Source organism: Silurus aristotelis, assembly GCF_946808225.1.
Source record: "Silurus aristotelis genome assembly, chromosome: 18".
NCBI classification, from domain to species: Eukaryota; Metazoa; Chordata; class Actinopteri; order Siluriformes; family Siluridae; genus Silurus; species Silurus aristotelis.
In genome coordinates this window covers 8,906,391-9,034,583 of record NC_139591.1, presented here as the reverse complement: position 1 = coordinate 9,034,583, position 128,193 = coordinate 8,906,391, and the positions used below count along the sequence as shown (strand labels likewise).

The window sequence follows — 128,193 nt, the reverse complement described above, 5'->3', positions numbered from 1 at the left end:
CTTTCTTTCGGCATCTCCCATTAGGGGTCGCCACAGCAGATCATCCGTATTTATGATCCTCATGTTCGATTTGGCACGTTTTTACGCTTATTGCCCTTCCTAACGCAACCCTCCCCATTTATCTGGGCTTGGAACCGGAACTGGCTTGTGCAACCCTAATGGCTGGGGTGAGAGTGCCGCATCCTAACCACTAGACCACCAGGGAAACTTAATATTATTATAATTATATATATATATATATATATATATATATATATATATATATATATATATATATATATATATATATATATATATATATATATATATATATATATAAAATATTTAATTATTATGTAATGTTCTTCTTCTTCTTATATATATATATATATATATATATATATATATATATATATATATATATATATATATATATATATATATATATATATATATTATTATGTAATGTTTTGTAATGTAAGAATCTTCAAATTTAATAAACCTACAGTAAGGTCCATAAACAGAATTTTTTATATGTTTTAAAATACTTGGGTAACTTTCAAAGTATGCATCCAATCACTTTTTATCTGTCCTGTAATCTTTGCCAGCAGTCACATCATCATTTATTATAGGGGATCATCTATAAATATCCACACCATAAGGTGAATTTGTATACTTCAGATTATGAGTATTTCATTTTCTTTGTCTTAATTTTCTCTCATCTCGCATCATTCTAATAGAAGTTGTTCCAGAAGGATGTTGCTCCAGATCTGTCCAAGCTTTTATTTTAAAGCTGTATGTGGGAATCTCTATTTTGGTGTTCCTGATTCTGAGCCTTACCAAAGGTAATCACTTTGATATAGACACACATACACACAAAACACACCTAGACACACATAAATCTTTGTAGAGTTTTTTTTTTTCTCAATTTCAAGAGATTTCTTCTGTCATTCACCACAATTGGTTTCCATGGTCTTCCATGCCTTTTGATTTTCAAGAGCTCAACAAGGTATTCTTTCTTTGTACAAATGTACAACCCCAATTGCAAAAATGTTAAGACGCTCTGTAAAACATAAATAAAAACAGATTGTGAAGTTTATTTGTACATAAAGAATGCACAGCTTGCACATATGGATAGGCAGTATCAATACAAAATTGTATTTTGCAGATTTAAGAGCAACATATGCTTCCATATATTCCTTCCGTGTCATCTTTTTCAGGGAAGACCTGACATATTTTAGCAAGACAATGCTAAAACAATTGCTGTTAGAACAGTTTTGTACTGTTGTACTAGATATATGTTTATGTATGTAGTAGATGCTACACAATGGTAAACACTGCCCAGTTCCAACTTGTGTACCCATCAAAGTCAAAATGACCTTATTTTTCCTAATAAATGTTTTCCTCACTTCTATTTTTGAATAAACTACAGCATTCTGATTTCTGTTCAAACTTTTGTGGTAATTGGTCTTTACCAAAGAGACTCGGCCATACCTAATGATACCTAATGCTACCTCACTGATGTTTGCTGTATTATTCACAAATGCAGGTTAAAAATGTATTAAAGGTGAACATGATCCAACATGGATTTATCTCCAGTTGCTAATGTGGCTGGTTCTTGTCGATGTCTTCTCTACAACATCCGAAGGATTCAACCACAGGCTGCCCAGGTGCTTGTTCAGTCTCTTGTCATTTTGAGACTTGACTACTGCAACTCTCTGCTGGGAGGTCTTCCTCTGAATGCTATTCGTTCACTGCAAATGATCCAAAATGCAGCTGCATGACTTGTGACCAAAGAGACTCGGCCATACCTAATGATACCTAATGCTACCTCACTGATGTGTTATTTGAATTTTGCAGCTAAGTGACAGCTTGCTTTACTGGCAAATGCACTCATGCACAATTTTAGTTAAAGAAATGTGTATTATGATAGTGGGAGATAGCTCTGTGTTAGATATCAGTCTGAAATAAAATATCTCATAAATTTAATCTAGATTAAAATTTGTTGACTGTGAAGGTAATAGTATGTAATTTGCTTAACCTGCTCATTATATTATTCAATGAACCATTTTGCCCTGTGCATAGGAACATTATCACTCTTAAAGATACCACTCTGATCAGCATGGAAATGCTTAATCATTGGTGAAAGGTATTTGGTCAGACAAACTCTGTATTGATTTGCAGTGCTACCTTCTACTAATGCGACAAGTGGTCACAAACCTTACAGACCTACATACTCAATAATAAAAGTTCTTAGATCTGTCACCTAGGTGCATATTAACAAAATTACAAATATGGTGAAAACATTAGAAACAAAGTTTTACAGAAGATAAAAAATGGACACAATGCCTAATAAATGAAGTATTGCTTTACAAGAACGAAATGAACTGTTCACACCTGTAATATCTCACTTTATCCACATTAATTGTATTTTCTTTACCCATAATTTTCACAAGTGCAGCATTTCCCTTTTAAAAAAAATAGGGAGTGTGTGTCATTCAACTGTTGAAACAGGCTCACATGTGCCTGACAGAAACTCAAGTGCTTGCATTTGAAGAAAATAAATGGCAATTCTGAGCCCTAATTGCACAGGTCTTTGAACAAAGGGACATAATAGGCTTTCAGTCTATTGTGTAGATAGTGTCCAATTAGCACTGTCTGCATTCTGTTTTCCATAAATTCCACAAATACATAATGCCCATAAAATTACACTCTATTTAAAAACATAAATCCCTCAAATTGCTCACTTTCACACTTTCAAATGTTCTTGGTTGTTTAGCACAAATGATTTTTAGTTTTTTTTTTTTTTATTTACATTTACATTTATATTTTGAGTTTAAAAGTATGATTTTATTAGATTGAAAAAGGGGCCATTATTACTTCAAGGCAATCAGTAATGACCAAGTTTGAACATTTATTTTTCTTCTTCTTCTTCTTCTTCTTCTTCTTCTTCTTCTTCTTCTTCTTCTTCTTCTTCTTCTTCTTCTTCTTTCGGCTTTTCCCATTAGGGGTTTTCACAGCGGATCATTCGTCTCCATACCCCTCTGTCTACATCTGCCTCTTTCAACCCAACTACCTGCATGTCTTCCTTCACCACATCCATAAAACGTCTCCTTGGTCTTTCTCTTTTCCTCCTTTCTGGCGGCTCCATCCTCAGCATTCTCCTACCAATATAACCCATGTCCCTCCTCTGCACATGTCCAAACCATCTCAATCTCGCCTCCCTCACCTTGTTTCCAAAACGTCCTACATGTGCTGTCCCTCTAATAAACTCATTTCTAATCCTCTCTGTCCTCGTCACTCCCAACAAAAACCTCAACATCTTCAGCTCTGCTAACTCCAGCTCCACCTCCTATCTTTTACTCAATGCCACTGTCTGTAAACCATACAACATCGCAGGTCTCACCACAGTCCTATAAACTTTCCCTTTCACTTTTGCAGATACTCTTCTATCACAAATCACTCCTGCCACTCTTCTACACCCACTCCACCCTGTATGCACTCTTTTCTTCACTTCTCTAACACACTCTCCATTACTTTGCACTATTGACCCCAGGTACCTAAACTCATCCACCTTCCCACCTCTTCTCCCTGCAGCCGCACCACTCCACTGCCCTCCCTCTCTCTCATTCACACACCTGAACTCTGTCTTACTCCTACTGACTTTTATTCCCCTTCTCTCCAGCACGTACCTCCAGCTCTTCAGGCTCTTTTCAACCTGCTCCCTACTCATTCTAAATCACAATATTATCCACAAACATCATAGTCCATGAAGACTCTTGTCTGACCTCGTCCGTCAACCTGTCCATCACCACTGCAAACAGGAAAGGGCTCAGAGCCGATCCTTGATGCAGTCCAACCTCTACCTTGAACCAGTCTGTCGTTACTACAGCACACTTCACTGCTGTCACACTGTCCTCATACATGTCCTGCACCACCCTCACATACTTCTCTGACACACCTGACTTCCTCATACAATACCACAACTCCTCTCTCGGCACCCTGTTGAATGCTTTCTCTAGATCCACAAACACAAAATGCAACTTCTTCTGACCAACTCTATACTTCTCCATCAACATTCTCGAAGCTAATAATGCGTTTGTGGTGCTCTTCCTTGGCATAAAACCATACTGTTGCTCACAGATGGTCACCTCTTCTCTTAGCCTGACTTCCACTACTCTTTCCCATAACTTCATGTTGTGACTGATCAACCCTATTCCCCTGTTGTTACTGCATATCTGCACATCTCTCCTATTCTTAAAGATCAGTACCAGCACAGTCCTTCTCCATTCCCCAGGCATCTTCTTACCTTTCAATATCTTGTTGAACAACCTGGTTAAAAACTCCACTGCCATCTCTCCTAAACATCTCCATGCCTTCCCGGTATGTCATCTGGTCCCACTTCCTCCTTACTAATCCTATCCATTTCCTGCTTCAGCATCTCCACACCATCCAACCTTCTCTTTCTCTCATTTTCCTCGTTCATCAGCTGCTCAAAATACTCCCTCCATCTTCTCAACACACTCTCCTCACTAGTCAACACGTTTTCTTCTCCATCCTTTATTGCTCTAACTTGCAGAACATCCTTCCCAGCTCAGTCCCTCTGCCTGGCCAATCGGTACAAATCCTTTTCTCCTTCCTTAGTGTCCAACTTTTCATAAAGCTCCTCATAACCCTTTTCCTTGGCTTTCGCCACATCCCTCTTTACCTGCTGCTGCATCTCATTGTACTCCTGCTTACTTTTTTCCATCTCTCTGCTGATCCCAATTCTGTTTTGACAACCTCTTTCTCCTTATGCTTTCCTGCACTTCCTCATTCCACCATCACATCTCTTTGTCTTCATTTATATTTCCAGATGTCACACTAAGTATCTTTCTAGCTGTCTCCCTTATCACTTCTGCAGTAATTGCTCAATCACCTCCTCACCACCACTGAGCCCCTGTCTGACTTTTTGCCTGAATCTTATACGACAGTCTTCCTCCTTCAGTTTCCACCATTTTATTCAATTCAAGTCATTTTTATTTGTATAGCACTTTTAACAATGAACATTGTCTCAAAGCAGCTTTACACAGATAATGTGGTGATAAAAAATTAATATGTTCTTTATAATTAAGTTTGTCCCTGATGAGCAAGCCGGTGGCGACTGTGGCGAGGAAAAACTCCCCGAGATGGCAAAGGAAGAAACCTTGAGTGGAACCATCCTTGTCTGGGTTGCACCGAATGTCCATTTTGTTGCAGATATATGATGTTGCAGGGTACAGTGATGGTGATCAGAAGCAATCTGTAGTCCTGAGTCAATGTAGCAGACTGTTGACATTAACTACAGTTAATGGCATCTACATCTTTCCCTTCTTTCAGTCCTCACTCTCCTCCTCTTCTTCTTTACCTCCAAAACCATTCTACACACCACAATCCAATGCTGTCAAGCTACCATGTCCCCTGCCAACCCCTTACAGTCTCCAATCTCCTTTAGGTTGCATTTTATACATAGAACATAGTTCACCTGTGTGCACATTCCTTCTCTCTTATAAACCCTAAGATCCTCCTTCTTGTTAAAATAAGTGTTCACCACTGCCTTTTCCATTCTTTTAGCAAAATTTACCGCCATCTGCCTTCAACATTCCTCTCATTAAGGCCATACCTACCCATCACCTTCCTCATCACCTCTGTTTCCTTCACCTACATGCCCATTAAAGTCTGCCCCGATCACCAATCTTCCATTCACCTTCTACCATTTTAGCTAACTCACTTCAGAATTTTTCCTTCTCCTCATCTCACAGCCCACGTGTGGAGCATAAGCACTGATGACATTTATCATCATCTCTTCAACTTCTAGCTTCACGTTTATTACCCTATCAGAAACTCTCTTCACCTCCAGTACACTCTTACTGTATTCTTCCTTCAGAATCACATCTACACCATTTCTTCCTTCCATCCACACCATGAAAGAACAGTTTAAACGCCCCTTCAATGTTCCTGGCCTTACTCCCTTTCCACTTGTTCTTCTGAACACACAACATATCTACCTTTCTCCTCTCCATCATATCAGCTAACTATCTCCCTTTACCAGTCATAATATCAACATTTAAAATACCCATCCTAACCTCTACTATCCTACACATCTCTTTTCCCTGCTGTAGACATGTTCCTCCTCTTCTTCTCCTCCTTCGGCCAACAGTAGCCCAATTTCCACTGGTACTCTGTTGGGTAACAATACAGAAAAAGAGTATTTGAGAGGCAGAGTTTCTCAGAAGTACAGTAAAGATAAGCAGAGTTTCATCCACCTGCTGCATCTACAAATTGTGAAGGCTTTGAATATCTCATTATCTGCAGTACATAATATCATCAAAAGGGTCCAATAATCTAGAAAATCTTTTTGCTCAAGGGACAAGAGAGAAAATCAATATTGAATGCTTGATTTTTTGGGTCCTCAGACAGCAGTGCATTAAAAACAGGCATGATTCTCTAGTGGAGATGACTTCATAGAAACACAGTGAGAAATTATTGTCTGTGAACACAGTTTGCTGTATTATTCACAAATGCAGGTTAAAAATGTATTAAAGGTGAACATGATCCAACATGGATTTATCTCCAGTTGCTAATGTGGCTGGTTCTTGTCGATGTCTTCTCTACAACATCCGAAGGATTCAACCACAGGCTGCCCAGGTGCTTGTTCAGTCTCTTGTCATTTTGAGACTTGACTACTGCAACTCTCTGCTGGGAGGTCTTCCTCTGAATGCTATTCGTTCACTGCAAATGATCCAAAATGCAGCTGCATGACTTGTGTTCAACCTGCACAAGTTCTGAATAAACTCTCCATAAATGCTTGAATAGCAGAGTCCCTGGCAATCTTCAAGCGACTGGTGAAGACCTACCTCTTCCTGAAACACTTAAACTAACACTTTACAAGTTTGCTTAGTTAAAAAAAAGAAAAGAAAAGAAAAAATTTTATTAAAAAATCAACTCCCAACAGAGTTATAGACTGCTTAGGCTGCATTGTTCAGGAAGACAATGCTAAATACTGCACCTATTACAACGGTAGAAGAGTGCCTGCCTGCAGTCCAGACCTTTCACCTGTTGAGACATTTGGTGCATCATGAAACAAAGAAAATGGCAAAAAAGACCAGGACATCTGAACAATTAAAATCCTGTATCAAACACAAGTGGAACAACATTTCTCACCCGAAACTCCAGCAACTGGTCTCCTCAGTTCCCAGGCACACAGTATACAAACTGTTTGCAGCCATTAAATTAAAAATAGCCTTTTTCCCATTAAAATTGTACATATTCTATTTAGTATTCTGTTTTTATTTACATTTTGCACAGTGTCACAACTTTTTTGGAATTGGGTTTGGATGTTCCAGCGTTTATGGTTTATAAATTATGTATTATTTAGTGATGTTGACAGTCAGCAGCACTGCTTTTTATTGACAATGACAGTACAGCCTGTAAGGGTCACTGCCACATGACGATGAGGAGAAAGAACCCGTTTCACATAAACAAACATGACATTTGGTCTCCATATGTGCTGTTATTTTTATTTTTTTTACCCTTTTATGTATTATTGTCATATATATATATATATATATATATATATATATATATATATATATATATATATATATATATATATATATATATATATATATATATATATATAAATATATATATATATATGACAATGTTATATTATGCAAATACAAATCACTTGGGTCCATTAGCCTAAATGTACAAAAACATCAATAATAATCCTGCAAAACTTCAGTAAATGCTTAAATTTTTTTTTATATTTTTTTTTGTTTATAGATTGATTTTTTTTTTTTTTTTCCTTAAAATAATAAAATAAATAAATAAAATACAATTTAAATTTACAATATAACAAATAAATAATAAAATACTCTGCATTATTATCTTAACCTGCATACATTTCGTTTAAATAACAGCAGGATTTAAAAAAAAAAACAATTTCTATAAATGAAAAAAAAAACATTAATTCTTTTAAAACCATATTTTAATAAATATTTTAGAAAAAATATGGCAAAGGTGCTATTTCTTTATTGTCTTTTAATAAAAAAAATTGATACATGCAGAAGGGATAAGTAAATAAAATAATGTATAGATTCAAGAATCACTAACATAATTAAGATGTAACAACACATATGTGAAGGGGTCAAGTGTATGGGCCTAACAAAGTTTCAAATTCTGCATGCCAAATTAATTGTGCATGTTCTAAAAAAAAAAAAAAAGTGCTACAAAGCTAGAACCAAAGTAGAATAAGAAACTCCCATAAATCTTCTCAACAATAAATGTGTGCAAACAATAACTTTCAATAACCAGCTAAAAATGTGATTTTGCAACCATGGCTATTTCCAAAAGAATCAATTTAGGCATTTTACAGCAATGAATACTTATGCATTTTGTTATGTTTCTTTATTTATAAACAGTTTTGCAAACTATAGAGCCCAGATAGTATACATTTTACTATTTAATATTAAACATTTCATAATGTCCCCAGATTTCATATCATATAAAGTAAAATGTATATAAATGTAAAAGAATGGTCACGGATGATTTCTTAATTGTTTCAGTACTATTAGACATGACTGAACCAATAGCACCAGACACACTGATGGAAGTTGCTCAGTCTGGTAATAGATAAAACCAGAATCTATAAACTGATGTAGTGAAAAATAACAAATAGCATTAAATTGCACTTAATAAAATTCTTTTACCTCAAAAAGTACAATTATTTGTAACATGTACAAAAGGAGCAGCACATTTTGGATCATTTAGCTAAATATTTCATGGTTAAAATATTCTTTAAAATATACCTATTTATTTATTTATTTATTTATTTATTTATTTATTTATTTATTTATTTATTTATTTAAATCAAAGTTCAATAGAGCAGAAAGATAAAATCTATTAATTGCACAGGCTTATAGAGCGTAACTTATCTTTGAATAGTTTTTGCCATGATGATGTTCCTATGGTTAAGCTCAGAATTCAAGCAAAGGAAATTGTCAGGCGTGAACGAAGGCGGAAGCCAAAGTGAAAGCAAATCGCGTTTTATTAAACCAAAAAAGGCAGAGCCAACATAAAGCACCCGCAGCGCGGGATAAACCGGCAAACGGCAGTCCGTAAATAATATCCACGGTGCAGGAGGAAGGAAGCGCGGCGCGAAGGCAGCAACGGGGAAGCGTCGGTAGTCCGAGGTGCACTGGGGATGATGCACGCTACCGTGGAGAGAGCGCGGAGTCCGGGAAGAGACGGAGCGTAGCGGGAGAAGCAAACGCGGAGAGAAGCATCACCGTGAACCTGCACAGACACACACGAACATGCACGCACGAACATACAATAACGGACAGCAAGCGTATGTGAGTGTGAGGCTTTTATAGGTGGTGTGATGGGTGCATGGAATTGGTCCCAGGTGATCGGGATGAGCCCGATTGCAATGAGCCTCGTGCGGGCGGGGCACGCCCGAGAGCAAGAGCGAGGTGCGTCGGGGAATCCCGGGGTATGACAGCCTCCGAAGGGGGCGTGGCAGGGGGATTCCTGACACCACCCCCCTCCCGAAGGGGTGGCACCGGACGCCCCCAACCCACAGAACGCCTGGAGGGCCGGGGCACTCGGAGGAGGGCCTTCCTGCTCGTCCAGGGCCGGAAGGGACCCGGCTGGAACCGCCCTGGAGCCGGGAAAAGCCGGGAAGGACCCGAAGCTGAGGGACCACCCCCGTGGACAGCCGGAAGTCGACCACGGACACTGCAGGACCCAGAACCGGAACACAGCCCGACGCGGCGGCCAGGAACGGAGCACAGCCCTTGGCGTCGACTGAAGACGGAGAGACGACTCCCACGGGGACCAGGAGCTGCAGGATGCACTCAGGGGAGCCTGGAGGTGGAGCAACGCCCTCAGTGGAGACCGGAGGCGGAGAGACCTCCTCAACAGAGACCGGAGGCGGAGTGATGCCTTCAGCGGAGACCGGATGGGGGAGGACGTCCACCACGGAGGCCTGGGGCGGACCGACGACATCCAGGAAGGCCGGGAACGGAACCCTGTCCACCACGGAGACCTGGACGACGACCTCGGCGAGGACCGGAGCCTTCTCACCCACGGGGACCTGAAAGGGACAGACCGCCAGAGGCGGGGGTGAGCAGTCAGCGAGGCTTACTGGCTGGTGGACCCCCAGGATGGAGGCCGGAGACGGAGTGAAGTTCCCGGTGGTGTTCGGAGGTGGCACGACCTTCACGGCGGGGAACCGGAACTGGATGGTGCTCACGATCCCGACTGGAGGTTGGAGGACGTCCTCGGCGGAGTCAGGAGGCCGAGCGACGCCCTTGGAGGACCCCTGGAGTGCCATATCCTCCTCTGAGGAATCTGAAGGCCTGACGTCGCTGTCAGAGGGACCGGGAGGACCGACGTCGCCGTAGGAAGAGCTCGGGAGCGAGACGTCGCCGGGAGCGGAGCTCGGGGACGTGGCGTCGTCCGGAGAGGGACTCGGAGGAGTCACTTCGCCTTCTGCAGGACTGTGGGGCGAGCCGTCCTGGAGCCGGGGTGAGTGCACAGGGAAACCCCTGGGCGAAGGGGCGTTTCTGGGGACCCTTGGGAGCAAGTCAGAGCCTGCAGGCCAGCCTGGGAGTGGAGAGAAGCCCGCTTGGGGATCCACGAGCGAAAAGGCGCCCGCCTGGAGGTCCATGAGCGGAGAGGCGTTTGCCTGGAGGGCCACGAGCGGAGAGGCGCTAGCCGGGAGTCCTGGGAGTGAAGCTGAGCTTTCTTGGAGGCCTTCGAGCGGAGGGGAGCGCTCACGGAGGTCTTGGGCAGCAGTGGAGCCCTCCTCGGGACCCTGGAGCGGAGAGGAGCTCGCGGGGTCGCTCAGGGACAGAGAGGAGCTCTGACGGGACCTGGGATGGAATTGAGCTCTCTTCGGAGACCTGGAGCGGAACGGAGCTCTCTTCGGAGACCTGGAGCTGGGCGGAGCTCTCTTCGGAGACCTGGAGCTGGGCGGAGCTCTCGGGCGGAACCTGGAGCTGGGCGGAGCTCTCGGGCGGAACCTGGAGCTGGGCGGAGCTCTCGGGCGGAACCTGGAACAGGGCGTGGCTCTCTGGCGGTGCCTGGAACAGGGCGTGGCTCTCTGGCGGTGCCTGGAACAGGGCGTGGCTCTCATCAGGGACTGGGAGCGAAGAGGAGCTCGAGGGGTCGCTCGGAGGCGGAGAGGAGCTCGGCGGGAGGTCCGGGGACGGAACCGAGCTCGCGGGGTCGCTCAGGGATGGAGAGGAGCTCGCGGGGTCGCTCGGAGGCGGAGAGGAGCTCTCGGGAGGAGCCTGGAGCGGAGAGGAGCTCTCGGGAGGAGCCTGGAGCGGAGAGGAGCTCTCGGGAGGAGCCTGGAGCTGGGCCGAGCGCTCTTGAGGGACCTGGAGCTGGGCCGAGCGTTCTTGAGGGACCTGGAGCTGGGCCGAGCTATCCGGCGGGACCTGGAGCTGGGCCGAGCTTTCCGAGAGGGACCTGGGGCGGAGCCGAGCTTTCCGGAGGGACCTGGGGCGGAGCCGAGCTTTCCGAGAGGGACCTAGGGCGGAGCCGAGCTTTCCGGAGGGACCCCCGGGGTAATCCCGGGGTATGACAGCCTCCGAAGGGGGCGTGGCAGGGGGATTCCTGACAGAAATATGCTTTAAGAGTCAACTGACAATTTCTACCCAGAGACAATGCAGTGACTGTGCTCTCTGGTGAGCCTGTGTGTAATGTGCTAATATATTACAGTGCAAAATCTCTCTGCATTTCATTAACTAGCAAACGTTCTCTCTAATCACAGTTAATCATGTATTTCTGTGCATATGCTTCCTGTTTGGACATACTGTATATCCAAAGCATTTATATAGTAATGTTTTTATATTAACATATATAGCATGCATGTCAGTATTTGGAATGACACATCTGAATGCTGTGATAATATATGTGTTAATGAACTCATGTACACTGTTTAATAGTATTGAAATCAGACAGTGCAAGTCTTAATTGTTAATAATCATATTTACCAAGTAAATTTTCATTTCTTTTTTTCTACCCAGTTGTCCCAGGCATCCTGAAAATATTATTGTTATTTTCTTGTTCTACTTCATCACATTTTCCTGATCAGGTTGCAATGACAAGGAGCCAGAAGATTTGTATAGTAGCGCAGTCTCGTATTTACTAATTAGCACCTCATGTTTCATTTAGTGAGTGGGCTGTGATGTACCGAGAAGGTGCAGAGGTTTTTTCATAATATAATTAGAAAGTTTTAAAATATAGTAGATTGCATTGATCAAGAAATTAAATGTGTCAACATTGTAAGTGCAAGCTTGACCAAGCCTCTTTTTTCTTATTAGGTTTCACTTTCATGATTTTTTAGCCCTTTTTTGGAACCAAGATATAGTCATAATATTTCCATGACACCTTGGATCATTTTAGCCAGATATCCAAATTACTGACACTTGCCATCTCTATCATATTTTCAGCCTTTAGCCAGTGCAATGCATTGCTTACCACCTACATGATCTTTTCCTCCTAATTACCAGCCTTGTCATAATTTGTCTCACAAGCTGAAGCCCATTAACTCACATTTTACAGGTTTGTGGAGCAAAGAGCACAGCATGTACCGCTGGTTTAGATTGGGGGCACATGATGTCTATATACTGTACAGTATATACAGGATCTATTTTTTGATATTCTCCTTGTAGTAGTATGTGTCTACTTATATTAATAAATTTGTGACACACACCTTCTTATTGACTTAAGATTTCTAAAAATGCAGGAAACAATGCCTCAATGATTAGACAAGATGTGCAATTACAGCATAGCTGTGCAAATGTCAAAGTAAATACTGCATGTGTCACAGCTACAGCTGACATCTTTCTGTTTGTCCCCAGGGAGCACCATCCTCAGAGTACAGATCCGTTTCTTTACCTGATTATTAACCTGATTTGTCTCAAATCACCTCTCATTAGTGTCACCTTGCTGTCCTGTCTTGTCCACCGTGAAACATGTATCTGATAGCTGATGACTGAGGGCTACATGTTTTTGCACTGCATTTTATTCTGCTTCTGTTTTTCATAGTTTTTGTGGTTTATTTTTCCTACCAAATCAGATATTCCTTATTGTACACCTCTGTGTACCTAAAATACAACATAATATATAATTAAATAAAATCTTGTTTGATTGCTTAACATGCGAATTTGGATTATGCACAAAATGCAAGAAAGGCACTAAACTTGATCTTATAACGTTCCATTAAAACAGTTTGCTCAGAGCGAATCGTGATTAAATGAACACCTAGCATCCAATCAATAGTCATTTCTTTCATTGCACTCTTCCTTGGCAAGCAATGACCCAGTTGTGAAACACAATATTCTCAAGGCCATGAATCTCTCTTGATGTTGAGCCTGTCAGGAATAAGTGTAGAGGTTGTAAAATTTGCGAAAACAAGACATTTTGTACGAATGCTTCATCTGTTACAGGTAACATGCATATTATTATGACCTTATCTACCCGCCTGTAATGATTGTGTATTTTGAAATTTTAACAGTTTTGAAAAAAACAAATAATTTTAGATCTTACCATTTTTTAATTTTTAATTAAATCAGTATTGGGCCATGAAATAGACTTTTTTATATTGTGATGAAGAATGAAGTTAACTATAAATCAATAAATAAGATAAAGGCCAGAAACCCTTAGAGGAATTAGAGGTTTGCAATAACAATGGCAAGATCAATATCCCTGAAGCTCTGTTTGGAATTACCATCCAAATACCCTCTTAGTGGTCCCACATTTCATCATGAAAGAATCCAGCTAATTTGCTTTGGTTTCGTCATTCAGAACCTTTTTAAATATTGATAAATATAGATAAATGATCCATTACTTATACTTCCTAAAAGCTAGCATAGTAAACATTTTTTAGTGACAATAACACTTGCCATTAAACTGCTGCTCAGTCAATTACTACTGTGCATGGAAAAAATTTAGGTAATGTGTAAAATCATGACTGTAATTCCTAGACTGTTAATGCAATACAGTATCTTTTGTTTTAAACCCTGAATTACAGCTGAAAGTCTGCACTTCAATCACATCTTGATACATTAATTTCAAAGATCTTAGCCTAGAAGATCTAAATGTCAAGTTACTAAAACAGCAGGGGGTTAAATGAAGTGCACTAAGAAGAAGAGCACTGGTGTGGTATGCCTTAAGGTGACCTCAAGGCATACCCTATATATTCTTTAATGGATAAGAAAATGTGAAACGAGCCAGAGAACTCTATTTACAATTGCAGATCCAACTGAGAAAATAAAACCCTAATAGAATACAGTACATACACACCCAAGTACATCTGTGATTGTTATCCAGGTCAGTTATCCAGGTCATTTTTAGATTTGTTACAGAGAATAAGAAGACCAAATGGGACTAATAATGAGAATGCAGTTGTGGCAATAGAGCCAGCTTCAAAACTAGAGCAGGGGGGAAACAGTAAGAAAGGTTCAAAACATGACAGCTTAACAGTCATTGTTCTGCTTTTTAGTCAGACATATGGCCCCACTGGGCACCTGAACATTTCAGGTGTCTTGCCAGTTTCATTTTTATATAGCTAATTTATTAGAGAACACCTGCTTGATGTGTATTCAATGTAATGCAGGTGGTATTGACTTTACTGAAAGATCAAGTGAATCATGCAGCAATTTTTGCCTTTGTGAAGGGCGTTTTTAAAAGGTAGATCATGTATTGATTACAGACAAAATCTAACTCACTTTTACTGACAGCCCTTTATAAACAGGCATTGAACTACCTAAACACACGAACAAATGCAATTATTTGTGCGAATAGTTTTAAAAGCTTTCACATATCTCTTATAACAGTCTGTCAAAATAAAACAAGAGAGTCATTAAAATTATTATTTGGAACACATTTTGACTACAACTAAGATTTATTTGAAAAGGAGATGAAGAAAAAAAGAAGAAGAAAAGACAAATCTTGTTTGCAACAATTTATGTTTCTGAGTAATTTTCTCCCTTGATACACACTTCAGCTTAGCCCCTGTGTCTTGATTATATTTGATCTTAGCAGTCAGTCGTCTGCACCTGCTGCTTTGTGTGGCAGTTGGCAAACAACCAATTTTCTGTTGCAACTAATAAACTGTGCTGCTGGTTATACTGAATGTGAGCAGTTTTTATTTACCTGTTGTAGTCCCAGGATATAGTTTTAGATGTTTACTATGATTCTTTGATTCTGTGCATTGAGCAAATTCCAATCATTGGGTTAGTTGTAAGTGTAAAAATATATATTTTGAATTTACATTGATATCATTGTAGCCGTACAAGAAATAATGCAAAAAAAGTAAGAATTTAGCATGTATTGACAATTCACAACAGCCAGGCATTTTATTCTGTTTAAGTAAGTGTTATGGAACAAATAGCTAAAGTGTTGGTCATGCTTGGCTTCTTTAACTAAGCATTTATGGAATGCATGTCAGAAAATTAATTAGACACAGATCAGGGAGTGAGCTCGTAATCCTGAATTTACATTACATTAAATACAGGGTTAAGAGGCACACAATCCTGCATCAAGATTAAATGTAAGTGGTATAAACAGAGAGTGTAATCAGTTGGCACTGGATATCTAATGTGCTTCCATTTTTAAATCACCCTAGCTTCACTTCTTGACTACAGCTCTTCAAACACAATTGCAGATAGATAGATAGATAGATAGATAGATAGATAGATAGATAGATAGATAGATAGATAGATAGATAGATAGATAGATAGATAGATAGATAGATAGATAGATAGATAGATAGATAGATAGATAGATAGATAGATAGATAGATAGAGCTAGAGAAAACAGAACCTGGGAAAGTGACATACGAATTCCACTGTCACAGGTGTTTAGTTGAATTGTTGCAGTAACCTATATGAAGTAGCCTATATGAAGGTGTGTTTGAGCTCATGACTTACAACCTAAACCACTCGAGTAGGTGCAACATTTGAAGTCAATTATTAAATTCGGTTGAATATGTAGAGCGCAGTAACATAAAACTATCAGAGCATCTATGTGCTCATGTGAGGGCAAATAGAGCTTTTCTCTGAGTATCTTACATTTAAAAAGTTGTTGTTGGATGGGTTTTCAGAAAAAAACATTGGTCTTAGCCTTTACCTTTCTGGAAGCTGTTGTGTGGTAAGGGAGAGTTGGCTTTTGGATGGGAATTGGCAGCTGATCATATAGGAGAGAAAATACTAAAAAAATAAAAAATATAAAAAAGTGCACTTGTGATTTATACTATTAGAAGATCTTGAACTAAGAAATAGACTTAGTGAGCATTAAAATACATCATGGAATATACAAAACCTAATACAAAACCTGATCACTAATGCTATACTTATCATTCAAAAATAACTTTATGAAGAAATTTCTCTTTAAATAAATGTTACACTGTAAAAGACAATCACTAAAATGCATCCGTGTTTCTCAATTACAAATGTAGTTTTTCTTATGACAGATTATGTTTCTGATTACCGGTTTTGACCTGTGTGAACATTTAGCACTATTCATATAAATATATTTACAGTATATTATGTACCTTAAGTAATATTGAAATCCTTTGGCTTAATGATCAAATTGACACCCTTATTTATGATCTAGCTTACAGTTACCTGATGCTACTGGCTGCTTGATTATAACAGTAAATGTGTGGCTGCACTTCACAAAAAAAAAATCCATACATATGAAAAAAAACATCCCACATGTATACCACCAACAAAGAGACACTGAAAAAAAAAAAGAAAACAGCCAACAAGAAAACACTAATTGCATTGTCAGTAATTGCTTGGTTTTTTGTTTCCTTGGAGAGGATTGCTTCTCTTCTAAGTGCCTGTGAACAAAGAAGAAAATGAGGAAAAACAAACCGTAGTGACCTAATCTGTGTCTTGGTTTACACCCACTTGCTTGCTTGGTATTGTTTTTGTAATATTCAACCATTTGACCAACATCTTTCCAATAGTTGCTTAAATGTTAGATCCTTGATTTGCTTGAATGCATCTGTGTGGGCATGTATGTATAAATAGCTCAGAGCTCCTTCACAGACGGTGATTAGGTTGATTAAACTTAACAGGCAATTTCATAGTGTAATCACCTTGATCTTAATGCTACCTCTAATGAACTTCAAAAATTTTACCCAGTTCCAGTGCTTTTTTATGCAATGACAAGTTAATCCTGGAGACAAAACAAGAACGTGTTATGTAGCTTCATGTTGTTTCCTGGCCCAGGGGTCTCATCAGCAAGAATGATGAGTCAGCATACAGGAGAGGTGTACCGGTTAACAGCCTTGTGTGGAGCCAACAACCTGTCTCTGAACGTCGACAAAACGAAAGAGATGATTGTTGACTTCAGGAAAACACAGAGCAACCACTCTCCACTGATCATTGATGAATCCTCAGTGGAGATCGTCAAGAGCACCAAATTCCTTAGTGTTCATTTGGTGGATAACCTCACCTGGTCATTCAACACCAGCTCCATCACCAAGAAAGCCCAGCAGCACCTTCTGAGAAGGCTGAGAAAAGCTCATCTCCCTCCCCCCATCTTGACCACGTTCTACAGAGGGACCATTGAGAGCAGCTTGAGCAGCTGCATCACTGCCTGGTTTGGGAACAGCACTGTCTGGGACCGCAAGACCCTACAGAGGATAGTGAGGACAGCTGAGAAGATCATCGGGGTCTCTCTCCCCTCTATCACGGACATTTACACCACACGCTGCATCTGCAAAGCCAACAGCATTGTGAACAACCCCACTCTTCACCCTCCTGCCATCAGGCTCAATACACAGAACTGAACTGAAACTCACACACACACACAACTGTGTGACTGATCTACACAACCTGGACTCAAACACAGAATTGGACTCACTTCACACATCCATGTCTTCAGTACCACTCACATTACATCACTTCATTACTACAAACTGTTTACATGCCGTTTTTGGACATCTTTTTTATTTTGTGTGTTTTGTGTATTTGTCTTACACTGTCTTGTGTTGTCTTACACTGTCCTGTATTGTCTTGCACTGTCTTGTGTTGTCTTTGCACTGTTTGCACCAGGTTGCACACGATGCACTTTTACTAGTCTTTAGCCCTCTGTTGTTGTATGTAGAACCATGGTTCAGGAGGAACGTTGTTTAATTTTACTGTGTACTGCATCAGCTATATATGGTTGAAATGACAATAAAAAGCTTCTTGACTTAACTGGATGTAGTTTACACCTTGTTATGGTCGCTGAACTGCTGGATGTCTGAGTGGTGCTTTAAAAACAATGTGGACTTTATAGATAATTGAAGCAATTTTAAGGGCAAGGCTGGCCTGTTAGGGCGGAACGGTATCCATCTCACTCAGGAAAGTGCTGCTCTCATTTCATGCTCCCCTGATCAGGGTTGTGTCTCCTTACTTGTTTTGTTTAACCTCAGTGCAGCTTTTGATACCACTGACCATAATAACCTTCTTGCAAGACTAAAAAATTATGTTGTAATAAAGGGAACAGCTCTCTCTTGACTTAGGTCTTATTTGACTGACCACTATCAGTTTTTTGATGTAAATGGTGGGTTCTCCAAACTTTCTGAGGTAAGTTTGGTGTTCTGCAAGAATCTGTCTTAGGCCCACTGTGTTTCTCTTTAGATATACTGTTTCTGGGTGAAATTATACATAAACATGGTGTTCGCTTCCATTGCTATGCAGATGATACACAGTTGTATATTTCAGCAAAACCAGATGAGAGAGATCAGATTAACAATGTTGAGGAGTGTGTAAAGGACATGAGGCAGTGGATGTTTGATAACTTTCTTCTGCTTAACTTGGATAAGACAGAGGTTCTTTTACTAGAACCAGATGCAGCAGTAAACTTTCTGATCATGGATGGTCTTTCCGTCTCAGTGTGTACAGCAGTCAAAGACCTTGGGGTAATTATTGACTCTAGTCATTCTTTTGAGGCTCATGTGAATAACATTACCAGGATCTTCTTCTTTCACCTTGGAAAGATTAATAAAATTTAAAATAAGATATAGTTACAGGTTGCAGAAAAACTAGTTCATGCTTTTCTTACATCTAGATTAGACTACTGTAACACTTTACTGTCTGGATGTTTTAGTAAGTGCATGAATAAGCTTCAGTTTGTCCAGAATGAGGCAGCAAGAGTCCTCACTGGATCTAGAAAATATGACCACCTCACTCCTGTTTTAATCAGTCTTCACTGGCTCCCAATCAAATCTCTCATTGATTATAAAATACTACTACTGACGTATAAAGCACTTAATGGTCTCGCGCGCAGTATCTGAGTGAACTTCTGATACTTCTGAAATCCGTTGGTACCTTAAATAATGACGACTTCAACAGGGAGCAGATCTTCTCATAAAGCCCCACAGTTATGGAACAAGCTTCCAATTAGTGTTCGAGTCTCAGACACACTGAAAACATGTTTATTTAGTCAAGCGTTTTATTGGTGGGCTATTCTAAGGTAAAGGACGAGATCTGGAGGGATCATAGAGTGTTCAGTGAACTAGGATATTTGGATACTGTCATTCCCTCATTTTCACACATTCACACAGGTGTGTTGATGTGGTGTGGAGGGCTGTCTTCTATTCCAGAGATCCCTCATGTCTGCAATACCCTCTGGCTCTCCTTTTTAGTTATGCTGCCATAGTGAGTCTTGCCAGAGTCGGCAACTGCTCAGTGTCCTTAGCATTTATACAACAATAAGAATACTTAATAATTTATATCCTTCTCTTCCTGTGACCCCTCTTCTCTCTCTCTCTCTCTCTCTCTCTCTCTCTCTCTCTCTCTCTCTCTCTCTCTCTCGGTCGAGGTAAAAATGCTCCTGAGGTACCAGTGACCAGTGTTTCTGTCCCTCTCCTCGGATTTGCCCGCTTTATCCCAGCCTGCCTTTGGATGGAGTTCTCTTTAACTGGAGGCCCCTTTGTGCATCTCGGGATGTTTCACATCTACGGCCTGGGATCCATGAATTTACAGAGTAACACAGGAACTGTACTTAATGTCAACAGTTTGCTAAACTGACTTATGACTATAGTTTGCATTTAATCATGATTACTGCACAGGTCAACATCGTTTAGCTGTAATAAATAGACATTTGTTGCCAGATGAAAATATGTTCTCTCTTGAGTCTGGTTCCTCTCAAGCTTTCTTTTTTATGCCATCTCAGGGGTTTTTTACCCTGCCACAGTTGCCACATTAGGGACTTGTTCATTAGGACAAACTTACACTTATAAAGAGAAATCTAATTCATTATTTCTTACCACATTATATGTGTAAAGCTGCTTTGAGACAGTGTCCATTGGTAAAAGTGCCATACAAATAAAAATAAATTAAATTGCAATTTAATTTAATTAATTACAGGTTAGCTGTATATCATCTAATTTGCATGTAATGTCTCAAAGTAGATCAGATCATGATCTCGTGTTTTTGTTGTTATTATTAGCTAAATAAGCTCTTCTCAGTTATGCATAGATTAATTAGGGTAATAAAAAGGTTTACATTTTAAACTGTATGAAGGGAAAAGTTGAAAATGTCAATGTACATTCTTTCAATGATGTACCCATCTGCACTAGTGTCACACAGGAGTCAAAAACAGCTAGAGGCTTAATGGTGACCAGCTGAGAACCTGCTTGTCTATTCTACACTGTCTATTTTAGTGTTAAGGTGTCCTGGCATTCCACAGTCTTAATATGAAAAGTGTGAAAAAAATATTGAGGGATAAACCAAGACATCTGCATCATATCTAAAGCATTAACAACTTACTCACAGATTCAAAATTTGGATTCACACTCCAAATACTCTAAAATACGATTTTAGAACTACTTATTTACCAGCTCTATGAAATGTATTGCATCACTGTAATGTGAAGCAGTTTGTACACTGCCATGTTTGTCAAAGAAAAAGCTATAGTCTTGTTGACGATTAAAGTGGTGTTTTCTTTTTCCACAGTCCCCAGCACTATCCACTCCATTAACCCCAAAGATGTCAGAGGGATTGAAGCCAAAGTGACCCTGTCTCACATACATCCTTGCCTGGTTTCTTCAGTTACTAAAGGTTTTAATGGTAGACTTTCAGATGCTAAAGCTGTGCTAAATTGTGATTTGTGTTATCTAAGGCATGTATTTCAAATACGTATTTCAAATATATAAAATAAAATTTTGTTATTTGTTTTTGATAGGGTTGATGAAAATGGCTTCATATTTTGTATCTAAATACTTCAGTGTTTTGTATTTTTGTATTTTTTTAAATACTGTGAAATGTCTTCATTATTACATCATAAAAATGCAGCCTCTAATTTGTGCCTACTTAGTACTTTGCTCAGACTTGTTGAGATCAGAACAGAAAATTTATTCAAGGAGTTCAAGGTAAGAAATGTACAGGCTACCAGCATTCAAATATGTGTCCAATGATTGATAAATAAATATTTGATTGCCAAATATTGTGCACTAATTGAACTAGCTGTTTTGTAGGATCATGATTTTGCATATCATGGCATGAATGACTGCCTGACACATAATATATTGTTATATTTATGATTAACAATCAAATAATTATTGAGATGTTAGAAATTAGTTGCTATGAATACAGGTGCTATCAGTCTTCTTATGAATGATTTGCTTGTCATTGAGTCAGTATTGCTGTTACCAAACACCAAGTAACTAAAGCAGGATATAATTATGAGTCATTCGCAAAATGTTAAACATTAAATTGTTGATTAATTTAAAACTAACCTTCATTGTGGAGATTACAGGGATATGTATTTGAATATTTTTTTCGGTAACTGGATCCATATGACTCGGCCAAAGAAAATCTGTTGCTATCAAACATTGTTTACCTAATCAACTGAGTGAGTCTAATGGTAAAGGAACAGATCAAACAGGCCAATCAATGAAAGATTTGCGAAGAAATGTCATGCTCCCTTGTAAAAGTATTTTTTTGGTAGTTTTAAATTAGAAATTTTATTTTGATACATTGTGTGGCTGCTGGTTTGATACACTTAAAATTAAGGTACAGGTAGTTGGCAACTTACGACCATTCGACTTTACGACCACAATCTCTAGCCGCGGCGTACGTTATTTTTTTACCAGCTTCTGGCATAATTTCACAGTACTGTACATATAGCCTACTCTACTTACGACTGATCTGTCGGTCCCAATCATGGTCGTAAATCAACGATTACCTGTATTTGGTATTTTATTTAAAAATACATTTTGATGTTTCTTTGCCCAACCTTGCCAAAAATGTCTAAAATAGGACACAGTTGGAAACAGTTAGAAAATATCATGTTGGGAAAGTGCCAGTAAAGTGCCACAATTCTACTTTCATAAACCTTTTCACTGAGCCATCCTCAAGTCATTCTAGACCATGCCTTGTAGCTAGTCATGGCCATCTCAATCTATTTATTGATATTTTTCATATCATGTGTGCAAAATTGACAGGACCTGTGTGTTGTGTGGGCTATAGAATAGCACGGGGAACCTTTCAAAGCTAAAGGTCTTGTTGTAATTACAAAAAGCTTGAAAGCAGTGAAAACTTGGTTTTCACTGTTTATTAGTTACTGAAGAACAAATGACCTATTTCTCATTTTATTTCTTAAATCTTGGTGTTATTTATACTCAGTGACAAGTGTTAGAAAGGGAACATAATGGAATAGAATTTTGGAACAGTAAGCTTTTAAATAGCCCATGCCTCAAGATCTAACACTTTATGCACATGTAAAATTTAAAAGAATTATGTGTATGGTCACAACATATATTTAACATACTTAAAGCATAAGGAGAACTGGTGTTGAAATCTGATGAGGATCTTAATTGTGTTTTATAACAGTTGATTGTAAAGGCTGATTGTCAAGCCTTTTATAGATGCTTTAAAGCTTACAAGCCAATCTTTTATCTTTAATGCTCAAGTACTAATAAAAACTGTAATTTACTTTTCCTAGATTAAATTCCCAGGTTTACTCATGTTTGGAAGTTTAGAAGTCTCTTAAAACATTTTATATATTTTCCAGGGGTTTAAGCATTCTAGCACTTAGAACATAAAAAATTGCCTGATTTTCTCGTAATACCTCTAATAAGACATGAATTCCAGCTTTCGGGAGAATGTTATAAAGATAATAATTTATCGTAAACAATTATGATAGGAACATCCCAGCATGGCAGCCCTACCTATCAAGCATCATTATGAGATTAAAGTTACCCTAGAGAAAATAAGTTTGGGGGAGAAATACTTTTGATGAATCATTGGTATCAACAGATATATTCTTCCCTTAGTATTTGTATGTTTGAGTTACTAAATATTATTTAAATCTTTGGAATTTTATTTTACTCAAATGTACTAGAAACCTTATTACTAAATTATTGTCCAGTAAGACCTAACAAATAAATTATTATTCTTGATTTAGTCTCTATCATGGACTTGTCAAGATACAGTAACTCTAATCAAATGAACCCGAGGCTTGACCGCCAAATAAAACACAGTATTCCTCTAGTGCAATATTTACTTTTTGGGGTCTTATTTGACCTTGTCATGTTTAAATTTATGTAGATCTATATATCAATACTCATATTTTTTTTTACATTTACAAACTACAGGCTTCTGAAATTCACGCTTTGGAAATGTGAATCTTTGCAATCCTGTTTCTATGGGGAACCTTCCATAGCAACACAAGCCTTGGTGATTTAACTCACCACAAGAATTGGTTTATCATTGTTTCTTTGCTCTCTCTGGGAGGCACTTGAAGCAAAGCTTATTTGTTGCCTTCTCGAGTCATATGTGGCACAAGACCATAGAAATGATGTTGTACCTGCTGCTCTCCATGACTCATTCTATGTGGATTTAAAATAATGAAATCATGGCTATCAGCTACAGAATGTTTCAAACACCTTACACACTACCTATTTGTAACACTGGAGCTCTCTCCTTTTTATGCACAAACTACTCCATTGTTTCAGGTTTTTTTTTCCATTTGACTGCATCCGGCTGCAACCATTTTAATGGCAAGTGTTAGTCCTGGAGATGCATTATTATATCAGTCTATGATTTAGATCACTCAATTCCAAAACTAAAACTGCGGCTTAATTCCTGTGCTATAATGTTTTAGAGTCATTCCCTTGATTATTGTTCATTATTAAATGGATAACATAGAATCCTACTGCCAGTAGTTGAATATCAATAACATTTCTAGAAACTGTAAGATTGTGATTACGGCCAAATGACATTTTAATTATTATTATAATTTTTTTATTATTTATAATAATAAGAGATTTGACAAATAACAGCCCTCCACAAATACATTAAGCCTTACTGTTGCCCACAGCCATGTCAGCGTAATGTGAATATTGATTCTGTCACACCAACAATGTAAGCAGCTTTGACATTACCTGTGTGTTGTATCTCTATTAGAATCACATGAGACACATTTCAAATCTTAATGTTTTGTTGTAACCAAGATAAACACCTTGAAAGGATTAATACACTAAAACCCAATGCCCACATGTAATTAAAGCTTGCTATAGGGTCAATAGTTGTCCACTCAAACACAAATAATGAATTTTTTTTACTGTATATCTAAAATGTTTTGTAGTTAAAACACAGACGCCTTTTTTTATGTGATTTAAGCTTCATGGAGTCAAAAAGCAGCAACGTAATATACACTAATCAGGCATAACTTTATGACCACTGAAAGGTGAAGTAAATAACACTGATTATCTCTTCATCATGGCACCTATTAGTGGGTGGGTTATATTAGGCAGCAAGTGAACATTTTGTCCTTAATGTTGACGTATAAAAAGCAGCAAAATGGGCAAGCATAAGGATTTGAGCGAGTTTGACAAGGGTTAAATTATGATGGCTTGACAAACAAATTTTGAAGGCTGGCCTGTGTGGTACATAAATAGACTAGCTACTTAAATTGCTGAAAGTAATGCTGGTAATGCTTGACAGGTCAGGACTGTTTTGGCAGCAGAAAGGGGACCAACACAATAGTAGGCAGGTGGTTATAATTTTATGCCTGATTAGTGTACAATAACCCCACTGCTTCTTTCCTTGAATGTAATGAAGTTTTCTCATTTGGGCAGTTCATTTGAATCACATATCAGAAAATGAGAATATGGCTGCAGAATATGCATATACACTGACACCCAATTTTTTCCACAGATCCCTCAGCTGGTGTGCTTCACAATATTAATTCCTACAAAAAGACTCACTATCAGCCTCTGAGGAGCTTAATCCTGTTACAAAAATGACCTAATCCAAAATCATCTTACTATGACTTGTCTGCCATTTCACAGGCAGTGTATGTCTTGCATATCAGTTACCCTCTTAGACCTGCTTATTAATTAAGATGCTCTGACACATCCTATCTGTCACAACTAATTCTGGAGCTTGGACTAACAGTACTGGGAATTGCATAATATCACTTGCAACAGGAGCTGGGATATCACAGCTAGCTTCTTATGGCAGTAGGGAATTCTGGGTCAAAAAAATGCTAGAACATTCCTAATTACACTAATTTCAGATGGTTTCATATAAGCTCAAGATCAGCTGTGACCCTGACTGCAACAAAGTGATGATTGAGAATACCTTAATGATTAATGTGACTTTATGTTTTCTATGTCTGTTATGTACGTAGTTGTAGTCACTGTCTGGCCATGGACATTGCATTGTGGCCCTGCCCTGGCAGTATAATCTATGATTCCCCTGTTTATGTGTTTATAGATGACGCTAAAATAAATCGTATTTGACTATTAAATTATGCTCTACTATGTTTATTAGGGCTGGGTGTGGTGGGCCCCTAATAGATTTTTTTTTTTCACAATGATATGTGAGTCACACTAGAGCTTAGTAAGATCTGAACTGGATGCTTAGATAGATCACAGGTAGATGACATCTGTCACACAAGGTGCAACCCAAAATCACCAGCCCTCCACCACCAACAACACCACCACCACCACCCCGCATGCTTTAAGCCTTTTATTCACACTGTAAATCACACATGTCGCACATCTTTTGTAACCTAGGCAACATATGGCTTAGAGAGGTTATTTTTTCCATCAGCTTTTTTCCCACCTCTCTCTCTCTCTGTGATTTGCTCATATATTCTGCCCCATTGGTCAGGTGAACAAGACCCTCATTGCTAGAATGACAGTCTGTAGTCAGCCCACTCTCATTACCTAAATCAGAGAAAATGTCAAGATGTTCTCCCAGTTTGTGTTTTTTTCTGAAACTCCAAGAACCATCAAGGTTAATAAAATGGTGAAATAAAAAAAGCTGTAAGTGATGATGCCCCATGTCTTGGGCTTCTATTTTGGGTTCTTAAGCAAAATGTTTTTTTGTATGGTGTAAATATATTCATGGATGTTGTTTACTTCATTATTAAGATATTTATTCAAATAATGTCATTTTACATTGGACTAAAGCATTTTTGTGTGCGTTTCAGAGTGGAGTTTTGAAGATTCCTGACAATTCCTTAGTATACTATATTTGTGTACTCTCTGCTAGTGTACACAAAAGCAAGCAAGCATGCGAAATAATTAACAAACAAACAAACAAATTAATAAGAAAGATATTTTATTATAATTAATACAATTATTTGGCCACTTAAATTTTTACCTCATTAGCTTTCTATATTATCTACCAAATACTAATTTACAGTAACAAAAATATATTATATAAATATATTAGCAGACAGCAACTCACATACTCATAACATTATTCATATTCACAAAATATGAATTATAGACACATAAATAAATTAAAATTCACTATGAATAATGCATTTGTAAATTTCTGAATGTTTTTACATTAGTTAACTTTTCTATCTCAATATTGCCAGAAATACCTCAGGCTTAATTTAGTCTTCTACAAACAGAGAAAGATGGTAGCTATTTCAACCATAAGGAGAAGAAATGTGATAGCATCCAGGTCTTGAGAACTGCAGGTGCAAAGACCATCTGGCAACCCAAAAATAGCAAACAAGAGGAAAATAATTCAGGTTATCAAAAAACTACAGATACAGGGTTAAGAATATTTATCCAGACCGTTCCCAAACTAGATTAAAACATTTGAAATAGGCCCACTCTTTTTTAACAGTAACAAAGGCAAACAGGTCTAGAATTAAAAAATATTGAAAAATTTTTTATTAACGTTAATGAGAAGGTGGAATTTGTACTTTCTGATCTCAATCTTTATCCAGTTGCTCTTTCAGCTCTGACTTAGTTCACCCTGGGTCCTGGAAAGTTCACCAACCAAAAAAAGATACTGATGTAACCACTTCAATTGTGGTATTAAAATAATAACTTACAATAAAATAAATGTAATATAAGTAGCCTATGGTAAAATGCACATTTCACATAAAGAAGCGGAAGTGTGTGCAACTGCAAAAATGTATTAACAGTGCACACATACGCAACCACAATGCAACACAAAACAAAGATTAAACACGAACAGAAAGCATAAGCTGAACACACTCTTTGGGAAACACAGGCAGAAATATAGTTCATGACATTGACAACACCCAATAAAAAAATCATATTGCTTGTATTAAAACCATAAAATTTTTAATAATAAAACATTGTCTTTATTTAGGTTTTTGTTTAAAACTTATGGCTGCTGAAGGTGAACATCAGCCTATAAACCTTTTTTTTTTTAAATAATTTAGTTCAATATTATTTGTGTAACACCTTTATTGATCAACATAGTCTCTAAGCAGCTTTACAAAAAACTGAGATTTTGGTTATAGATGTTAAATGTTTCTGTTGAAGTAACTGTTCACTGATGGGGACTTAAGTCTGTCAATTGAAAATACGGTCCAAAGCCAACTTTGTGGTATCTAAGTGCTATTATACAGAATAATCTAATTAATCTTTAGGCTGTCCATGTGAAGCCATCCTCAGTGAGTGATTTCCTAGTGGTAAGATCTCCATACAAAAGTAGGGTGGTATGTTGGTACACAAACGGAAGAGAAAATAAAAAGCTAAAACCGTATAATAATGTAAGTTGTATTTAAAAATCAGAAAAACACATACTATACAATGCATACTTTCAATAAATCTGAGAGCTATGATCAGATTCTAGAAGTTCAGATGCAATATTATGGTTATGATATTGGCAGCCACACTATTTTGACAGTGATCAAAAATAATGAATGGCAGTATATTGTGAAATGAACCTTTATACTGCATGGCAATATATTATTATTGCCTACACATTGATGCTGTAATGAGATTTCCCGTTCTTCATATACTGATAGACCGTGAAATGTGGATTTCCTCATGCCAATGCTACTTGGGAATCCTGACAGGAAACATGGTTTTACCAACTCAAATAAATTGTTATAGGATATGTGACAGTTGTGTGTGATCATATAATAATTATAATCAATGTCTAATCATATAAAGGCTATTCTGATATAATGATATAATGGATATGACCTAAAATTGCCCTCTCTTAATCAGTCTTCTTCTTCTTCTTCTTTCTGCTGCTCCCATTAGGGGTCGCCACAGTGGATCCTTCGTCTCCATACTACTCTGCCCTCTTCATTTGCCTCTTCCAAACCAACCTCTTTTAATCAGTATTATTAACAAATTCTAAATGCTACATAATGTTGGGAAAGTACAGTACAGATGTGAAATGCACTATGGGAAAGTGTTGGGTTTGTACAGTTGTAAATCTCCTTGATTCTACAATTTGCCAAGATTAGCTGGCATTCCGGATTATATATTGATGTTTTGCAATCATTACGAAAGAGCATAGCAGGTTTGTCTGCTACCATTACATGGCAAATGCAGAAATTCAGATGTTTGATTAAAGTAGGATTTTGAAATCTAGGTTAGCGAGTTCCCAGGGCACTGAACTATACTTGTGGCTGCACTAACAAGAAGTCCCTACACTGACACAGTGGCATGTGTTGGATCAGGTGTAAATGCTGGTATGGGTGAGAAACACATTTGGAAAATACAAAAATAGATATCAGTATGATATGTAATCGGAATTGCACATTTTAGTTCAAGTTACAAAATGTCTGATCTACTTTAATTAAATAGAAATTGTTTTTTAGAGGCTGCTGGGCCCCTTCCTGGCTGGCTGTGAAAGAGGACTTACCGTTAACCGCTAGCAATCTATTGCTTCTTCAAACGCTAATGAGAAAACATTACAAATGCTTTCCTGTTTATAAATGGAGACTGGTAGGAAAATCTGAGTGAAATCTATCTCCACTGGTAATCAGTGCAAGAGGCTCAGGCTAATGTACATTTGTTGTCTGTTAGATAAATGCATCCTGTATAACCAAAGAAAGTAAAAATTCAGAAAATGAGCAAATAGGATTTATGTCATATTAAAATCAAAGTCATAAAGACAGTATGTGACATAAAATAACAAATAAATAGAAAAGGGCTTATATTTATTTAAAATATTAATAATAATAATAGTAATAATTTAATAGCGAAACTTTTTTAAAATTATATTTAGTATTCTATCTATATCTGGGATACAAATCAAAAGGCATAGACCTGTTGCTTTGGCACTTCACTTGAAAAAACTAGATATGAAATTACCCCTGAGATCAATGTGTAGGTCAAATTTAAAAGCACCTTTGGAATAATCTGTTAAAAAGCTGTGCATATTATGCAGTTTATTTGAACTTTTTGCCACACTACTAGCTTTCATTCTGCTTGAACGTGGCACAGGGGATTTGTTCATCCAGCCACAAACGCATTAGTAAGGTCATTCAATGATGTTGACTTAGGAATGAGTCAGTGTTTTAGTTTTCTCCCAAGGGTGTTCAGTGGGGTTTAGGTCAGAGCTTTCTGTATGACATCCAAGTGTTTGTCAAAAACAAGCCTATACCTTTTCTTTGTGCAAATTGGGCACTGACATACAGTACTAGCAGGCAATTGTTTGCTTCCATCTTTGTGGCAAATACACACATAATGATATGATGGACCGGTGTCTGTATACTTTTGTCCATTTAGTGTAATATCTTCAGTGTGAAGAATGAAGAATGAAATGAGCACACACATGGTTTCAGATCTTGTGAATTTAAGCCAATCTTTGATATAGTACAAAGTGAGGATCATTTATATGTGTTGGTCCATGGGAAGTAGCTTTTCCATATTTTCTATGACAGAGGTAATGTTTTGTTTGTACTTTAACAAAACCTATTTGTGAAAATTATTTCCATAACCTTATAACGGATTCTATTACTTTCTCTTTTAGGCTGCAATGGTTTTTTTATGGTGTACTTGGTGTGGTCTAGTAGATGTTCTTGCCAATTATGTTTTTTCCATTTTGCTTGAACTCATCAGTGTGAACCACTTTGCCTGTTTCTCTTTAAGCTGATACATATAGTCACAGATCAGTGTAGCTCCATAATCACTGTTTCTCAGGGATAAAACATCTAAACTTTGTTACAATCTACTGTATTTGTAACCCATTCTATCCATGCTAAATATTCTGCTCTTCTTCCATTATACTGTTTCCTATATTATTCTCTTCTACTAGTTTGTCTTTAATTATATTAATTTTAATATTAAAGTGCTTCTAAGTACAGTAAGCAGGAATCGGGCTGTTTCTCCTCCCAAGGATAAGAGCTGATCAATTTTAATTACCCTAACTCTCTGTGTTGCTGATAGTAATGGGGATTTAGTAGACACGGTGGCCTCAGGGAACCTCTTCAATGTGCTCATTTTACTTCACGCATGCACAGATCTTCCCTGCCACCTTCACCCTGTAATTCACTGGGCCCTGCCTAACAGACCAATACTAACACTCTGTACATTTCAGAATAATTTAATGCATGATTGCAGTATATGGACAAATCGCTAGGTTGAGTTCAAGCATATGCAATCAGGCTATTTTTCTGATTGGCTGTGTGTGTGCGTGCGTGTGTGTGTGTGTGTGTGTGTATGTGTGTGTGTGTGTGTGTGTGTGTGTGTGTGTGTGTGTGTGTGTGTGTGTGTGTGTGTATGTGTGTGTGTGTGTGTGTGTGTGTGCTCATGAATGTACGTGTGCATTGATATTCCTGTCCGTTTGTAGCACTAACACATCAGATCATTCCAGCAGAAGACGCCCTGCTACCACATAGGGGTTGTACGAAAGCATCAACATCTGTTGCAGATTGTACCACCCTGCTGGTGATTAGAATACTGACTCTTCAGAGGGTGTGGATAGCTACAGTAACAAATTGATTTTTGATCACAAAAGGAAACAAACTGAAGATGTCAAAACAAAGAAGAAGCACTGCTAATAGCTTATCCTATATATCCCAAGGGGCCTCTCTAGGATTTCTTGCATCGCTTTCTCCATTGGTGTTCCATTACTCTCTAATAAATGGGATTATTGCTTTGTGCTAATAGAAGGCTCTATTTGCTTTGCTCTATCAGCCCCGCTCTTCAAAACACAGTGTCTACACCATGACAGATATCCTAAGCCACAGATTAACTGCTGTCACTGGCAGCAAACGTGAATACTCAAGCTATATCAATAATTAAGTGCCTCAGCTGCTAGTTTGCCTAGGAAGCGTTCATTGCATGTTGCTTTGATTTGTCATTTGCGACCTGGCTGCTGTGACTAAAATTGGGGCGATGGAGAGACTCCAGTCAGTTTGTAAATAAAAGAAAAATCAGGTCACAGATGCACTGCTTTTACCCTGAGTGTGGGAGTAAGCAAGACATGTGTGCAAGCCATGCTTCGGAGTGAAGATGCTCAAGGCCCAATCTTTGCTGCAATGAGTAACTGACAGTATGGGATTCCCTGTGTTAAATCTTTTATCAACTATTTTGATAGACAGGAATAGAGGGTCAGGCTGGTGTAATATCCTCAAAGACTGAGCTAGTATCTGGATAGAGAGAGAGCAAAAGTGAGAGAGAGAAAGAGAGAGAGAGAGAGAGAGAGAGTGTGTGTGTGTGTGTGTGTGTGTGTGTGTGTGTGTGTGTGTGAGTGTGTGTGTGTGTGTGTGTGTGTGTGTATATGTATGTATGTGTGAGCACAGCTCTGCGTCTCACTCCAAGCTGAGTGCAGGCGCACTAAACTGGATTTAAACTGAAGTTTACGCATGCAGACCACCAGGAAGACAGCTTGCATATCATGCTGAGGACCCTACCTGCTTTATTTTTTGCAACATTTTCCAGTTTCGAAATATTGCGTTTATTAACAAAAATCTGCTGAAGTGACGGATATGAGAGAACGGTGGGACTGTCGCACAGTATTTGCAGTAATCACTGGATGAACATGGTGTGACGGCGCACATCGGTGCTTTTTTCCCCCGATGTCAGGACTTGGAAGTGCATCGCTTTCTCCACATCTCGTCGCTCCTTTCTCTGCCCAGCGGTTCCCAGAAGTGCTTCACTTATGAGCACCTGTTGTGCGCCTTTGCTGATGAGTTTATATGCGCCGGGATTATTCTCAGCGACTAAAAACCTCCAGGTAAGATTCTGCGGTAACGTTTTTTTCCTCCTCAAGAACAACAAAGCACATTGACTCCATGGTGCATTGCCTATGTAGATGTAAATCAAAGTAAATGAATGAATAGTCTAAAGTCTTTTCTTTTTTTTCTTTTTTTTTTTCGACACGAACCACGGAAGCGTAAAAAAACACCACCAAGTCTTCAGCGAGCTAAAGCGCAGTGCAGTGCGTACTGACTCGTGTCTCCCCTCCAAAACCCGCATCAGTGAGAAACACAAACGACAACAGGCATGAAATGCTTTCTACAAAACTAACCTAATAAATATCGAAAAAAATATCGTTTTACCAAAAAACCTACACCCCCAAGATCAGTAGATAACTCTGGAAGAGTTTCTAAGGCGCATGATCCAAACCATGCTATATTTATATATGTTATCTGCTGATTATACACCAAAGGTGCAAGGTGCTGTGTTTCTTATTTTAGGATTTTTTGCATGCACAGTCCCCTGGAGAGGCAAATAAAACATCAGCTGTACCATTTAAAGTAGCTGAAACACAAATATCCTGTTACAGACATGTCTGCAAAGTCTCCTACAGAGGGAACTTACACAAAAAAAAGACAAATGCTTTGTTTGTTTGACGATTTTAATGAACTGCAATAATTAATTATAATGTGACCTTTAGAAGCTTCATATAAATGTTACTCCTGCTCTCCTTATTTACTGTTTATTATTGTTTTCATTCTTTCATTCTTTCTTTTTTGCATACTTAAAGCAACAGCTAAAAATTTCACTCATTAATTAATAGCATGCCATACATTCCCAATTGCTATATAAACAACATTGTGCACAAGTGCTGGACATTCTGACAGCAGCACTATTACAGTGCACTGCATTCGTTTATATAGAATATGTTTAAATCCTGTCCTATCAATGACAGCTTGTTTGGCAAGGACAGTATGTGTGACAGCAACATGATGTACCACACTTACAGTGTAATCCTGAGGGACAAACAAAGATATGGTAATTTCATCTAGTTAGTATATAGTCTTTTTCATAATCAGCAACAATGGGATTATTACATTTTTCAGCATTCATTCCTGGAATAATGTTTCACATACTGTCCATTAAATTCACAGAACCTAAAGGATAATCAGATTCTACCTTATCGCATCTTGTTATTTCAAAGTTTGCACCCAGGGATCATACTGACCAATTACACCCATATGTGCATTTGAACATCCCTTTTAGAATTTAACTTCTCCCCCACCCCACACAGAAGCCCCACACCTCTTAGCTGATGTAATAAGCTAATAACCTCCACTCTTCTAGATAGTCTCTTACAAGATTGGAACGTGTCAGTAGGGATTTGATCATTCAGCTTTAAATGCATTAGTGACTAATGTCAGGCAAAATGGCCAAGCACATAGTCCGCATTCAGATTCACCCAGAAGCTATTCAGTGGGGTTTGGGGTCAATTCTGTCTGCAGACCTCACACTTACATGCCAGCCTTGACAAAGCATGTTTTTATTGACTTCACTTTGTTCACAGGGTCATTGTCATGCTGGAATAGTGTGGGGCCCCTTGTTCCAGTGAAGGGAAATCTTGATACAACAGCATAATATACAAAGCCATTCAAAACAATTCTTGTGCTTTGTGACTACGGTTTGGGATAGCTTAATATATGGTCATGATGGTCACATATTTGGATTCAGTAAACATATAAAATAAATGAATGCATCTACAATTCATTGCAAATGAATAAAACATTATTCTGACTAATCATCTTTATCCTATTTTGAAATGTTTCTCTTAGGGGACATCTTTTAGGATGTCCCCTACCACAGGGCACAAGTGTATGAAAATGTTTTAATATTCGATGGCCTTGAACCCTTGTGGGAAATTTAGAAATGACTCTGCACTCCCAATATAAAAAAAAAAAATAAAATACTATTTTCCTTTCAGTACAGTTTCAGAGATTTAGAATTTATGCCAAGACACGTTGAAGCTCTTCTAATGGCTATTGGTATTTTTTGTATGGCAATTGTCTGGTCATTTTAATTTGTATGCATGCATGTATTTATTCTGTATGTATATACAGTACTGCATTTGCCATTTGTCTATGCACATTTCTATGTATTGGTTAATGGGTACAGAAGCTCTCAGACCTGCACTAGAGCAGGATTATTTGTCGAATGCTTCTATATTTTGTTCTAATTGCATATATGAATATATGAATATAAAAACAAAAGTTCAGTATGGCTAATATGCGAACAAAAGTAGAAGCATTTGTGGAAAAATAAGAACCACTTCTGCATTTATTGGCAGTTTAGACAAACCTGCAGTTTTTTAAGTCAGAGTTTAGATTTTTAAATAAGATGAGTGTTATCTTGCAAAATATCTATAATTGATGCAATTATATCAGTTATTTCTCATTGTAGTTGTAATGATTTAAAATTAACTGTCTGTCACGTGTTCATGGTTTTGTTTTGGTAAATTGCTTCTAAGCCATTTAGGGTCAAATATTGTACTTGTGTAATTAAGTATGAAATGAACATTGCTACCACCATGAAAGTCATCCCAGTAAGGAAAAAGGAACATCAGGTGGATAGGACATAGACTAATAAATAAACATACTCATTAATAAATTAGTTCAAATAAGAGGTTAAAAAATAAAAATAGACTGGTAAGTGATTATATATTTATTATAATAAACTTTTGAACTGTAATTTTATAATTAAAATAAAATTCTTTGTCTGATTGACTAGGCAATTATTGGGCATAATAACCTTTGTGTGCATGATTAAAAATAGTATCTAAAGCAGTGTACTTTTGTGAGTCATGCCCCACATTTTGTGGAAGATGTTTCCATGTTAATACAAAACCCTCCCCCAAAAACAACAAAATCACAAACACGAAAAGTGCTTCTTCTATGAATTAGTCTGTTATTGAAGCCTGAGACTGAACCATAATGGGTTCATTGTAGCGCTAATGACAACACTAAAAGCTGCTCGTCTTTAATGTACTATCCCAACCTTCAATGCCCACAATCTATTGAGCTGTCCTGCTGCATTTGCATCTAAAATCAAGTCTGTTTTTATCTTACCCACCGTGTACACTTATACCTTCACATGAATTTGTTAAAACAAAGTACAATCAGTGCAACAAATAAAGTAATGTGTCATGTTCAAAACTGCAACTTCAGCAGAGGGATAAGTGGAGCACAATACAATAAAATCACAGAACACATTGCACACTATACAGACAATAGCAGCAGAATCAGGCTAAACTAGACAGCATAATTAGATAAAACGGAGCAGACTGACTGTGAAAATTGCATGTAATTGTACATCTTGTCGGGTTTAATATGCCCTGTCTCTTCTTTTTTTTAACCTCTCAAAACCTTTCCATATAAACTTGCTCCTTTTTATGCAGCCTTAGTGTAACATGGCCTAGCAGCGATGTCCCAGCTCTATTACCGCCGTACTGATAACTCCTCATATCGAGACCGCATCCCTCTGCGGATTGTGCGGGCCGAGTCGGAGCTGTCCCCTCTAGAGAAGGCCTACCTGACTGCTGTAGAGAAGGGTGACTATGCCAGTGTGAAGCAAGCCCTGGAGGAGGCTGAGATCTACTTCAAAATCAACATAAACTGCATCGATCCACTTGGCCGCACAGCCCTGCTTATCGGAATCGAGAATGAGAACCTGGAGATCATCGAACTCCTGCTCAGTTTTAACGTATATGTGGGTGACGCGTTACTTCATGCCATACGCAAAGAGGTGGTGGGTGCTGTGGAGCTACTGCTCAACCACAAGAAGCCCAGTGGAGGGATGCAGGTACAAGCTACAGATACTGACAAAATGATGTCTGTTTCAAAAGAGGTTGTGTGATGTCTCTTGGTGGAAAGCCTTTAATAACATAATACTTTCTGTTCCTTCTTTCCACTTGAAGGTTCTTTTTTGTTAATGATATGCACAGTATATCATAAACGATTTTTTTCTTCAAAATTCTAATAGGAACATGATGTTAATTTGAGTGAATGTTTTTCATTAATTAATAATAATCCCATTAGCCTTGAAAGGTTGCTTAAATTGATTAACATGGCATCCACCAGTTGACAGCCCTAGATTATATATATATATATATATATATATATATATATATATATATATATATATATATATATATATATATATATATATATATTGCATACATCCAGCAATTAAAACTATCCGTGCAGAAACATAGCAGACACCAAAGTTCTGTTCTGTTGTCCGGATTATTTTTACGTAATTTAAAACACCGTAATTACTTTTAAACATTTAAAAGAAGATTTTGTCTTTTGGTTTGGTTTTACTAATAATACACATACATTTTCATAAAGCATCCATATTTAGTCCATGTCCATGTTGACTAAATTATTAAAAAGTTTAAAAAGTAAGCATTTAAAGTACAAGATAAAAATGTGCGATTAAGTTATGACAATTTATGACAATCATGCGATTTAGATGTAATATTTAGATTGACAGCCCTAACATATATGACCCCTAATGTACCAATTTTATTTTTTATGTAACTGGAGGTGAACATATTGTTTGCTCCATTTCTTTTGTAATGATTGGAATTCTATATTTCATCAGTAACACATTTGGCATGTGTTTCGCAAAAAGAACCTGACACAAAGTAACTTTTCCATCTGGATGTTGCTTCTTCCAGCTCTGTGATACTTTGCTATACTGCTAGATTTTGGTTGTCTTGCTGTTGTCTGATTATAGAAGGCTTGCAAGGTAAATACTGAAATAGCTCTGACACACAGCCTGGCACAACGGCTTCACACATGCAATCCGTTTCTGACACCTCCGGATGTAAAATCTCAGGCAATTAAACACAGCAGGGTTTCTTACCAATGATGTGATGTGCCTTCACATACTTTACCATACCATACTTTGTCTTCACTTACTATACACCAAGGTTGCCACTTAGTGTACAGATGCAATTGCATTTTAGACCATTTTACATTATTTTGAGGCACTTGTTGCAAAGTTGTTTTTTTTTCACTAAAACCAAAAGTGGTTTTGCAAAAAAATATATCTAATATATAATATAATGATGATTCATGTTTAGAAATAATGAACCTCCTGTTCACTCTGTAATGCAGTTTTTTTGTCAGGCTAGATCATTTTTATACAAAAGACAACGTTCGTCTTATTTGCACTAACCAAATAACCTTTTTTTGGGGGTTATCTGGAAGCCAAAGAGTTTAGTGTTTATTTATTTTAAATTAAAATTTGACATTCCAAATATAAATAACACTATACCAATTTTATCTTTCAGGTGCCTCCTATTCTGCTGGACAAACAGTTTTCTGACTTCACCCCTGACATAACACCGATTATTCTGGCTGCTCACACCAACAACTATGAGATCATTAAGCTTCTGGTGCAAAAGGGCGTCTCTGTGCCCCAGCCACACGAGGTGCGCTGCAACTGTGTGGAGTGTGTATCTGGCTCTGATGTGGATAGTCTGCGCCACTCACGCTCTCGTCTTAACATTTACCGTGCACTGTCCAGCCCATCACTGATCGCCTTGTCCAGTGAGGACCCATTCCTCACAGCTTTCCGCCTCAGCTGGGAGCTGCAGGAGCTAAGCAAGGTGGAGAACGAGTTTAAGGCAGAATACGAGGAGTTATCGCACCAGTGCAAACAATTTGCCAAGGACCTGCTGGACCAGACACGCAGCTCCCGGGAACTGGAGCTCATACTCAATTACAGAGACGACATTAATCTGCTGGAGGATGAGGGCAACAACAGTGATCTTGCCAGGCTCAAACTGGCCATCAAGTACCATCAGAAGGAGGTGATAATACTAATATATAATATATATATATATATATATATATATATATATATATATATATATATATATATATATATATATATATATATATATATATATATATATATATATATTAGTATAATATAATATAATATATCAATCTGTATTAAACAAGATAAAGAATATTATTATCTTAAAATAGGTTTGATTGGCTGAGCTCATTAAAAATCTCAGTTATGTACTTATGCTCTCCTCTTTTGCCAACTTCTCATGTCTGAATGTCTGACTGTCTCTCATTCATAGCAATTTCTAGCAATTTATCTACTCAATGACATGCTTTTAAGTGGTCATGCCTAAAAACACCTGTCCTGAGTAAAAAAGGATGGCTTCACTACCCAGTGTTGTCCTAGCTGCTTATAGTGTGCATTTTGGAAACTGAGTTTGAATTATAATCTCATACTTTATATTTCCAAATACATTCTCCTTTCAACTCTCAAATGTTCTGTTTATAAAACCTGTCATTAATGTTACTTTACATGAATCTATATAAAACTATATTGCCCCCTTGTGCACAAGAAACACACTGCAGCCTTGAGATCTCGCATTGTCAAAGACATTTGGCAATAACCTTAAACAGATTTAAAAGAAATGTGAAGCAAAACTACATAATGTAAAAACCACAAACATATTAAAAGATGGCACAAACATAGTAGTTAATCTGCTCATTATAAATACTTCAACAACATTTTTACACTTTTATCATTCATTTCTCTATGGTCATTATTCTCACCTGGTTTAAAAAAATAAATAAATAAATAAATAAATAAATAAATAAATAAATAAATAAATAAATAAATAAATAAAAATAATTTAAAATAAAATAAAATAAAATAAAAATCCCAAAATCCCATTGGAAGCCGGGCTTAATCAAAATTATGTTAATATAATCACTGTTATGCCACACACACACACACACACACACACACACACACACACACACACACACACACACACACACACACACACACACACACACTAAACTCAGTATAAGATGTAGAGCTTCTAAGACTAATGAACATATTTCTATAAATATGATAAAGATGCTCTCACCCATATCAATCTATTCATCTTAACTTAATAAACTTGCTTCATTACCTTCAGCTAAAAGGTAATTGTAGAAATGCTCATTATAATCAGTAATTTCACCAAGGCTTATAAGACCGGTATTAACTCCCTATCAGAGCAGTCAGGCATGCTGAGCTATGCTAATATCAGATGAGGGAGAACAATGAAGCTGTCCCAGGATCAGTGCACAATCTCTGTTACCATGGGAACAATGATTATTGGAGATCCCTATCAAAGCATAAGCATAAGAACTTTTTTGGGTTGAGTTTCTTTTGGCAACCCTGGAAGTCTGTCAGCTCAAGGCCCACCTCAGACAAGCTAAACTAGAGATTATCATTTTTATTGACACAGTTTAAGTGTCAACATTCCGCCTCTGTGTGTGTGTGTGTGTGTGTGTGTGTGTGTGTGTGTGTGTGTGTGTGTGTGTGTGTGTGTGTGTGTGTGTGTGTGTGTGTGTGCGCGCGTGCGCGTGTGTGTGTGTGTGTGTGTGTGTGTGTGTGTGTGTGTGTGTGTGTGTGTGTGTGTGTCTGTGCGTGTGTGTGTGTATGTGTGTGTGTGTGTTGTCCCTAGGCAATTGCATTAAGACTATGCAGGAACCCCAGCTTTTCTCAATTTCATTGGCAGTGGAGCGTTTTCCAAAGTATCTATTATTTATCCATCTTGGCGTTTTATTGAATTAATTGAAAAATATCTCACTGCAATATTGGGCTGTTTGTTCATTCATTAACTCTTTTCCAGCAGACAGCGCAGCATTTATTAAAATCAACTCTGATAGCCCCAACATATAGCTCACAGACAGCCATTGAAGCTTGTGCATCTTTTAGGGTCTGTTAGGCGTTTCGTTTTTTTAGCCGATTTAAAGAGAATGAAAGATTACCGCTCACAAAACGGCTTTTTAAAATTCACCATTATGACATGCAATACACAAGATTTCACTGTATTTGAATGGGCATATGACTGGCATCTCAGAATTAAACATATTGGCCATAGTTGGAATCACTGGGAGGTTGCTGTATTTGTCATTTGTATGCTCCATCTAGCTGTCATTTCCTTACAATGCTAATGTTTTTCCTAATATCTTACATAAAGTGTTAGAAGTCAAACACAAGGCCAGAGCAAAATTTGTAAAAAAGGATCTGTAATTCAGCTGTATTGGTACATTACAATTTAATTGGCTGCATCTTTACTTTTAGTTTTAGATCCTATTTAATCAAATTTGTGATCAGATGCATATGAGACAATAATTTCAGAATTTATTTCCTAGTACTAAGTTTCACCTGTGAAGAATGAATTTGCTGTTAACAAGGATAAACCAACTTGAAGACCAACGAGGTGTCAATCGTAAAAAAAAACAAGCTATTTTGAAGCCTAGAAAAGAGGAAAAATGTATAGCTAATTTGCAGTATCCTGAAAGAAAGAATTGGTGTACTAACAACCAGACATGGAAAAGGTCAGCAATGGAAAATAGCAAGCGATGATGACAGACACATTGTGAGAGCTGTGAAGAAAAACTCGCAAACAATCGTCAATAACATTACACAGATTCTATAAGAGAGGAATGAAGGCATCCAACTGTTTAAATAAGACTTCATGAGCAGAAATATAGAGAACATGCTATTATATGTAAACGACTCATCAGCAATAAGAATAAAAAGACAAGATTTGCAAAGGAATAAAGAGATGAGCCAACAAAAGTGCAAAGAAAGAGAGGGGGTGTGTTTGTGTGTGAACAGTGAACATTCCCTAGCTGACATCCTTAAGGAAAGAATGTTTTTTTGTTTTAAAAAATATGTAATAATATAAAATATGTATATGTAATATGTAATAATATAAAATATGCACAATCATTCATTTCAGAGGATATACCTTGCAAAGATAATATAACAAACATGCTTTCCTGCAATCTGTCAAGGATGTTATTCTTGTCAATAGTAATAGTAAACATTACAGTTTTACAATTGCTTTCCATGCAACCGTGGGAGAAGCTGACTAACATGACACAGATCACAAATTCCATTACATCATTCAGAGCACTGATTTTTCCATTGCATGAAGATCTAACAACAATGATATCTGTAATATTTCAATAAAGACAGTCCAAAGCCTTTCTATTTTTTTATATATATATATATATATATATATATATATATATATATATATATATATATATATATATATATATATATATATATATATAATTTATATTTAAGTTGATTGAGAAGTCCTCTTTACACACAAATTACAGCACAAGCACTTGTTATTGCAAGAGCACTGTCTGAGTGTATGATGTCTTGTCAGGACATTGTTAGTCATATCAGCAGTGCCTAATGTGCTGTGCACATGACTGCACAAACATGTAGAAAGCTGATCCAGCAATTTGATTTTTATGCCATCTGATGAAAAACAGACTGATCAAGCTGGAGTCGCTATGAGTCATTTTGTTTCTTGCATAGCATGGATTTTCTTAGACAGGCTTTAGCTTTTATAAATGGCACAAACTACAAAAGGTCTAATGATTGGAAGATCAATTTTATCAGGATAAAAGTGATAAGCAGGGAATTATTTTTTTCTGTAATCATGGCAAAGAAATTAGATTTGGAAAATATTGATCCCATATGATTATCTTTGTGCGTTGTGCTTTTAATTTTCTTATATTTCAAAAGAATAGGGACTGTTCACAATGCTCATTTAATACCACAATGAAGTCCAGTTCTTTGCTTTATGAGTAGCTATAGTTAATCTAATCTAAAAAGAAAATCTATAAAAAATACAATTTGAAAATACCTTTTAAAAATATACTTGTGGAATTAAATACATAACAAAAAATTGTGAAACAACTGAAAATATGTCATATTGTAGGTTCTTCAAAGTAGCCACCTTTTGCTTAGATTACTGCTTTGCACACTCTTGGCATTCTCTTGATGCCTACTTTGAAGAACCTACAATATAACATATTTTCATTTTCACTTTTTTGTTATGTATATAATTCCACATGTGTTAATTCATAGTTTTAATGCCTTCAGTGTGAATCTACAATTTTCATGAAAATAAAGAAAACTCTTTGAATGAGCATGTGTGTCCAAACTTTTGGTCTGTACTGTGTATATATATATATATATATGTAGTCCAGGCACATTAAACTTGACTTGCACTGTAAATGTATAAAAAAAAAAAAATGTTTTTCTTTCTTCTGTAATTTGCTTAGTTTGTAGCACAGCCAAACTGTCAGCAGCTCCTAGCATCCCGCTGGTATGATGAGTTTCCAGGTTGGAGGAGGCGCCACTGGGCCGGCAAGTTCGTCACATGTATTTTCATCGGCCTCCTGTTCCCTCTCTTCTCCATCTTCTATCTCATAGCTCCCAAGAGTCACTATGGCCTTTTTATCCGTAAACCCTTCATCAAGTTCATCTGCCACACTGCTTCTTACCTGACCTTCCTCTTCCTCCTTCTTCTGGCCTCCCAGCATGTTGTCACCACTGAGTCGGATCGGCAGGGTCCCGCTCCCACCACTGTAGAATGGATGATACTGCCATGGGTGCTCGGTAACTCATACCAAGTTCTTTAGTTAAATATATCTTCAAAATACAAAACAAATTAGAGATTTCTGGCACAGAGTGGCATTATGGACAAAGCTGTTAACATGAGTGGGAAGAAATGCAGATGAAGTGTTAGAAACATTAAATGGGTATGATATCTTGTGAGCTGCAAAAATGATATTCATTTTTAACTTTATTGTTTGTAGGTTTTATCTGGGCTGAGATCAAACAGATGTGGGATGGCGGCTTTCAAGATTATATACACGATTGGTGGAACCTCATGGATTTTGTCATGAATTCTCTATATCTAGCGACAATCTCTCTAAAGATTGTAGCTTACACAAAGGTAAAATAAATAATTGAAAATTGCAGTATAACCAAACTTTATTCCTTGGATTTATAGTAAATTGGTTATTACATTGAAGATGAAATACAAGGTTTAAAAGATCCATCATAGGATTAATGTTTTCCTACTTTTCTTTCCAGTACAGTGATTTCAAGCCCAGGAATGATTGGGAGATGTGGCATCCTACACTGGTAGCAGAGGCACTATTCGCCATTGCCAACATCTTTAGTTCTCTGCGCTTGATCTCACTTTTTACAGCTAACTCCCATCTGGGACCGCTGCAAATCTCTCTGGGCCGCATGCTATTAGACATTCTTAAATTCCTCTTTATCTACTGCCTAGTGCTACTAGCCTTTGCGAATGGCCTCAACCAGCTATACTTTTATTATGAGACTGATGCTTCAAACAAAACAGGGAATTGCAAGGGAATTCGCTGTGTACAACAGAATAATGCATTCTCTACGTGAGTGACAGCATGTCTCAATTCACTGTGTGTTAAAAAATAATCTGCGCTCCATGCTAGAAGTAAACCGTCTCCTTTGATTCAATTTCTTTTGCAAAATTCCAGGTTATTTGAAACCCTCCAGTCTTTGTTCTGGTCCATATTTGGCCTTATCAGTCTATATGTGACCAATGTTGACCCAGGACATCAGTTCACAGAGTTTGTTGGAGCCACCATGTTTGGAACCTATAACATTATTTCTCTGGTAGTGCTTCTCAACATGCTGATTGCCATGATGAACAACTCCTATCAGCATATTGCGGTGAGGCGTATATATTTTTTTATGCCTGGGGTGTCAGACATATGACTATATTCATGCAGACACATGTATACCTGTACTTTCTTGTTATGTATTGTTGCAACACTGCATGTTGCAAATGATTTTGGATATGTGCCACTTTTATTCCTGTGTTCATGGTCAGAAAGGAATGCATCTGCATTGACATGGCTGAAGTTGCACAACAGGGGTTGTAAAAACAATCTGCTGCCAGAGTGGGGTTTTCAAACCCACTTTGGTTGCACTAACATTACCACCCACTGAGATGTTATTTTAGAGCATTCAAAAGCCAGATTGTTGTCCTGAAACAATGATTCGAAAATCTTGTCCAATTTCCTTTGGTCTAATTTTGTGGATGTGCACTATTTATGTCACCCCATGTCATTATGAATAGGGCACTTATTTTATCCAGTTCAAATAAAAACAAAGAACTGACTTGTGCCTATTAAATATGAACCAGAACCTTGATGTGTCATTACATACAGAACATCATCAACTCTTTTTTATTACACAAGTAGAATAAGATCACAGCTGGATTTAAAGCTGCTGCTCCCCTATTATTCGGTGCAAATGTGTTGAGATCAATTTCTTCCTCTGAAACTAGACGCATAAGAGATGATAGCAGAAGTCAGTTTCAATTAAGCTTTAGCAAGTAATTATAATATTAATAACACTACTACTAATAAAATTATTATAAGACAATAAATGTCAATAAAACTGTTTCAGATGACACAAAACAGCAGGTTTTTTTGTTTAGTACCAACCAAAAGTGGTCGAAAGAAGAACCAGCTCACAGCTACTTAAGGCTCACTGATAGTCACAGGGAGCAAAAGCTAGCCTATCTGGTTTGATTACACAGAAGAGCTACTGTAGCATAAATTGTTAAAAAAGTTAATGATGACTTTAAAACAAAGGTGTTAGGACACTGAGTGCATTGAAGTAACTATGGTGACCCCTGTCAAATAACAAATCACCCACAAAGGCAGTAGCCTTCTTTAGCAGAATGCCCTGCCACACTGCAAAAATTATACCAGTTCAAGAATAAACGACCATGGCAAAGAGTTGTAGATAATTGCTTGGCCTAAAGATTTCTCAATGCAAACAAGCATCTGTGATATGTGCTGGAAAATCGTCTCCAGGTTACGTAGGTAACCATGGTTCCCCATGGGAACAAGGGGAATGCTCCCGCATTGTCCATGCTCTAAATCATGTGTAATGTGTAATCAGTCCAATGCAAAGCGCGGCGTCACTGGCGGGGTGATGTCATGACCAAGCTATTAAAAACCTATGGATTGAAACCAGCACTAGCTATTGAAAAGTAAAGGAAGCACTGCAGGGATACAGGCAGTGTGGCATGCAGCTTCTTGTTCCCTCAGGGAACCATGTTTACATACATAACCTGGAGACGTTCCCCTTAAGGAACTCTTTAGCTGCGTTAACAACACTTTGGGAACAAGAGTCTAATAACGCCTGACTGACCAATCCCTGCCTAGTGTGGATGGGCACAGCTAGGCTGAAGGATAGAGGAGCCAGGAGTGGCACTAAGGTTAAGGCTATAAAACCTGACAAAGGTCAGCTGGGTGGACCAGCCCACAGCATTGCAGATGTCTTGGAGGAAAACTTCAGAGGACAAAGCCTTGGAGGCTGGGCGTCTGCTTGTTCGCAGGGAGACCTCTCCTTCTAGTGCAGACGAACAGCTGCTCCGGCTTCCTCCACAGTTTCGTTTTGTAAACGTATATGTCTAGTGCTCGCACTGGACACAGTCGGTTAAGCTTCTTCTGGTCTAGGGCCTGAAAAGGAGGAGGGAAGAATGCCTGGAGCATGGGGGTACTCTAGATCGTACCGAGGCCTCAGCCTCTGGGTACCACGGAGAAAGCAGTTCACCAACGGGTTATTACCCAGCGACTGCCCCACAATGGGGGTCATGACAGGCTGCAATGGCAGGCACGTAAACCTTCAGGGTGGAAGAAGTCAACCCTTTGGCGAACTGTTCTTGAAGGAATTCCAGCACTGGGCCGACCAGGCAGTTAACTGGATCTAAGCGGTGTTGTTTGCACCATGCCGTAAACAGGCGCAACCTCACAGCACACGTCCTCCTCGCGATGGGAGATCTGGATTGAAGGCCTGGGAGACCTTGGTGGAGACACCAGAGGCTAGGAGCTGTGCCCCCTTAGGGGCCACAGCCATAGCCTCCACAGCTCTGGGCGGGGGTGAATTACTGTGCCACCTGCCTCCTGACAGAGAAAATTACTGTGAATTACTGTGCCCCCTAACAGAGAAGATCCCTCCTGAGAGGATTCTCCCAGTAAGGTAAAAAAAACCATGCCTGCCTGTGCACTGTGGGGCGACAGGGGGAAAGGCGTACATCCTGGTGGAGTCGCCATTCCAAGGGCCTTGGCCCTTGTCTCGAGAGGACGTCTGCTCCCTCGTTTAAGTGGCATGGGATATACGCTCTGACGTGCCAGCTTGTACAGAGAGGGGTCTCATGTACATTAGCCCAAGTGGAACCACATTGGCGCTGCTGCCATCAGACCCAGCAGTGTTTGAAACTGTTTACAGTGAGTGGCTGGCCTTCATTTACTTTCTTGATGGTCGCATGGATGGATTCAACACCATTAGGAATCCTGTACTATGCCTAAATAGGTGGTTCTCTGTGATGGAGAAAGCACACTCTTTATGGCGTTCAGCCTTAACCCCAGCTCCCACCTCCAAGAACGACATCTGGATGCCGGACCGCCAGCTGCTCCTATTGAGCCAATATCAACCAATCATCAATATAATTTAAAATGCAGATGCCCCGAAGTCTTAGCGGGATGAATGCCGCATCCACACACTTTGTGAAGGTGCGGGGTGAGAGGGCAAGGCCGAACGTAAGGACCCGGTGTTGGTAAGTTTCAGCCCTGAAAGCAAACCTCAGGAACTTCATGTGAGCTGAAAGGATGGATACATGAAAGTATGTATCCTTTAGATCTATTGTGACAAACCAGTCCTTAGACCTGATCTGGATTTTAGTACTGAAGTACTGAAAGTGTCACCCCCATCTTTCAAAATACATGACTAAAGAATCTGCTGCTTATGTCTTTTTGCCATTTACCACAATAAAGTCCATGCCTTGGTTGATCATGCTCATTTTTGACAGAGAGGGACCTACACAATTAGGTTGGTGGGATGGCTGATGCTGAATTTTGCTCAAGTCATTCCCCTTCTCTTCTTAGTCATAGAAACTGTGCACAGCAACACAGCAAACAATGTGCACAGCAAACAATCCTACTGGCATTCTGTCTTGACACTACTATGCCTTTTATAACTGCAATGCTTATGACACTGTACAATTAAAGTGAGTTTTTTAGTATATTATATGACATTTCAGATCCCTGAATGATGCACTGAACTGGTTTGCCTCAGGTTGACCTTCAAAGTACTTTATGTCCATCAACCATTCACAGCCACCATTTACAGTCTGATCCGATGCAACCTGTCACTACAAAAAGACTACCTACAAGAGAGCTCCTTTTTCATTCTACACAGAAAGGCCTAGAATCTAGTCTTTTCTCTCTCCCCATGGCCAAGTTTGATATTATGAATCTTTATAATCACTGCTTCTGGGAAATCCAAATGACAAGCAAATTGCATTTATAGTTGGTAATTATGCAGTGTAGGACATGTATATTTATATTATAACTCAGACCTTGATATGGAAATCTTGGTGTGACATGCAGGCTCGGGACAACACCAAAGGGGCTCTTTATTTGCGGTCATTATTTTCTTTCTATTTTTTTGCTATTTTTTTTATGACATAGATCACATGTATACACACAGAAGGCTCTTTGCAGTTCAGATCTCTTGCTTACATTGCTTGTCTCACCCCCCTTTGTCCTTTCTTCCACTGAATGAAACACATTACACTTACTAGGAAAGGTGTAGGTCCTTACCACTTACTTTTCCTGGCTACTCCCTCCATTCACAAACAGTTGACCACAACCCCGCCTCCACACACACTCTGCACTTCCCAGCTTAATAGTAAAGCACCTGTGTTGGATAAAAACCTGCTTGTACATGGCCACTTTATCAGGAGACAGTAGATGTTAGATCATTTATACAAACATTATTGCAGTACTGAACTGTGCTAATGTTAATATGCTGAATATTTAAGTTTTTTATGTTACTTCCATAATTTTGCTGTTTTTACTGCTTTATAGGATCATGCTGACATTGAGTGGAAGTTTGCTCGAACTAAATTGTGGATGAGCTACTTTGAAGAGGGAGGCACTTTGCCTACTCCATTTAATATAATCCCTAGCCCAAAGTCTGCATGGTACCTGATAAAGTGGATCAGGCATCAAATTTGCAAGCAGATGGGATCCGAAAGAACTGAGACTTTTGGCACACTTAGTGTAAGACTTAAACTTTTATCTCTTATATTTTGATGAAGTTACAGGTTATCATACTATATAATTGATAATAGAATATAAATACAATACATTATTATTGTTACATGTCAATGTGCATGACTCTTTTGCAATAACATCAATGCTCGGAGCCTCATTGCCTTAACACAAAGCAAACCCACTTCTGTGATACTGTGGTTTCAAGTCAATAGTCAAGTCATTTCCATCCTTCTTACAGAGGAGAGCTGCAAGGAATGTCCACATCAATCACCAGTATCAGGTAATGATTTATTTTCTGAAGCCAATACCCATTATTCCTGTCTGCCTTTGTGCTGTCCTGTATATCAACTCTACAGATGTGAATATATTCACCTTTCAGTTATAAGGCCTTAAATCAAACTTAGGCCATTTCCACTGCGTTTCTAATCTTGGTATTACAGATGCGTTTAATGCTTTGTTATGCCAGGCATATGAATCAGAACTCTGACAGTCTGAGCTTATATTGTTGGCTATCGGCCTTTTCTGTCTTGTTTCAAATTTTTGCAGGAGGTTCTGCGAAACCTGGTAAAGCGATATGTGGCTGCAATGATTAGGGATGCCAAGACAGAAGAAGGTCTTACAGAAGAGAATTTCAAGGTAATTAAATCCTCTTATATCAGCTACAAAGGTGTGGCAATAATGGAATAAACCATGTCTTATGTTTTTCAGGAGCTAAAACAGGACATTTCTAGTTTCCGGTATGAAGTTTTAGGAATGATGAAAGGAAATAAACCAGGACTACAGCCGTCTAAAGGAAGTACAGGGGCCTCAAATATGGCCTATTCTGACCATCCCATGAAGTCTTCAAAAGCTTCAATTCGAGAAAAACCAAAAAACAAGCCTAAACTTTTTAGTGTCACTGCCTCTATTCTTCAACAACATTCAAAAGCAAATTCAAAGAATACAGAACACTGCCTGGCTAACGGGTCTGTCCCTACTGCATCAGAAATTACTTCATGCCACAGGACATGTGATTTCTCCGGATTGTATCACCAAATCCGACATAGGGGGACAAATGATCCAGGTAGGATTTATTCAGTGTGTGAAGAGGTTGGAGAGTCAGATACAGAGGAACCAGGGGAGAATAAGAAGAACGGCAATACCTCTGAGTTACCGAATGTGAACAAGGCCAATGAAACTGAAATTGATGAAAGAAGTGATGAAACAAAACAAGTGGACAAAAAGACAGAGGAAAAAAACAGGTTTTCTGACAAACCATGTATATGTGATGGAGATGTGAATGACGAGAGTGGTGAAAATGATGAAGAAATCAGCAAATTATAGTAGCCTACAGCCATTATGGGAAGGACAATCAGACTCCAGTTAAGCCAAACTGTAGTAGCTTTTTTGTCTGAATTGTTACATATTTCAATTCCATTTGTCTGTCACATTAGGAGTATTCTAGGGATTAGACGCTGGTAGATTGGCCACAAGAGGATAAGTTGGCAGTAATAAGTAATTTGTTCATTAGTAGCCTTTGTTTGGCTTTAAGTTTTCTCTTTGTTAACCATATCTAAGATATTAAAATTTATATATATATATATATATATATATATATATATATATATATATATATATATATATATATATATATATATATATATAAATTAAAAAAAGGATGTAAGATTTTGAAGAATTTTGCCCTTCATATTAGGTTACAGCAGATTGTACTTCACTATTCCTGCATTGCACATATGGTGGAGCATCACCATTATTTTTATTTTTTATTTTTTGTTACATGTACACAATAAAATTATTTTCTTTGAATATAACAGCTTATGAAGTTGGGATCAGAGTGCAGGACCAGCCTGTATATCTCTCTACAAGTATCTCTCTTGTATAAAGAACTATCCAAATAAAGTGTTACTAACACCTAGAGGCAGAAAAGGCCTCTTTATTAACCGTATTGGTAAAAGTCAAGTACTTGCCTAAGCTGACTCTGAATTACAAATGCTTCTGTAAATACTGTTAATCATTTTCAAGGAACTCACTTTTCAAAATTAAGTGGCCAACTCTGGATATGCCCTTGTCATTAGCTGAGAGATTTCATGTCTCCATACAGACTTCAATAGTATATTACTATGCAAATATTTTCATTAACCTTATAGAGCGTCACAAATGGAAGACAGTCATGATATTGTTTCAAACTGTTATGATATTGGTTTTGCATGAACAGACTGCATGTAGAATGGCAAAATAATAGCTTGGAAGATAGATCATGTTCTTGGTTAAGCATTTACATTTTTTGTGGCATATATGCCACATACTTCAGTATAATGTAGCCTTTAATATCAGTTCGGTTGAGCTTGTCATATTTAACATGTCTTTCATGTGTTATTATTTAAAATCTTTTTAACTTATCACAACTGAACAAACACATTACATTTTCATTCTTATTAAATACTGGTGAAGGTTTTGAAGCTGAGCTGTCTGTAGATTTTATTATGTCAGTATAATGAACATAGCATACATGTTTGCTTGAAGAGCCAGTGCTGTATGCTGAATATTTAAAAACTGAAAATAAATTTTCAAAATGTCCATATCTTCTTATTAGGGCACCATACATCAAAGGTACGTAAGCATCCTATTGTTATTTTAACTTCTTATTTTTCTTCCTCTGGCTAGGGTGTCTATGGAAAAGGTTTGACACAGAGGGAGAGGGTTTAACAAACATTCTGATCAAATTTGGGCAAAGTGTTTTCAATGCTCTTGTCAATTTACCCCAATCTTGGAATTTGTTTGCTTAGTTTTTTAGTTTTTTTTTGCCTGTAATGGGTCAACTAAGCCTCCAAACAGGAAGTAAAGCGATATTTAAGTAATGACTTTGCACCACTTGGCACTTTAAAGACCATGATTACAGTTTAAGCAACAGATTTTTATAGCAGTTCCACCAGCTGATCAAAAGTTACAATAGCATGCAAAAAATATCATATCTATCTGCCATTTTTGCCTCTTCTCCAATATTTGTCGAATCTTTAACAAATTGTTGCTCTTGTATGCCTGATACTGGATCATTGTAGGTCATCTTTCCATTATGCACTGTAAAAATAAAAAAAATCACATAAGAATACAGCTTATTGCATTTAAATGCATGGTATACGAATGCCATTTCTATAAAACTCAGTGCCACATTTTTACACATTTTCACTTCAGATAAGATACAAAATAAATTGCTCTTTCTCTCTTGTGGTTCTAATATCATTTTAAAAACCAAAGGCAGCTGAACATACTACATGAAGTCTACTTTGTATTATCATATATATTAAATTTTCATTCCTTACTTTCTAAATGTTTTCTTGGGCTGGAATCCTATTAAGAATCCTGAAGACTTATCACAATGGTCACCATGTACAAACCAAAAAGCATTTATGTTTACTTTGATCCAAAATTGCTCAACAATGGTTTGTAAGTCTATCAGTCGGTCCATCAGATCACTATTTTCTCAGAAATAACATGAAACATTTAAAAGTGATTGCTGTCCATCAGTATTCATTCCACATTTAATAAAATAAAGATTGAAAATTTTAATACAGCATAACATTTTAAATAATAAGATATGAGACTTGTGTCAACAGGTAGTTTGGCCTACTGTTTATGAGCAAAATGCTCCAGCTGTCTCAGGTTTCAGATCAAGGATTATCTTGATCTTTGATTCCAACTTGTACCTGTATCTCTTTGGACATTTTCCTTGGCTCTTTTCCACCATTCACATTACCTTACTATTCTGTCTGGAGTAGATTTTTATTTTGTAGTTGTGTTCAGGAAGGTTGGCTACAGGTACATGGGCCTTAAACATTTTAATAATATTTGCAATTATTGCCACAGGAGCATTAAGCTGCTTGAGGCTAGTCTGACTGTATAGCCCTTATCTTTAACATACTTGTTGATTTTTTTTTCTGGCCTCTTGACAACAACTCGCTTTGCATTCTCTGGTCTATGTACAATGTGATGTACACAATGATTCCAAACAGCAGTCACTTCTTTTCAACATTTAAATATTCAGAATAAATGATTATAAGATTAAAAACATGATGCTAAATAAAGAAAACAATTAGCTTGGAACATCACTGTAATTATTTATTTCTTTTTTAGGGGTAAAAAAATGTACATGCCATTTTAATGTTTTATATTATTTGAAGAAATATTTATTTGAATAAAAAATCAGAAGCAATTTTTTTTTAATTACATTTGGAATGAACAATTAGGAAAGCCAGTTACTTTTGGGATTACATGAGTCACTCCTATAATAAGGCTATCCCCACCTCTTAGAATTCAAAACACAATGAAGTTTCTGATTTGTTCAATAGATTTTTCTCAATCACCAGAAAGCATACAGATGCTCAGATGCAACATGTAATGTGGTTTGTTGTTTATCTGTAAGCTGTTGGTTGACTTACAATTTTCACAAACTCTATTAATGTTCCTGTGCACACACATAATAAATTATACACACATACCCAATGCAACTTAGAATGATGCTGTTAATGGCTTCCTTATTGCCTGTAGATTTATGCTCTAATTTGAAAAATACAAATATTTACTTTACAAAAGTGATGCCATTATGATGCACACTGTGATTTTTAGTTTTATAGCATATAGGCGAAATATAATCTATATGTATATATTAAATATTATATAATCATATAATCCAAATATTATTCTTGTATGATTCACAGTATAATTCCTAACATGACATCAATGATTATTGCTTTTTTGGTTTTATGATTTCTTTTTATGATGATTTCTTATATGATTCCAAGTACTAATCAAGATATGACTATATATACGTTTTTTTATGCTTTTATTATGATTCCTATAATGTTACATATTTTTTTATATACTGGCTAAACATTGTATAGCATTATTTTTCTTTTCTTTGAGTCATATCATTCGTCTTATGTTACTGAAAAATCTAATCATCTCCTAATCAATCCTGATCAGTATACCTTTTTTTTTTTTTTTTTTTTTTTTTTTTACAAAATTTTGCTGGAATTGGTGCATTTTTATTTTATTTCAGCCAGCATTCAGCCCACCCCAAACAACTTCTGGGAAGTCTACCACCTCCTTCTAGCTTCTGTGGCAACCACCAGGGTTTGCTGTCATCGACTGAAAATGCTATACCGATCAACCAAAAGTCTATCAAATGGCTTACATAGTAGATTTAAAAACTGTATAACAAAAAGAATATTATAATTGCCATTGAATGGAACATTTTAAAGGTCATTGTATGACAAAAAGTCTTGGCTGTCTGGTTGTGCAAAATGAAATATACTGCAAATGATTAAACAAAGCATAACTAAATATGTTTGATAACTAATTTCTTTAGAAGTTTATGCGCAAATTAACAGGAACTAATTTTGATTATTTTGCGGAGTCGATACATGTGACTCATTATGTAGAATTTGATACTGATCATGAGAGAGCAAACCTCTCTGAGACATGGCTGCTTGTATTAAAAAGAAAACTTCTTTCTAATTCAATGGAGAAATAATAAAAGTTCATATTTATAAATTAATAATATTAATAATTATTGATAATAATAGAAATAAAGCTGCTCTCCAGGCTTTGTAAACCGCACCTACAACAGTCACCCACACTTGTTCTTGTAAGTAGTGTAAATTAGATTAAAATTGTTACTATTCTTATTCTTATTAATATTGTTATTGTTGTTATATCAATCCTTTTTTGTGTGCATGTGCATGCTTGCTAAGACCTTTCAACAAAGTCACAGAGTGCAATATAAGCAATAAGCACCTTTATATAACTTGCCATCTTCTACTCAAGGGCTAAAGATTTACTGTCCACCAAAGTTTCTGCTCATCACCCCTTCAGTCTGAGGGAGTAACCATAGTCATGAGCTGTTAATGTGTTTCCTCCTCGTTCCATGCTCTGTGAACTGCCCAGACTATCAAACTTAACTATAACTATAGAAAGAGTAACAAGTTTAACGAAAAACCATTAAGTCTCACAGTCATCTGAATCCTTGGTGGAAAATGAGCGTTCAACAGTGGAGAAGAAAGAAGGAGAGCTCCCTGACCACAATGTAGAAAAGTGGAAATTGAATCAAAAGATTTGGACTTGATTCTGCACAATGACACTAAATGCACATGTGTGCGAATCATGTTTTTTTTGGAATCAACTAAGATTTAGAATTAGACTTGACTGTAGACTTTTTTATTAATCTATTTATCAGGGAGCATGACCAATCTATCTACCTGTTCATCCAAACCATTATTCATCCTCTGGTCAAAAGACAACTTTGTGTACATCTGGAACTTCAAGACGACATATAAGATGTTAATGTCTTTTTTTGCATAGTACATTTATTTAGATTTAGGGTCACCGAAGATGTAAAAGATATAATATATATACCAGTGGCAGGCCGTGCATTTGGTACCTAGACCTTCAGTGGGGACTTACCCGACTTAATCCACCTCTTAATACCACCACTATTACATTGCAATTATAGAAACCATTAATACTCTACAAAAACGCAATATAACAACGTGCGGCATTACAGAGAGAGAGCTAGCTAGCTTTGCGGTTGGCCGACCTCTCCTCATAATGTCTAGCTTTTCTGAAAAAAGTCTGCCATGAAAATACATTTTTAAGTATGTCCAAGACCAAATCGATTTCTCTTCCTCCGTCAGACATTAAGGCCATAAAAAATCTAACTTAAGTTTATTAAAGTGTGCAGATCGTTACAGAAGTGTTTTGCTAGTCGAACTTAGCTGTAACCGTTTCCCTCTGACCAACCAATCAAAGGACGGAAAAATGCTGAGGCTATTTCTTAAGGCGAATTCGAAATCTGATTGGTTAAAGAAACAGACCCACTGCGAATATAGTCCCTGGGCAAATTAGACTGACATGACAGCACATAGAGGCTGAAATCTGATTGGACAAAAAATCTAACATCTAACACTGGAAACAGTGCAGCCAAGAGAAACGCTACGAAATAAAGAGGATAAACTTTTGGGAATAAATTAATACAATTTCATGGAAAAAATATTAGAATTTAGGTTGTAAATGAAGGTCAGTGCTTCTGATAGTGTTTAGGCCAGCAGAAAAGGCCTTGCCGGTTGTGACGGCCCACCACTGGTATATACTAAACAGGCATTGTATAACTGGTTATACATGTGCTTATTCCAAATATATATTTGACTCTGAGAAAGGTGGATGAAATTGTCCTCACCTGCAAACTATGTAGCGAACATTGGCTTTCAAGATTCAAACATGTTCCAATAAAGCCACATATTGTGCAGAATCACATGAAGCATGTTAATTTTTAAACATCTCTTCTGTCCTCTAGCAGCTGCTGCAGTTTGTATGTTGAATAGATTCAGTATTAATGATACAAGTATTTTAAATAAGTATTTTAAACATAAAATACAATTTTGTCATTTGAATTTAATAGGGTTGATGAAAATGGCTTCATATTTAAATACTTTAGTGTTTTTACATTTTTTTATTTTAGTTTTGAAAATACTGTAAAAAAATACTTTGTAAGAAGTCTAAATGATGACATAATAAAAATGGGGCCTCTGACTGGTGCTTACTCAGTATTTTCCCCAAACTTGTTGAGATCAGAACAGAAAATGTATCCATATGGAAAAAGGTGGTCAAGGTAAGAAATGTGCAGGCTGCCAGCTTTCAAATATGTCTAGTGATTTGTAAATATGCTGAATATTTTACCATGATAAAAGTAGCTGACATGAACACCACATCATATATTATTATATTTATGATTAACAATCAATTGATTAATTAGTTAGAAACTAGTTGCTATGAAGACAGATGCAATTAGTCTTCTTATGAATGACTTTTTTTGTCATTAAGTCAGTGTTGCTGATGCAAAGTAGCCCTTCATTACCAAACACCAAGTAACTAAATTCAGACAAAATTATGAGTCATTCATGAACTGTTAAACATTAAACCGATGGCTACTTTAAAGCTAGCCTTTATCTGGGAGATCGCAGGGATATGAATGTGATTATTCGATTTGTTAGCTGGTACCCATCATGATTCATTCTCTATATGTGTATGGAGAAAATTACTTTATTTGTCTTTTTGTTTTTTGCATTTAAATCCTAAAGGAGATGATGTGACCCGTCCCACCATCTTAATGACTCATACTGGCTAAGAGGTCTTTGTTGGAAATGCTGTTGGTGCTGTTAGAGTTATGCAGTACTTGTTAGAGAAGGAAAAATCCTGGACAAAGTATCAGGAACATTCTGGTCCCATCACATAAGTACATGTGTGTTTTGTTGGTGTCATGGTGATGTACATTGGATGAGTTAATGACCAAAGAAGCATCATAATATCAGTAAATAATGGCCTGCAAGAAAGAACATAGTGAGTCTGTAATGTTCTTGGCTGTAGGTTCATCTGCCCTACTGAGTAATTTATTTAGCTAAAGATAGCTATATCTGGGTTTTTTTATTTATTTTAATGACCTTTTTTATTTTCCCAAAATATTTTTTTTACTTTATCATGTTCACAGATTATCATCACACTTGGTAATTAGTAGGTAAATATGATCATGCAATGGACTATCTATTCATTAAAACTGATAGGGTGATGTTTGATGCTCAGCCTTAAAAGTTATGTGTGAAAGTTTTATCATTATCCAAATTAGTCGACTAGTCTTACACTCAGGTGGAGTTAATAAAGGATGAGATCGGGTACAAACTAATATTTTGATTTGTATTTGTTGAATCACTGTAGATGCTGAATACTAAAAAGTAGATATTCCTGGTCTTTTAAGAATCGGCTATGAATGAGTAACACACTAAAGTTAAAAGAACAGGATAAATACACTCTATATCTATACACTATGACATTATCTCTTCATGCAGTATTTCACTGCACAAAATGGCTTGTTTGTATTTAATACAGATCTGGGTTTTATCATTGAAATTCAACTCTACTGAAATGGTTGTCCTTTTCCTTTTATGAAGTTTAGACGAAAGCCCTGCTATGGAAGAACAATTCAATAATAAAATATAGCCTTTTAATTTTCTCAAAAAACTGTATGTGATTTAAAAAATGCATGGCTAATTCCTGTTCCCAGAACATGTCATTAAAATAGAACTGTTTAAAGCATTTAAAACACATGATGAATTGCAGCAAAGGATGCAGGCCATGATCAGAAATATGAAGAGAAACTGCATGAGCAAGAGGACAACCATTTTTCTTCCACAACGAACATAAAACTTGCCTATGATGACAGGCTGTAGGATAGAAGTCATTAGTCATAGCTCTGGTCTGCTTTTTGTTGGGATCATGTTTTCCTCCAGACCAGCTCTAGTTAAAAGCTTGTTTCATACTTCATTACTTTGTTTTTTAAATTGCAATGTCTAATTTGTGCTCCTGGAATTCTTAATAGTTTTTATGGTATTTCTGGTGGCTATTTTTTATTAATTTTTATTATTATTATTATTATTATTATTATTATTATTATTATTATTATTATTATTATTATTAATTATTAACAATAGTAGATGATCAGAAGATTTTTTTTTAGGTTAATGTAAAGATGAACATTAAGTACAAGAAGGTCTGCCAAGTCACAGCTGGCCAACAACTCCATTTCCCAAAAAAATGGTAACCATTGACTACAATTCACACACACTGTCACACTCTCAGTCACCAAGTTACTGATACCGTAACTGAACTCATCAGTAATACAAAAGACTCACCTGTATCTCTGACCTGCTTCCATAAACACTAACATTACAATAATGTAAACCCACACTGTGTATTTTTATATCTGTTACATTAATACAATCAACAAGGACCACTATATTGCAACCCTACATCTTGGAAATTGGAAGATCATTGCACTGCCTTACTGCAATTATTATTTGCACTCACTTTAAATACACTGTAAAAACTATAGTTACTGTCTTGCTGTACTGGTGTGCTCAATTTTACACACACACACACGCGCACACACACACACACACACACACACACACACACACACACACACACACACACACACACACACACACACACACACACATGCACGCACGCACGCACATACACACACTTTATAAAGACACTCCAGTTCAGGTACAGACAGTGAAGTCACTGTTTGTAGATTGTCTGACAAAGTTCTGTTTTTTCACCTTAAAGATACTTCATGTTTTTATTTACCAGGCTTCGACAACTGTCTATATCAGGGGTGGGCAATTAATTTTTGCAAGGGGCCACATTAGAAACGCGAAATGTGTCAGAGGCCCACACCAACGATAATATTTTAGGGATGCACCGAAATGAAAATTCTTGGCCAAAACCAAAAACCAAAAATGAGGAAACCAAGGCCAAAACCGAAAGAAAAGATTGTCAATTATTAGAACCATTGCATTTATGGCTATGAGTGTGTACTAACCTCACTAAAATCGATGCATTGCAATTCAAAGAATAAATAAATTACAAAAGTTATTTATTTATTATTATATATTGTTATTTATTTGTTACCATTCATAGTATTGACAGTATTGACACTGATCTAAGGCAATGAATTCCATCATTTTTTGTGTTATGCTTTTTGCCTCGGCACCATCACTGGAAAAGTTTCCTGCCTTTTCAAAAATGTCCTCAACAGACGGAGTGCGCATGCTCGGATTGACTTTACTTCTTCTCATTTTTTGCAAATCGCTATCCGCACACCGCAGACATGTTGCTCTTATCCAGATATCCTGATCCAGTGCTGGCTGTGCTTTTTTATTGCGTCATTACAATTGTGTTTCTGCCGTGTTGTTTCGGTGATTTAGGTATTTCGGCCTAATTTGGCCGAGGGGGCAGGTCGAGTGCATCCCTGTAATTTGCCCAGGTCTGCTATAGGGCATGTACAAGTTTTGTTCAAAACAATGCTAATAATTATTATTAAAGTGGCTTTAAAAATCCCACCACATGCATGTGAGAGAATGGAGGTAGAGATGTAAAATGGACACATCTATTAATTTATTTATTTTGTTATGTGCGATGAAAGTTAATACAAATCTTTTGATTCTTGAAAGTTGTTTTTCTTTTGTCTATAGAGTTTTTGGTGAATGAATTCTTTTGACATTTAATATATTAAAATGTCTTGCAAAAAAAATTTTTTACTTATTTATTAGAATAATATTATTTTAGAGTGACAAAAAATAAGCCCAAAATATGAAGTAGTTTTCAGAGAAATAGTCAGTCATATGTAAAAACGTTTAAAACACCTAAGCCTTCTAAGTATCTTGAACTGTGTCCAAAGGATGAACTGAAGTGAAAAATTAATTTTTTGTTAAAATTTTATTACAATATCATGCACAATGCTTTCACTTTTAAATCCTCAGTAAGGTACAGCATTGTGAACACCAAGTTTAAAAGACTACTTTCTGCTGGCATATCCTCAAGGTATTCACAACTGAAACCTCTAAGATTTCATTTGATGCTATTCCAGCTATAGTTCACTGGAATCCAGAGGCATAAGATAGATATAGGACAAGGCCAAGCTGCACATCAGTTATTTAGGACATTTGAAACTTTGATCCATTATTAGCTCAATGGATGCCAGATGATCGCCATGGGTGGGTGGACACACGCATGCCAAGAGAAAAAGCCACTTCTTTTCTCGCATCAGTCCTTGTAATGGTCAGGCACAGGGGAAATAAGGAAGATTTGGGGTTTTATGGTTGGAGATGTTGTAAGGAGAATTGGACCCTGAGCTATCAGATGAAGTACATGCCATCCAGCAGAAAGCCTGCAAACCATGGGTGGTTTTAGTCTGTTTGCTGAGAGTAAATGAAGGACACACATGGTCCTAAACGACCTACAGACAATGCCTTAGAAAAGGGATGGTGGGGATGTGGTTGAGTGGTTTGGACCCTGATCTATTTTCAGTGCTCTGCTGTTGTTTGTGCTGTAATGGCCCAGATTCCCTGAAGGACAAAGGGAGGAAATCAATATTAAATGCTCAGATGGCAATGCATTAAAAACAAACATGGTTCTTTAATGAAAATTACTTAAAAAACACCACCAGAAATCATAGACTGTCAACACAGTTTGTCATGTCATATGTCAAATGCAAGTAAAGGCTCTATCATGCAAAAGAAGAAGCCATATGTGAACATGATTCAGACATGTAGCTATTTTCTCTGGGCCAAAGCTGATTTAAAATCAACTGAGGCAAAGGGTAAAACTTTTCTTTGGTCAGACAAATCAAAATTAAAAATTATTTTTGGAAGCTATGGATGCTGCATCCTTCGAACAGAAGAGGAGAGAGGATATCCATCTTATTAGCACTCAGTTCAAAAGCCTTCATCTTTGATGGGAGAGGGGTGCCTATTAAATAGTTTGCTTGCACATCTGGAAAAGCAACATCAATGTTGAAATACAGTAAATACAATACTATACATGTGGAACATGTTTTATACAGGTTTTAGAGCAACATCGTGATCTTTATGAATTTAGTCATTAATTACTTGTAAATTGTTAAGTAACCCGCTTATTAACCAGGTTCTATAAAGGACTTTTTTTTGCAAAGGGCTTTAACATTTTGCATGTAGAGAAATTAGTAGAGACTTTATAGGTTTCTTTTGTTCCAAGGCAAAACTAATATATAATGAATTGTGATTTGTTAATTGTGAGTTCAAGGAACTCTGGAAGGTCTATCTGTGACTAAATAACTAAAAGTAGAGCCAGACAGTAACATAAGGACACATAAGAATATAAAGCATGCCTCTACTCCACTAATAATATACATATTAAAAAAACATTATAGTGCTGATAGTTTCAACGAAACAAATACCTAGTTTCATACTAGATTTAAATATTTAGACTGTTGAAAGGCATATCAACAGTCTAGAGATGTGCCAGTGCCATTTGGATCCCACTTCATGTAGAGTTTGGACAATGGACCTCTTTGAGTGTTTAAAGGCTCTGGCATGGAGAATTTGGTGTTGGATCTATGATGATTGCAAATGTTGAGCTATTTTATGAGTTGGTCAGTAGCTCCTGGTTCCATAACCTCAAATGACTGTATAAGACTGTAGAAAAGACTCATAATTTGAATTTATAATTTATAATCACACTCTTGATATCACCCAAATGAGGATGGGTTCCCCTTTAGAGTCTGGTTCCTCTCAAGGTTTCTTCCTCCTAACAACTAAGGGAGTTTTTCCTTGACACAATCAACATTGCTTGCTCATCAGTAGAACATACACATAGTTCACCTTAACTGTTAAATTCTGTTAAGCTGCTTTGAGACAATGCCTGTTGTGAAAAGCGCTATAGAATCCACTTGACTTGACTTGAATTTAGGGCAAAGCCTACTGAACCCTTAAATATTCTAGGTACTAATAAAGAGCCTGTACCTTTTGAATGAAACAGGTGTAGCAGATCATAATAAACTAAAAGGTCAATTGAGTATGTGGGCAATGTGAGCAAGAGCATTCAATGTTTTACAATTAATTAATAGTATTTTATAACTAATTGAAACTTTTACTTTGAGACAGTGCAAGCGGGGGTGACCAAGCCTGTGTTTTCATCTAGTAAGGGCTCTGACAGCTGACCAGCAAGGCATTACAATAATTGCACCTAAAGGTAGCAAAAATATGAAATAGAATCATGTATTGACAATATAGATTCTATTTCCCATAAAAAAAAAGTGCAGAGTTATGAGATAGTACAGCACAGTGCAAATGACATGGTGTGAATATATAGAGGTGCATTGTGAGGTACTGAGGTGAAAATATAGGTAGAATGTATCATCAAGTGGCTATACATGCATTACGTAATAATTATTGAGCAAAATTGGGGAAGTAAGTTAGAAAATGAGAGACAAGGCAAATAACACAGGAGGGCAAATGACACAGTACAAGCAGGATAAAAAATGTACAGAACTTTATTTTTAAACATGAGGCAAGGGGAAATGTATAGTCCAGTGTCCGAAATCAGGATGGAAAGAAACTGGAGCTATTGCAAGATGACAGAGGGGTATACAGGCCATAATGGGGTGAGAGGTGTCTTTGATTATACTTCTAAATCTCTGTATGTAGCATTAGTGAAGGCAGTTTTTGATGAAAGGCAACTGGACTCCAGTGATGTATTGGTTAGTTTTCATTACAATCTTGAGGGTCTTCTAGTCTGAGAGAGTGGAGTTGCCATACAACGCTTTGATGCAGTTTGTGATGATGCTTTTGACAATGCAGGAGTAAAAGTTCAGTAAGACCCAAGGGGGATAGCTGAGATTTCCTTAGTTTCCTGAGGAATCAAAGTTCTTGTTGTGCTTTTTTGATAAGGACAGAGTTGTTGAGTGCACAGGAAAAGTCCCCAAATATATGGGTCTCTATCCACCTAGAGACTTGAAGCTGGTCACATGCTCCACCTCTGCCCTAATGTGGATAGATATTGGTATGTAACCCACACAAATCCTCAGGCAATTCATAATGGGGTCTTTGGTCTTGGGTGCAAGATTGTTATTGGCATACCATGCTGTCAGGGGCTTCCCTGCTGGCTTTCTCATATACAAATTGTTTAAGTCGGGGAATCTAATATTTTAGTTAATGATTTGTAAAATAATTTTTCTTTTTTTAAAAAGAAAATAAGAAACAATAAATAAATAGTGATATTATTTTAGACTGTTGTATTAGTCAAGTAACAGATAACATTCTCAGATTTTTTGACAGTTTGTAATACTAAAGATACAAGAAACAAAGTATTCATTCATTCATTCATTCATTTTCTCCCACTTATTCGTAATTCGGGTCGTGGGGGCAGCAGTCTAAGCAGGCCCCCGCCTTCGACTGCTGCCCAATCCTCACAGCACCGTCCCTTACGGTCCCTCCTGCAGGCGGTAAGACAAAGCCCACGGGAAGACAAAGTATTCAACTTTTTTGAATTAACGAGATGGAAAATAGAATGAAGAAATCTGAAAATTTATAAGTGCTGTGTATCCCACTAGCTGTAAAGGAAACCACCCTGGTAAATCATAAAGAATGTAAGAAAGAAAACAGTGGGTCAGATCATTTGAGGTTGACTGAATATGCTGTTCTTAGAAAGCATGTCCTTGGAATAATTCCTGCAATATGAACTATTTAATAAAGATGAATTTCATTCGAAATAAAAAAGTAAAAAAAATATCTACTCTCTAAAGATGTCTAGTCATAATCTCAAATGAGTTTATTTGTCAAAGCCGTTGTGCTTGGTGAATTTGTTGGCTTGGCAAGGGCCAAATCTAGCTCATAGGAAAAGTCTGCTTTTGCTTCTTTTTTTTTTTTTTTTCCTTATTCTTATTCTTGATCTTGGCTTTCTCCAAATGCAAAGTAAAAATGTTCAGTGCATTGAAATAAAAACATTCTTCATATTGTATAGATGTAGCAGATCTAAATTATTTACCATTGTATCCTCTTGTTTATTTAACAATAACATCACTATCTCAAGAGGTTGCGTCTTTGTGTGTGTGTGTGTGTGTGTGTGTGTGTGTGTGTGTGTGTGTGTGTGTGTGTGTGTGTGTGTGTGTGTGTGTGTGTATGTGTGTGTGTGTATATGTGTGTGTGTGTGTATATGTGTGTGTATATGTGTGTGCAAAGGTTACGTTATAAAAAAATGATCCCTCCAGGAATAAATTTGGGTTTTATATGGATTTCTATGTTATTATGATGTAACTGTTTATTTCCACAACATCTGTTCACAACTGTTGGCTTGATTGTCTAATCCTTCTAATCTGGGGTGTTTTACATTTGGTTTCATGATCTACAATATATCTAAAACAAGCTTAGCCACATAATTAAAAAGTTGTAATGTGGCTGTATCATGCCCTACAAATAACATGCATTTTAATGGAGGTAAACACTTTTAATAAAAATAAAAAATAAAAATTATAGCTGATCCCCACCTTCACCCCTCAGGGTGAGGGGGATCCACTTACTATATCACTATACAAGAATTGAATTATTATTTTTGTATTTATATACAATTTCTGATAGTGATCAAAAAGCGCAATTTATTTTGTTTAAAGAAACAATTCTGTAATGAGATTGTATTGCTATGCTTCCACCACTAGAGGTAGTGATGCTCACAGGTTAGGTTAACATTGATATTTAGTAAAACGATTCAAAAGCAATTCAAGTTTCTTACACTGACTTGTCTTCCATATACTTCATTCTCTTTTTGGGGCTTTGCCAAATACCTTTCAGATGCAAGAAAGCAAAAAAAAAAAAAAGAATCTGTAAAGTGTAACACTTGACTTTTTTTAAATTTTCAAATCCTCTGTGTGGAATATAATTGTCTTATTGATAATTAAATATCCAGAGCTCATAAAAATTTTCGTTAGACTTACAATAGAGTAAGACAGTGATCACTGATCCTGATCACTGTTGTTCAACTGGGTTTTGATAGAGATTAAATTATTTTAATCCTCCAGTTTTTACATTCATAGACTTTGCAAATGTAAAGTACTGTAAATCAACTAACGTCATCAGTCTGGAAACCAGTCACACTTTATAATGACTAAAATGTAAATTATGTGAAATAAATTACCGTTGAAAAGTACAATAAACTCAATGAAGTCATGTATTGTTCACAACAGGTCTTACAACTACTGTGAGAAAGCTGAGTTAGGTGCTCAGGGCTCCTGTGGAGAATATGGTTACAAGAGGGAACAGTTTAATATTCTTGCTCTATATTCATTCCCTCATTGTGTATATCCAATACAGCAACTGTGTGAGGGATTTGAGGGTTAGAGAGGGGAGGGGTGGTATAAAATCTGCCTTGCTATAGACTGCTCCCATTTTTCCTTGCTTGTCAGTGGCTTTAATGTGTGGGGCAAAAGCCAGGATGAAGCTTGTCTTTGTAGCCACCTTTGTTTTGCTGGCTCTTTCATATCTGGACCAGGTGGACTCATCTGCCTATGACAAGATTGTGTCACATAGCCGCATCAGGGCAAAGAGTCATGGGTAAGGGAATATTTTATATAGGAAATTATCTCTGTAAAAAAAAAGAAATTATGTATTTTTTATTATTAAAATCAGCCGCAAACTGTCACTTTTTCACATTTGTTATAGTCGGTTATTTATCTTTATTGTCTTTATTAGTGTTACATATATGTTTTTTATTTTTAAAAGAAAAGCTAAAGTCTGCAAATCCAAAATTCATAATTCATAATTCAAAAAATTCTCAAACAAAGTATTTTACAAAAAAAATTATCACACTAAATCTCCAAACTGGCATAGTTACTCTTGGCTTTTCATCATTCTGCATTGTCTTTAGAGCAATTTGTCAAAAATGGCATACAATTGTCCCTCCTAATTGCATTGACTTTCAAATTAGTTGTTTCTGGATGAAAGCAATTGTCAGCACTGAATCCCAGTTCTATATGCTTTTTTCTTATTTCTTCTCTTTCTTTTTAATTGTGCTTTCTGCATTCTCGACAGGCCCAATGTGTGTGCTCTTCAGCAAGTAATCGGAACCAAAAAGAAGTATTTCAGCACATGCAGGAACTGGTACCAAAAAGCAATCTGTGGGAAAAAAGCGTAAGTGCTTAACAATGGGTGTCCCTCTGATCTATGTTCAAACTGTTGTTCTGTGTACTGGTGGTGTGTGTGTGTGTGTGTTTGTGTGTGTGTGTGTGTGTGTGTGTGTGTGTGTGTGTGTGTGTGTGTGTGTGTGTGTGTGTGTGTGTGTGTGTGTGTGTGTGTGTGTGTGGTGGAGTGTTTAAGATGAAAGTGTGGCGACAGTGGGTAATGCATAAACCTATAATAAACACAGGTGTTAATATAACTAATGTTTGTATGTAATGTTAATATACCTTTATTCATCCCACAGTGGGGAAATGTCTGTTAATTTCTGAAGTTAAATTAGTGAAGTGAGATTTCGGGACACTCCTATACCGTCTGTCAGACTTCCAGTTAAAAAATATGTATCTCTCTGAATGTATCTGTAATTTGTAACATGTACCCTTTCAGGAAAATAGCATTTTTGGTCTCATGAACCATTAAATTTAGAACTGAAATGGCCCTGTAATTAAAAGTACAGTAGAACATAGCAAACCAAACCAAATCAACCCATTTTCTATGATTTATCATTTATCATATTGTATTATTATTTATATTTAGTGAATAGTTGCTGCACTTTTTTAATACTTATTATGAGGGAATACATTGCATCTTATGTAGCAATTATGTTTAACAAAAATTTGAGTGCATAAGTAGGCTATGCAATTGCAGGCATTAAAATAATTCCCCTAGCAAATTTGGAAGTTCACGTGAGTATATTTTACTGAATTCATTTATGCAGTATATGTACCCAAATGTAACACCTATATGTAGGTTTTGTTGATGGAACAAAAACCAAAACATGAGATTTTTGCAGATTTGCCACTAACTGAATATGTATGTAGAGAAATTTGAGAATTTCTAGAATTTTTAAAAGTAATTAAAAGTAACTAAAACTGATTTAAAGGTAGCTGAAAATATATGTAGTCATTTGAACATTGTGTATGTGGTGGAAAAACATGCTGAATCAAAAACAGGTCAATCTCAATGTTTCCAGCACAAACATATACACATCCAGGTGGGAAATTTTATGAAATATACAATCAAAATACAGGCATATTTTTTGAGGTGAAAGGAAATAAGTTAACCCAGAGTAAACCCCTAAAGACATGAGAAGTATGCGGAACTACACCAAACTCAGGTTAAAACATTAAAATCTTGATGCAATGACCCACCACCACTCCATACCAATAAATAAAAGCTAAATCATGAAAAGTGGCTTATAAAAGTATGTAGCAACAGTTTTGGTATACCAAGGAATTTTGTTATGACAGTTAAATTAGGCCTCTTTTTAGATGATTACAGGGTGCCATGTTTATTGTTCTTGGCCAAGCAAGATCCACTGAGATCTTATCATCAGATGATGCCAACATGTTTCATGTGCTAAAACTGTGAACAGTGCTAACAAACAGTATGGCAAGCTTGTGCAAGGCCATTGTCTCTATTGCCTCAAATATTTCAAGTGGTAAATTTTCAGATTTGCTATAAAAAGTTTAGAAGTGTGTTGTTACTTTTCTTTTTATTTTAATCCTTCACTTTTTTCAGCTCTTGACTGAAGATTTATGAAGATGAACTGTAGTTTATTGACAGCCAACTTATTTCATGCTGGACCCTGTTTAATCATTGGGGGCCCCAGCCATGTACAAACTAACCACATCTTTATGCCATGTGTATTTTGGCACAAAGCACCTACATTTTTTTTTCCTTTATGGATTGTTAGTGTTAAACATACACATGTATAACTTTCATCTTCCTAAGTTGTGTTCTTCCCTTAGATGTTACATAAACACTAATTTGCAGTTTTTGATAATAGTGTTTTGGAGACCAAGTAGTATCAGCATGTGGATAATGAACTTCCTCTATAGCCCTTATCAGATGGTTAGACATTTACAATTTCACTTTTTCTCCAAAGGAGCTGGTCACTGGCACTATGCCAGACTGTATGCTTGTATCCTTAAAAAGATAGCTTTTGGGAGTTGAATTCTGAAGAAACTGGCAAGATAAAATTAATTAACATGCCATGCTCTGTCCATCATTATGCTCTCTGGTGCCTGCTGAACCCTGATGGTCTCTATCCTGGAAAAATAATTTAGATTTATCAGTTTACTGATATCCATGTAGGAAAAGGTTGTGCTTCTCACTGCCTCATACACAAGGTGCTTTCTCAAGAAACTTTGGAGGAAATCAGACTGACTGGGATTTCTGAGGTTCCACATTCCAGAAACATAAGTTAAAGAAAGAAAAAGAGACAAAAAAGAAGCAGATAGACATGTGTATTTGGGTGGCTTAGATGTTCACCTTGACACATCATGTGTGTGCCTCATTTATGCCTCTCACATCATCATTTACATGTCAGGCTAATCTGCCCTATGGCAGGACGAGGATATTAGGCATTAGCTGAGCTTGAGTAATAAGTGGACAGCTGTTAAAAATTATGAACAACCTAAAACATTGCCACTAGAGTTTACAAGAAAAGATATCTGATCCGTTCTTGCTTTAGCATTGATTTCTTTACTTTACTTCTTTTCTGTTATCATGTGTCTTTCATATTATGATTTACTGCTTGCTTTGAGTGGAGCACAACTAGGTTACTAGAGTAACCAAATTCTTGGAAAATGATCCAGTCTTAATTTTGCAAAGGCATTTGTTTGGCAAAACTCCCTGTCTGGGTTCATACAAATGACAACATATTTATGTAGTCTCCAGTATAGTCCATAAGCATGGACAAAGATTCTTTCTATTACACAATATGTTGCATTGTCTGTAAATGCCACTGCATGAAATGTGAAATTGCAAGGGTTTTTGGTAATTAAGGAAATGCACTAGAGATCGGAATGTTGGGGATACCAAGCTCAGCCCCCTGAGCAAAGACTCAAAATCCTTAAATGCATGGCTGTTTCACAGTGTATTCTGCCTGAAATCAAAGTGGTTTTATATAAAAAGATCTGTCAAATGAATAAATAAAAGGGACAAAATGCTTAGCTTTATATAACTCTAATATGCCTATGGGGAAAAAAAAAAACATGAAATGATCATTTACATTCACTCAAGTTAAATGCAGTTTACAAGGCTGTCAAAAGAGCCTAGGAAAATGTATGGTTGGATTAGTGTAGGGCCAAGCAGATAGTTCAGAAAGTTCAATATATTTATGTAGTATATTGTTTAGAAATTGTACAGTGGCAAGTTCTACCTTAGTAATTTAGGTCCTGCAGTATTTCCTGGAAAGACTTTTTTATTTCATGTCATTTTATGTCATTTATTTAATTATTTATTTGTGTAACCTATTCAGTTGAACTACTGTATACTTCACTGTCATGCTTTAATCATGAGTCGGAAACCAGAATACGAATAGGATGTTTATTAGCTTTGGGAAACAAACAGAAGCTAGGAAGCAGCATGTACCAGAAAATGGGTATATTCCAAAACACAGGTAGTCCAGGGATGATCGCCAGAATGAACCGTAGATTGGACGGTGAGTAAGTGCAAACAGGGGCCTTATAAAGGGAGGGTGTAGATTGAAGGTGATTAGTATGAAGGTGAGGCGCTGCGAGTGTGCTGAGTGCCGAAGGGGGGGGGGGGGGGTAGGGTAACCCATCATCAATATCTTCTAGTGGTTGCAATTTCTTGTTCATCCAAGTGACTCTAATCTTCTGATTCCCTTCACCAAAATGATTAATTCAGATTCACTATATTTTTATAAGAGTAATAACAAATTAATATATACATTAAATTAATTAAAAAAAAGAATAGTAATAATAACAATAAACCTTTACATACACATATGTATAAATTCAATGATAATAAAAAATATATATCTTTTTTTCACGTTAACTAATAACAAATTATGTTATGAACAAAACTTTGTGTATAGAGGATTATTTTATAAAAAAAATACACCAGCCCCTATGGCTGGACTTATTTTAGTGCTTATTTTTCAAATGCACTTTTTCGCTCTCTTTCTTTTCTTATTCATAAACTAGGATAAATAAATTTAAATGTTTTTTAAGAGACAAACTTTTACATCAGTGACAAAAAGGGTATAGCAGAGGATTGAAGATGAGGCCAAAATGTCTCTGAGGCCCTCTAGTGATTGCAGTACAATTTATACCCTTGTCTATTCTTATTAGTAATTGAAAGACAAGTAAAATATTTAGTAATTATTTTCGGAAATAGTATTCGGCAAGTTCATTAGGCCATGATATCTCACACAATATTTCCTTACAATAAATGCTTATTATAGGAGTTATTTGATAATAATTTTAAGGCTGTGGTTAATGAGTTAATCAATTCAAATCACTAATGAGGCCACTATTTTAAGAACTTTACAGTTACTAATACAAATTATGACTCACAGGGGCCATTACTTTGTCCACTAGTGTTTACTGTTAATGCAAAATCACATGTCTAATTCATAAGGTTTTTACGGCTTCTTTAATTATTGCTATGACAGTGACACTTTTTCTTCTCTTTTTTCTTTTGATTACCTTTCCATTGCCTTTCTAACATTATTTTTTACAGCAAGCACCATCTACATTCTATTCATGACTAAAAATCTTATTGTTGATGATAAACTGAAAATGTCCTATATTTTTACACTAATCATTATATCAATTTATTCTGATTTTACTGTAATTTCTAGACTTCCTCGTCTACCTTCATATGCAATGTCTCTATTTATTGAGTATTCTTATTCATCACTCTGTATTTAACTTAATTTCAATCAAATGCCTATATTTATTAACATACAGTGTATTTACATTGTTAATTTGGCAACAACTTGCTGCACCATTGAAATGGGTTTATAAATGTCTGATAGACTATAAGGCTAAAGCTTAGTGAGTGTCTTTGTGGTTTATTTTGCAGACTTGTTTTATATGAATGCTGTCCTGGTTATATGAAGCTGGATGGGATGAAAGGCTGCCCTGCAGGTTGGTATTACCTGATAAGGAAAAATTCCAGGCATTATTTAATTGCTGCCCCAACATACTTCTGTTTATGGATCACTGCTCCTTTTTATTTAAACTGGGAAGAATGCCATTTTCATAAAGTCTATTAGGATTTTTATTAAAATTATGGGTCATGATATGAAAGGAATCTTGGTCTAGGTTATTAAATGTAGTTATTCATTCATGTTTAGAAAGAAAAATGTAGAGATAAGTTGCCAAAACACTAAAAACAATGTAGCAAACACTATATTATTTGTCTTTTTTTTTTATAAACAGTACAATAACAAAAAAACAAACAAAAAAACCCCACTTTAAACAGATACATGTTTTATGTACATATTCTTAGATATCGTTTCTATGCATAATCTACTTCCAAAGACTTACTGGGGATGTCATTGTCTGTTAACTAGGTACACTTCATTTTCACAAGCTTTTAATAATCAATCTTCACTTTTGAAAGACATTTGCATTTACAAAAACATTTTAACAAAGGTGAAGCATTGGTAGGTCTAACCTCTATTTCTAGCTAACTCTGCATACTTGTACAATTTTTATATCCAAAAGTTTTCCAAGTCTTTCTGTTTCATTCACGTATAGAGACAGATGTGTAAACTAACGTTAATTTAATGTTCATACTATAATTGGAGTATTTACTGTAGCTGTTTACTGATTATATATACTTTAAGATTCCAGTGTGTGATAATAGTGGCTCACAAATATCATTAAGAACACATTAAAAAACAAAGTATGTTGAATTTATGTAGGTTTTTTGTGGTTTTACCAAATTCCACTGTGAGCAGTGATGACTATTTGCAGCAATCGGTGTATTATCATATAAAAACTCTGCCTAATAGAATTATTCATTATCAGTAGAGGGCTGCTCATTTCAAACCTAGGACCTTCAGTGGAGTTCTGCCTGAATCAATCTACATCTTAATAGCATCATTATTGTGTCACGTCTATAAAAACCAATATTTTACAGAATCAATAATTTACACAAACATAGTATAATAAAGTGCTGCATCACAAACAGGTATCTCATGCAGTAAGAATAAATGCTATTACTACAGCAAGAAACCCAATAAACCCAATTCAACTATTCTTCTTTCACACAGTGCCATCAATTTGAAATCTGTTTTTTTTATAGCAACAGCTTCAAGCAGGATGTATTCTAAATGACAGGCACCATACTTCTGATTCTGCAGTCCTCACATCAGATTCCTTCAATGCTTGCAGCATGTGATGTGAGGACTAAAATCTGATTGGATTAAAAACTCCAACATGAACAGACACTCATAGACGCACCTCGCCCAAGAGAAACGCTAAACAGAATCGAAAAGGATATACTATTGGGAATATTTTAATACATATTCATGGACAAAAATATAGTCAGTGATACTGCCAGCAGAGAAGACCCTGCAGCCACTGTTCATTATTGACAGATTTATTAGCTGAATGTTTAGAATGAAAATGCTAAAAATTATTCCAGTCTGGAAACACTGTAAACAGTCAAACAAATCAATTTTTATATTTAAAAAAAAAAATTTTTACTTGTAAAAATCTTTTTTATGGTATCAATACATACTGTTTCCTGTATGTTTTCTTGCATATTACATGAATAATCCAAAACACAAAACATAAAAAAAAAATGTTTTTAGCTGGTTACAGGAGTACTATAGACAGAAATGACATTATAAAACCCCTTAAAAATTGCTGTATGACAAACAAAAAATTGTTCTGTTAAATGAAATATTTTTTGTCCTACTTTTACCTTGTTCTCCAGCTCTCCCTATTGACACCGTTTATGGCACATTGGGTCTGCTGAAACTGGATATGACCCAGCAGTATACTGACCTGTCAAAGATCAAAGAGGAGATTAATGGAGCTGGTGTCTATACCATATTTGCGCCTAGCACTGATGCCTGGGAACAATTAGATGTTGTATGTATTAAAGCAGATGTGAAAATTTTTACTGTAATTGTGCCCCTCCCCTTTTTGTCCTCTTGTATGTATGATGTACAAAAGTAGTATCTAGTTCATTTGTACCCTTTATATTGTATTTTAGTATTAATATGAATAACAATTGATGTTATTTTTTTACCATGCAGACTGCTAGAAACGCACTTGTGAACAACGCACAGTCAGAGTTGTACAATGCTTTGCATTACCACATGGTCAAAAAACGTTTACTTACCAAAGACCTGAAGAATGATCTAATTCTGGAGTCAATGTACAACAAACAAGGACTGCACATCAACCACTATTCCAATGGAGTACGTATGAAAAAAAAAAAAAAAAAACACAAAAGTTTTTGTGTTTTTGAGAGGTTGGAGACTGTTCTTTTTTTTGTAAATGATAATTATGAAAATGAATGTGCCTTTTGAACATGTTATGAATTTGTTATATATTTAAGAGAGAGAGAGAGAGAGAGAGAGAGAGAGAGAGAGAGAGAGAGAGAGAGAGAGAGAGAGAGAGAGAGAGAGAGAGAGAAAGAGAGTCTGTGATATGTACACTAATTATTGAATTATACATTGTAAAAGTTTATACAATGCATCAATCTATATCTTTGTTTTTATATCTTATTTGCCTGATTGTTGTTCTGCATTCTGCAGGTTGTGACAGTCAACTGTGCTAGGATCATTCATGCAAACCAGGTGGCCACAAATGGAGTTGTACATGTAATTGATGGTGTCATCAGTGCAGTGGGAAACAGCATCGGGGATGTCATCCAAAGCAATGAGGAGCTAAGATTGTTCAATGTAAGGCACTGCACATCAATAAACATCTGCATATTTTTTTATCCATCTTTAGCTTTCATTCAATTTTGAAGTTATTGAATAAAAATGCACCTCTATTATAGAATTGCAAAATATATATTTAAAAAAAAATTTTAGTTATAAAAAATGACAAAAAAAAAAAAAAAAAACATAAATCTTTAAATATCTTACTGAATACATTTTAAAACATGCTTGAAAAGACAAATGTGATTTTAAGAAAAGTTTTAAACCTGTGTTTAAAAAAGGTCAAATTTATTATTAATAGTTCTAATTAGTGCATAGTGACAATTCTATGTTGTGTTGTCTGTGCAGGAAGCTGTAAATGCAGAATCCAGCTTATTAGGAAAACTTGGTAAACCTGGACACTATACTCTATTTGCTCCAACTAATAAGGCTTTTGAGCAGTTGGACAGTGCCGTCCTTGAACGGATCCTAGGTGACACGACTGTACTTCAAGGTGAGAGCTCGGCATACTGGCAAATACAGCCATTAACACCTGGGAATTACAGTATCATTAATAACTGCACTTTAAGAGTTCTCGCTAGTACTGAATCAGGGTTTCTTACACAGCAGTGTGGATTTTAGACACTCCATCACTGTTAAAGTATGTACAGCAAATAAAGGCGTTTTAGGGTAAACAGTCTTTTGCTCTTATTCCTTGACAGACTCTGAAGGTTTATGTCTTCTCTTTCAAATGACATGAATGTAGACCACTAAAAGCCATGTTAGATTTTCAGACAGTGGACAAACAGCAAATCTAACCGCAGTCTCTGGGTTATCCAAAGTCAAGACATTCTGATCTCATTCTCTGTTCCTGGCAGGAAATGCTTGAACAGTGCAGTAGCTTGATAAACTCCAACTTTTTCTTGTCAACTGCTTATCCAAAAATTTTTCACATTCTAACATATTGATTTTATCAATAATTGACATTTAAAAAAAAAAAAAAAAAAAAAAACAACTGCGAGAAAATAAGACTCCAGGGGTCTAGGATTGGTTCTGAAAATAAATGATAAATAATTTTGAAAGTTTTATTGAGAAACTGACAAGAATGACAAGATTGATTTATAGATCGATTCATATATTTGTGTAGACATGATTTAGAAATGTCTCTGAAATATTTCTGTTTGGAATTATCCACAAGTTTTTCCATGTCCTCCACTTTTAAGCAGAAGTTATAGTGAAATAGGTTTGATAAAATGTGTTAGTGCATTCAGGTTAACAACTTTATATTGTTTTAAAAAGTTCATATAGAGTCTTCACAGTGTTTACATTTTTAAGAATGTTAAACTATAACAAGAAGTTCAGTTAAAGAAACAGGAATTGGTGTTAAAAGAATTGATATAGAAGAAAGCTTCATTATTTTGGAGCTATAGCCTTCAGGCCCATCGAGCTAGATGTTTAGTCATCAAGAAAGATGAGAGTTGTGCACAATAGCCGCTTGGAAAAGAATGAAATACAGTGCTAAATCTTCTTCAGATGTAACCAGTCTGGGTAAAATGTCAAGTTTTTTTTTTAAAGGAAGGCATGAAATGGGCTCATACAGTAATGCAGGTAGGCGAAAATACAGAAATACAAGCATAAAGGGATATCGGATAGGACTTTCATCCTACACTCACTTTCTCACTCATACACACTTACACATACATATACACACATGCATACACACACACACACACACACACACACACACACACACACACACACACACACACACACACACACACACTAACGCAGAGTGCATAAACAGACAGTGAGAATTAGCAGAACAGGCTGAGTTCCTGGGAATGTGATAATGTCCATACAGTAGTTCCTGGCAATGTCCAGCCATCGGCAGTACAGGAAGGACAGAGTGGGTGTTCACAGGATTATGTTAGTCTTTGTGCACTTTACAGAGCTTCCTGTGAAATTATCTACCATGTCGATGACATATAATCCCATGACATTTTAAATAAAATAATGAGACCATTTCCATGCATTTTTCTCGGTTTACAACATATATTTGCTATATGGATGCCAGCAGGATTTTGACATTTAGAGTGTTTAGAGATAAGGTCATCTGATGGGGATATTATGAAAAAGTGTCTTTATGTGACTAGAATGTTTTTTCTTTTGAGTTTTATTTGGAATTTTACTAACAAGGGTTCATTGGACACTGGCGCATTCATATTCTTTTCCAGTCAATTGTATTCCCTGGTGCCAAAAAAATAAAAAATAAACTGATATATTTTCCCCAAAAGAAAAACTTTTGGGAATAATTAATAGCCAGGGCATTTTTTGTTTATTTGAAGTATAAAACATCTTTCAGTTTCTGAAAATATTCTTTATATTTTTTTCAGCCTTTCTAAATTATCACCTTCTGAGCTCAGTCCAGTGCTCTGAAGCCATTATGACTGGCACTGCATATGAGACACTGGAGGGCAGTGTAGTTGAGATTGGCTGTGATGGTGACAGCCTCACTATAAATGGCATTAAAATGGTACTGAAGAAGGACATCATCACCAGCAATGGAGTAATTCACCTCATTGACCAAGTGCTCATTCCTGACTCTGGTTAGTGTTTAATTTACTTAATCTGCTTTTGTATATCTGTAAATCAAACCAAGGAAGTGATCTGAAAGTTGTTTTTTAAGTTATTTATCAATTCTAGAGGTAAAAATTATAAAAAAAAAAACTCAAATAAAATACATATTTTTTAACTAAACCCAAGTGTCTTCAAAGCCCAATCGGTTGGCTGTTCCAATACTTTTGAAGGAAAGTATAGATACCTTTTTGTCTTGTGACAGCACTTTAAGGCACATCAATTTGTCTCTGTACAATAATATATTTTAATTTGCACAAACATTATTAAAAGAAATACTGACTATTAATCAATGATCTTTATTTCTCTCTATTTCTCTCTATTTCTCTCTCTCTCTATTTATCTGATATTCTGTCCAACTAAAGCTAAGCAGGTGATAGAACTGGTAGGTGATTCCCAGAGAATGTTTGGTGACATGGTGTCTGAGATGGGCCTGTCTGCAGCCATGAGGCCCAAGACTGAGTACACACTCCTCGCCCCTGTCAACAGTGTCTTCACCAGTGCGTTTACAACATGTTTTTGGTTTTTTGGGGGGAATCTGAAAATCAGGCAGGTTTAAAAGTCCACTACAAATAGGAGCTGAAAAGACAATATGTATATATAAATATATGTATTATTTTAAGATTGCATTGAAAACATCTATAGGTAATATTAGGACAGTTGTATTAGTTGATTTGCGAAATGAATGAATATATTTTTAATTCTTTGCACATATAATGTGTGTTTTGTAAGGTTGCTGTGATGTTTATTCTATTTATATTATAAACTTTTTATTCTTTTTATAAACATAACAGCAAGTAAATATCTCATGGAAATTAAACCCTTTGGATTAGGTTTTAATACAAAGAGTGGTGACAAATTAAAGAAAACAGCAGTGATTCTGTTATGTTGTTTACTTGCGATGGCACTTCTGTTTTTTTTTTCAACTTTCTGTTTTAGTTCATTATTACTTTGATAATTTAAATGAGAAATACAATTTGTCAGAATAAATTCTATTAGAACTTTACAATAATAGTAGTGTCCTCAGACCTCTGGACTCGACTTAGTTATAACTTTATAACTAATACTGAGTGCTTATACTAGTGACTACAGTGTTCTGGTGATCTGTATTTGTTTTAGAGGAAATAATGGCTTTGGATCAGAATTTACTGAGAATCATCCTTGAAAATCACATCCTGAAGCTCAGGGTAACCCTGAATGAACTTTACAATGGTCAGCTGCTGGAGACCCTCGGAGGGAGGCTGCTTAGAGTCTTTGTTTACCGCACGGTTAGTGTCATTAAGGGAATAAATGATAACGTGAAATACAAAAGAAGTAGGTAGCATCTGTACAACTTTATTTAGAGCGAAGGAATGCCGGATTGCATGGGCAAATTACCGAATTCTTTTAATTTCATATTTGAAGTGTTTAATTTGACTGTATGTACTCCCCCATAAATTCATCTTCCTTCTTTTTCTTATTTCCCCAACACTGCTGAAATTGATGTATTATGGCTGCCAGCATCTTGTCAGCTGTTAACTTCAGCTGTCACTTCATTAGCTATGCCCAGAGCATCGGTGAATGATGCTTTGCTTTTGTCTGTGATAGGCTGTGTGTATTGAGAATGCCTGCATGATTCGAGGCAGTAAAGAGGGAAGCAACGGTGCTCTTCATCTAATGCGCTCATTAATCCGATTGCCAGAGCAGACCATGCTGGAGCTGCTGCAGGCCGATGGTCGTTTCACGTGAGTTTACACTAATCACCTTTATTTCTAGGTATTTCTAAGTATCAGTAAAATATAATTACTAAAAAAGTGATATGAGGTGTGTGATGAATGAGAAATTGCAAAAAATAAAAAAATACGTTGGCTGTTTCAATGGCAGAGTTAAATCTATGGTTCTGTATTGACAAAAAAATGTCGAATAATGGAAAATCTATTTAATTTATGCAGAATACATTTGATCGAGATATTTCTTTTTTTTTTATATAAAAAAAAAAAAAAACATGTCTAGATCACACTGCAACCAAACCTGAAATTGTTATGCATGCTTTTTGAAGGTATAAAATAAGATCACTTATAAGATACCAGACAGCATAATATTAGGTCTATCTGTACCCTGGCCAGTGTAAAAGTAGTTTTTTCAAAATTACTAAATTAATTTCTGAAGAATAAGGTGTGCTAACACAGGGACAAGGTTTATAGAAAATAAATTTTGCCAACAAAAGGTCCCCTGGTGGTCTAGTGGTTAAGATGCAGCGCTCCCACCGCTGCGACCCGGGTTCGATTCCCGGTCAGGGAACCATCCCCAGCCACTCTTAGTGCCGGTCCCAAGCCCGGATAAATTGGGGAGGGTTGCGTTAGGAAGGGCATCCAGCGTAAAACATGTGCCAAATCAAACGTGCGGAGGATCCGCTGTGGCGACCCCTAACGGGAGAAGCCGAAAAGAAAGTTTAATTTTGCCAACAAATATTTTTACTATATTGATAGCAGGTCATACTCCCAAACACAACTAAGTGTACCAGCCCTTTAATCTTTAGTAAACTTTTCCTAGACAAGGTTTAATATATGATAAAAGTCAAATGTCTTTTAATACTATTCACAATGGCACAAGTTTAAGTCTACACAACTATTATATTACATTCTATGCAGGACACAAAGCAAATAGGAAGCCATATGAAATCTGTCATAACTAAATGGGTGAATGAATGTAAGACGAAGCTACATAGCAATAAGACTGATTTTTACCCATTTTTTTTTTTTCAATTGTTGTTCATTTACAATTCAGACAGTTCAGTTTACAAAACCAGAGTAGCTAGCTTACCAAAGAGATTTTTGTGCACTATTCTTGCCTTTTCTATGTGTCCCAATTTTAGTGTCTAATGGAAAAATGCCATTACAGTTGATCCTATAATTTCTTTGTATTTACATCGTTATTATAGATACTTAATACAGTATAGAACCATACTGGATCCATCTAATAGCTAATTGGTTAAATAGTTTTTGTCTTATGTTGAAACTTTCTCCAAAGGTCTCACAGTAATAAAAAAACAATCTGATGAAAATATTTGCCTGCAATATTATAGAATATTCCTGAAGTTGATGGAGAAAGCAGAACTGACTGAGATGCTAAAGCAAGAGGGATCATACACAATTTTTGCTCCAACTGACGAAGCCTTCAAGGACATGTCAAATGACGACATGGATCTTCTCACTAGTAAATCTGCTACTTCTTCCAAAAGAGATGTTAAAATTGTTGGAGTATCCATCACACGAAAGCTATATTTCCGTTTTGACCTTTTTCTCTCTTTAGGTGATCTGAACATTTTAAGGACAATCCTGCTGTACCATTTTAGCAATGGCATCTACATTAATGGAGGACTGGAAGGTGGAGTGACCAACCTGCTCAAGACCATTCAGGGAAACAACCTTCAAGTGCTATCTGTACGTGGATTCATTTATCGGTTTGCTTCAAAAAACACATCCACATCTAATACACAAGTCACTGAGTTATATTATACAAACCACTGACTGGACATCAGACTGGTCAGCAGACTGCAATATTTTTATTTAGGATTTTTATAAAGATTAAGTTATTTTACATTGAAAAAGTATTTAAAAAATTAATATTAACTTTCAGAAGAATTTATGAATAACATATTGAAAATATTTATTTGATCTTTTTAATGATATATATATATTTTTTTATTAAATTATTATTTAAAAAAATATATTTTTATACTGTCATTTTGCGATCCTTGAACATGGTTAACAGCTAAAAAAGTTAGCTTATCTTACTTTAGACCACATGTTAAACATAAGCTGTTGTTTAAAGCAGAAAGTCAAAAAGTCAAACATCAGTGCCAGTGTTTTATTAAAAACATCCAGGACATACAAATTGAATACGCTAGGCAATAATAAAAATGAACAGGCAAAAGTTCAGGCAACTGACAAACAAAAAAGATTGGGCAAGCAGGTAAACATTAAAAAAACATTAGAGGTCAAGTATGAATTGGGCAGTAATTGAGGGCTTATTAATATGGAATAATGCTGCAGAAAATCGTTGTGATTGTGTGTGAATGTGCAGATGTGTGTGTGTGTGTGTGTGTGTGTGTGTGTGTGTGTGTGTGTGTGTGTGTGTGTGTGTGTGTGTGTGGGTGTGTGTGTCACGCTCAGATCAAGAGTAATAGACCAGAATACAGTCAGTTTGTTTTATTTGCCATTCTACACAGACAGACAGACTTATAAAGGAGAGCATAGATTGGAAACAGGTGAAGGTGATTAGTATGAAGGCGAGGCGGTGTGAGTGTGCTGAGTGCAGGGGGAGGTGTCAAAATAAGTATTGCACAAACGTTTGGCGTTCAAGCTATCTTAAATGCCAGAAAGAAGTAATAGTAATTCCAAAAAGTCTGAAATTCATTAAAGATTGTTTACATTTCAAATGCAAAAAAGAAGATAAAGTTCATTGAGAATTACATTTGGAACACTATTTTAAAAAACTCTGATCCTGATTTACAATTCAAGCAAACTCATAATACTGTTGGACGTTTTTTGAAAGAGGGAATGTTAGTTTAATTCCCACTTATATTTTCCTGTACACTTCAGATAAAGTATTCCGCTGTCTTTTATTTACAATACGGAAATTCCAAAGAGAATAATAAGCCATTGTTACTAGTTTTGGCACCGATCCTAAATCATTAAAACAAAGTAAGTGGCTCTGAGTGATAGTATCATGAACTTCTAATTACTGAGATGTTTAGCCCTAATCATATTAGAACAGGACCATCAGCTATACACACATTATTATCCAATAACTTATTTAATTATAAAAGAGTTTTAATCATTAGCTAACTACAGTACACATAATCTATCCTGTTAATGTTTATCCTTAGAAAAATATAATTTAATCACCATATTAACATATTAACTGCCTATGACCTAGATTCCTATCAGTGTGATGAAGAAGACTGCAAGATCAAAACTTCCTTCTTTAAAATAGTCAGCTAACTTTAAACAATCAGCTAAACTGTTGGAAACATCTTTTTTGATTTGGAGAACACAAAATTTGCTATTGTTTTAACTATGGGGGACCATATTTTCTACCTCAAAGCTTGTTTCTGCATGTGTGTGTGTGTGTGTGTGTGTGTGTGTGTGTGTGTGTGTGTGTGTGTGTGTGTGTGTGTGTGTGTGTGTGTTCATGTTTTTCTACAGTGATAAATATCTGCCTTCCTGGAGATAAGCTATCATCACTAAAACACCCATTATGCGTCATCTTCCATTCTCCCATTCAAAAATCTATTTAAAAGAACAATGGCAGCTATTTTTCATTTCTCCTAAATTCCATAACAGTAGCTAAGCGCCCAGTATCTCACACCTGAGTACTTTATGTATATATATATATATATATATATATATATATATATATATATATATATATATATATATATATATATATATATATATATATATATATATACTCAGTAGCCTGTTACTGTTTAGATACAAGCCGTTGTAACACGTTGAGTCTGGGTGAAGTGAGAGCTCGCTAACTCCAGTTGCAACAGAAATCATATAAGCACAGACAGGTTTCCAAAACTCGTGCTTTTTTATTTTTCTTGGCAACAGCTTTAAGGGTTAGTCAAAGAAACTTAGAAATCAGCATCAGAAAATAATATGGACATATTCCTCGTCTTGAACACACGCAGTAATACTGGAAAAATGCTGTGCCAGGCTATTCCCAAAATACCGCTCTGCCCCTAAAGGAGGTGCAACATATTTCACCCATTACACCGTGTGTAACGTGTCTTTCGTTAAAGCCTGTGTAAAGTACATTAGTGTAGACATCTGCGGCTTATAGACAGGTGCGGCTTATTTATGTTCAAAATAAAAATATTTGTAAAATTCAGTGGGTGCGGCTTATATATGGGTGCGCTTTATAGTCCGGAAATTACGGTATATTAAATGTAATGAATACCTTCCTATTTTTCAGTTCAATAACTCTATTAATGTGAACTCACTAAATGTAAAAGATAACGATCTCATGGCCTCCAATGGAGTAGTTCACGTGGTGAAGAACTTGCTCTATCCTGCAGGTGAGTAAATACTCATTTATAATTACATATACAGCAGTTTGCAGGTGCTCTTGCCTAAAAAAAAAAAGCATGCCCCAAAGCTAGTACAAATAATTCTGGGGATACAAATACTATCACAGTAAACCCTGTTACTTTAGAGTGCAATTGGTTTTTACTAACAAAACACACACACACACACACACACACACACACACACACACACACACACACACACACACACACAGAAGTCTAGGTATTTTTCCTTTACTTTATTCTGTATTTTATACTAAGTCTTTCACTCTCAGTTCAACACCTGGTTGCAAAAGTAGAGTCTTGATAAATGGTGTCCTTGTATGTCAGAGAAAAACATGCATTAAGACGAGACACTTCAAAAGAAGGAATGGAAACAGAAGGTTAATTATTCAGTTGTGGATCTATGATTGAGTAGATTCTAGTAGAGTAATAGAGGAGTATTTCCATTTTTGCTCACTTCCTTGTACCAACTCCAAGTTTGACCCTGCAGCCCAAGCTCAAATGAGCTTCCTATTATGTAACAAATTCAGTTGTCTGGATATTCTTGACAGCCCAAACAGCCCAAACCATAATCATAACAAAAATTAAGCATCCTTTAATAGACGAAGGCATATCTTTAACTGCGTTCAGTATACATGTCTAGTCATTTCTTTTTTATTATTCAGCAAGCTATCCAAAGTACACAAACATCTGAAGAAAGACCCACTAGCTGGCAGCCACTTTACACAGATTTTGAGAGTATTTGTTAGACACAGGCATAAACACATTCTCACCTGCAATCACAGATAAGATTAATTGGCAAATTACTACTTTAATTTTTTTATTTTTTGTTTTGGAATCTCACTAAAACCAAGCCTCCCCTTTATGTACACTATTTCATTTTTATTTATTAACATAATACAACAGACTGGAATGCATATCCTGCAAAGAATCTGTCCAGCAAACTGTTCCATACATGTGTTCTCTGTATTTTGTAGCGTAAAACAATGGTTGGCAGGAATTGGATTTTTGTAAATGTACAAGCTGTCTACTGCCAAGTACAGTATGTTTGCCAATTACTGTCATGTATTTTGCAACCCCACTTCTAACTGCTGCCAAATGTAAGAATGAAATTAACTGAACTGAGAAACAGTGTCTTTAAATTGGCAGATCTACCAGTAGGCCGTGAAGATATACTTGTTTTGCTGAGGAAGCTCATCAAATATATACAGATAAAGGTACAATAATACAGCTACCAAATCTAATACAGTAGAATCCTCTATGCTGATATGATGTGTTACAGTACATAATCTCTTTGCCCTTAATTGCTCCACATTTTAACCATATACTTATTTTTCTTGTCTCTCTGTTAATCTTTTAGTTTGTTCATGGATTCACCTACAGGGAGATTCCAATCTCCTTCATTAGTGAGTTCTTTCTTATGTCAGGATAACGACATGACTGATCTAGTGGAGAATAATTAAGAAACTCTGCATATATCACTTTACATTATACTTTACACTAATATAGTTGAAGTATATTTTCATCACCTAATAGTTCTAGAACAAATCAGGCTCCACTTAAGGCTAATCTAAGATTAATGCTTTTAAATGATTATAATTCACAAGTTTATAATTTGATGTATATTAACTTATTTCTTCTTTTTTGCAGAGAGATTTATCACCCCTCAAATTATTGAAACAGGTAATCTGAAAAATCTGTTTACCACTACATATGTCCAACCATTTTTACATAGTTCCAAATTCACAAACAAATACTAAAACAAATAGGAAGTAAATGCTTCATCTTCAGTTTGGTTTAAATTTCCATATAGAGTTACAAATAAAATATTATGCATTTGTTTATTTATTAACTGTAGTACTGTGATGGTGATAATGATTAATAAAACACAAAGACCCTGTAACTCAACACAGTGTGTGGTGCTGGACTGGAAAAAGCCATTTTCTTTGGCACGTGCTCAGGAAACCACTAAGTAAATCAAACCTCTTTAGGGTATTGTGAAGTAATAAGGACAGGAGAGGACTTGCTCCTCTGAATGCAGCACTAATCTTGCTTCTTGAGGACTAGTCATTAACTCTTGAAAGCAGCATGTCTCAAATCAGCAATTAAAACCATATTAAAGAGATTTTGGCAAAACTGATTTGATCGGAAACCGGTCTCTGGACAAGAAAAGCAACTTTAGTCAAAAAAGTAAACTCTGATGCTAAGCCAGAAAAAAAGGGGATTCAGGAACATAATTGAATTTTCTTATGAAGGTTATTATTTAATTTTTAACATTATATTACAATGAAAAAAACCAGATAAAAATTGTAAAAGGGTTACTCTATTATTATAAATAATGCACTGTATGTAATTTTTAAATATAAGGAAAGACTCCTGCAACTATCCAGACATTATTTAACTCTACATGGGGCAATTCCCCATTGAAATTGCTCCACAATGCTGAGAGAAACACTGGTTCTACTCCAATACAAGCAGTATTAGTAAACTGAAACACACAAGGCCACAGTGTGTTTTAGCTTTGCTCTTGCTCTACTGCCCAGTAGTGGTGAGTATGATTGATTGTAAAGATCACTGAAAAAAATTACAGTCAAACAGTCATGTAACATAATGCAGTGAGGTGCAATGGTTGATTGGAAATGTATTTCATATCAGAAATGCTTTTGATTTTACATAATTTTTAGATAACTAGAAAAATATATCACGTTTTTTTTAAATGTACACCTACATTTATGTAGGTACTTTTTAAGTACAAGCACGTATATTTCAGAAGTATAAGATTGGGAAAGCTAGCATGAGTTAACACCTGCTGTTAAGGATCCTTATTGCCTGAGGTAAGAGGATATCATAGAGCTAATAGTTTTGCACTGCAATGGATTGAGTTGTGCAGAGGGAAGAACAGGTAACAGGCTTGGTGAAAGAAAGAAGTCAGATTATAAAAATAATTAACTAATAATAATAATATATTAACTCACCCTACACCTGAATAAGTAGATCTATTGCAGAACTTGAGAAAGTTCCATATAAAAATGTTGATGCATGTGGTTTGGGCGTTTGGAAGATTATGTGTCTTTAGATAGTCAAAGCATACTGATGCACCCAGTCAGGTAACTCTTTTGTGTGTCATACAAGTTGTGAGACCAGATCTAAAATAATCTTTTTAAATCTTTGGCTTCTTGTTCTAGGCCCTAAATGGGAGGTTATAGAAACTAAGCCCTTTATTAACACAGTCAGTCAAGTAATTGAAACTGGCCCAAAAGTGGAAACGGTGGTTGTGGAGGGAGATCATGTGATCACTGAATTTAAGCTGACCAAGAAGATTGAGTCCAAACCAGTGGTGAAGGAAATGGTAATTGAGACAGAACCACAAATCACCACAGTTACCAGGATTATTGGAAGTAAGTTTTCTAAATATGACTGCTTTATCATAACCAACTTGTTTTTTAGGAACATACAATATAAAAAGGTTACATATTTACCCATGGTTCCATGACTGCCAGAATGTTTTTTCTTGCTGAGTCTTGTCTGGTAGCCTATAAAAAGACCCTCTTAGCAATTAACTATGCTTAGCATGGTTTAGCAATAGAAAGTATTTTAATATAAATCTTTTTATTTTCTTGTCCTTGGCGGTCTGGAATCTAAGTAGTAGAACTTCAGTTTTATATACTGTTGGTTTATGTTTTATTATTATTTGACTTTATTAATATAACTTTTTGTTTCAGCTGGTAGGGATCCTAATGCTGAAAGTGAGATTAAGAAGATTCTTAGTGAAGGTTTGTAACCCTACAATATCAGAAATCTTGATTTGAAATGAGATGTGTCACCCAAACAAAAAAGGCAAATACAATATAAAGGTCTTTTGCAGCTTGTTACTTTCATCAGTTTACAATATTTTTAAATGACTCATGTAAAACAAATTTTAACTTGGTGTATATTACAGATCTGACCGAGATAAAGAAGGTTCTGGAAAGTGAGCTTCATATGCAACAGGAGAAAGTCAAAAAGATGATTGAGAGAGGTTAGAAAATGAAAGTTTGTCCATTTAATAAATCAGATTCACAATCTTTTAATTGTTCATAAATGTATGATTGTACAGTGTTTGGCCAATAATAGAACAAGGTAAAAAATATTAAATGATTAGAACTAAATTTAACCTCAAATATAAAATGCAGCATTGTCACAATGCATTAAATATTGACACACTCATGTTATTTTTGTGGTTCACAGTCAGTAATAAAAAAAAAAATTATGTATGTTGTTCTCTTTCGTTTGTGAGGTGGTGGAGAAATCACCACTGTTACCAAAGTGATTAGGCCAGAGCCTGTTATTATTGAAGGTAAGGACATATGATTTCTAAAATTTACATAAATAAATTAAATCAACATTATTGTAAGTAGTTCTTGGCATTTCTGATGGGTTTAGAGATATTTCAATCCTATTTTATTCCATGCCACAGGACCGGATTTTTCAAGGATTTTATCCTATAAGGATAACCCAGAGCTCATGAAGGAGGAAACGGAGAGAATCGCCAAAATTATAAAAAGTTAGAGGTTTTAGTTTGTAATTTAAGATGGTTAGCATTAAAACTGTAGGCAACTATGTTTTTTAGGAATCTGTAAGTTTAATCTTATTTTCTTTTCAGAGGGTAGCTCTAAAAAAAGAGCAGCTATCCGGAGACCACCAGGTAAGAAAATTATCTCTATCTCTTCCTCTTGTTATGTTGCAATCTTCTACTACATTTGTCCAAAAGTATTTTTTTTTCTTATTATTAATCTACACTCAGTACCCCATAATGACAAAGTGAAAACAGAATTCTAGAAATGTCTGTAATTTTTTTCTTTATTAAAAAATACTGAAACAATTACAGTCTTGAATCTTTTTGGCAAGATGAAACAAGCTTTGCACATCTGTATTGGGTGGTTTTCAAATCCTCTCAAGCAGGGTCAGGTTAAATTGAGACCATCGGTGGACAGCCACTTTCAGATCAGTCCAGAGATGTTCAAAAGTGTTCAAGTCAGGGTTCAGGCTGGGCCAGTTAAGGACATTTAAAGAGTCGTCCATAAGCCACTCCTGTGTTGACTGAGTGCTTAGGGTTGTTGTCCTGTAGGAAGGTGAACCTTCGGCTCAGACTGAGGTCCTGGGCATTGTGGAACAGGTTTTTATTGAGGATATCTCTGCACTTTGCTTTCAGCTTTCTCTCCACCAGTTGCCCATTCCTTGATGCAGAACACCCTCATAGCATGACCATAATGGTTCAATTTCTGGATGGTTTTGTGCAGGTGATGTGTGGTGTCAAAGTTTTTCCATAACTTTTACAACTGAGGCCAAAAAGTTTAATCTTGTTCCACATCTCCAAGCAGGCTTCCATCGGTTTTGCACTGAGGAGAGGCTTCCCTCTAGCCACTCTGGCAATAAGCCCCACCTGGTTCTTGGTCACTCTTTTACTAAGGCCCTTCTGCCATGATTGGTCAGTGTGGCAGCCAGCTCTTAGAAGAGTACTTGTTGTGCCACACTTCTTTTATTTAAAAATTATGTACTTTTGGAAATCTTCAGGGCAGCAGCAGATTTATATATCCAGATTTGATATCCATTGACAGCTGTAAAGCCTTCTAGAGTGGGGTGTGCCTTTCTAAATCAAGTCCAATCAATAAATATTTTCACAGTTGGACTTTAATCAAGATGTCATCTTAGCAATGAACAAGAGAATCAGGAGGCACCTGGAAAACATTTTCAAGTGTTGTTGCAACGGGTCTATATACTTATGTACTGTACATGTGATATTTCAGGTTTTTTAATTTTTCAAAAGATTACATACATTTCTAAAATTCTGTTTCCACTTTATCATTATAGGATACGGAGTGTAAAGTAATGAGAAAAGTATCAATCTGAATGATTTTAGTCAGGCTGCAGCATAACAAAATTGACAAGGAGTTAAAGGGGTCTGAATACTTTCTTTATGCACTGTATAATTAATCAATTACAAACTTATGTTTAAAGGTAATTAACATACATTTGACCTCAGTGAAATAATTCTGAAGTTCCCAAATAAAGATCAGCTTGATTTTTCTAATTTTTCATGGCTTCATCTGAATGCTAATTCCATGGTCAACAAAGTCTGTACAAGATATCACTGCATGTTAAATAATGACATATAGTGTTTACTAATTATATATTTACATTTTGCTGAGCAGCAGGAATGAAGAAAGCAGTAAGACCTCCAAGACGTCCCTCCAAACCCAATCAGTGAGCATGAAAGGACACCAGATGATCTACTTATTCCAACCAGCTACATTTAGGCCACTGATACATTTATATTTCATTTGTTTAGTTAAAGTAACTTTCAACTGAGGCAAGAATAAAAGGCAAGCACAGAGGCATCGGATGAGATGAATTGGCTGGAAAGCACACACACACAAGCACATGCACATGCACACACACACACACACACACACACACACACACACACACACATGCAAATGATGGTGCTTTAACTTTAAGATGTTATAGGAAATTATGCTACTTATTGACTGGAACTTATATATTTAGTGACATTGTTTCTTTAGGTTGAGCCTTAATTGTTTTTTCTCTGTGTATGTATATATATATATATATGTATATATATATATATATATATATATATATATATATATATATATATATATATATATATATATATATATATATAAAATAAAAAAATGATAAACCTTTGATTGAAACAGTTTACACACCCTTTATGAAGGTCATTTAAAGGGGACTGAAATGATTGTCATAATTACCAAAAGACATTTTAAAGTGACATTTCTATATATTCAAAGTGTGTGAAAAGTGGTCAAGCAATTCATAAAGTGTTGCATGTTTGTTATTTTGTGGTACTGCATTTCACTCCGATCCAAGGTGCTGCCTGTTTTCATGCTTCATACATTTTATTAAGTGTTGTGCCTTCACACTAATTGTTCTTTAATGTGACTTTTCATCCATTCAGTCATTTGTAAAATGTTGTCTAAAGCAGATAGTGTGTGTGTGTGTGTGTGTGTGTGTGTGTGTGTGTGTGTGTGTGTGTGTGTGTGTGTGTGTGTGTGTGTGTGTGTGTGTGTGTGTGTGTGTGTGTGTGTGTGTGTGTGTGTCTCATTCGTGCACACTGTTCAAACTCAGTAGCATTCTTCTCTTCTTACCTCCTATCTTACCCTACCGCCTGTTTGATAAATTGCTTAATAAAATTGATTATAAAAGTGACACTCCTCAGTTTAATCTCAGGTAACCACCTGCCATTTTCTCCTTTCTTTGTGAAATAAAAAATGACATGTCATTACATATGGTAAGTCAGCTCAAATGATGCTTTCTGCATGGTAGACATACTCCGGGAGCACCTACAAGCAGAATCTAAAGTATAAAATCATATTTGATCATACTTTTATCAGAAACACAGTTTGAATGTATTTTTTTGCATGTGTGTGTGTGTGTGTGTGTGTGTGTGTGTGTGTGTGTGTGTGTGTGTGTGTGTGTGTGTGTGTGTGTGTGTGTGTATATATGTATATGTATGTATTTGGGTTCATCTTGAAATAGTTATACATGAATTACAAAGACACTGTAATGTTTTAGGCATTACATTTTGGTCAAGCTCTCAAATAGGATGCTTCTTCTGATCTTTTTAGACCCAGAGCATCCCCAACATCCTTTCATTCAATATGAATATGGATGTGATTAAAGATGGGCAAAGGGAACACAGCCCAAGAGGCAAAAGGAACACAGATTTATGTGGGTCAAGGCTCAGAAGTGGGAATTAGTTTTCCCTCTGCTTATTATTATTCGTCACATACTGTCATCTGTTTTAGAAGTAACTTATCAAAAATCCAGCACAATGTTGAATGAATTAAAGTAAGAATCCAAGTTTAGCAACTTGTCAGTATCACTTGGTAGTACTTAATGCATTTGTCCTGCTATCCCGTGTGATAAATTCATCATTATAACATACATTGATTTTGACACAGGCAAATATTTAAATATATTTCACTGCTGAATACTTCAAGCAGGTTCAGAGGAATTTTTGGAAATTATAGATAACAAACTGTTCCAATTATTTCCCAATGCACTAACTTCTTCCAGATTTATCAAATGGTTTGGCTATTGTGTAAAAAAAGATCATGTTTTCTCGGGTTGAATGGAAATCTGAGATGCCTTCTCCTTCTCTGTCCAAACATGAGTTACAGGGTGTTAGAAAATACTGCTGCTTAGCAAAAAAAGTAAAAAAAAAAAAAAAGGTTTTATAAATGTGTTTGATCATCTCTCCAGTTATTGATTTGTCTTTAAAAAAAAAAAAAAAAAAACACACACACAATTCTGACGGTGTGTGACAGCATAGAATAATATACGAGAGATTTCCCTTTCACAGCATACATTCAGTTAGGCTATATTTAAAATGTTGCCTACTGTATATAAAGTTTCACCCCATAGTCATGACTTCTCTTATTGCTCTTATTCTCTCTTAAAAAAAAATCTAAACACTGCTTAACTGATAAACATTTAATAAACTCTGAAATTCAATGGAGAATTTTGTTGAATAGTAATTTTCATATCACGCTACAGATCAGTTAGATTTAAGTCAGCCATTCAGACAAACCTTCATTTCTATTTTGCCCTGAACACTAGGTCATTGTTTTGTTGCAATGTAAAAATCTTCACATATTCTTCGCAGATTCTGAAACAGGTTCTCCTCCAAAATTTTATTGTATTTGGATTCATCCATTTTGCTCTTGATGTCAACAGATCAGTCATGGAACGATGCTACAATCAGTGTCCTTGACATTGGAAATTTTTTCCAAATGCTCTAAGATTTTGTAATATGTCTTCTAGCCAAGAGTAAAAAACTGCCCTTTTTGTTGTGGTCTGTAAAGGTTCTCCAATTTCAGACAATGAGCTGTGCAACTCTGTCACAGTCAGTAGTGTCTAGGTTGTACAATATTTTTTTTTCCATTTTGTTAAAATGGATTTTACAGTTCTGCTAAGAGGGCTCAAGGTTTTGCCCATGTTTTAATTACCTCCAGGTTTTTTCCTCTTTACAGCATCATTTCAAAGATCTACAGGCAGGTTCTCATGACTGTAGTTCTAATCTGAGCTTTTGATGATGTTACACCTCAGTACCTCAAGTACAGTGATTTTTATTAAGCAAGCATACAATTAGACACAAGTATATTTAGAAAACACCAGATTACATTTAACATATTCAGAGTGAGTGCTAAAGAAAGTTAAATACTAGGACTGTCTGTTAAAAGTAAGGAGAGTTGAGTTGCACACTTATTAATTAATTAAGATTAAATGTGGAATAGGATGCTCAAAAAGAACATAAGAATATGATAGTTGTGTGTCCACAAACCTTTAGCCATATTGTATATGTATGTTCCAGAAGATCTTTAGAAAATCTTTCAACATGATTTAGTCATAGTTTCAATGTTTTTTAGTGGATTCACCTTTGCAGTAATCCATTCACCCAATCATGTGCAAGTAGCACAAGAATATCATAATACTAAGCAACAGAATTTGACCCTGACATTAATTTCTGAACGTACTTCATGGTGGCAGGCAGTTTATTGATTCCTAAAACTCATCGTCTCTTTACAAGGAATGGTGCAAAAACTAAAACCATTCTATTACAATATGGACTGCAACAGCAGAAGACCACACTGGGGCTGACTCCAACCAGATATGAGCCAACAGACATTGGAGAATACAGTGGGCACCAGGTCACTGCAACTGGACAGCAACTGAGAAAGTCACTGTGATTTTTATTGGCATTAAACTTCGTTTTACCACTAACCAATGTAAAAATATTTGTTGAAGAAATTGCCCAAGGAAAATAAGATTAAAATAGTGTGTTTGCAATAAAAAGCTTCCAGGCTACATGTATTTGAATAGAAGCTGCTTCTTTCATTTTGATGTAGAGGATGGAATCAGTACATTACAGTTCAGATCACTCTTTCTAAATTTGCTACATAAAATGATTTAGCAACTCTAGAGAAGAGTTACACAAATAAAACAAAAGGAAATGGAAAATAATTAAAAGGTGGTGATTCTATACACAATATATGCTATATGACATAGATAGTGAGAATGAGAGAGCGAGTGAGAGAGAGAGAGAGAGAGAGAGAGAGAGAGAGAGAGAGAGAGAGAGAGAGAGAGAGAGAGAGAGAGAGAGAGAGAGAGAGAGAGAGAGAGAGAGAGAGAGAGAGAGAGAGAGAGAGAGAGAGAGAGAGATTTAAACCAATTTACCTGAGTTACCTTAAAATGCCCAAAAATGTGGACAAGGGCTTCCTCTGGATTCTCTGGTTTCCTCGCACAGTACAATAACATCATGGTAGGTAGATTCTAAAATGCCCCTACATGGAGCCCTACATGGCTATAGCGGTTACTGAGGATTGAATGAATGATCATGTGTCATAAAATGTAGCAATAAAACATCTAAAAAATAATGTTTTTTATGAATAAATGTTATATAGAATTTAATTAATGTCAATAATAATTTTTTTATATTTTTATATAAATTGATCTTGAATCAAATATCAGAATGTTGCTGCTTTGCCATTGGGAAGTTCTTATGGGCACACCTTCTGCACTTTTTTGTTTCATGTGAACTATTTATTTTACATAATGCTGCAGGTATAGTTGTTCTGGCTTCAAAGTGGAAGTTTCTTTGGCACCATGCCTCTGTGCCCTGCAGGTCTTCCTTTCTTTCCCTCTCTTTATGAGGCAATACTTTCTGCAATTTGCCAACATAATTTTTTTTTCACTTTTAATTATTTTGATAATTGTAATATAATGACAATTTTGTTAATGTCAAATAATAAATGAAAACCCTTGAAGCCTGGTAAAACATATTCATGCTGATTTATAATATATAAAAATAAAAAAGCATCTATTGTATTGTAAAATATGTTTAAATAAATGTGAATATGCAAGACATGCAAACAGATAGGATTAGTATGAATTACTAAGCCTTTGTAATTACATGGACATTTTAGTATGACATAAGGGCAATTAAGGCATTTACAGAAACATTTACATTTATACATGGTAAAAGTTTCTCAAAATGATAACTCAGTAATATACCTATTCCCAAAATGCACACTCTTGTCAATAAGTTTATATATTTATTGTTTTATTCATATTGTATTTACTTTAATTTTTTTACTGTGATTTAATTAAATGAAACCTTTTTGTTTTATTACCTTTTTCCTTATCTAATTTTTTTTATGACTAGTTTCAGTGTGACTGCTCTGCCAGTCTCTTTGAATACTGAAAATGCCACAGCAATCAAGAACATTTATCAACAACCAAAAAAAAATAACCCCACAAAAATGTCTAATTTACATACATTTGTTTCTTTTCCCTTTGTATATATTCATACAAAAGTTCTTTGTAAATCACTTGTAATACTCCCACTCTCTGCATGCACTATTTATCCACTTGCACAGTAGTAGCTCAGATCCTAATAAATCAGAGCTTGACAGTTGGAGCTAAACATTAGGGTCATGAGCAAATCTATACTTAGGAAATAAGGAAATAAATCTGCCAGTGAATATTTCGAAATACACACACTGATGACCATCCAATTGTGTGCAGTCTCTAATAGATTGATGAAGGCACAGTACACAATTATGCTAGCAGTCACGATTGTTAATGGCAGCAGATCTATCAAGCAGTAATTGCTAAAGTTACCACATAACAAAGTGTCTATCATTTCCTATTATTATCTATCTATCTATCTATCTATCTATCTATCTATCTATCTATCTATCTATCTATCTATCTATCTATCTATCTATCTATCTATCAATCTATCTATCTATCTATATATATATATATATATATTTTTTTTTTTTTTCCTTCAGCAACATATTAAGTTTACACTGAGAGTTTGTTTAGTCTCTGCCTCACACCTTGAGAGCTTTTTTTTTATTATTATTATTATTATTATTAAACAATGCCAGGAGTAAAAAAATATAAACTCTCTCCTTCTGTCAGCACACTCGTACAGCCTCACCTTCCTACTAATCACCTTCACTTCCAATCTACTCTCCCCTTTATAAGGCCCCTGTTCCCACTCACTCACCGTCCGATCAACAGTTCGCAGTTAGAGATCATCCCTGGACTTCCCATATTACGAATTCTACCCGTTTTCCGACTTCTATCTTGTGTACTAAGGCAAATAAAGCTTATTGACTGTATTCTTGTCTCTGACTCTTGATCTGAGCATGACAGAAGATTGGACCAGTGACCGACATCTTACCTCGGCCACAGACATATGGAGCACCAATATGGAGTGCCAATAGTGCCATAACTACGTCATATGCGGAGGCTTTCTGCACCGCTACTGGGGCCCTCACCATGGCAGATCAGCTCTTTAACCTGGGCCAAGGATCTTCCCTGCTCACAGAGTACAGCAAAGTCGGATCGGCTGACAAGAAGAGAGAGAGCGTCTCCTCGTGGGCGGAGGCTGCCTGTATAGTGGTGAGCACAGGCACTTCATTCTCCAGTGTCTGGCCCAACTCCCACGCCTGGCAGTGAGTACCGTTAACTACACCGCGGAAATCACCCACTTATCTAAACTCCTGGTCACACTAATAACACCCAACTTCTCCGTTCTGGTCTCTGCCCTTGTAGATTCTGGCTCCATGGGCCAACTTTATCTCCCAGGACTGCCTAGAACAGCTTCAGCTGCGCTGGGAGAGAGGAACATGGGAGTTAGCGGTTCAAACCATTCAAGGGAGACCCTTAGGGTGTGGTTGGGTGAAATACTGTGCCCCGGTGGTCATTCTCCAAGTCGGCTTGTTCCATCACGAGGAGATCCGGTTTCTAGTCCTCGAGAAACTACACGGCGAGTATAATACTGGGGCATCCCTGGCTGACACAACACTCACCAAAGTTCTCTTGGAACCCATGTGACATCCTCGAGTCAAGCCACCAGTGCAAGGAGCACTGTATACACCACCTGCCCTGTCCATGTCCGACCTCGATCTCCTAGAGACCATACTAGTGGGAAGCCAATTAACAGGAGGTGGAAGTTCCCCCGGAGTATCGAGCGTTTGCAGATGTATTCAGTAAGCAGGCGGCCTGCCCCCTCACCGCCCGTAGGACTGCACCAATTCAATTAAATTCATTTTTATTTGTATAGCGCTTTTAACAATGAACATTGTCTTAAAGCAGCTTTACACGGATAATGTGGTGATTAAAAGTAAATATGTTCTTTATAAGTAAGTTTGTCCATGATGAGCAAGTCGGTGGCGACTGTGCCAAGAAAAAACTCCCCGAGATGGCATAAGGAAGAAACATTGAGAAGAACCAGACTCAAGAGGGAACCCATCCTCATCTGGGTTTCACTGAATGTCCATTTATAGCAGATATATGATGTTGCGGGGTACAGTGATGATGATCAGAAGCGAAAAGTAGTCCTGAGTCAATGTAGCAGACTGTTGACATTAACTACAGTCCAATCCATCCTCAAAGCTCCTGTTCTTACTCCGAAATTTCATGGAACCACCCAAGGCGTTGATGAGAATCTGTCCCAAGCTGCACAGAGTGGCCTCCAGTCGAAGAGAACACTATCCAGAGGCAGGCCTGGATGAAGTGGGAAGATCCAGAGAGGGGCAGAGGGGCAGGAACAGGAACCTCAGGAGCATGTTTAACTCGACCGAGAGAGAGAGAGAGAGAGAGAGAGAGAGAGAGAGAGAGAGAGAGAGAGAGAGAGAGAGAGAGAGAGAGAGAGAGAGAGAGAGGAGGGGTGACAGGAAGCTAAGGATTTGGATTTTTATGTGTCTTTATTGTTGTATAAAAGTTAATGTCACTGTGCAGACTCGCTATGGCAGCATAGCTAAAAGGGAGAACCAGAAGGTAACACCCACATGAGGGATCTCTGGGATAAGAGACGACCCACCACACCACCGTCAACAAACTTTAGTGAACCTGTGAAAGTGAGGGGACGACAGCATTCAAATATCCCAGTTCACCAAACACTCTATGTCCATGATCCCTCCAGATCTGCGCCTTTACCTAGGAAAAAAATCCACTGATAAAAGGCTTGACTAAATAAATAAGTTTTTAACCTAGACATGAACACTGAGACTGTCTCTGAGTCCCGAACACTGATTGAAAGGCTGTTCCATAACTGTGGGGCTTTATAAGAGAAAGATCTGCCCCCTGCTGCCAGGTGAAAAGCTGCCTACCCGTTGTCGGTTCCATAACGCGCTGCAATGGAGGAGCAAGTCCAACAGGCCCTTTGGCAGGGCTTCATCACTCTATCCTTCTCCTCCACAGCCTCCAGCTTCTTCTTTGTGGAAAAGAAAGGAGGGGGACTCTGGCCCTGCATCGACTCTAGCAACCTGAACACCCAAATCACCCCACTCCCATACCCCCTCTCTCTGGTCCCAGCCGCCCTTGAGGATTTACGGGGGGCACGTATTTTCACCAAAATGGATCTCCGTAGTGCCTACAAACTGGTGCATATCTGCAAGGGGGATGAGTAAAAAGTGGCCTTCATCACCCCCTCTGGACACTATGAGTATCGCATCATGCCATATAGACTTTCCATTTCACATGCGGCGTTCCAAACCTTCATGAATGAAGTGTTCAGACCGTTCCTCCACTGGTTCATGATTGTATACATAGAAGACATCCTCATATTCTCCCGAGACCCCTATGTAACACCGCGGCCATGTCACCCAAGTCCTGCAGCGGCTATGGGGACATAACCACTACCTAAATCTAGAGAAGTGTGAGTTCCACCGGCTGGGGTGCAGTTCCTGGGATATGAGATCAGTTTATCAGGTATATGGATGGACCAGGGGAAGGTCATGGCAGTGCGGGACTGTGTGTATTTTGTGGGAGCTTGCTATGCGTGTTCATGCAAAGCTGCATGATGTATAACAGCATTCTATGTAACGCTCACGTTTGCCAGTGTGGGTAGTGGGTCGATTGCCATTTCAAACAAACAGCAGTTCTTGGTAATTGATTCAAAAATGTTTAATCCAATTGAATCAAGTGACCTTGTTTTGCAGCAAATCTTCACAAAGCATGAACAAAAAATATTTTTTGTCAAAACAAATGGCCATTAAGCTATAACTGCTAAATTGCAAACGTCCTTCAGTGAAGGAATATGTGACGTTGTTCCACTGGCGGTCTCTGTGCTGGAACATGTTTCGAAAGCATAGGAAAGAACAAAATCACACAGCATGCTGATGCCAAGATGCCTTTACAAGTACAATGTTAACAAGGACCATGAGATGACTAAGCTATGCATTACTCACCTCTTTAACATTTTCTATCAGGGGAAAAAAATATATGGCATACACACTTTTACAGCTTCAGGGGAAGGATACATAAGTATAAAACATGCTATAGAAATCTGTATCTGTATCTTTTAGCCATAATATATCAAGATAGACAGCTGTTCCCTGGTGGTATAGTGGTTAGGATGCAGCGCTCTCACCACTGCGGCCCGGGTTCGATCCCCAGTCAGGGAGCCAGCCATTAGGGTTGCACAAGCCAGTGCACTCTTAGTGCCAGTCCCAAGCCCGGATGAATGGGGAGAGTTGCGTTAGGAAAGGCATTCAGCGTTAAACATGTGCCAAATCGAACATGCGGATCATGAATACGGATGATACGGTCGACCCCTAATGGGAAAAGCCGAAAGAAAGATATCAAGATAAACAACTAGACTGGCTGTTTTTTTTAAGGTTTTTTTGTTTCTATAAGTTGCTAAGTTTTTTTTGTTGTTTCAGAAAAAAATAATGCAGCAGAAATATCAGACTTGTTTGACCTGATTCAACTTAATAAGCCAGAATCGACTTAATAAAGTGCAGCTGATTTCATCCTGCTGTAAGCAATGCTGAAAAACTTTTCCACTAGACATAGCCAGTGTGTCTCCTGTTCCGTCCCATGCCTAAATCCAAACCCACTCCAATGCAAAAAACACAGAGTACAGAGGTAACATTACATAGCATCATGTGGGTGATGCAAATAGTTACCTTTTTATCTCAAGAAATTTACTGTAAAAGTTGCAGTCACTATTGATAAAAATAGTATAGGTAGAGTACTCACATCTAAACCCATTTAGACTTCATAGCTACTGTACCATAGCTAGATCTTGAATGTAATTTTTCCTAGGGAATGTATATTTTAGTAGGCTTTTATTGTTTCTTTGTTTTCGAGACATAAAAAAAAAAAATAAATTTATGTGAGATGATACTGATATTGCGGCTGCACAAAAGGCTTCATAATGTTCCTAAATCATATCATTTCTAAGAACAACAGTCTCTTGTGTGTTACACCTCATTTTGAGAAGAACCGCCTGTTAATCAGGTGGACTGTCATAAAGTGTAGTGTAAAAGCTAGTTGAAATTTCTTTTTTTTAACCCAAGGCCACGGTGCTACAAAGACAGTCTGATGGTAAAAAAGAAAAAAGAAAGCCTGAAGTATATCTGTGGAGTGATGGAAAGCAGATGATCCAGAATTCACACTGTAGTGTTGAAAGCATGCGAGTATCTGAAAGCTATATTGTTTGCACAACATGCACATGATTGTGTAAAGATGTAAAAGTAGGATTTTAAGAATGAAGCACAATGATCTCTGTTTATACATGAACCTGTGTTATGACACATTTCTGGCCAATAGTATGAGCTAATTTATCTTTCACAGCTTGTGGTTTTTAAGACTTCTTTAGAAAATTTTTATTTTTTTTTTTAGCATGCACACAGTGCTGTTTCTTGTTTACAAGCAATTGTTTTTGGGTTGGATTGTCCAGCATACTAAGACATTAAATTATTAGCATTCATGCAGCTATTTCTATTGACCATCTTAATGTTCAATAAAAATTTTATTGAATAATTCAGGCTGGAGATTGTACAGATCAGTGGAAAAGTTTGCTGTTAGGAAAGCGCTAGTGTTAAGATGGTTCGTACAAAAAACCTCTCCAAGAATTAAGTTTCGTTTCAGCATGATAAAAATCTAACAGAGAGTAAGTGCAGAGATTGGTGAGAATGCATTATAAGCACTTGATTTCCCATGTAGCACTTGTGGTTGTGATATTTTGTTCTGTATGTTGTAAGGTTGCCTTTAGGGCAATATGGGGAAAAAAGAGAGTTACCAGATGGATATTCTATCTCAGATTTAGGTCTTTACTCAACAATTACAGGAAGAAAGCCAGTGTTCCAGACTTGCAGCTGCTCCATTAAAGACATATCAAAAGACAGATAAATGTACCCAAACACAGCATGAATAAAAGAGTCATTGATTCAGTAAACTGTAGGCACTGCTAAAACAGTAGATTTTCAACACTTTAATGGATGGTGGTGAAGTACAGATAGTGAATTTTCCTAGCTAATTTAATGAAAAAACAAACAATGCCATAGCGACCTGAGACTGAATGATTTTAATGTCAAATATTTGTGTCACCTTTATGAAATCATTCGATGCCTGATTTATTGCTTTTGTTTGTACTTTGTTGGCACAAAGACACTGTTCTACTTGTCTGCTAGAGGTCTGATAAAAACTTTCCAAACTTTTAAAATTCAGTGCCAGGAAGTAAGTAAAAAAATTATAATACCATGGTTATATTGCTGGAAGCTGAGTGTCACTTAGCACATTTATCAGGTGTGTTCTAATCGTCTACATGTGTGTGCATGTATTCTTGTGCACACACATTTCTGTGTTTTTTAGGTGTGTTTTTTTCTTGATGGAAACCGTGACAGGTAAAGACAGCTGAGATATGATCTAGGAGATGTATGTCATCTCCACTACTGCTGACATTTTTAAGATAAACCGATGAAAGACTGGGGTAAGTAGAAAAAAAAAAAGAGGGGTATATGGGATTGAAAAGGTATGTCAAGGAAGGGAGACGAACGCCCACACCTCTTTCAAGTTGCACTATTTAGGATTTTTTTAGATGCAGCTTTCAATGTGAAGTTTAACATTGTCAAGACACATTGTGTGGGACACTATTCAAGCCATTTCCTTATGTGATATTTACTATGGTGTATGTACAGTGCATGGATGGATGGATGGATGGATGGATGGATGGATGGATGGATGGATGGATGGATGGATGGATGGATGGATGGATGGATGGATAGATAGATAGATAGATAGATAGATAGATAGATAGATAGATAGATAGATAGATAGATAGATAGATAGATAGATAGATAGATAGATAGATAGATAGATAGATAGATAGATAGATAGATAGATAGATAGATAGATTCTCATGTAGAATAATTGCTATCCATTTTCATTGATCCCTAATCAATCTTTCTTGTCTGCTTGATGTCAGTGATCACTGTTAACTCTTGGCATGCTCCAACCTGTTGCATGGATCACTCAGTCTATGAGCCTATATCGCTGCCCCGATAGATAGGATATACATAAGTAAACATAAGCAGAGCTGTAGAATAAATAATAAAAGTATCTTTAGCCGAGATAATCCTATTTATTTTCGTTGTATTCTCAGTCACAGTTAGCAAATATTAAATCATTCTTAGAATCATCTTCACTTTAGAAGGTCAGAAATACTTGCTCAATTATTTCATTCGCATGGCTAAAATGAATACTGCAGATTTCTGGAACACAACACAGAGAGTGCCAGTCAAAAGATCCACAGAGAATAAAAAATCTAAATGATTCCATCTTTGTGGTGATTGTTCTCTTTATTTATTGCAACAGTAAAAATTATAGAGGATTCTTCAGGAATAGATTGTCTTTATGGATCCAAAATTATTTTTTCTTATTGCCTTATTTGAAAGAACCATTTCTTGTATCTTTATTCGTAATCGTAAAATAATATATCATTTATATACCAGCGACTGATTATTTTACTTGTTAAAACCAGTTAATGGCGCTAAACATGCAGAAGCAAAATAAATTACAATTCATCATGTTAGTTGAACAAAATCCGAGTGCATAAAATTTTCCTCTGCCATCTAACATGTGGGTTAGGTCATTGAATGAACATCTGTTAAATAAATATAGGTCCTGTCTGGACCAAAGGATTTTTACCTTTTCTGAACCATTATATACTCTTATGAATCATGGGGAAATTATATCTATGCTCATCCCAGGAGATTGTATGGCAAAACATTTAGTGAGCTACAACAATGGCATTGATATACAGACAGATATACTTAAGTCACTTGATGCTACTGTAACATTTGACACAGTCACAGGTAAGGGTACACATGCAGAAAATATATACATTTAAATATTTACATTTAGATTTTTAATATTTTATTAAGATATTTAACCACACGTGATATTTGTCAACAGAAATTGACAGAGAATACAATTCTGCATATCATTCTTTGATGGTGAAAAGTTGAACAGCTTGCAATGATAATAAAATATCAAATGTTTAAACTGAGAAAATTTACCATTTTAAAGAAAAACAAAATATATAGTTGCAGCTGTTCAGCAATCTGTGAAAAAGTATATCAACAAATTGTGGAACAATTTCAGAATAATGTTTCTCAACATAAAATTGGGAAGACTTTGAGTATCTCACCATCTACAGTAGATAAAGTCATCGAACGTTTGAAGAAAACAAGGGTAAAACTTCATCAGATGCTCATGATGTTCAGGGCCTCAGATGGCTCTGAATTAAACAGATATAAGTACAGGTATAATTCTGTAATGTAGATCACTGTATGGGCTCAGAAAGACATCTGGAAATCATTGTCTGTGAACACAGTTTGCTGTGTCATACAACCATTTGAAACTCTATCATGCAAATAATAAGCCATATGTGAAAATGCTACAGAAACACCACAGTCTTCTGTGGGTGGAAACTCATTTAAAATGGACTGAGGCAAATTGGAAACTGTTCTGTTGTCAAACAAACTAAAATTTGAAATTCTTTTAGGAAACAATGGACAACAGGTTGATGGTGCATTCCAGCTCCATAGACACTAATGCACTACTAATGCACTACTAACGCAGCTCCTTATGGGATGCAGGATTTTGAACTGAGCTCAGTTAACAAGATGGATGATCTCATTCCTTTTTAGTTCTGAGGATGCTGTGTTCAAGGTTTCAGTTTTGATTCATCTGACCACAGAACAGTTTGTTTATTAACCTTTTACACTTTTTTTTTTTTGGAATTGGGGTTGTATACATTTCGAAAACAAAAAAGTAAACACTTTGTCATAGGTTTTGTATTTTGTATATTGAACATGTATACATGTTTGTAAATCTGGAAAATGTGCCAGAAGAGAATCCTTGCACTAGTGGATCCTTTTTATGTTTGTTTCAGAAATTAAATGCAATGGGTTTTTTTTGTTTGTTTGTTTGTTTGTTTTTTCAAAGCTCATAGGCTGGTTGATTTTTATTTCTGTTTAACTTTTTAACTTTAATCTTTGGTAAATTAAAGTAGGGTAAGTCATACATTAATATGAATGTTTTTTCATTAATTTTGTTATGCAAAATGATTAGCACATTATAAACTAATCATTTTCACATGCAATACAACGCATAGTTCCCAGCCCATTTAAAAAACAATTTAATAAATGATAAAAACAGGAACTGTGGCCTGTATTTGGAAGATAAGGGCATAAAAATCCCCCTGCAAATATTTCATAAACACATTCTTCTTTTTATAAAACTGCACTATTCTCTCTAGAAATTATCCATGAATGCAGAACCTTTCCATGAAAGTCAAGACCACCACTAATCCCTCACCACAACAGCTGCAGATGCTATGTCAATGGTGCATCTGTAAACTAAGGGTTTGTTACTGCTCATTCAATATAAAATAGTTTTTTATTCATTTCTGAGTAGCCCATGCTCTCATTCACTAGTTCATGTTGAACAAACTAATTAATTTAGATATTATCATGTTACTTTATTTAAAAAGTTTTATTGAACAAGCTAAGATGTTTACTATGAATAAGAACCAGAAGGAGAATAAATCATTGTTAAATAGAGGCTTTAGGGGGCTCCAACCCCAAGTGAATAGTTGTGTGATTGTGTGACTTCCTTAGATTTTTCTGGTGTGTGTCTGTGTAAGGGAATGTTTTAAATCAGAAATTAAAAATCCATTGCTTCAGACATAAAACCTGCAAAACGCAGTGTTCTAAAATGACATGAAGTCAAATAGATGTTTGGCTCCATTTACTGCTAAGGGCAGTAGATCATCACACTCATGAGGCCCTGGGCCTGTGCATTTCCCAAGTAATGAGTGCATGTGGGAACCTTGCCCTGGAATTGTTTTTTCTTTAATCAGGAGTCAGTGTCATTAACTGGCACAAAGGAAAAGATTCGGGTCATACTATTAATCATACTCCTGTGGATAATGTTTGATCCAGTAAATTTCCATTTAAATCTTACAGGATAAGCATTCATTGATCTGTCTATCACGTCACAGCACTAACACCTAATATGTTCATGTTTTAAAGCTCCAAGCGTAAACAGTTCTGATTTTTCAAAATGCAGAGAAATTTAATAGGTTAAATCTACGGTCATGTTTCCTCTTTGTCTAGACAGCTGTATTTTATTATTCTCTTGCCAGTCTAATTTTGCCCATTAGGGAGATGATGCTTTTTGAAAAACATGAAAAATATAACTACAAGAAATCATTAAATTACAATATCTTCTTCCTAAGAAAGTATTACCAAATATTTCTATGGTATCATGAGAATTAATTCTGTGACTCATTTCCTGGTCATGGCAATATTCCAGTATTTTGCTCCACTGGGCTTCTGCAGCTGATCTTTGGTTTACCTCATCTTCATTTCTACACTCGTCCCCAGTGAAGGCACTGTCTGCTAACACCTCTTGTAAAGTCTATTAATATGCACAGTACAAGTTCATTTTATTCGTTTTAATTTTCAGTGTTAAAATGCAAAAGATAGAAGATTCAGAATCACTGACACTACAGTAAAAAACTATTTAATGTGAAATGATTAACAGTACCCCAAAGCAACAACACAACAACAAAGATATTGAGGTTATTTACATCCACCATTAATAATGTGGGGGTTGGAAAAAGAGAATAGATGACATCTATCTAAAAATCCTGGAGCAAAATCTCAAGACATTAGTCAGAAACTTTAAAGAAACCCTGACCTGAATCCTAAAGAAACATTGTAGACAGAGTAGTAGCAGAAAAAGAAGAGGAAGAAGAGGAAGCTGAAGAAGAAGATGATGATGATGATGATGATAATTATAATGATGATGATGATGATGATGAACAAGAAACATGAATGTAAATGAACATAAAATAACTAAAAAACAGAATGAACATGTTATTACACTGGATGCCCTTCCTAACGCAACCCTCCCCAATTTATCCGGGCTTGGGACCGGCACTGAGAGTGGCTGGGGATGGTTCCCTGACCGGGGAACGAACCCGGGTCACAGCGGTGAGAGCGCCGCATCTTAACCACTAGACCACCAGGGGACCATGCAAGGTAACAAAGACTATACATAACAAAAGTTAGACAATGAGGAATGCCCCTTCAGCGATCTCCAGAAAATACTAGCTAATATTTAATAAACGTGCAAGCATGCATAAGGACTAAATGTGGACTGGGATGTTCATACAAATCTAATGGTCAGGTGACCACAAACGTTTGTTCATATGTACTGTATATAAAGGATTCTGCATGTAATATTCTTCTTTTGATTTTTACTGAGAGCAAAAAACTAAAAAACATATAAGTCATGCTAGCATAATTCCTATCCTGTTGGAATGATCAATCTGTCTAATAATTGGCTGATGAAACTAATTTGCTGTTGAACGGAGAAGCAAGTTCTACTCCCACAGGTATTACCTAATTTATTTTGCTTTGTTGAGTAACTTAAAACCTTTAAAACAAAGCTTGCAGAGCCAAAGCTACAAATGCTCAGATAGTTAACGGTTTAACCAAACCATCTTTGATACTTGATTAATAGCCACAGTGGATATTTTTCTGGTTTATATGGCATTTAAGGTTTGGAAGTGAAATATGATCTTTTAAAGACCTTTCTTTCATTAACTACATGTCTGGACTTGGCTTGGTTTAAGCAATGCCTTTGTCAGTGTTTCCAATGAAAATACACAGATCACCCAAGAAAGGCAGATGGTGAGGAAACTTGAACTTCAGATTAAAAAACAATCTAAAGCCTCAGGTTACAAAACACAGTGATGCTAGAGATTTATATCTATCCCTATATTGAATGTATTCTGTATGTAATCTGTTTTTATTGAACAATATGAATTCTCCTAATTCTTACCTGATCAAAATGGGCAAAGGCATTTGGACACCTGACTTTTCCAACTATAGCTGGTTCTTCCCAAGGCTGTTACCACAAAGTTGGAGGCATACAATTGTATAGGGTGTCTTTGGATACAGTATCATTAAATATTCCCTTCACCTTAACTATAAGACCCAAAACTGTTCCAGCATGACAATGCCCCTGTGCACAAAGCCAGCACTATTAAGTTTTCTTGAGTGGCCTGCTATAAATCCCTGATGTCAACCCTATTGAAAGCTTTTGGGAGGAATTGGAAAGCTGACAGCACTGTGTTAACTGCATTCCAATACCCTTGTGGCTGAATAAGAAGAAAATCCCAAAATCTAATGGAGCGTTTTTCCAGAAGAGTGGAGGTTATTATAACAGCAAATGGGGAGTAAATATGGAATGGGATGTTCAAAAAGCACATGCAAATCGTATGGTCAGGTTAACAAGCAGCCAAAACCCACTAAGACTGTGATTTGTCTACATTTGACCCAAGCTTTCCAAAACCAGCTGGTTTCAAATGCAACAATTGTTACTGTTAGATACATCATATTGCAAGTAGCACCACAAGAGTGCATAAGCAGTTCAGTTACCTGTTTAAAATTAACTAAACTGTGTTCACACAGAATGCACTGTGACTCCTTAGCAGCTGCGTTTTTATAGCAATATATATATATATATATATATATATATATATATATATATATATATATATATATATATATATATATATATATATATATATATATATATAAAGATTTAGTGTGACTGCTGGATTTGCAATTTATTCTTGTCATACTTAAGCTATTCTACCAATTTCCACTACAGAGATAGTGTTACACCTACCGGGCAAAGAAAAAATGTTTCTTTGTTCCACATTATTGCATTATATCTGCATAATATATTAGCAGCATTATATGTGATTTAATCGAATCCTTTTTGTAAAATTTTACATTTTTACATACTGTACATACACATATATATGTAAAGCTGTAACACATTGGGTTATATGGTTATTATACTGTATCACAAATAAAATGATAATGAGACGTTAATGAAAAGGAAAGCAACCCTTGTCTATTTTGTTGTATTTAGGTTTGATGACCTGGGTAATGAGCATTAATAGCTATAGGAATGGCTAGAGGAGACAGATAAAAAGAAGAAAAAAATCAAATTTGACCATGTTTCCTATCTTATTGACTTTTTTCTTTCCTTTTTGTCTTACCTTGAACTGTACTATATTATTTTACCATACAGACATTGGTACATTTGATGAATGAACCCTATAAATATAAATAAAATTATAATTGAAGTGATGTTTCCAAATTCATTCATTCATTCATTTTCTCCCGCTTATCCGTAATTCGGGTCACGGGGGCAGCAGTCTAAGCAGGCCCCCGCCTTCGACTGCTGCCCAATCCTCACAGCACCGTCCCTTACGGTCCCTCCTGCAGGTGGTGAGCCCACGGGAAGGCGGCCCCTCGTCACTCCGACGTCACGGACCTTGATATTGCCCTCGTAAGGGACCCCCGGAGCATAGAGGGTTAAGGGCCTTGCTCAAGGGCCCAAGAGTGGCAGCCTGGCAAAACCGGGGCTTGAACCCCAGACCTTCCGATCGGCAACCCAGCGCCTTAACCGCTGGAGCCACCACTCCCCCATGTTTCCAAATTAAGAAATCTAATTGTTTCCTAGAAAATGTACCACAATTCTTATGGGAGAATATTAGATGAGATAAGATAAAGTTGAAGCTTTTTAGCAACGTGCATCATCTGTAGTTTCACAGATGAAAAAATGAGGCTTTTAAAGAAAAACAACGCATACCTACTGTGAAACATTTAAAAGACTTGATTATGTTTTGGGACAGTTTTGCTGTGTCTGGCATGGGGAGCCTTGAATCAGCATAGAATTGGCCTTCTATTAGCCCTGATCTGAATCCTATCAAAACATCTGTGGACAGAGTTTAAACATGCAGTCTTGAGTAAGCACCCTTCAAACCTTAGACAGCTAGAGCAGTTTGCCTATGAAAAGTGGGCCAAAATACTTAGTTAGAGCTTCAGAAATCATGTGTTTTCAGTGATCGCAAACACATGAGTGAGTTAATAGTTATGTCTCATTTGGTTTCTGTAAAATGAAAACTTTAGGAAACAATATAAATCTTTAACAAATTTTTGGATGATATTTTTTTTCCTTTTTTTTTTTTTTTCTTTCTTTTTTTTTTACATTTATTGCATTACATTTGCAATAGGTCTGCTTTCAGGTACACTTTTCTGGTAGAGGTCATGGTGGCAACAAGCTATCCCCATTTGCCGATTCTAAGGCCTCCATATGGATCCTTAGACAGACTTAATCCATGCCCGAGATATAATCTCTCTATTAGCTTGTGGGTCCTGGGTCATCCGGTAGAATGTGTCTCATACAACCCTTGCCAGCAAGGCGTTTTTTAATCCAAATGGCTCCACTTTATTTATAGGAGTAGTGATTGTACTTCAAGGCTCACAAGAGAGTTAGCCTAGCAACCCTATGGAGGAAACTTCATTTCCGCCACCTGCGCATACAACATTATTCTTTCACAGCTTGTGACCATAGGTGAAAATAGCAGCAGACAGTTGATTTAGATTTGTGACTAGTAAATAAAAAAAAAAATCCTTCTTCACCACCATTGTCATAGCGAGATAATGTAGTACTCAATCTATTTTATGAAATCTTCTTTCCTACCACACATGATGAAGATATCAAGGTTTTTAATCTACTCACTGAACTGAGCAGCCCTTTTTTTTTTTTCCAGGAGAGAACCATGGCATTAAACATTTTTTTTCATCCCGAACATTTTTAGCTATAAAATGCCCAAATGTGTGTCAGGAGTCCAAATACCCCTGTTTTTTAGGAGTCCAAGTTGCCACTTATCGAACTAAATGTTAGTTCTTGTTTGATATACTAGACACTCTATCTTTGGGCATGTTTTTATATCCTGTCCATGATAATATGAAAGATGATTGCAGTAAAAACACACACTTGATTAAGTCTGACATCCACTCACTCCAGAATGATGACACAGCTCTAGCAGTACTCTCATACAAAGACTGGGTTGCACAATACACCATTCATACACTATTCTTAAATCCACCAAACACATGCAGCTGGATTGCCAGTCTCTTTTAAGATGGTCTACTGATCTACTGTTCCATGGCTTATGAAGAATGTACAATGTTCACCTGAAATAAAAGAAATTAACTATTAGATGGCGTCTCAACTCCAGAGCCCAAATTGACTCACTGGGAAAATAATTTATTGATCATTGGAACATGTCTTGTTCCAAATATTTGTGGACAGTCTTGTCTAACACTTCTAAAGCCACCTCAGTTTATTTCTATAAGGGCTCTATAAACGTCTATGCCTAATTTTTAGCTTTTGCAAATAAGTTTGCTGTCGCCCATCTGGCCTTATTTTACCTTCCAGAAGAGTCCATAATGAGCTTTATTCAGATAGTCTACATATTTAACATGATGCCTGGTTTACCACCAGTAAGTTATACCACTGCTCAAAACACAACCATAAGCCTAGTAAGTGTTTCATATTGACAGTCTGAGGCTTGCAAAGAAGTCTAAATTCAGCACTCAGTTTCAGATCCAGGAGGTTGTTCTTCCCAATCATGCCCTGCAAGTTTCTTTTACAGTCTCCTAGTACCACAGTGTAGGCAGTAGGTGGAGCTCTCTTCAGCACTTGTTTCACCTTCTTCAAGAAGATGAATATTCTATATTACGATATTTGCACAGGGAACAATCAGAATTTTACTACTGACACCTAAAGATAGCTTGATGGTGCCAGTTCAGCCTGAGTTTGACCAGGTTTCATAAGTATAGATCACACTTGCCTGCACCCCCCCAACATGGACTACAAGGGTAGGCCCAGGTAACCCTAGTCAAGGTAAGTTAAGCTGTACCTTTTCTGTTCTTTTCACAGGTATGTCTTAGGACTGCTTTTTTTTTCTGTCCCCTGAAATTCAACAAACTACAGACAACCGTTCACCAAATCTCAATCCTTAACAGCCCCAATTGAATTTTATTTGGGCTATTACATATTTTATTTTTTTAGACTCCTCCTCCACGGGATTATTCTTCTTTTTGGAGATGACATTTGTGTTTCTTACTAATGTGTACTCAGTAGCAACTTGCATTCATACAGCAAAAGATGAAGCGGTCTCCTCCTAGTAAGTCAAATAATTTTAATTCAGAATTAGGAAATGTACGTAAATTAAAAAAAATGCATTTTTAAATGATTGGAAAACTATTCTAGAGTTTGTAATATGCATAGATATACCAGTGAATTTGTTTTTCTACAACCTGAAAACTATTTTCTTTTGGATAAAACAAGGAACCCATTAAAGATTTACAAGATTTGTATTGCCTTCTTAACCATGTGTGATTGTTGATCGAATACCTAGGGGTTTAAAAGATGTGTTAAATGAAGTCTACTGTGCCTGTGATTGTGGTATCTGATAGAATTCTCTCTATATCTAACAATACATCGTTCCAGATGTATTCAATTTATAGTGCCTGTATAATTTCTGTATTTATTTGATCGTTTTTGTTTGGCTGGCTACATCTATGGCATCCATATTGTATTATTGCTAATTTTGAGTTTAGATTAGGTTAATGTACAGTATGTATATATAATAACAATGTTGAAGACCAGGCTAGATTTGAAACTGAATAGCAGTTTTGTAATTACTGTAATTAGATAGAAACATGAATTAAAATTATCTAGCCTATACACCACGATTACCCATTACCTAATCAGGAATCATTTAGCCTAGCTCTGGGAAGGTGGCATGGGTTGAGTGATTGTTTATTCTGAGGAACTGTCTTTCACAGCTGAATACACACTGGCTCAGCAGAAGCAGAGTACTACCTGACAGTATTTTCAGTGATGTCATCATTTCCACCAGATGGCCGAACTGTTGGTGGAGAACTTTCCTGATCACTCCAGATTTAACCCTTTATAAAGTCATTATGTGTGTAAAGTTTATATTCTTTGCTGACATTGACAAACCCCTACTTAAGTCAAACGTACCCATCTGTATTTCTACTAAAAGTTATTTGTACAATCAATTTGAGGAGCTGTTTTATTCTGCCCACAATCTTGGTGGATCCGGACCTTATTTCAGTTACACTAGGAAAAGGATGAAAAACATGCTGGAAGGAATGCCAATCCATTGCAGCACAGCATGCACTCATATTCACATCCTCATTCACATATTTGAGAATGTACAGTCATTAATCCTCATACCATAATCTTTTTGTGGGGAAACCAAACAGAACCAAAGACGAACATGTAAAACTTTAATTTGGCATACTGAATAAAAAAAAAATTATAATCATTTTACCAAATACATCATGAAATTATTAGGGGAACAATCTAATTCACAGTTAAATATGACCATTTTTCAATATAATGACTGAGGTAAAGAAAATATACAGTATTTTGAGTCAAATTATACATTTACCTTTCCACTGATTAATAATGAGTGACATTACATTTTCATTACAAGTTGACTACATTTTTTTGTTTGCAAATTTTGGTAAATTTCTTAGAAACATTTCAATTTTAGCTGTGTTTTGTAAAAGTGAAAAAAGAAAAAGAAATAAAATAAAATAAATAAATAAATAAATAAATAAATAAATAAATAAATAAATAAATAAATAATAAAATAAAAAAGGTCACTATTATACATTACCACTGTCATGAACTGTATTTACATAATGTTCTTTGCTGTGTTCTTAGGTGCACTTCAGTCCTAAACATGGTAATAATTTGAGGTTCTTAAAAGAGCTTACTACAGCTTACTACGTCTCTCTGCTAATACTTTTTACGTTGGAAAAAAATATTAACATGATAGTTACCCTGGGTCACATTGCTTCTGGGATCAATCTGATATATATTCAGGCTGCGACACAAATGGTTTCAATTTCCTGTTCATATGCCATCATCTTCGAGGTGGGAAAAAATGTATGTTGCAATGATTGTAATTTACTGCAGATTTTTGTACTTTTTTTTATTAATGTTACTCACCAAGAAGTATAAGCAACATTTTGGGTGGTAAGTAATATAAGTACATTTAGAGCATTTATATCTTTAGAAAGCTGCAGCTCATAGATGGAAACCTGTAACACTGAAAACAAAGTATGTATAACAAATAATAGAAACCCATTATTCAAAATGAATGTTTATGTAACAGCTCTATTCTGTATTCTGTCTAAATGTGCCATTTCAGCAGGTTGTGTTTTTTATTTATTTGCAAAACCCTGTTAAAGTCTTAACATTTATATAATTTTATTATGTTCCTGACACAATATCAAGCTGACAGACATTTTAGAAAGTAAAAACATCCTTATATTTTGTATTGCAAAATATATTTGTCAAATTTAAAGTACAAAAAAATCGATGGTAATCATTTTCTAATTCCATGATGTTTAGTTGTTTTTTTTTTTTTTCAAACATAGCAAATTCTTCACTTTCACTGTTCCATTTGTATCACTGTTCTCTATTTGTCAGTGATCTCCACACTATTATCACAATATTATTTTAACAATAAATACAGTATCTCCTAAATTCATCATTTTAGATGTTAAAAAATATTGTGGGGTTTTTTTTGCCACAGTTGCAGGATTTATAATTCAGGACAGATAAAAAATAAGGTTTATTGCAATCCACATGTTAACTGGTGAATTGACTGCATTGCAGCATTGCAGCTGAACTAATTATGGATCCTGAATTTCACTATAGTTTTAACTTCCTCTTCTTCTTCTTTCGGCTACTCCCATTAAGGGTCGATACTACCCTGTCCTCTACATCTGCCTCTTGTAAATTAGCCACTTGCATGTCTTCCCTCACCACATCCATAAACCTCCTCCTTTGCCTTTCTCTTTACCTTCTGCCTGGCGGCTCCATCGTCAGCATTCTTTTCCCGATATACCCCATGTTCCTCCTCTGCACATGACCAAAACAGCTCAATCACACCTTCCTCACCTTGTTTCCAAAACGTCCTACATGCCAGCAACTCTAATAAACCCATTTCTAATCCTGTCTTTCTTTGTCACTCCCAATGAATCAGAAACTCTCTTCATCTCGACTTCACTCTTACTGTACTCTTCTTTCAGAATTACCCCTACACTATTTCTCTTCCCATCCACACCATGATAAAACAGTTTAAACCCACCTCCAATGTTCCTGGTCTTACTCCCCTTCCACTTGTCTCCTGAACACACACCTCTAACTGTAGATTCAATATAAAGATATTCCTCTACTTACGATGAAGATCCGTTACGATGATAAGTCAAAAATATTGTCAAAGATGGTACTATGACTGTGACAGTCTTTCCTGCTTCATGGTGATTTATCATTTTAATTTTCTGATTTAAACTGCTGGCTTTTCTCTTCCTTTTTTTTACTACAAGCAGGAGACATATTTGGGCGCTTGGAAGACATGCTTTTATCACTAAAACTGTTCTTTGAAACCGACAGAAACAAAAAATAATTCACATTGAGACAACTTTACTCCATCAACCGCTAGCGAGAGTGGGGTATCTCACAGGGCGAGAGATACGCTCATCCCAGCTGCGTGTCCAATGTATTGTACATCGTAAGCTGCTGCCTGTGCCTGTTGCATGAAATTTACAGTACATGTACAGTACAGTATTGTACAGTATATAGTGTATATGTATGATGTATTTACAAAGTTTACAGTCCTGGCTAAAAGATTGTGTGTACTTACTAGCCCCTTTAAAAAAATTTGGCTCCTGGGTATACTTTGCACAAAACAGACTTCAAGTTATATCTTTCCTTCTAGGGACAGGAAGAAATACTGGAATACTTTCTTGTATGCTTGTCAAAACATTTTGCAAAGTAACATATTGACATAAGATACACTATTTGGAATACTAACAGCCATCTGATCAATGTGTCCACTCAGGACAACTACTTTCCCAACTGTCAATTCCACTACTAAGCATGTAAGGGATGTGTCTGTATTCATTCTCTTTCTCACACTTGGCACCAATCCCAAAATGACTTCTTTTGTTAGAAATGTCTTGCATCTCCAGGAAGCCAATGTTTGGGCTGCTTTCCCTGATAAGAGAACACATTTCCATCTGAAATGTGTTTTTATTTGAGGTCTAGCTAATTTCTGAAAAACTAATTTCTGAAAAGGTAGAACAGAGAAGTTTGGTAGAAGGATTTGGCCTGAAGTTCCAACTTATTATTTAACATCCTATAAATTCCCTTTTCCCCAATTTTGCTACTTAGACAGAGATTTCATACACACCACTTCTCTGTCTCCTTTAAACTACTGGTAAAAACCCTTGAGTAGAAACACATAACAGAAACACATCTTATGCAAAGCAGATGTTATAAAGAAAAGAATTAGAAAAGTATGTCACCTACAGCTCTAAATATAGTCACAAGCACTGAGCAGACAGCTTCATATTGTGTAAATGCGGTCCTACATGTGTTCGAGGTCTGAAGTAGAAAGAGTTAACTTATTGCAAATACTGCATCATACATCTTTTTGTGCCTTTGTGGAAGGTCTTGGCATGCATGTATATGCACACAAGCTATCCAAGTAATACTCACGGCCCCTTGTGGGTAGGAGGACTTAAATCTAAACATAATAGTTGACATCATAATGCTAACCTCATGCTGTTTGGTTGAATACATTTTTATTCAAAACAATATAACTAAAGTTGCGTTCAATAATATTTCCTTTGAATTTTCTGTGTAGTTTTATGTTTAAAAGAAGTCACTTCAGACTGCACATGGAAACTTTCTCTCTTTTACTGGGTAACATGATGATGATGATTTCTTTAAAAATGAGCTCATTTTGGGCCTTATTTTACTTCCCAAACCATGAAATGTCATCACTTGTAGCATTATTCTGGTATTTTTACAGTCTTTTATTCAGAAGCCCTTAGCTTGTTGGAAATAAGACATTAGATTCAATTGAACTCGATTGTAATTAACCCATCTTATACATCTCTCATTTAGTCAGAATTTGTTAATGAAGTTTACGGGTTTTTATTTACAATATGTTTTTATTATTAGTTTAATTCTAATTAAATGCTTAAATTCATGGATTGTGCAGTTTAAAAATGGGAGTAATTATCTGAATTTCCTTGACTATCTTGCTACTTTGCTAAAAATGAGCTCATTTTGAGTATTCTTTTACTTCCCAAACCATGATTTGTTATCACTGGTGGCTTGTTGGAAATGAGCCTGAAATCAAGTAGCTCATGGAGGTTGTGACACGTGCCATGGATAAGCTGGATCTAGCTTGGCCGTCCGATTAGTGGAAAGCCCCTCCATCCGGCAAGCTCGACAAGCACTGTTACGCCCCTTTAGCCCCAAGATGACGTTATACTCTTAGGTCATGGGGCTCAGGAATCACGGCTCCCTCAGGGACCTGGTTCGTTAACCCTGCCGCGATATGTGTTTCAGGGCACGGCCAGCTCCAGCAAGCTCCCTCCTTGGTTTCCGCCGGGCATTGTAGAGACTTGCCACCCCATCAAAGGGCACTAGAGCTGCACCAGGGCATAGGCCCGGCTGTAGGCGTACCGGAGTTCAGTCTCGAGAGATACCCCTAAAAGACTACCTGACAGACTGGAAAATTCTGCCAGACATGTCTTGGTGGGTCCTGCGCATACAATTTTTGTCTCGGTGGGTCGGGCTATACAATTCAGTTCGGGTTTTGTCTGCCCCATTTCGACGGGGTCTGTTCCTCCCTGGTGGGAACCGAGCAGGCTCTGGTCATAGAACAGGAAGTAAGCACACTCCTTAAGGGAAGCAGGCCATCAAGGTGGTCCCTGCAACAGATAGAGAGTCCGGGTTTTACAGCTGTTACTTCATAGTTGGACGGTGGGCTGCATCCTATTCTAGATCTACGTCAGCTGAACCACTCACTAATGAGACTCAGGTTCAAAATGCTGACCCTTAAGCAGGTCATGTCTCAGAATAGATCCGAGGACTGGTTTGTTACCGTAAATCTAAAGGATGCATACTTTCATATATCCATCCTCCCTTCTGACAGGAAGTTCCTGGGGTTCGCTTTTGGGGCAGAAGCTTACCAATATCAGGTTCATCCATTTGTCCTTGCCCTCTCACCCTGCACCTTTACGAAGTGTGTGTATGCGGCTCTGGTTCCCCTGAGACTTCAGGGCATCTGCATCATAAACTATATCGACGATTGGTTGATATTAGCTTGATCGGAGGAGTTTGCGGTCCGGCATCAAGATGTCGTTCTCACTCACATGAAGGAAGAGTGTGCTTGATCCTTTACAGAGTACCACTTATCTAGGTGTCATATGGGATTTTACTGCTATGCATGCGCAGCTTTCTCCTGCCTGCATTGCCTTATGGCCATCAGGAAGGTCAGAGAAGGGCAGTCACTCACTGTCAAGCAGTTCCAGAGAATGTGTTCCACTTGGCCTCCTGCACATGAGGGGTCAGTGGTGGATCAGAACCCAAGGGTTCTCACAGAAGGGCAATCCCCTCCATACGATCAAGGTCACGTGGCGAGCCCTACGTGCCTTAGATGTTTGGAGAGATCCTATCTCTAGGCCCTGTGCTGGGAGTCCCAGGTCATTGCATAATGTTTACGACGCATAATGTTTACTCTCACAGGGTGGGGAGCATTCATAAGTGGCCGATCCACCCAAGGTCTATGGGAAGGGCCCCATTTACTATGGCACAATAATTGCCTAGGGTTGCTGGCCGTGCTTCTAGCATTTAAGCATTTCCTCCCGCACCTCAGAGGTCACCATGTGTTCATCCATTCGGACAACACCTTAGTGGTCTCATACATCAACCACCAGGGGGTCTGCGTTCATGCCCCTGTACAGGCTGGTGCGCCAGATCCTCCTGTAGGCACATGGGAGGCTGCTATCATTTAGAGCAGTGTACATACCGGGCTATTTGAACGAAGCAGCAGACACCTTGGGCACAGCAGACACAGGGGTTGAGACCCAGGGAATGGCAGCTCCCTCCTTACGTAGTGTAGCAGATTTGAAAGAAATTCAGCAAACCCAGATGGATTTGTTCGCATCTCGAGAGACATCACACGGTCCCCTATGGTTCTCCGGGAGTTCTAGAGAGAGTTCGCCGGGATGGAGTCCGTCTCCTTCTGGTGGCCCCAAGGTGGCTGGGCAGACCATGGTTCATGGACCTGGTAGCCCTCCTCATTCAGCTTCCGTGGGAGATTCCGCTGAGGAGGGATCTCCTCTCTCAAGCAGGGGGCTCAATAGTTCACCCTCGCCCAGAGTTAAGGAGGTTGTGACTGTGGCCCCTGAGGGGGCACAGCTTCAAAGGTGTGGTCTCTCCACCGAGGTGGTAGAGACCATTCTCCATTCCAGAGCTTCCTCCACGAGGAGGTTGTATGCCACGAGATGGCATCTGTTCACTGTGTGGTGCGTTCAACACTGATTGGACCCAGTCTACTGCCCGGTCAGTTCAGTGCTAGAGTTCCTGCAGGAACAGTTCGCAAAAGGGTTGGCTCCGTCCACCCTCAAAGTCTACACGTTCACCGTTTCTACATATCATGCCCCCGTTTCAGGGCAATCACTGGGCAGGGACCTGCTTTTGCCCCGTTTTCTCTAGGTGTGACCTAGAGTGCCTGGGTGGGACCTGGCCATTGTGTTGGAGGCTCTATTTGAGCCCCCATTCAAGCCCCGGACCAGGGCTTCATGGATTGCATCTTACAATTAACATTGTGTTAATGGGAGAAGCCGATAGAAGAAGAAGTAAAACAAGAAGAAGAAGATTCTAGGTTTTGATTGTAATAGACTATTAATTATTAATTAAATTATAATTAAATGCATAAATACATATATTATGCAAGTTACCAAAGTGGTTTAAAATTGAAGTAATGAAATTCCCGGGACTAATGTGCTTCTCATGCAGAGTGAACTTTTACTTTGTATTGCTATGAATCATGTAGTATGTAAGCTTTTAGGGTAGAAGGCACTGATTGGGCAACATCTCTATAGAGACCTACTAAAACTCTGCAACAAAAAAATAAATATATTAAATAATAAATAAATGGAAATATGCACATAAACTATTTTTTCCCTGCCTAGCAGTATTGGTGTAGCAACAAGGATATGAGGGATATGATTGACCTACATATTAGATTCCCTTTTGACACAGAAAATGTGGAACTCAATGGGTCCTTTGGCTGTTGTTGCCCAACCGCCTCAAAGTTATGTTTGCAGTCTTTTCCTGTGAGCTTCAACCAGCCTGGCCATTCTCTATTGACCTCTTACATCAAGAAAGTGTTTTTGCCCACAGAACTGCCAATGGAAAATGGGATTATGGTAAAAAGGTGATTATGTTTGTTTGTTTCTTGTGCAATTCTGAGTAAACTCAATTCACTGCTGTCACTAAACATTGACTGAAGCTTTTGACCAATGTCTGCATGCTTTTATCTTCTATCTTATAAATGTATGGATATTTCCTATTAAATTTTCTGGTGCATTTTTGCATTTTTATACATTAAATCCATAGTTGCATATGTAACAAGCCAATAGATTTAAATGGTTAAAGATTATATTAAACATTATATTTTAAGGACAGCAAATTTAAGCCAGTAGAAAACAATAAAAGAAGAGTTATATCCTCTAGTTAATAGTTTAACTGTGATTAAAAAATGGTTGTTCCTGAAAGGTGTTATTGTCACACAGGACAGTGTTTTATAAAAAAATAAAATGTGGGCTATCAAAAGCTTTTAGAACTCTAATGCACATTGGTATAAATCTTTTAATATGGTGTGATAATGGTCTTAAACATTGGCTTACCTGCTGGTCCAAAGTAATTATGAACAAAAAAGGCTGTGAAAATATGTCTTTATTATTTAATCTTTTGTTCAAAAATAATTAACAAACATTCTTCATTCTCATGGACATCACTGTATTATAATTTATAGTTTATACACTGTATGTATAAAATTGACTGAATAACTATTTTCACATAGTCTATTCAAAGTCGGTAACTTAAGTAAAATTTTTCCCAAAAAAGATGCCAATATTTACCTGTAAATCTACTGTCTGTGTAGTGATTGGACAAGACAAACAACTATTATTTTTGACACATAATATTATGTGGCATAAAATATTAAATTGAGATTGTGTGGAGGAATGTGGTATTATTCACTATAAGTTGTTTAGTACTGCAGCAATAAAATTATGTGAATCATTTATTGTTATTATTAACTGCTTTTAAAAAGACACTTTATAAACGGTATTCTGTATATCATTATACACTGCATGTGGTATTTTAAATGTTATGGTAATGATGAAACATGCAATATTTATAAATAAAAAAAATTGTGTGTGTGTGTGTGTGTGTGTGTGTGTGTGTGTGTGTGTGTGTGTGTGTGTGTGTGTGTGTGTGCTTTTAATAAATAATCTATTAACAATAATAAACTATTTAGTTTGTCTTTATTCTTCCTAGTATACTGATAGATAAGATGATAACTTAGATATAGAAACTAAAGAAGTATGTTAATTTAAATGTAAATTCACGTAATAACCCAAGACACTACAAGACAGTGAAACTCAATGATAGCTGGGTCCTAATATTAGGCAAATACATGCATTATATTGTAAATCTGAAATTCTTACAAGTAGAAAATAAAACAATTAAAATATGCCTGTATGTCTGGAGCATTCTAAATTGAAATTCTAACATATTAAAGCAAAAATATTTACTTGTATTGATTTTTAAGCAAATGTGACATGCACAATATAATTTGCTTTATTTTGTAACTTTTTTTATGAATGAGTTCATCTTTTTATTTAAATGATTAGTTCATACAAACGTAGTTAATGAGTGAGTTATACAGTGAGGAAAATAAGTATTTAAACACCCTGCTATTTTGCAAGTTCTCCCACTTAGAAATCATGGAGGGGTCTGAAATGGTCATCGTAGGTGCATGTCCACTGTGAGAGACATAGCCAAAAAAAAAAATTCCAGAAATCACAATATATGATTTTTAAACTATTTGAACACCTGTCTATCAGCTAGAATTCTGACCCTCAAAGACCTGTTAGTCCGCCTTAAAAATGTCCACCTCCACTACATATATTATCCTAAATTAGATGCACCTGTTTAAGGTCGTTAGCTGCATAAAGACACCTGTCCACCCCATACAATCAGTAAGAATCCAACTACTAACATGGCCAAGACCAAAGAGCTGTCCAAAGACACTAGAGACAAAATTGTACACCTCCACAAGGCTGGAAAGGGCTACGGGGAAATTGCCAAGCAGCTTGGTGAAAAAAGATCCACTGTTGGAGCAATCATTAGAAAATGGAAGAACCTAAACATGACTGCCAATCTCCCTCAGACTGGGGCTCCATGCAAGATCTCACCTCGTGGGGTCTCAATGATCCTAAGGAAGGTGAGAAATCAGCCCAGAACTACACGGGAGGAGCTGGTCAATGACCTGAAAAGAGCTGGGACCACCGTTTCCAAGGTTACTGTTGGTAATACACTAAGACGTCATGGTTTGAAATCATGCATGGCACGGAAGGTTCCCCTGCTTAAACCAGCACATGTCCAGGCACGTCTTAAGTTTGCCAATGACCATTTGGATGATCCAGAGGAGTCATGGGAGAAAGTTATGTGGTCAGATGAGACCAAAATATAACTTTTGGGTCATAATTCCACTAAACATGTTTAAAGGAAGAAGAATGATGACTACCATCCCAAGAACACCATCCCTACTGTGAAGCATGGGGGTGGTAGCATCATGCTTTGAGGGTGTTTTTCTGCACATGGGACAGGGCGACTGCACTGTATTAAGGAGAGGATGACCGGGGCCATGTATTGCGAGATTTTGGGGAACAACTTCCTTCCCTCAGTTAGAGCATTAAAGATGGGTTGAGGCTGGGACTTCCAACATGACAATGACCCGAAGCACACAGCCAGGATAACCAAGGAGTGGCTCTGTAAGAAGCGTATCAAGGTTCTGGCGTGGCCTAGCCAGTCTCCAGACCTAAACCCAATAGAGAATCTTTGGAGGGAGCTCAAACTCTGTTTCTCAGCGACAGGCCAGAAATCTGACTGATCTAGAGAAGATCTGTGTGGAGGAGTGGGCCAAAATCCCTCCTGCAGTGTGTGCAAACCTGGTGAAAAACTACAGGAAATGTTTGACCTCTGTAAAGGCTACTGTACCAAATATTAACATTGACTTTCTCAGGTGTTCAAATACTTATTTGCAGCTGTATCATACAAATAAATAGTTTAAAAATCATATATTGTGATTTCTGGATTTTTTTTTTTAGATTATGTCTCTCACAGTAGACATGCACCTATGATGAAAATTTCAGACCCCTACATTATTTCTAAGTGGGAGAACTTGCAAAATAGCAGGGTGTTCAAATACTTATTTTCCTCACTGTAGGTGTTAAACAGTTCTCTGTTTTAATTAAGTAGTTAAGGGTCGAACATTCATCTAATTTATTTCCATTGTCACATTAGTTTTCACGTTTTTAGCCACACACTGACTTATTTCATAGTAAATAACCGAGTGCTGAATAAACTCTGAGTTTATTTAAGGAGTGCATGTCGTAATCAGTATGTTAAAAATAGATTATCCACTGTTCAGCTAGGACACACTTTTTAAGGCAAAATAGTGATCCCCTTAGAGCAGATGAAATGGCTGGAAGCAGATCTTGGCACTATTCTTGGAAAACTGTCATCATGATGCTAAAGAATGAAAAGATGAAAAGTGAAAAGGCAAGCTGACAAATGGAAAGGTAAGCACAGGCTGTAGCTCCTTCCACGAGTGCACCTGAAGCCAGATTGCTGAAAGCAAAATATATAGACATCATAATCATAAAAAAGACAGTTTAATATATGAGTGTTTCTTTTGTAATCCAGCTTACCCTGGCATGTTGTATCTGGATATATTAAAAAAAAATTTACCACACACAAACGTGTATGGTAAAATGTGTGTTGAACATTAATCACTTGAAATCTAACTAAACTGCCTTGGCTTGTAACAGCTCAAACAAACTTTGTACGGTAATAGTTTGCTTAAACTGTAAGTTTGTAGTTTTCATCTAATCACTCTTATGAAGTTATGAATTCAAGCCTTATAAATGTAGAAATGATTCCCACATGTATTGAATTGCAAATTTAATGCATTACATTGCATATTGGCTAATGTTTTTCATTTTGCAGCATTATAAAAAAAAATCTATAAATTAGGACCTTGGTGTTATAAGATTATGCCAAACAATTGATTAAAATGTTTAAATAATACTAAGCAGTATTTGTGTTTTCAAATAGACTTTCTCATATACATTTTTTAGTATGTAAATAGCACTATTTGATAATACGTCGTCTATGGCATGGTCCCTTTTTTAGGGAAAGGAAGGGCAAATATAATTAAAACCTTATAGCTTTTGTGTCAGTTCCAGAGTGAAAATGTAAAAAAATAAAATTACCCAAAATTAGAAATGAACAAAACAAGAGTTCTCTATTACATGGTATTACTGCATGCCATAAAGTCCTTTTATTAGTTTAAAGGAAAAATTATGCAAGCTGCAAGATTAAAAACCACAATATTCACATGCAAATGAATACATGAAGAGATGTAACTGGAAAAGGATTTATGTCCTCTCAATGCCTCAGAAAGTTTCTTTGGAACTTGTTATACAAAGCATAACATTCTCTTGTGTTGTAATGTGTATTTGTGTCATAATAAAGTCACCTGCAATCTAATGGTCATGAACAGTTACTGAGAACCCCTGACATCTGTGTTTCTTATTCAGTTTTATTTTGTTTGGCACCACTGTTACATTTTTATAACACTTTTCAACTGTAAAAAAGGATCTACACCCACAGCCCTAATGAATAGCAATGCAGTATGTGTGGTGTCTGGGTTTCTCCTCTATCATGGAGGTTCATCAGCTTTGTCTCATTATATATGCCCAGGATCATGCCCTAAATTGTTTACACTTCTTGGCAGCAAAATATTGTATGTCCATCAATTTGATTTTCAATCTGTAAATGTTTCCTTGTTGGACCTAAGTGATGGATAGTGTGTGTAAAACACAAAACCAAATACAGATTTGAGTGATATTTGGTCATATTAGAAAATAATTTAACCTCAGACAATAAATTAACATAACATACTGTATGTATATTCTTTTTTGTGTGGATGATGAATAATGTGGCATGGACCATGGTGCGTTATCACCATCCAAAACCTCCAACCTGGCCCGAGTTGTCTCTTTCTGGAACAATGGCACCCTCTGTAGGAAAAAGTATAGTATTACTTATACAAGATGCAATTTGGAGAAGTTCAATCACAGTAGATCAATCCCAGCATTAACACACAATAAAGCACATGGAAATAGAAATATAAAAAAAGAAAGAAAAACACAGCAAAATCTGAACAAAACACACACACACACACACACACACAAACACACACACACGTATGTATATACTATATTAACTATATGAATGTATATATCAGTGACGGGCCGTGCATTTGGTACCTGGGCCTTTAGTGAGGACTTACCTGACTTAATCCACCTCTTAATACTACCACTATCACATCACAATTATAGAAACCATCAATACTATACAAAAACACAATATAACACTGTGTGGCATTACAGAGAGAGGCATTTCACATATGGAGGGTGAATACCATTTTACTAAAGTTAGAAAACCAGTTAAGACAACTCCAAACCTTTACACTACCACCGCAACCATGCACTGTGAGGCGAATATGAAATCTGATTCGCTAAAAAAAACAGACCTGTTGTTAATATTCTATATGGAGAAAGAGCCAGCAGTACAGACTTTGAAGGCCCTGGGCAGATTAGATTGACATAGCAGCACATAGAGGCTGAAATCTGATTGGACAAAAAATCTAACATCCACATACACATACTGGAAGCAGTGCAGTCAAGAGAAACGCTACGAAATAAAGAGAATAAACTGTTGGGAATAAATTAATACAATTTCGTGGCATCCTCTAGCCAACCACATAATTTCAATCTGCTCATGCTACATCACAGAGCAACAATAAGCATTTAGCAATAAACACTGCACTCCCACACATCTGCGATTCATCTGAGATTCATGATTGACTAGTGTCACTGTGATTGGCAAGAGACAGTGTATAATCTCTCCGTTCCATGTAACATTAATGTGTGTGTGTGTGTGTGTGTGTGTGTGTGTGGGGGGGGGGGGGGGGGTTGCTGGGGGGAAGATGGGCGCTTCGAGTGAGACCCGTCTGTGTGTGTGTGTGTGTGTGTGTGTGTGTGTGTGTGTGTGTGTGTGTGAGAAAGGGAAATACACTATAAAGAGACCTGATTTGGTCACCGCCCTACTGGTCTTCCTTCCCCTAAACAATTTACTCTATAGATGTTCAGGCTTGGTCCCTTACGAGGGAAATATCAAGGTCCGTGACGTGGGGCCGCCTTCCCGTGGGCTCACCACCTGCAGGAGGGACCGTAAGGGACGGTGCTATGAGGATTGGGCAGCAGTCGGAGGCGGGGGCCTGCTTAGACTGCTGCCCCCGCGACCCGAATTACGGATAAGCGGAAGAAAATGAATAAATGAATGAATGTTCAGGCTTCACAACCGGGTGCTGAGGAATGATAGTGTTGAATGCTGAACTGAAGTCATGAACAGCATTTGTATGTATGAATCCTTGTTTTCCAGGTGATTAAGGGCCAGGTGGAGTGTGGTGGAGATGGCATCTTAAATAAAATATAATAAAACTCTAGGTTCGCACTGAAATACAAACAAATGTGGCATATCCTTCTTGTTATTTGATTTGTACAAAAGGTCAGATTTTTTCCTGCATGTTCTATTCCATTCTACTGTGTTGCATTTAATCTAAACTGGATCATTAGGTTTTGCACAAATTTGTCATTAAAACTACACTGGTAAACATTATGTGTACTTGAAATACATACAGTATGCACCATTTCTGTGTCACACTCTAAGTAAATTCAACTTGAAATTTTATGTGAAATGAACAATGCCTTATGTTTTTATGTGCATAAATATATGAGTTCACTCGACATTATTTACTTCAAAAATTCAGAACACCAGTTGAATCTACCAAGTAAATACAAGTTGTGTCAACTTAACATTTTGTCTTTTACATTAGATACATCTTTTACAAAAAGATAATGATTTGAGTTGAACCAACTTAATTTTTATTTAAGAACTAAAACTACTGAATAAAACTTTTTATTTATTTTTTTTCATTGAAGACAGACATACATTTATGTTTACCTTATAATTTCTAATTGCACAAACTAATATTAAGTAGAGTTTATGCTGTTGTGAAATGTGAAATTGAAATTTAGCTTTATAAGAATTGATTGTTTTCTCAATATACAAAATATTAAAAATATTCTTTTTTAGCTGTTGTTTGTAATATAATTTGTAATGAAATGATTTTTTGTTGTCGCTAATTTACATAATTTCCTTTGGAAAAAGCAACTACTGAGTATTAAAAGAATAAAAATAATCTGAGACACCCTGAAAAATTTATTTTAGTATTCAGTTGTGTTTCATTTAATAATATATGTTTTGCCACGGAATGGATCTGTCAAAACATGAGACATGCGTGTTAGTATTTAAATTAGGAAGTTTCAAAACCCCAAGTAATTATCTTGACTGTTTGCTAAAACAGTTTACTAAAACAAACCAATATATTTGTCATGATTCCAGATTAAATACTGCATGAATATTCACAATCAACACAACTCCAAAAAAAATGGGTGAGGTAAATGATGCATTTTATTATATTTGTTGATTTTATGCATCTTTAATTGGGCTTTAAAAAGACCTGAAAATAACCCAAAACACAAGATTCTTGTGTGTTTCTTTGCATGGATTATAATTGTGTACATAAATTTTGAATTGCCATATGCATCACCTGGTGTGATCTTTATTCACTACTCCTAAAATGTTTTTGTCTTTTTTATCTCTCAATATTTAGACTAGAGATGCAGGCCAAGGTTGGCATATAGTGACCTTTAATTTGACTCTCAATATCTTGTATGGAAGAAGAAAATAAGGAGAAAAATATCATTTGGAAAAACTTTTGAATAATAAGCACCTGCTTCATGTCTTTCATTAGAGGTCACTGAAAAGCTGTATTAGGTTTTAAACTCTATCGTTAAAATAAATTGAATTGTTTCTCATTGTACTAAAAGCTCTATAGAACTAGAACTTTAAAAATATAATTGCATTAGTTAAGCAGATTACCATGGCAGCTTTCATTTTAATTTAATGTTTAGCATAATGTAATATTTATTTCCTTTTATATAAGGTGGAGGTTGGGCTACATTAAGGAAAGCTCTGAGCCCTTTTTTGTTTGCAGTGGTGATGGACAGGTTGACGGACGAGGTCAGACAAGAGTTCCCATGGACTATGATATAGCGGATGATATTGTGATTTGTGATGGGAGTATGGACCAGATTGAGAAGAGCCTGGAGAGGTGGAGGTATGTGCTGGAGAGAAGGGGAATTAAAGGCAGTAGGAGTAAGACAGAGTACATGTGTGTGAATGAGAGGGAGGGCAGTGGAGGGGTACGGTTGCAGGGAGAAGAGGTGGAGAAGGTGGAGGAGTTCAGGTACCTGGGGTCAACAGAGCAAAGTAATGGAGTGTGTGTTAAAGAAGTGAAGAAAAGTGTGCAGGCAGGGTGGAGTGGGTGGAGAAGAGTGATAGCAGGAGTGATTTGTGATAGAAGAGTATCTGCAAGAGTGAAAGGGAAAGTTTATAGGACTGTGGTGATCTAAACTGGATCATTAGGTTTTGCACAAATTTGTCATTAAAACTACACTGGTAAACATTATGTGTACTTGAAATACATACAGTATGCACCATTTCTGTGTCACACTCTAAGTAAATTCAACTTGAAATTTTATGTGAAATGAACAATGCCTTATGTTTTTATGTGCATAAATATATGAGTTCACTCGACATTATTTACTTCAAAAATTCAGAACACCAGTTGAATCTACCAAGTAAATACAAGTTGTGTCAACTTAACATTTTGTCTTTTACATTAGATACATCTTTTACAAAAAGATAATGATTTGAGTTGAACCAACTTAATTTTTATTTAAGAACTAAAACTACTGAATAAAACTTTTTATTTATTTTTTTTCATTGAAGACAGACATACATTTATGTTTACCTTATAATTTCTAATTGCACAAACTAATATTAAGTAGAGTTTATGCTGTTGTGAAATGTGAAATTGAAATTTAGCTTTATAAGAATTGATTGTTTTCTCAATATACAAAATATTAAAAATATTCTTTTTTAGCTGTTGTTTGTAATATAATTTGTAATGAAATGATTTTTTGTTGTCGCTAATTTACATAATTTCCTTTGGAAAAAGCAACTACTGAGTATTAAAAGAATAAAAATAATCTGAGACACCCTGAAAAATTTATTTTAGTATTCAGTTGTGTTTCATTTAATAATATATGTTTTGCCACGGAATGGATCTGTCAAAACATGAGACATGCGTGTTAGTATTTAAATTAGGAAGTTTCAAAACCCCAAGTAATTATCTTGACTGTTTGCTAAAACAGTTTACTAAAACAAACCAATATATTTGTCATGATTCCAGATTAAATACTGCATGAATATTCACAATCAACACAACTCCAAAAAAAATGGGTGAGGTAAATGATGCATTTTATTATATTTGTTGATTTTATGCATCTTTAATTGGGCTTTAAAAAGACCTGAAAATAACCCAAAACACAAGATTCTTGTGTGTTTCTTTGCATGGATTATAATTGTGTACATAAATTTTGAATTGCCATATGCATCACCTGGTGTGATCTTTATTCACTACTCCTAAAATGTTTTTGTCTTTTTTATCTCTCAATATTTAGACTAGAGATGCAGGCCAAGGTTGGCATATAGTGACCTTTAATTTGACTCTCAATATCTTGTATGGAAGAAGAAAATAAGGAGAAAAATATCATTTGGAAAAACTTTTGAATAATAAGCACCTGCTTCATGTCTTTCATTAGAGGTCACTGAAAAGCTGTATTAGGTTTTAAACTCTATCGTTAAAATAAATTGAATTGTTTCTCATTGTACTAAAAGCTCTATAGAACTAGAACTTTAAAAATATAATTGCATTAGTTAAGCAGATTACCATGGCAGCTTTCATTTTAATTTAATGTTTAGCATAATGTAATATTTATTTCCTTTTATATAAGGTGGAGGTTGGGCTACATTAAGGAAAGCTCTGAGCCCTTTTTTGTTTGCAGTGGTGATGGACAGGTTGACGGACGAGGTCAGACAAGAGTTCCCATGGACTATGATATAGCGGATGATATTGTGATTTGTGATGGGAGTATGGACCAGATTGAGAAGAGCCTGGAGAGGTGGAGGTATGTGCTGGAGAGAAGGGGAATTAAAGGCAGTAGGAGTAAGACAGAGTACATGTGTGTGAATGAGAGGGAGGGCAGTGGAGGGGTACGGTTGCAGGGAGA

The 128,193-nt window shown here is 36.6% G+C and overlaps 2 protein-coding genes across 2 annotated transcripts; both read left to right on the top strand.

The window, feature by feature from the left end:
• The first annotated feature begins 31,992 nt into the window (after positions 1 to 31,992).
• On the top strand, positions 31,993 to 49,899 carry trpc4a (transient receptor potential cation channel, subfamily C, member 4a). Its single transcript, XM_083569458.1, has 11 exons — positions 31,993 to 32,447; positions 35,862 to 36,265; positions 37,764 to 38,285; positions 42,595 to 42,931; positions 43,132 to 43,271; positions 43,412 to 43,734; positions 43,840 to 44,035; positions 48,250 to 48,444; positions 48,677 to 48,718; positions 48,985 to 49,074; positions 49,147 to 49,899. Exons 2-11 carry the CDS (start codon positions 35,888 to 35,890, stop codon positions 49,759 to 49,761), a joined length of 2,838 nt encoding a protein of 945 aa, XP_083425584.1. The 5' UTR covers positions 31,993 to 32,447; positions 35,862 to 35,887; the 3' UTR covers positions 49,762 to 49,899.
• A 15,333-nt stretch (positions 49,900 to 65,232) lies between these two features.
• On the top strand, positions 65,233 to 88,764 carry postna (periostin, osteoblast specific factor a). Its single transcript, XM_083568951.1, has 24 exons — positions 65,233 to 65,411; positions 65,889 to 65,987; positions 70,872 to 70,936; positions 72,738 to 72,895; positions 73,063 to 73,227; positions 73,567 to 73,713; positions 74,044 to 74,188; positions 76,068 to 76,280; positions 76,674 to 76,808; positions 77,428 to 77,576; positions 77,896 to 78,032; positions 79,373 to 79,503; positions 79,600 to 79,730; positions 82,276 to 82,378; positions 83,540 to 83,607; positions 83,751 to 83,796; positions 84,041 to 84,073; positions 85,576 to 85,788; positions 86,113 to 86,163; positions 86,331 to 86,408; positions 86,667 to 86,726; positions 86,847 to 86,933; positions 87,033 to 87,074; positions 88,582 to 88,764. Exons 1-24 carry the CDS (start codon positions 65,272 to 65,274, stop codon positions 88,635 to 88,637), a joined length of 2,652 nt encoding a protein of 883 aa, XP_083425077.1. The 5' UTR covers positions 65,233 to 65,271; the 3' UTR covers positions 88,638 to 88,764.
• The last annotated feature ends 39,429 nt before the right edge of the window (positions 88,765 to 128,193 follow it).

Bases quoted from the DNA above. Each gene is read 5' to 3' on its own strand.
- postna (XM_083568951.1), top strand. From the start codon at position 65,272: ATGTGTGGGGCAAAAGCCAGGATGAAGCTTGTCTTTGTAGCCACCTTT. The intron at 65,988-70,871 runs GTAAGTGCTTAA...TTTATTTTGCAG, and splicing joins GCAATCTGTGGGAAAAAAGC to ACTTGTTTTATATGAATGCT. The intron at 76,281-76,673 runs GTTAGTGTTTAA...GTCCAACTAAAG, and splicing joins AGTGCTCATTCCTGACTCTG to CTAAGCAGGTGATAGAACTG.
- trpc4a (XM_083569458.1), top strand. From the start codon at position 35,888: ATGTCCCAGCTCTATTACCGCCGTACTGATAACTCCTCATATCGAGAC. The intron at 43,735-43,839 runs GTGAGTGACAGC...GCAAAATTCCAG, and splicing joins CAGAATAATGCATTCTCTAC to GTTATTTGAAACCCTCCAGT. The intron at 49,075-49,146 runs GTAATTAAATCC...TATGTTTTTCAG, and splicing joins TTACAGAAGAGAATTTCAAG to GAGCTAAAACAGGACATTTC.